Source organism: Rhinoraja longicauda, chromosome 25 (genome assembly GCF_053455715.1).
Source record: "Rhinoraja longicauda isolate Sanriku21f chromosome 25, sRhiLon1.1, whole genome shotgun sequence".
NCBI classification, from domain to species: domain Eukaryota; kingdom Metazoa; phylum Chordata; class Chondrichthyes; order Rajiformes; family Arhynchobatidae; genus Rhinoraja; species Rhinoraja longicauda.
Window position 1 is genome coordinate 19,199,501 of NC_135977.1, and position 144,179 is coordinate 19,343,679.

A 144,179-nucleotide genomic window follows, 5' to 3' on the forward strand; every position below is an offset into this window, starting at 1 on the left:
CCCATCCTCTCCTCATCTGACCCCCCCCCCTCCTTTTTGTCTCCTTTTCACCACCAGCCTTTGTCATTTAGTTCACCCACCTGCCGCTCATTAAACCCCCCCCCCCCTCCCCTGTATCCACCTATCACTTGCCAGCCTTCGCCCCACTCCCACTTCTCTAACTCCACCAGTCTGAAGACGGGTCGCAACCAGAAACATCGCCTGTCCATGTCCTCCAGAGATGCTGCCTGACCCGCTGAGTTGCTCCAAGCACTTTGTGTCTCCACTCCATCCCCTCCCCGGGCCAAGAGACTTCTAGCACTCTGTAGATCGGCGGGGATTGTGAGACATCGCACCTAGAGGGGAAGCCTTTGTGCGGAGTCCACGGTCTGGTCCGGCACAAGGAGGCTGACTGCAAGGCAATGAGCGGCACCTTCACCATCGCCCTGCTCGGTTGCCCCGGGGTAGGTAAGACAGCCATCATCCGACAGTTTCTCTACAACGATTTCAGCCCAATCTACAGCCCGACCAGGAGCAAGCAGGTCCACAGAGCCTCGGTGTTGCTGGACGGACACATTTACGACCTGAAAATCGTGGAGGTCCCGCACATCCCAACGTTTCCAGCCACCGGCGCCCAGGTAAGGGATATGTAGCCGACCCCCACTGTGACTCTTCCCGAACCCTCAACCTAATCACCCTCGTTCAACCCAATAACTGATCGCTGTGCCTGGAACTAATGCACTACGACACTGAGAACTATATTCTGCACCCCCTTTGCTCTACCTTTTGTACTTGAGTTTGACTTGATTGTAATTATGTAAAGTATTATCTGATCTGAGCGGATAGCGTGCAAAACAAAGCACTTAACTGTTCCTCGGTACACGTTTAGTACTATTGAACTTAACATGAATAAACCTAATACAATTGGGTTTTATCTCCTCTGGCAGCTCGTTCCATATACCCAACACATTGTTTGTGAAAAGGTTGCCCCTCAGTTCCCTATTAAATCTTTATCCTCTCAACTTAAACCTTTGCCCTCTGGTTTTTGATTTCCCCCACCCTGAAAAAACATGCTCTGTGCATTCACTCTATCTATTTCCTTCGTGAATTTATACATCTCTATAAAATTAGATTTATTAATTTTAGGCTTAATTAACCTAAATTTAAACTTCTCACCCTCACTACTCATCGATGTATTACTAAGTCAAAGGGTCATAGCAGCTCAGAAACCAGCCCTTCAGCCCAACTTTCCCATGCCAACCAAGATGTCCCATTAAAGCCCACATTTTGCCCATGTCCCCCGAAACCTTTCCTGTCCATGTACCTGTCCAAATGTCTTTTAAATGCTGTTAAAATGGAACGAGCTGACACAACTACCTCCTCTGGCAGCTCGTTCCATATACCTACCATCCACTGTGTGAAAAAGATTCCCCACAGTTCCCTATTAAATCTTTCCCCTCTCACCTTAAATCTATGTCCTCTGGTTCTTGATTCTCGGACTCGGGGATAAAGATTCTGTACATTCACCCTATCTATTCCCCTCATGATTTTATACACTTCCAGAAGATCCCTCTTCAGCCTTCCGCCCTCCAAAGAATAAAGTCCTAGCTTGCCAAAAGGAAACATCAAATGTGGAGTGTACACGGTATAAAGGAAATGTGATGATTAAATAGGTTAAATATATATGGATATTAATTGGCAGGTAGATAGTTAAAATATGTCATTTTAATTTGTAATCTACCTTAGCTTGAATACTGCAGGCAAATTCTGTATTCACCACTGAATAGACTGTATAGAGATACAGCGCGGAAACATGACCTTTGTCCCACAATGTCCTTGCCGACCAGCGATCATCCTATAAACTAGGTATTTATTCACAAAATGCTGGAGTAACTCAGCAGGTCAGGCAGCATCTCAGGAGAGAAGGGATGGGTGACGTTTCGGGTCGAGATCCTTCTTCAGACTGAAGAAATCCTATAAACTAGGTCTATTTAGGGACAATTTACAAATTTACCAAAGCCAATTAACCTACACACCTGTACATCTTTGGAGTGTGGGAGGAAACCTGAACACCCAGAGAAAACCCACGCGGCCACAGGGAGAACGTACAAACTCCACACAGACAGCACCCGTAGTCATGATTGAACCCGGGTCTCTGGCGATGTAAGGCAGCAACTCTACCGCTTCGCCACTGTGCCGCCACCAAATACATCACTGCTTATTTTTCTGATAAAGAGTAAACTGATGATTTACTCTTAGGAAGCTTTAAGCTTATATAAAAAAAGAGTTTCAGAAGATGTTTACAGTGAAAGTTAAAACTGGTAACTACGAATGTGAGGTGATGTACTTTGGGAGTACGAATGAGGCAAAGACAGACATCGTGAATGGTGGGATTCTAGGAAATCTTGAGTTTAATTTAGTTCTGAGATACAGCATGGACACAGGCCCTTCAGCCCAATGAGTCCACGCTGATCATCGATTATCCGTTCACACCAGTTCTAAGTTATCCCACTTTCTCATCAAATCCCTACACACTGGGGGGCAATTTACAGAGGCCAATGATCCCACAAACCTGCATGTCTTTATCCAGAAACGGTGAGAATATGAAACCACCACAAACAACAGTTGAGGCAACTAGCGAAAATAAAGAGGAGAAAGGAACCAATGTCAGTGGTGCGTCTGTGTATTTGTATTTGGTTTGTACAGGGCAGCACAGTGGAGCAGCAGGAGAGTTGTTGCCTTACAGCGCCAGAGACCTGAGTTCCATCCTGACGACGGGTGCTGTCTGTACAGAGTTTGTATGCTCTCCCTGTGACCGCGTGGGTTTTCTCCGGGTGCTCCGGTTTCCTCCCACATCCCAAAGACGTGCAGGTTTGTCGGTTAAATTGCCTTCTATAAATTGGCCCTTATGCGTAGAATAGAACTAGTGTATGGGGTGATCGCTGGTCGGTGCGGACTCAGTGGGGCAAAGGGCCTGTTTCCACACTGTATCTCTAAACTAAACTAAACTAAACTGATTGTGTTGTATAAAGAATAGCAGGAGGCTCGTGTAGCGTATGGATGTAAGCATTAACGAGTTGGGCTGAATGGCCTGTTACTACGTGATGCAGAGAGTTGCTTGTTTGTAATCCTATGCATTACAGCCTCAAACAGACACACTTCTGCCTCTTAATTGACTTTCATTTCACTGCACATCGTGTATGTGTATGTGACAAATAAACTTGACTTGACTTGACTTGAGTAAAGTCTCTTTTATAGTCTGAGAAAGAAGTTACACCAAATTATTTGAAAAACACAATCGTTTGCAAATAAATTTACCTAGAAGCCACATCAGTGCAGCCAATTGGAATGTATTACCACTGATGTTGAGTTGCTCATCACACAGCTAATAGGCAACTCCTTATCGCTGCGACTTTATTACTGTGACTGTGCAGGTAAATGCATTAATGGTTCGGCTGAAAGTGCAGAATGCCTGTTGTGTACAGAGGGCCCTGCTTACATTCAATACGTATTCATTCTTAGGCTTTGAGCAAATAAAGACGGTGACAGTATTGTTTATGACTGTTTTCAGTGCTACCTTTAAGCTAGTGTTTATTTCCAGCTTTCAGCCGTACAGCCACTTGCTCCTGTGGTAACGGATTTTAAAAACCCACATCTGATGCAATGGAGTATTCTGACAGAAGAGTAGTATTTTGCATCGCAATATTGAGAAAACTCATACACAGTCACCTCCAGTTTATTTTCTCCACCTCCCACTTCCATCTCTACTTTCAGTCTGAAACATAGAAAATAGGTGCAGGAGTAGGTGGCCATTCGGCCCTTCGAACCAGCACTGCCATTCAATATGATCATGGCTGATCATCCAAAATCTGTACCTCCGTTCCTGCTTTCTCTCCGTATCCCTTGATTCCATTAGCCACAAGAGCTAAATCTAACTCTCTCTTGAAAACATCCAGTGAATTGGCCTCCACTACCTTCTGTGGCAGAGAATTCCACAGATTCACAACTCTTTGGGTGAAAAAGTCTTTCCTCATCTCAGTACTAAATGGCCTACCCTGTATTCTTAAACTGTGACCCCTGGCCCTGGACTCCCCCGACATCGGGAACATTTTTCCTGCATCTAGCCTGTCCAATCCCTTAAGAATTTTATATGTTTCTATATGCTTCTGAAGAGAGATCCTGACCCAAAACGTCACCTATTCTTTTTCTCCAGAGATGCTGCCTGGCCCCCTGATTCACACCAGCACTTTGTGCCTATCTTCGGTATAAACCAGCATCTGCTGTTCCTTCCTACACAATTGAGCAGTGGTTTGAGATTAGGGGTATCTTAATTTTTTTTTAAACTTGCAATACCTCTTTGCAATAAGAAATAAAGTTAAAAAGCATGAAAGTAATGAAACGATTTTGCAAAAAGAATAATTAATCACCATGCCCCTATTTTGAAATATCTTATCCGCTTTTATGGAATGGTTGACCGAGAAAATGTATTTGAGGATCATAATCCGATAATACTGTATATCTTGTGTATCCAGCTGCTCTTAGAGACCGGGGATGCGGGAAACCTTGGTGATAAACACGCCGATTGAGGTTTACAAGATCATAAGGGGCATTGATAAAGCAAACACTCACTGTATTTTCCCAGGGTAGTGGATTCTAAAACTGGATGACATAGTCTGAAGGTGAGAGGGGCGAAATTTAAGAGGGACCACAGGAGCAACTTTTTCATTTGAAGGGTAGACTGTATCATAATGAGCTGCCAGAAGCGGGTGCAATTACAGCTTTTAAAATACATTTGGACGGATATATTGATATGGATATGAAAAGCAGTTGTTAGCAGATAAACCTATTTGGAAACCATGTTAGTGTAGCCAATTGAAAGGGTTTAAAGGGGTAAGAACCAAATGCAGGCAAACAGTACTAGCCCAATATGTCAATTTGGTCGGCATGGGCAATGTGGGCCGAAGGGCCTGTTACCATTCTGAACAGCTCTATGATTCTACGATGCTGTGTAAGATCTCCAAAGGCCATTACAAACATCATCAGTTCAGCGCTATCAGTTCATGCTTAGCACTGGGATGTTAAATAACCCTTCACTGTTGCAAAACTCGTTTAACACCTGACTGAGTTTATTGCAGATGGAGTATTTTCTGCACAAAATGCTTGAGGTTTTTTTTCCCCCAAAGCTTAAAATCTACAATAGGGCAAATATAATGAAGCCATAATAAGAGTGAGTTGAATATGGGAAGATCGGTCCATCGTTACCAATCCGCAGTAATGTGGCTATCCTTTTTGCGTAATTAACCCCAGCATTGCATTGATCACACGGACATTGAACTGCGTGGTTGAGTGGCACTCTACAATTTCACCTTCTCATGTTGAGATACCCAGTATCACATAGATGTTACTGCTGGTAAGATGACCTATTCCATTGGTGTTGGTGGGACTTTAAAAGTGGCATTTTCTGTCTATATGTTATTGCTGCCCCACATACTATGTTAGGATTAATCCATAACACCTTCCCATATGTTTTCATGGAGCCAAATATTGATTCTGATTTGAGCAATAAATGTGGACAATATTATAAAAGGGACAATTTTTTAAGCAAGTGTTCATAGTCGCTCCTCTCCCTATTTTCATTCCTATTATAACTGTGTATTAAATTAATGGATTTAATTAAGAAGTGATTTCAATGCCCTTGTTCTAAAGTGATGCTAAACCTCCCAGTGTCTCTAGAGCTCAGCAACTGTTTCATTCCTCCAGGGCATATGATTGAATTCCTTCCTCTGCCATAACTATCAGATGCTGAACTTTTAACCTTTCCCCTGAAGTGTAACAGGTTTCCAAAGGATTTGATGCAGCTTATTGGGCTTTTATATTTGTCCGTGACCCTGGCCTTGATCAGCCAGGGTATTTATATAGAAGTATAAATGGAAGATGAGCACTGGGCCTGCACTCGCTGGAGTTTAGAAACATGAAGGAGGACCTCAGTGAAACTTATTGAATAGTGAAAAGCCTGGATAGAGTGGATGTGGAGAGGATGTTTCCACTAGTGGGAGAGTCTAGGACCAGAGGGCACAGCCTCAGAATAAAAGGGCGTACCTTTAGAAAGGAGATGAGGAGGAATTTCTTTAATCAGAGGGTGTAAATCCGTGGAATTCATCGCCACCGACGGCTGTGGCCAAATTATTGTGTATTTTTAAGGTGGAGATTGACAGATTCTTGATTAGTAAGGGTGGCGGGAGTTATGGGGAGAAGGCAGGAGAATGGGGTTGAGAGAGAAAGATTAATCTGCCATGATGAAATGGCGGAGTAGATTTGATGGGCCGAATGGCCTAATTCAGCTCCTATGACTTATGAACTTATAAAGTTGGAATGTTATATTAGAGTTACATAAAGTGTTGGTGAGGCCGAATTTAGAGATTTGTGTTCAGTTTGAGTTGTTGGAATGATGCCATTAAGCTGAGAAAAGTGCAGAGAAGTACTAAAAGGATGTTTACAGGACTCCAGAGCCTGAGCTAAAGGGAGAGGTTGGGCAAACTAGGACTGCATTCCTTGAAGCACAGATGGCTGAGAGATGATCTTATAGAGGTGTATAAAATCATGAGGGGGATAGATAGGGTGAACAGCCAGGAAACAGGCCCATCTGCCCAACTTGCCCATGCTGACCAAGATGCCCCAGCTACACTTGTCCCACCTGTCTTTGTTTGGCCCATGTCCCTTTAAACATTTCCTACCCACGTACCTGTCCAAATGTCTTTTAAATGTTGTTGTTTTATCTGCCTCAACTACCTCCTGTGGCACTGTGTTTCGGATACTCACCACCCTCTGTGCGCAAAATTTGCCGCTCAGGTTCCTATTAGATCTTTCCCCTCTCACCTTAAACCTATGTCATCTGGTACTTGATTCCCCTACTCTGGGTAAAAGACCATGCGTCTACTCTATCTATTCCCCCTCATGGTTTTATCTACCTCTATAAGATCACCCCCCCCCCCCATCCAGCATCCTGCACTCCAAGGAATAAAGTCCTTGCCTGCCCAACTTCCTATAAATCGGGCCCTGAGTTCTGGCAACATCCTCATAAAACGTCTCTGCACTCTTTCCAGCTTAACGGCATCCTTCCTGTAGCAGGGTACCAAAACTGAACACAATACTCTTAAGTACCATAAGACACACACCCAGGACTGATCACCCTGCGGTGGTCCTGCCTCGACTGAGGGTGTCTTGTGATAAAAGGCCGAAACACCCAGTGACGTTGAGGTACACAACTGAAGATGTGTCGGAATGGTAGCAACATCACCTAGTGGTCACCCCCAAGAACAACACCAGTCAATTGTAGTGCAAACCTTAGGGATTGTAACATCTAGTCCTACTAATCAATCTGGCTCACCAATGTCTTGGGCAACTGTGAGGTAACATCAGTCTGAAGAAGGGTCTCGACCTGAAACGTCACCCATTCCTTCTCTCCTGAGATGCTGCCTGACCTGCTGAGTTACACCAGCATTTTGTGACACCTTCGATTTGTACCAGCATCAGCAGTTATTTTCCTACACATCAAGTTTTGCCCTCTCCACTGGAGGACCCTGTATATAATGCCTGAGGAACCATTTATTGTATTGTTTGCCTTTACTTCATCTGTGACTATCTTCGTGAACATCTTAACATATAGCTCCTGATGTCCACTTGGGAAAGTTATGCCCCACTAATAAAGTCAAGCACATTATCATGCCTTACACCAATTTCTGATACTCTAAATGTACCTTTTTTAATTCCTTCTTCCCGTCTGATTTAACGAGGGTACAGAGCATGTGGAGCTTGATAGTTAATCTAGGTATACTTTGAAATTATCATCGCCCCCACTAAGCGCAAACATTTGCTTACAGAAGTTACCTTTCAATAGACAACAATAGGTGCAGGAGGAGGCCATTTGGCTCTTTGAGCCAGCACCGCCATTCAATGTGATCATGGCTGATCATTCTCAATCAGTACCCCGTTCCTGCCTTCTCCCCATACCCCCTGACTCCGCTATCCTTAAGAGCTCTATCTAGCTCTCTCTTGAATGCATTCAGAGAATTGGCCTCCACTGCCTTCTGAGGCAGAGAATTCCACAGATTCACAACTCTCTGACTGAAAAAGTTTTTCCTCATCTCAGTTCTAAATGGCCTAACCCTTATTCTTAAACTGTGGCCCCTTGTTCTGGACTCCCCCAACATTGGGAACATGTTTCCTGCCTCTAACGTGTCCAACCCCTTAATAATCTTATACGTTTCGATAAGATCTCCTCTCATCCTTCTAAATTCCAGTGTATACAAGCCTATTAATTCATATCTAGTATTATTTGTACAGGACACTTGTGAGACAAACTTCCCTCCTGATTCCCGGAGATGAAGATCCCGAAAATTTGTATGTATTCAACCGTTGCGAAAGGAAAAGGTCACATCAAAGGCCAAACTAATTACCTCTCAGATCTCAAGGGATAGCTCTCAGACAGTAGCAGAGCATGATATATGAGCGCATTCAGCCTAAATTGTACCGAGTGATTAAAATCAGGTATAAAAGGATCAACTATCTGCATCGCTGTTGTTCAGATGAAAATCTGTGCGATTAACGATTGCAATTGCAATAAATTGTGAAATTTCAGAGCGGAGTGGGCATTTTGGATTTATTTTAGGTATCACAAAATGCTGGAGTAACTCAGCAGGTCAGCCAGCATCTCGGAGAAAGGGAATGGGTGACGTTTCGGGTCGAGACCCTTCTTCAGACTGGTCATTGAATATATTTTAAGTCCCTCTTAAGGTCAATATGGGGTCCCTCTCTCTCTCTCTCTCTCTCTCTCTCTCTCCCAGATCCAGTTAGTACTTGCTTTACACAGGCAGCCAACATATTAAGCAAAGTATTGAAACCACAGAATTTCTCCAGCCAATGTAGTTTTGTTTTTCTTTTTTAAATGGTAGTTGTGGAGAACTAAGAAAAAACATAATGTAGAAAGAAAGAACTGCAGAAGCAGGTTTATACCAATGAGAGACACTGAGTTCTGGGTAACTGAGTAACTGGGTAACTGAGTGCTGGGTAACTCAGCAGGTCAGGCAGCATCTCTGGAGAAAAAGGATGGGTGATATTTCGGGTAGGGACCCTTCTTCAGACTAAAAGTATGAGGTGCTGGGGGGGAGGGGGGGATTGAAGAGGAGGAGAGAAAATGGTTGGACTAATCCGGGGCCAGCCACAAATGGCCTCAGGCAGGGGCCTGGTAGGTCCATAGTTGGATGGGGAAGGTGTGATCTCAAGAGAAACAATGTGGAGAACTGGAGAACTGGTAAAACGACGAGGGTGGAGGAAGGGGATGGGGAGTGTAAGATTAAGTTACTTTAAATTAGGGAACTGGGTCATAAGCATCTCTGGAGAACTGGATAGGGTCTGAAGAAGGGTCCTGACCCAAAACGTCGCCTATCCCTTTTCACCAGAGATGCTGCCTGACCTGCTGAGTTACTCCAGCACTCTGTGCCTGCCTTAAGAAAAAGACACCTTCATTCCAGTAACTTCCCTTAACTTCTGAAGAAGGGTCTCGACCCGAAACGTCACCCATTCCTTCTCTCCCGAGATGCTGCCTGACCTGCTGAGTTACTCCAGTATTTTGTGAATAAATACCTTAACTAGTGCTCATTTTGAGTTCTCTGATTTCTTACACTCTTGTTCAATGGACCATTTTCCCCATCCTGAGTGCCCGCCACTGTCTCTGTGTCATCAGGTTCATCGTCTCTCCCTATCCATCCCCAATATTGTTTCCCCTGCTGTCAGTCACGTCGATTCGTGGAAACCACTGCGAAATGCAGAAGGGACGTGACTCTCCTTGATCACCGCCCGCAATGCGGGTTCCTAGACCCAGCCACAATTGTTCAGTTCCACACCCCCTCTCTCTCCGGCCACAACTCACAGTGTGTTGTTTTTATAGCGTGTGCGCTTGAGGTCGGAACAAAGTTCCTGCATTTCATGCGGTCCAGCGAAACGACATCTAGGTCACGTCAGCTCTGCATTTTACAGAAGGAATCTCACTAGTGCGCCGGAGAGGAATGTGCTGTCGAGACTGAGAGACAGAGAGAGAGACAGAGGGAGAGACAGAGAGAGAGAGACAGAGAGACAGAGAGAGAGAGAGGGGGAGAGAGACAGGGAGAGAGACAGAGGGAGAGAGACAGAGAGAGAGAGACAGAGAGAGAGAGACAGAGAGAGAGACAGAGGGAGAGAGACAGAGAGAGAGAGAGACAGAGAGAGAGACAGAGAGAGAGACAGGGAGAGAGAGACAGGGAGAGAGAGACAGGGAGAGAGACAGAGAGAGAGAGAGAGAGAGAGAGACAGGGAGAGAGACAGAGAGAGAGAGAGGGAGAGAGAGACAGGGAGAGAGACAGAGACAGAGAGACAGGGAGAGAGAGAGGGAGAGAGGGAGGGGGAGAGAGACAGGGAGAGAGACAGAGACAGAGAGACAGGGAGAGAGAGAGGGAGAGAGAGGGGGAGAGGGGGGGAGACAGGGAGAGAGACAGAGAAACAGAGAGAGACAGAGAGACAGAGACACGGGAGAGAGACAGAGACAGAGACAGACAGAGAGAGAGAGAGAGAGAGAGAGAGACAGGGAGAGACAGAGACAGAGAGAGAGACAGAGAGAGAGACAGAGAGAGAGAGAGAGAGAGAGAGAGAGAGAGAGAGAGAGAGAGAGAGAGAGAGAGAGAGAGAGAGAGAGAGAGAGAGAGAGAGAGAGAGAGAGAGATAGATACAGAGAGAGAGAAGCAGCGCGGCAGAGGATTGGGGAACCTCAAAACTAATGCAACATGACTCGCCTGCTTTCTGCCGGCGAGAACAACTAACGAGCAATTCAACGCAAAAGAGAGTTGCCAGCAGATGCCAATTAAAAAAAATACAAGGAACTGCAGATGCTGGAGTTTTCAGCAAAAACTGACATGGGCATTTAAAATGTAGACACAAAAAAAATTGCAGATGCTGGAATCTTGAGCAAAACTGACATGTTGCATTTACAATGGAACTGAAGATGCTGGTTTACAAAGAGAGACACAAAGTGCTGGAGTAACTCAGTTGGTCAGGCAGCATCTCTGGAGAACGTGGATAGGTGACATTTCGTGTCGGGAGCCTGAAGATGGGTCCCAAACCTGAAATGCCACCCATCCCTTTTCTCCAGAGATGCTGCCTGAGCCACTGAGTTACTCCAGCACTCTGTGGGTGTGTGTGTGTGTGTGTGGGGTTTTTTTGGTATGTGTTTAACGTGGTCTTAGCCATGCTATTGTTCACATGATAGTACATCAATAACATTTAAATGTTTTGTCTTTTCTTTATTAAGTGTGTGGCCAGACTGCGGGGCACGATGGAGCAGCTGGTAGAGCTGCTGCCTCACAGCGCCAGAGATCCGGGTTCGATGGAGACCTCAGGCGCTCTCGGTGTGGAGTTTGCACGTTCTCCCTGTGACCGCCTGGGTTTCCTCCGGGTGCTCCGGTTTCCTCCCAAATCCCAAGAACGTGCGGGTTTGTAGGTTAATTTGGCCTCTGTAAAATTGCCCCTGGTGTGTAGGACATGGATGAGAAAGTGGGATAACATAGAACTGGTATGATGGTCGGCATGGTGGGCTGAAGGGCCTGTTTCCATGCTGTCTCACTAAGCTAAATTAAAATCCTTTAGGCGGCACAAACCAAAAGTAGAGCAAGTCAATGAAGGAGCTCACCCATAGATGAGACATCATTGAATGGCGGAGCAGACTCGATGGGTTGAATGGCCTTCTGCTGCTCCTATGTTTTATGGTCTCGTAGAAAGATTGTAACAAAATGCTGGAGTAACTCAGCAAGTCAGGCTTCTTGGATCTGAAGGAGGGTCTCGACCCGAAACGTCACCCATTCCTTCTCTCCAGAGATGCTGCCTGACCCGCTGAGTTACTCCAGCATTGTGTGTCTATCTTCGATTTAAACCAGCATCTGCAATTCTTCCCTGCACATTCTCCCCATAACCCCTGACACCCGTGCTAATCAAGAACGTACTCTGGTTCTAATATTGTACTCTCATTAGTTACAATTGCACAACCAGGAAATGGGACTGAATAAGTAGGTGCATAATTTACTTTTAAATTAAAGCATTTGCCACAAGGAGGGCTTACTCCAGCATTTTGTGTCTATCTTCGGTGTAAATCAGCATCTGTAGTTCCTTCCTACACATTTCTTGTGGCCGTACTGTCCAGCTGTGCACGTAAAGGTGACACATTCTTTCTGCTTGTGTTTTGGAGGAGTGGTCTGACTCGAGGTGCAGGGGGATTAGGAATGCAAACGCGTACGTCCTTGTGTACGACATCTGCTGCCTGGATAGTTTCGAATATGTGAAAATGATATGGCAGCAGATTGCAGAAGTCAGGTAAGTGTCTTTACTGTACCCCCCCCCCCCCCCCCCCCACCACAACTACAGGCCTGCAGTTGCTGCAACATCTCCAGACATTAATCACACACAATCTAGTGCAGGGTCTCTTGCCCAGAGTAGGAGAATCGAGAACCAGAGGACATCGGTTTAAGGTGAGGGGGGAAAGATTTAATAGGAACCTGAGGGGTAACTTTTTCACATAAAGGGTGGTGGGTGTATAGATGAGCTGCCTTCGGAGGTAGATGAGGCAGGTACTATCGCAACATTTAAGAAACATTTAGACAGGTACGTGGATGGGGCAGGTTTCGAGGGATATGGGCCAAACTGAGGGAGGTGGGACTAGTGTAGATGGGACATGTTGGCTGTTATGGGCAAGTTGGGCTGAAAGGCCTGTTTCCACACTCAATAACTCTGAGAACACAAAGTGCTGTAGTAACTCAACGGGCCAGGCAGTATCTGTGGAGGGAATGGATAGGCGAAGATTTGGGTCAGGACCCTTTTTCAGTCTGTAAAAACAAGGAACTGCAGATGCTGGTTTACAATGGCGGACAAAACCTGCTGGAGTAACTCAGCATGTCAGGCCGCATCTCTGGAGAACGTGAATAGGCGAGGTTCAGATTGTGATACTTCTTCAGACTCTCGCCTATCCCTCTCCTCCACAGATGTTGCCTGGTCCACTGAGTTACGCCAGCACTTTGTGTCCTTCTTCAGACTGGTTGTAGTAGGGGGGAGAAAGCTGGAAAAGAGAGATTGGGGCAGGACAAAGACTGGCAAGTGACAGATTAGCAATGTGCAAGTGATTTGCAGAATTAAATTCAGTAATTAAATACTGCAAATTGGTCATTATCAGAATAGTGTGGGAAATTCAAGCTCGTGGTTGTTTGGCTATTAATTGATCAGAAGCATTGAAAACTGTTCCATTCAGGAAGGCCCAACACTCCTTCAACAATGTAATTGCCAACAAATGTATCCCTCTTGTACTTGGAACATAGAATAATAACAAAAGATAGACACAAAAAGCTGGAGTAACTCAGCGGGACAGGCAGCATCTCTGGAGAGAAGGAATGGGTGACATTTCGGGTCGAGAACCTTCTTCAGACTAGTTAGGGATAAGGGAAATGAGAGTTATAGATGATGATGTGGAGAGATAAAGAACAATGATAACAACATTTAAAAGAAGAATATTATAAATATAAGAATAATAACAACGCAGGAACAGGCCCTTTGGTCCACATGATGTCAAGATAAACTCTCCACTGCCTGCACATGATCCATATCCCTCCATTCCGAGCCTATTTAAAAGCCTCTTAAATGCCACTATTATATCTGCCTCCACCACCATTCTCAGCTGCACATTCCAAGCCCCCAGCACCCTCCATGTAAAAAAATTGCCCCACACATCTCCCTTTTATCTTTCTGCCGACATTGCAATATATATGATGAATCAGCAATAATGTAGCCAGTGCATTCAACATGGCTTAGTCATGTTATTGCTTGTAACTTGTCATATCAACTATACAATAAGATACAAAAAGGTTTGGGCAGTTTGGTAGATGGGATGTGCACATTATAGACCTGTCTGTCCAATCACCTCAGTATCCCACTCCAGCCGTTTTGCCTGTGGCCACAAGGGGGTGCAATGGAGTCAAGATCCTGGCCCTTGAGAGACTTTCTCCTTTGTGGTGCCAATGGGGAAGGGCAATGGTTCTTTATTGTTGCAAGGCACTTCATTGTCACAGGTGCACAGCACAGTGAAATTCCTTTGCACAACCCACAAATGCACAGTCACCATGTTTTGGCGCCGTCTACAAAGAAAATGTCCAAAGTCCAAATCCGGTCCACATGCTGGAAGTACTGGAGTTCCAGGTAAGCCCAGGTAAGCCCCAGGCTGCTGCAGGCCCATGACATAGAGACATAGACATAGACATAGAAAATAGGTGCAGGAGTAGGCCATTCGGCCCTTCGAGCCAGCACCGCCATTCAATATGATCATGGCTGATCATCCAACTCAGTATCCCGTACCTGCCTTCTCTCCATACCCCCTGATCCCTTTAGCCACAAGGGCCACATCTAACTCTCTCTTAAATATAGCCAATGAACTGGCCTCAACTACCTTCTGTGGCAGAGAATTCCACAGATTCAACACTCTCTGTGTGAAAAAAAACGTTCTCATCTCGGTCCTAAAAGACTTCCCCCTTATCCTTAAACTGTGACCCGACATCCCTCTCCTCGCCCGACCACCTCTGTGTACTGGGGGAGCCTCCTGCACCACCCAAACAGGCACTTCCGCACGCAGAGATCTGGTGGACAATTAAACAAACACTCCTTTTATCCTGATCCTGCACCAACCCCATTTTATTCTCACCATTCTCGTTAGATTCCACCTCTCACCTACACGCTCGGCTTCATTTACAGCTGCCACTTAACCCAGCCCTTCACACAATCCCATCGAACAGATCAACGGGCAGAATAATGCAAACTCAAGGCTGGCAGCCCCTTGAGTTTATTGTGAATGAGGATGGGAGGCTCACTGTTCACACAGTACACAACAGTTTGCTCCAGGGCCGAACCAGTGTTTTAAATCTAAACAAACATGCCCATGGTCCTGCCTCATTGATTGATTGGTTGCAAGATACAGTATAGAAACAGGTCCTTCGGCCCACCGAGTCCACAACAACCCTCAATCACCCATGCACATTAGTGCTATGTTATCCATCTTTGCATCCACTCCCTGCACACGGTGGGGGGGGGGGGGGGGGGGGGGCAATCTAAATGTCCTAATCTAATCCAGCTTTATCATATGGTCAATGATGCTTTTAGTGTCACATGTGCAAAGTGCTAACACTTACAAACCTATCTTACAAACAGTCCGGTGGATTATTGCCATACCCCCGATCCCCGATTAGCGAGTGTACAGAAACACTGAGCCCGCATGCAAGAGGCACCATATTCTCTCCATAATTCCCCCGCATATTCTACCACTCACCTACACACTAGGGGCAATTTGCAGAGGCCAATTGACCTGCAAAACCCACACGTCTTTGGGATGTGGGAGGAAACAGGAGCACCCAGAGCAAACCCACGCAGTCATGAGGTGAGCGTGCAAACTCCACAGAGACAGCTGCTGGGGTCAGGATCGATCACAGGTCTCTGGTGATGTGAGGCAATGGCTCTACCAGTTGAGCTAAAATGCTGCTGATTACATTTTCCACCAAAACAAAATTGATTGAATGCAAATCATTGCCTGTAAATAACGTTAGAATATTTAGAGGTTGCAAATGATTAGATATGTAGTCACATTAGAGTCATAGGGTCATACAGAGTGGAAACAGGCCCTGTGGCCCAACTTGCCCATGCTGACCAACATGCCCATGCTGACCAACATGCCCCATCTACACTAGTCCCACCTGCATGCACTTGGTCCATAATCCTCCTAACATATCCTATCCAGTTACCTGTTCAAATGTCTCTTAAATATTAAGATAGTACCAGCCTCAACTACCTCCTCTGGCAGATCATTCCATATACCCACCAGTCTTTGTGTAAATACGTTGCCACTCATTCTTAATTAATGGCTTTATAATGGGAAGAATGTAGTATTAGTTTAGTTTAGAGATACAGCATGGAAACAGGCCCTTCGGCCCACCGGGTCTGCGCTGACCAGTGATCCCCGCATATTAACACTCTCCTACACACGCTAGGGACATTTTTTACATTTACCAAGCCAATTAACCTACATACCTGTACGTCTCTGGAGTGTGGGAGGAAACCGAAGATCTTATTCTTATTTATAAATATATTACTTTACCTTTGTTGTGATTAGAACTGTCAGATTTCACCAACTATTTATATCCAGTGAAACCGGTTGTAATGCATGCCAATATTAGAGTGATGGTGGAGGCAGGTACAATGGTGGTATTTAAGAAACTTTTGGATAAACATGTGGATATGCAGGAAATAGAGGAATATCAATTTGTGTGCTGGCAGAGAAGAGTTAGATCATAAGGTCGTAAGTGACAGGAGCAGAATTAGGCCATTTGGCCCATCAAGTCTACGCAATTCAATCATGGCTGATCTATCTCTCCCTCCTAACCCCATTCTCCTGCCTTCTCCCCATAACCTCTGACACCTGTAGGAATCAAGAATCTATCTATCTCTGCCTTAAATATATCCACTGACGACCTCCACAGCCTTCTGTGGCAAAGAATTCCACAGATTCACCACCCTCTGACTAAAGAAATTCCTCCTCATCTCCTTCCTAAAGAACGTCCATTAATTCTGAGGCTATGACCTCTAGTCCTAGACTCTCCCACTAGTGGAAACATCCTCTCCACATCCACTCTATCGAAGCCTTTCACTATTCTGTACGTTTCAATGAGGTCCCCCCTCATTCTTCTAAACTCCAGCGAGTACAGGCCCAGTGCCGACAAACGCTCATCATACGTTAACCTACTCATGCCTGGGATCATTCTTGTAAACCTCCTCTGGACCCTCTCCAGAGCCGGCACATCCTTCCTCAGATACGGTGCCCAATATTCCTCACATTATTCCAAATGCGGGCTTACCATTACCTTATAGAACCTCAGCATTACATCCCTGTTTTTGTATACAAAGTCTCTTGAAATAAATGCTTGTGTTGATTAGATTAACTTTTTGGGAATCCTGCACCAGCAGTCCCAAGTCCCTTTGCACCTCCTATTTCTAGATTCTCTCCCCATTTAGAAAATAGTATAAGCCTTTATTCCTACTACCAAAACGCACGACTCCACACTTTGCTACACTATATTCCATCTGCTGTCCAACGTCCACTCTTGCCTCTCTCTTACTCTTTATATAACTGAAGAAACTCTTGCTATGCTCTTTTATATTATTGGCTAGCTTACCTTCATACTTCACCTTTTCACTCGTACTGACTTTTTAGTTACTTTCTGTTGTTCTTTAAAAGCTTCCCGATCCTCTGGCTTCCCACTAATCTTTGCAATGTTATGTAGCTTCTCTTGTAGTTTTTTTCTGTCCTTGACTTCCCCTTCAGCCACGATCACCTCTTTCTCCCCCTAGAACCTTTCTTCCTCTTTGGAATGAAAAGATCTTGCATCTTCCGAATTATTCCCAGAAATTCCTGCCATTGCTGTTCCACTGGCATCCTTGCTCGGGTCCCTTTCCAGTCAACTTTGGCCAGCTCCTCCCTCCTGCCTCTGTAGATCCCTTTGCTCAGCTGCAATACCGTCACAGCTGGTCTTGACATTGCGTTTGGTGCAGACACTGTGGGCTGAAGGGCCTGTTTCTGTGCTGTACTGTTCTATGTTCTATTAATCAAGACAGCTTAGAGAAAGTAGACACAAAATGCTGCAGTAACTCAGTGGGTCAGGTAGCATCTCTGGACAAAAAGGCCAGATGACATTTTGAATCTGGACCCTTCTTCAGATTGGACCTGAAACGTCACCAATCCTTTTTCGCCAGAGATGCTGCCTGACCCGCTGAGTTACTCCAACACTTTGTGCCTACCTTCGATATAAACCAGCATCTGCTGTTCCTTTCTTTATTTTGGTGATAGAAGCATAAAGCCATTTTCCAAATGGATGTTTTGCCATTAGGTCTCAGGTGGCTTGTACATGTGGCGTTGGATTGTACATTTCTGAGACTTTGAGAGCGTTTGAAGCGTGTAGTGGTAGGTGCTCATAGCCCGTGGCATTGGCTAGTCTGAGGCTAGCCTTAGGGAGTCTGGAGAAGGGTCTCAACCCAAAACGTCACCTGTTCTTTTTCTCCAGAGATGCTGCCTGACCCGCTGAATTACTTCAACCTTTTGTGTCCATTGGATGTACTAATTTCTCGTGTTTTGACAGGAGGCCAAACACAAGGCAAGCGCCAATCATCGTGGTTGGAAACAAGAGAGATCTACAGAGGCATCGGTTCACCACGCGCCGGAGTACCAGTGACCTGGTGAAGAGGATGTGGCGGTGTGGCTACATCGAGTGTTCTGCCTGCTACAACTGGCACGTTCTACTCCTGTTTAAAGAACTCCTGAACAGCAGCGTGGCCCCACGCAGCAAACAAGGCCACCCCTCCATCTGCATCCAAGGGGCACTGCAGAGGAACAGATGCAACGTGATGTGACACTGTCCCGTTTCTTGCATTAAAATAAATCAGCATGGTCTTTTTTTTAATTTTCCTAAAATTAGTTCATTATAAAGCAGAAATAGAAAATTGTAGAATAAAATATTTTTCTTAAAATTCAGCCTTTCCTCACTGTCATATTTCTTGGGTTCACATTGATTGGATAGAAAATGATATTAGTACAAATTCAGAGCAACTTAAAAGGGAAAATTACATCATAATTAATGTAGGTGTAAAGAATTTTAAACCAGTTAAGTGAACAAAACATAAATCTCAGAGAGCTCCCTAAATTTGTGTCAGACGTACAAAGAACAGTAAATCTTATTGCAGGAAGGCTGTTGTGGCTTTGGGGAAAGTGCAGATGAGGTTCACTAGAACGCTGTATTGGAGGGTATTAGCTACAAGGAGAGGGAGGCCAAGCTTGGATTCTTTTCTCAGGAACGTTGGAGGTTGAGGGGACACCTGATGGGGAGATATAAAATTATGAGAGGCAGAGACAGGGTAGAAATGTCAAAGCCTAGAGGGCATAGCTTTAAGGTGAAAGCAACAAAGTTTAATGGAGATGTGTGGGGCACGTTTATTTTTTACACAGAGGACGGTGGGTGCCTGGAACGCGCTGCCAGGGTTGGAGGTAGATAAAATAGTGGCGTTTAACGGGCTTTTAGATAGATGGTATCTGGGAAAGATGAAATCGTCCATGTTCATTCTCATCAACTCATTGGAACTTCCAAACCCATCTCCAACTCATGTGAAATCTGCCATATTTCCCTCTCCAATATCATAGATTTTGCCTTGAAAGTTTCCTCACATTTCATTTTATATCTACTGCTACATGCAGATAGGACTGTTCCTATCCTTTCAGTCTTCCTTCCTCTCCATTCCCCCTGGGGTCTGACACACTTGATCCTATTCTGTACCGTTACAATTACCCATATTCCATGCTTAAATGATCAGGGGGCTTGAGGGTTATAAGATGTGGTGCAGAGAATGAACAGATACCCAGAGTAGAATATCCATTGTCACACTGAACAGTGACGCAGCCTCAAGCTGCTGAGCAACTTAGTTAGTTAGTTTGTTTAGTCAGTTTATTGTCACGTGTACTGAGGTAGAGTGAAAAGCTTTTGTTGGTGTGCTAATCAGTCAGCCGGAAGACTATATCCTTCCTTTGTCCCGCCCCCCTGACATCAGTCTGAAGAAGGGTCTCGACTCAAAACATCACCCATTCCTTCTCTCCTGAGATGCTGCCTGACCTGCTGAGTTACTCCAGCATTTTGTGAATAAATACCTTCGATTTGTACCAGCATCTGCAGTTATTTTCTTACTCTCCACCACGCTTGATAAAATGGAACAGAAGCTGTTGGTTTATACCAAAGATAGACACAAAATGTTAAGAGTTATTCAGCAGGTCAGACAGCATCGCTGGAGGACTTGGATAGGTGACGTTTTGGGTCGGAGCAGTCTGAACAACGATCCCAATTTTGTCCAGAGATGCTATCTGACCCTCTGACTTACTCCTCCACTTTGTGTCAACCTCCACCAAGCTTGATGCCTTGATTCACTGCATCTATAACATGGAACGTGGACTGGTCAAATCAAAAAAACATGTGGCGTCACATTCATATTTACATGGAGGAGGAGGATGCTGGTGACTTGGCTGTACAAAATCAACACTAACATTTTCCAGGGAAAAAAGGCAGATAACATATACATGTAAAATGTTGCTATTATATCGCATGGATCGTAAATGATCTTGTTTTAAAGGCTGCACATGTAAACACTACATTTATACCAGTAGTTAGGTGAAGCTGTCAAATGGTGTAAGATGATGTAAGGTGTAAGGGCGGCACGGTAGCGCAGCGGTAGAGTTGCTGCTTTACAGCGAATGCAGCGCCGGAGACTCAGGTTCGATCCTGACTACGGGTACTGCACTGTAAGGAGTTTGTACGTTCTCCCCGTGACCTGCGTGGGTTTACTCCGAGATCTTCGGTTTCCTCCCACACTCCAAAGACGTACAGGTATGTAGGTTAATTGGCTGGGTAAATGTAAAAAAAAAATTAAAAAAATTGTCCCTAGTGGGTGTAGGATAGTGTTAATGTACGGGGATCACTGGGCGGCACGGACTTGGAGGGCCGAAAAGGCCTGTTTCCGGCTGTATATATATGATATGATATGATATGACACTGCAGATGCTGGTTTACAAGAAAGGACACAAAATGCTGGAGTAACTCAGTGGACATACTATGTCAGGGGGGCGGGACACCCAGGCAGCATCTCTGGAGAACATGGCTGGGTAAATATGTTTCAGGTCTAAACAAGGGTCCCATCCTGATATGTCATCTATCCATGTTCTCCAGAGATACTGCCTAACCCGCCGAGTTACTCCAGCACTTTGTGCAAGATGATATCTCCTTGTCCCATTGCCTTTTCTACAAATGTTACCTATTCTGTCTAATTTCAATTAGAGGAAATTAGGTTAACTTGGCATCATGTTCAGCATAGACATTGTGGGCCAAAGGGCTTGTTCCGATGCTGTATTATTCCACCATCTGTAAAGAGATGGCGATGCAAGGACTCTGGAGGTTTTATAATAAAGATTTTACCTAAAACCTCCTAACTTTGTTTTTTTGCATTTCAAAAACGATTGAATGTTCTCAGCAGAACATTGGGCAGAAATGAACATTGGAGTCCGAAGAAGTGCCCCGAGCCAAAACATCTTCCATCTTTTTTCTCCAGAGATGCTGCCTGACCCGCTGAGTTACGCCAGCACTTTGGGTTTAACCTTAGAGACAAGTACCATAGTGGGAATTTCTGTAAAATTCATTTTATTAGTCTTTATTTAAAAAAAAATAATTGATGACAGATTGAAAGACAGCAAATTCACAAATATTGCAAATTTCTCCTCTAGGTATCTTTCCTTCATCACACCACATCATCCCTAATGTCAAGTTTTGAAATGCGTGCTTACAGAATATGGTCTCATTCCTACTGTTTCCCTGGTCCACACCAGGTGAGGATGGTTCACACATTGCAAACTGCAAACAACTCACAACAGGTACACACATTGTAAAATAGAAGCTTTACCTTAAGGCATGGGTGCGGATTAAAGGCAAAATATTCTTATTGCAGCAAGAACAGCTTCCCTGTCACCTAGACACAGTTAACAATACATTTACACACGGAGCCAGGTAAAAGGCTCTCCAAATTACATCCGATTGCAGACGTCACTGCTCTGAGTCACAGTTAAGTCACCGACGCCAGGTTTCTTCCTGCCCCTATTGATGGTTATGTTTCCTCTGTGGGAGTAATGTTGCCAAGTTTAAAACTTCGAACCAATGTTCGGCTCAAACCCTACAAAGAAAACCTGTTTATGTTCGTCTTCGATCGTGACACACAAACACACACATTCTGTTTACGATTTAGTCTTTGATCACTACCCACACACAAACACACACTCACTCATACACACACATACATCCTGTGTAGGGTCAAGTCTTCGATCATCTCTCTCACACACACACACACACACACACATTCTGCTTAAGTTTAAATTTTTGATCGCTACTGAAACACAAACACACTCACTTGTACACCCACAGCCTGTTTATGTTCACGCTTGATCGCCTGTCTCACACTCATCCTGAACTCACACGCACCCACACACATATATATGCTGATCTCACGCACAAACACATATTATCCTGATCTCACGCACACACACAATCCTGATCTCTCACACATACACACATCCTGTTTATATTCACGTTTGACTATCTCACTCTCTCCGTCTCTCACGCACACGCACACACACATCCTTGTTGATCCTACACGTCCAACTCAATCCGACTTCAACCCCTTAACGCTCACTCCACAAAACAATGGGTAGAACTTGTTGGGAACAGAAGAGCTCTCAGAAAACAGCTTTGCCTCAGTATATTATTTTCATAGCTCAGTTTCCAGTTGATTGTTCCCCCTTGGAAGTCTCAAGAAGAGTTAAAAGAGAGTGTGAGAGAGCGAGAGAGAGAGAAACAGGTGTGTGGCGGTGGGAGATGTTAGACAAGGTACAGGTGGATCGATGGTGACCTCTCCAACGGAGCAATGCAACTCACTCCAATTCCCAAACAATTCCTCATGCATTTGCTCGCCTGTTCCAGTAAAATAATTCTCTCCAGGCCAGAATATTTACTAATCAACTTTTCAATGCTTAATTGGTGAAATATTGCGCAAATTAATGTGTTCGATCGCAGTCTGAGCAAACAAAACAAGTTTGCATTAATCAAGTGATGTTTTCTTCTCCGGAGATTGTCACCTTGTCGTGGTGGAGAAGCTTGTGTGGTCCTGAGATCCTGAGAGCGATGCCGTCTGGAGCTACTCTCTTGGTAGGGTCACCCATGGCGGTAAGGTCGAGGAGGAGGTCCCTGACAAAGATCAATCCAACCAAGACCTCAACGGTGGAACAGGCGGAGGATGATGGCTGACTTTATGGAGCATCACAACGGCTGGGAAGGCGGATGGATGAAGGCTGCAGCAGAAAAGAGTCCCCGGTCGTCTTGGACTCCACGCCATTGGATCCTGACCCAGATCTGTCAAGGACCATGTGGTGGCTGTCTGTGCACCAGTCTCCCCACGTTAAACAAAGTCACACACAGGCGTCCCAAGGAGAGGACAGTCATACTCACTTCGAGTGACCGCCGATGATGAGTGATGTTTAGGGAAATAGTTAAGAGTTTACATTAGGATTGAATGCTTCACGATTCGCAGTTCTTTCAGTTATTTAGCAGGACAGGGTACAATTCACTGCAAACATTATTTAAATAACTGACTATTATCAGTTATTGTTTCAAGGAATAAGGATTTCATCGTTGCAATTGCATATTGAATGGCTATATACTTACTAATTATCTTTTTTACATTTTGCTTACACGCACACCACCCAGTCTTAAAATGCAAATCCATAGAGCACATACTTCTATCATTCCATCGGACAGTTTTATGATCAGCAGCAGAAATGGATCTACAATTAGAAACAAAAATGATCGCTAATAAAGTCAACATTTCAACTGGAATGGGCGACAATGTGAACCCGATACCCACATTATTGATACAAAAAAAAAGTTTCTAACTTCCGCGAGATGCGAGGAAGAGGGAATAACAGAGATGGAAGGAATAAATAATTAAAGCACAGGGCCATTCCAATACTGAAGGGAACTGGAATTTAAAGTGAATGATTACATCGCGGTTCCCCACTCATTCCCCCCTAGTGACCAACTGGTCTCCCTCTGTAATCAACAGAGTCCAGCCGCATCTTCAAAAAACTACCAGCCATGTCCGAGGAGACAACCTGAGCTATTATTCTTCCTTTGTCCCGCCCCCTGACATCAGTCTGAAGAAGGGTCTCGACCCGAAACGTCACCCATTCCTTCTCTCCCGAGATGCTGCCTGACCTGCTGAGTTACTCCAGCATTTTTTGAAATAATCCGAGGAGACAACATCTGCTCTGGGCCGGCGCCGTAAACCGGCACATTGATACTCTTGTCAAAGCCTCGGCAGAAGTGGAAACATTTTGCAAAAGTTAGAGTTGAAAGTGGCCGCAGGGAGGGAGGTAGATACGCGGGGGATGGGTCTGGCAACAGTCTTGTGAAACATGCAGACTCCTCAAAGGTGGTGGGGAGCCCAGGGAGAATTGTGTAGGAAGGAACTGCAGATGCTGGTTTGCACCGAAGATAGACACAAAATGCCGGAGTAACTTCAGCCGGTCAGGCAGCATCTCTGGAGAGAAGGAATGGGTGACTGGGTCGGAAGAAGGAAGGGTCTCGACCCGAAACGTCTCCCATTCCTTCTCTCCAGAGACGCTGCCTGTCGCGCTGAGTTACTCCAGTATTTTGTGCACAGGGAGAATGTTTTGGTGAACAGCGCCGTGGAGTTGGTGCAGCAACCTGAGCTATTAGACGTACAGTCCAGAAGGTGAACTAGGTAAGGGGCACCTGGAGGGTCGGGAAGTGGTGCACGCAGGTTCGATGCAGCGTTGCTTGCGGGCTCAAGCCGATGTCCACTGTCGCTGGTTAGATCGAGGGAGATTGGAGCAGTCCTTAATCCTAACCGCTGTACAACAGGAGGACCGGTACCTGGCCTTCACCCCAACCTCGGGTTCATGGCGTCGTGGGCACCCGGACACCCACCAGGGAGGGAGAGGGGGCAACATTGGCACTGGGGCAACGGGGAGATCATGGCACACGGCCTCAATACCCCTCTTGCAGGGTGACTTGTTGGATGTCACCAAACCAGGGGTTAGGGCAGCTCGCCATCACCCATTCCTTCTCTCCTGAGATGCTGCCTGCCTGACCTGCTGAGTTACTCCAGCATTTTGTGAAAATAAATACCTTCGATTTGTACCAGCATCTGCAGTTATTTTCTTACATCACCCATCTGTGGACAATTCACCCAATGGAGAAACGCCCACGGAACCCAACGGCGGGGAGGAGACAGAATCCCAATTAAGCTTCCTTTCCAAGACCACGACAAAGAGGAGCCGTTGCAAACTAATGCACCCTCTTGTGAAGTGGCGGGAAGCGTTTAAGATTATTTGCAGATGCTCCGCGCTGTGGCCAACATTGGGCTTCAATGGTAAAGGTCTGGGGAACAAACGGAGGCCGTGGGTGTGGGGTGCGTGCAAGATATTCAGCGTCGCCTTCAACCTTGGCCTGTCGCCGCTGCACACAGTGAACTGGGTTGAGACAGAGACAGGGAGAGAGAGGCAGGGGGGAGAGGAAACGGGAGAGCGAGAGAGGGGGAGAGCGAGAGAGGGGGAGAGGAGGAGAGAGAGGGAGACACAGGGGGAGAGGAAACGGGAGAGGGAGAGAGAGGGGGGAGAGAGAGGGAGGGGAGAGAGAGGGGAGAGGGGGGAGAGAGAGGGAGAGGGGGAGAGAGAGGGAGAGGGGGAGAGAGAGGGAGAGGGGGAGAGAGAGGGAGAGGGGGAGAGAGGGGGAGAGAGAGGGAGAGGGGGAGAGAGAGGGAGAGGGGGAGAGAGAGGGGGAGGTGAGAGAGAGGGAGAGAGAGAGGGAGAGGGGGAGGGAGAGGGGGAGAGAGGGAGAGGGAGAGGGGGAGGGGGAGGGAGAGAGAGGGAGAGGGAGAGGGAGAGGGAGAGGGGGAGGGGGAGGGAGAGAGAGAAGGAGAGAGAGGGAGAGGGGGAGAGAGAGGAGAGACTTGTGCGCGCAAACAGCGCATTGATGCCACAACGCGAGGAGCGACACCAACAGTCTCCGAGTGCTGATTCCCCCATGAAAACGCTGTGGTTTATAACCTTCAGCGCGCTTTTTTGTAAATACATTGACCCTTGGCTGTAGGAAAGCCGCTGGACTAGTGTTTTAGCAGCTCCGTGCCAACTCTGCGCACCCAGCATTCTGGTCAGTGAATGGGTTGGAAACGTCCCTGTTTAAAACATGACCCCCCTCCCCTCCCCTCCCTGCCATGAAATAATCCGAGCCCGAGTAACACCCTTCGGGTCTAGCGCGAAGCTTATTCATTTCCCACTAAACTGCCCTTTAGGACAATTATTAAGTACACAGATTGGTTAGTAAGCAGAAAGCTAGAGAGGAGTGATTAGTTAGTATTAGCTCGAGGCTTTCGTTAAACTGCTACATGCGAGGGCGGTGGTATATATCTCTCTCTCTCTCTCTCTCTCTCTCTCTCCACCCTCTCCAACATTCCCGGCGGTGAAGTAGAAAGTTAGGGCTCTATCACCAGGACACGAACAGCAACAATCCCACCTCCATGGAGGTTTGCTCAGTCCCGATTGCAAACAGGTTTTTGTTTAGCCCCGGTGGGCGTCCTGCCCTGTTTTACCCGCATACCCGCTCAGATTCACTTGGTCAAATGCTACACTGGACACAAGCGGCCCCGCAACAATTATCCCACCGGAATAACCAACAGAGCAAGGCTTTCAATGACCTCAAACCGCCTCCCTTTTAGCCAAGTAACGGAGCCCCAGCCAGAGTCTTGACAGGTGACAGTTAAAGGTGGGATTAATGTAAAAACAACCCCTTCCAGTGGCCATCAGGTGCAGTCAAATTGCAAGCAGGAATCTCTGCTGGGAAACCGAACATTGCTCAGTAGATTAGAAGCCAGAGTGGCCTCCAATGTTCATCTCTGCCCAAGATACGATTCCGCTGAGAACATTCAATCATTTTTGAAATGCGTTTTTGAGGATGGTTCTCCTCCCCCAACAAGGAAGGTGATCAAGTTCTCCAGCATCTGCAGTTATTCTCTTACGCTTAAGTTCCCCAGCAGAACTGCGATGGGCGACACCTCTGGGAGGTTCAGTGGCGTTGGTTCCAACTCATTAAATTAAACAGTGGAGGTGTAAACGTTTGGTGGGTCAAAGCCAAGAGAGGTCGGGGCGGGTTAGGGTGGGCGGAGTGCTGTCGCTGGAGGTGGGGGAGGGCAGGAGGTCCTCTCTGGAGCTCTGAAGGTCCTCTCTGGAGTTGTACAGGATGAGTTTATGCTTGGCCTTGCGCCTGCAATGGCCGCCCTCCAGCAAGGGGCTGTGGCCTGACCTCGGGGACCTCTGGCCCTGCCTGCAGCCCACCGGGGTGGGGATTTTGGAGGGTTTCTTCTCGGGCTGGTTGTCGGTCCGAGGCCGGACCTTGGGGCGCAGCTTGAGCTTGTAGATGGAGGGCACTCTTTCGGGTCTCCTCAACCCTTTCCTGGGCCTCATCTGCACGACGTGCTCGCTGTTGGGCTGGTGGTTGGGCTGGAGGTTGGGCTGGAGGTTGGGCTGGAGGTTGGGCTGGTGGTTGGGCTGGAGGTTGGGCTGGAGGTTGGGCTGGAGGTTGGGCTGGAGGTTGGGCTGGAGGTCGGGCTGGTGGTCGGGCTGGAGGTCGGGCGGTGGCTCGGTGGAGGGGGTCTCCTTGGTGGATCCATCCATCTTGTCGTGCGCGTCCTGTCCATTCTGCACCTCCTTGTCTTCAGGAGGTGGTGCTGACCTGCGGATGTCCACCGTGTAGAGGCCCTTCTCGCCCAGAGGACTCGGGAGGTCGGGTCCCCTCACGTCCTCCACGGTCTGGAGAAAGTTGTGGGGGCGGTATTGCAGGACCTCCCCGACCCAGCCCCCAGCCATCCCCAGTGGTGGTGGTGGTCCTTCCCCAGTCTCCGCTTCCTCCCCCGGCCCATTGGCGGCGAGGTGGGGTCCCGGCAGAGTATCTGCTGTGGCCCGGGGCACGCCGACCACCGGCGGCGTCTCACCCCCCTCGCTCCCGCTGCTCTCCAGCGAGATCTGCCGGGTATTGGCCAGAAACTCCTCCTCGAAGCTCCGGTACAGTTCATCCTCCATGGTGGCGTGGGCAGGGTCCATCTCCGAGCTCATGGTGGGGTGGGCAGGGTTGGCAGGGTCCATGGTGGCGTGGGCAGGGTCCATCTCCAAGCTCACGGTAGGGTGGGCAGGGTCCATGGTAGGGTGGGCAGGGTCCATCTCCAAGCTCGGCGGCCACCCGCCTCTCCCACAGCAGTCGCCGAGAAGGTTGTGGTTCTTGTCGTAGCACCAGACTTGGTGAGCGGGTCTGGTGGGAGTGGGAGTGGGGCTGGAGGACCGGGCTGGCATCGGGGCTGTCCTGGAACGAGTGGGGACCTTGGACGGAGTGGGGGACCTGGTCCTTCTCTCTGCCTCTCCCCCGTGGCCCCTGCCCCGAGAGGTCCCCTTGCCCCGGTTGCCCCTCACGCCGTCGCCCCTTGCACCCTTCCCCTTGAAGGGGGCGGTGGGGTGGCGGCTGGGGTTGGAGGAGGTTCTGCTGAGATCCTGGGATGGGCGCGACTTGCCCCGAGGTGCCAGCGCGGAGCCGGGCATCTCATCCTCCGTCCAACTCCCATGGTCTGATGACTGACTCCTCCGCCTCACCTGCACGCTCCTCAGACTGGGATCTTGCTGTGCCGACCTCCAGTGCACCACGTGTTTGCCGTCCCTCCTGTCTACAATCAGGACGTCGTCACTGGAGGCTTTCAAAGGGGAGAAGGTCGTTCTCGGGGCCCCCGTTTTGATAGGAGCGAATTCACGTCCCCCCACCTGCCGCCTGGGGATTGAGGATTCCCTTCTCCTGAAATGCACAGGGGGAAAAAAACACAAAAATATTTAATCCACAGCAAAATAAAATCCAATTTACAAGAAGATGAACTGCCAACTCTGCAAAGTAGCAACCATTACAACATGTCCAACTAGGTGCTCCAGTGTAGAAACAAGGAACTGCTGATGCTGGTTTACCAAAGAAAGACACAACGTGCTGGAGTAACTCAGCGACGTGCTGGAGTAACTCAGCGGGTCGAGCAGCATCTCTGGAGAAAAAGGATAGATGCCCCGAACCTTCAGACTGAAAACGACCTGAAAAGTCACCTGTCCATGTTCTCCTTATATGCTGCCTGACCCGCTGAGTTACTCCAGCACTTTGTGTCTTTCTCTGGTATGAACCTTGCACCTGCAGTTCCTTCTTATTACATCACGGTTCATTTCACCATCTGAGATTTGAAATCTTCTAGAAATAGAAGGAGCAACTATTTGCATGGTCTGAAGATGGATCTTATTTCCTCCACAGATGCTGCCCGACCTGCCGAGTTGCTCCAGCACTTTGTGTTTTGCTCAAGATTCTAGCATCTCAATTCTTTGCACAGGTGCGGGGAAAGAGGGATAATGAGGAACTATGGAACGGGGAAGGGAGGTGAGCGGATGGAGAGGGGAGGTGGGGGAAGGGAGGAAGGAGCAGGGTGACGGGTGAATGGAGATAGTGGGAGGTGTTTGCAGGGGCAGTGGAAAGAGAGAGGGTGTGTGTAGGAAGGAGCTGCAGACGCTGGTTTACACCCTAGACACAAAATGCTGGAGTAATGCAGCAGCATCTCTGGATAGAAGGAATGGGTGATGTTTCCCATTGATCACAGATAGGAGAGACGTCACCCAATCCTTCTATCCAGAGATGCTGCCTGTTCTGCTGAGTTACTCCAGCATTTTGTGTCTATCTTGTTCTTGTTCTTGATTTATACGGGTGTCGGAGGTTATGGGGAGAAGGCAGGAGAATTGGGTTAGAAGGGAGAGATAGATCAGCCATGATTGACTGGCGGGGTGGACTTGATGGGCCGAATGGCCTAATTCTACTCCTATTCCTTATGACCTTATCTTCGAAAGAGAGAGGGAGTTGTTGTTCATACCACTGTGTTGTAAGCAAGACATTGATGAATGAAGGAACAAAGAAGAAAGTGGGGAGGGGGGGGGGGGGGGGGGGCAAGAGGGATTCTTGGGAGGAGATGTGAAATCTATCAAGTCCTGGTCTCCTAATTGTTGCAATTTGCTCAGCCTCTTTCATCTGCTGCTCTCTGTCTGTGGGTCACCCAGACCTGGCCCAGCAGCCACAACATCACAATAACCTCTTACATTACAAATCCTTCCGGGATCAGCAACATCAGGCCTGCATTTAACTGCCATTAACACAACTTAGCCACGGCCAAAAATATAATAATAAAATCATGGAATCTTGAGTGTGTAATGGTTCCTTCATGTGGTGTATGTCATCTGAACGCCTTGTTTAAATTATAACCTTATTACTCACATCCAGTTATCATTAACTCCGCATATTGTTCACTTAAGTTTATGCAAAATGAAGATAATGTGTTGGGTTTTCAAGGTCAGCCCCCCCTTGATCAGAATAAATAGTTAATTGAACATAAACCAAGAGACCATTCACTACATTATCAGCCCTTTCTTGTTTTATCATAAAATTAAAAATCACTCCTCACTTACAACATTCACCCCTAGATATTCACACAGTGACAACAGCAAAAACATACAAGGGCTTGTTAATTCTCCGATACCTGGCCTTCAGCAGATGCTCCCCCTAATCACATTTAATTATCCAGTTAAAGCTACTCACACGCAAACGCATGCAATCAAGTCAAAACTCGCTCGTGAAGTAAACCCTTGTATACTTCAGATTCCTGCAGAACATTTCTACTTCATGGCGATTATCCCCAGCTAGTTCAGTCAGTGAACTATAACCATTTGCAGTGCCAGAAATGACAATATCAAATATTACAACCCAAGAGAAATACAACATGATAAAATGCCCCAGGGCCCACCGAGCCCACGCTGACCATCGAACACCCGTTCACACTAGTTCTATGTTATCCCACTTTCTCATCCACTCCCTACACACTAGGGACAATTTACAGGGGACCAATTAACCTACAAACCCCACATGTCTGAGATGTGGGAGGAAACCGGAGCACCCGGAGGAAACACACAAGGTCACAAGGAGAATGTGCAAACTCCACACAGACAGCACACGAGTTCAGGATCGAACCTGTGTCTCTGGTGCTGTGAGGCAGCGGATCTACCTGCTGCACCACTGTGCCGCCCTGTTGATCATAGAAGAAAGATGATATTTACATCCAAGTCCTGTGAACAGATGATGAAATTTCACCAGCTCGCATTCCAGTAGCTTATGATTATCACAGATTACACTTCTCAAGGTGGAAGCACAGTTGCGCAGCGGTAGAGTTGCTGCCTTACAGCTACACGGTGGCATGGTGGCACAGCGGTAGAGTTGCTGCCTTACAGCTACAGGGACCCAGGTTAGATCCTGTCTACGGGTGCTGTCTGTACACAGTTTGCACGTTCTCCCTATGACTGTGTGGGTTTTCTTCTGGCGCTCCGGTTTCTTCCCATACTCCAAAGACGTGCAGGTTTGTAGGTAATTGTCTTCAGTAAAAATTGTACATTGTCCCTAGTGTACAGGATAGTGCTAGTGTATGGGGATCGCTAGTTGGCGTGGACTCGGTGGGACCTGCTTCCGTGCTGTATCTCTATCCGAAATGAATATGTGAACAGCTCCTGAATAAACCATTCACATTTTGTGTCAGCTCATGTGCAGAAGCATCAGTCTGTGCACTCTGCAAGGAACTATGATGGAGTTTACGAACCTACAGTACAAGAGCAGATACTGAAGGCGAGAAAGGTCTCGCAGTTGTCTAGGGCCCTGGTAAGACCACATCTGGAGTATTATGTACAGTTTTGGTCTCCTAATTTGAGGAAGGACATCCTTGTAATTGAGGCAGTGCAGCGTAGGTTCACGCGATTGATCCCTGGGATGGCGGGACTCATATGAGGAAAGATTGAAAAGACTAGGCTTGTATTCACTGGAGTTTAGAAGGGTGAGAGGGGATCTGATAGAAACATATAAATTTATAAAAGGACTGGAAAAGCTAGATGCAGGAAAAATGTTCCCAATGTTGGGCGAGTCCAGAACCAGGGGATACAGTCTTAGAATAAAGGGGAGGCCATTTAAAACTGAGGTGAGAAAAAACTTTTTCACCCAGAGAGTTGTCAATTTGTGGAATTTTCTGCCACAGAGGGCAGTGGAGGCCAAATCACTGGATGGATTTAAGAAAGAGTTAGATAGAGCTCTAGGGGCTAGTGGAATCAAGGGATATGGGGAGAAGGCAGGGGCGGGTTACTGATTGTGGATGGTCGGCCATGATCACAATGAATGGCGGTGCTGGCTCGAAGGGCCAAATGGCCTCCTCCTGCACCTATCTTTCTATGTCTCCAATCTGCTCTCTTTATTGTGGGTTTGGTGAGTCAGATAGTCAGAGCATCTCTTGAAAAATTGTGAATATAAACTGTTTAAAGAGATTTGTTATCGTCCTCCAAAGTTCAAAGGAGGCATCATAAAATGATTTGAACAGAAGGTCAAAGTACTATCCATTCAATCTGGTTAATAAATGTTAATGTTTCCATTTTTGAGAAATGTTTGATCATAATTCTTTAAAGAGTTGGTGATGTGCAGCCTTGGAGCCTGCATTGTTATTGTGGTTTACGCCAACCACACATTGATTAACATCCGTTGTAACTCTCTGAACGTTGCACTCCCACGTTACATTGTCCCACAATCCCAGCAACTGGTGGAAGTGATTAGATGCCGACTGTCACAGATTTATCCAGGTGCTTTTGTTGAAATTGTTGTAAGCTGGAAACCAAAGTCAGGAGGGACCGGGAGAGGAGGGCTGTCGACAACAAAGAGGGACCCGCCAAGAACAAAAAGGGAGGTATATGCATATGTATATACATGTATATGCATATATACATACGCATATATACATATGCATATATACATATGCATATATACATATGCATATGTACATGCTTATATGTATATGCATATGTATATCCTTGTATATGCATACTTGGCCAATAGACTTATTAATTCATTCATTCAAGAACTAAGAGGGTCCAACATGACTCTATTGGTAACATTGCCGGCACCAGTAATGTGGCGACTCGAATACTTTGTGTTTTGTATGCAAAAACAAAGAATGTCACCCGCACCCAGGTACATGTGACAATGAAGTGTCATTGAATTGAATCGGATCGTTGGAATTCTAAAGGAGGACTGGGAGGCAATTGATCCAACACTTAAAAAGAGCAGAGGCAGACACAATTTTAACTTAACCCACCAGGGCAGAGTTGAATGCAAGCAGGATTGTCATTGTATCTGTGCCTCACCGTAAACTAAAGTTGTTTAATTGTTTAAAACTAAGTCTTTGCTGGTCAGTTAGAATGGCCTAGTATACTCACACCTATTTCACCCCTATCTCTCCTCCCACATTCCTTCCTCTGGCTTCATAACTTACAGCTCTTCAATTAGTCTGTTTCTGTTCCAACCATCTGCCCATCAACACCCCCCCCCCCTCCCTATGTCCACCTAGTACCTGCAAGACTTGGTCCTGCCCCTCCTCTCTCCCAGCTTTCTTTCACCACTCCCCCTCCCTCCCAACCAGTCCAAATAAAGGTACCGACCCAAACCGTTGCCCATCCATGTTGTCCATAAAGTTTGTTCTGAATAAAGTTTATTTTTAGAAAGAAAAATCCACATTCTCCAGCGATGCTGCCTCTGCCGAATTACTCCAGCACTTTGTGCCTATTTTTTTTTTAGAAAGCCAGCATCTGCAGTTCCTCGTTTCCCCACTAAAACACAGTTCATGCAACAAAAAGAAACATTTTCAACATGTCTGCCAACTACTCTCAGCAAGCTCACATCAAACCTTTCTTGATTTAGTTTAGTTTGGGAGATACAGCGTGGAAACAGGCCCTTCGGCCCACTGGGTCCATGCCAACCAGCACACTAACAATATCCTACACGCACTAGGGACAATTTACAATTTTACCAAGCCAATTTGCCTACAAACCTGGACATCTTTGTGGTAGGGAACCAGAGACCCCGGAGAAAACCCACGCAGGTCACAGGGAGAACGTACAAACTCTGTAGTCAGGATCGAACCCGGGTCTCTGGCGCTGCAAGGTCGCAACTCTACCGCTGCATCATCGTGCCGCCCTGGGAAGTTTACAAAACAAGTGCCACGGTGTGTGGAGGATGGCAAAATCATATTAGTATGCCTGGATTTCGATATTAACCCATTCACACACACCGTCATATCCATGAAGTAACAAAGACAAAAGCTGAGAGTTTCATTGCTATTGCAGGCATAACATTTGGACTATGTTTTTTGTTCGAAAAATTCAGGCTCTGAACAACATGGAATAAGTGGAAGTGAAGTATGAGTTGCTCTGCAACAGTAAAGTGGGCTGTGGCTTTCTGACCATTAAACAGCAAAGCAAATTGGCAGTGGATGGACCTCATAAACCTTGCAGGCTCTAGTCTGAAACAATCCATTGTAAGTTAATGGAATTAGCTCTGGGGTTATTTTTGGCAAAGTTAATGCCTTAATGCAGGGCTAATGTTCAAAACACTCTGATAAATATCAAGTGACATAAATCTGTTTCTTCGATCACATGCTCAAATGGTTTCAAGAGTAATGTATTTCTCTCCTCACCCAAAAGTTTGCCAAGATTTATGCAACACATATATATTACACTTTAGAACATAAACAAATAATCGCCAATGGAGACAAGGAACTGCAGACGCTGGAATCGAGAGCAAAACACAAAGTGCTGGAGGAACTCAGTAGGTCCAGGCAGCCCCTGTGGAGGGAATGTTTAATGACATTTTTGGTCGGGAGCCTTCTTCAGACTCCAGGTCCCGACGCAAATGTCGCCTGTCCATTTCCTCCTTAGATGCTGCCTGACCCGATGAGTTCCTCCAGCACTTTGTGCTTTGCTGTAGATTGCAGCATCTGCAGTTCCTTGCTTTCCACCCCGATTCCTAGCAAGATTAATAACTTTCTTCCACTTAGGGGTGGTTGAATAAAACCAAATCAAATGTTGCCAGATTAATAACTTTCTTCCACTTAGGGGTGGTTGAATAAAACCAAATCAAATGTTGCATTACCTCACTTTCTCTCTCTCTCTCTCTCTCTCTCTCTCTCTCTCTCTCTCTCTCTCTCTCTCTCTCTCTCTCTCTCTCTCTCTCTCTCTCTCTCTCTCTCTCTCTCTCTCTCTCTCTCTCTCTCTCTCTCTCTCTCTCTCTCTCTCTCTCTCTCTCCTCTCTCTCTCTCTCTCTCTCTCTCTCTCTCTCTCTCTCTCTCTCTCTCTCTCTCTCTCTCTCTCTCTCTCTCTCTCCTCTCTCAAAGAAAATATTTTTTTCAATGCAATTCATGGATTAAAATCTATAATGAACATTCTTCAATAATTCCTACACACATCAGGATTTTTCAATTTTGATTGTGTTTCCTGATTGACATACTCATTGACAGATCAGTCAATAAGGGTAAAGTAGTTAAAAAAATTAAATAGTCCCTCAAGTTAAATGGCAGATATGAGAAACACAAATCGGATATTTAGTTTATGTTAGAGATACAGCATGGAAATAGGCCAATCATCAATCACCCGTTCGCGCTAGTCTGATGCTATTCCACTTTCTCATCCACTCCCTACACACTAAGGGCAATTTGCAGAGGTCAATTAACCTACAAACCCGCACGTCTTTGGGATGTGGGAGGAAACCGGAGCACCCGGAGGAAACCCACACAGTCACAGGGAGAACGTGCAAACTCCACACAGACAGTACTCGGGGTCAGAATCGAACCCGGGTATCTGGCGCTATCAGCTCTACCTGCTGCGCCACTGTGAAGCCCTGGTTATTTTAGAATGAAGTATTTCAAATCACTCGGACGATAAAAACAGAATTCAATAAACAATTATCTTGAACTGCCAAAACATTCACAATGGGCAAAAATTCTTGAGTTCCCACAGACTTAGGAATCCCCGCAATACATTGCGAGTGGCATTCTGCTAATGACTAAATGGAAACCAAGATATTTGTTGACACAAGCCAAACTCGGAGACATGTTAAGACACTGGCTCAATTTCTGTAGGAGGAAGAATGAAGAACATATTCAAGGAGTAAGCTGCCAAGTCCAATTTGCCCAAATGCAAAATAAATCAGGAAATGACGGAACACCAATAACGATGTTAAAATCAAAAGCCGCACTTCTCGAAAGTGAATCGACTCAAAATACTAAAATCAGTTGTGTTACCTTCCTGGACCGGAGCCCCTTGATTCTGACAAGTCGTGCAATCGGGGAGAGATGGCCCTTGTCGTGTCCGGTGGTTGTGGGAAGCGTCTATTCATCAACTCTCCTGCAGTAGCTGTGGTTCCAGGTGTCCCCTGGTGCATGGTCATCTCCCCTTTGCTAGTACCGTTACTTGGGCTGAATGGCCTGTCCCTTGTCGTGGCAGGCAGTCCATTTTGTTTCATGGTTGACCATTCCGCCGCTGAATTGGTTCGTCGGTCCGCCTGCCTGTTGTTATCGGGCAGCTTTGAACTAGCGGGGCCTTCGGAAAGGCGCGGTGGTCCGGGACTTGGAGCTCTGGAGGCGAGAGGACTGTTGTTCAGCGATGTCTTGGATGAAGGTTTCCCTGACTGAAGGCGATGTGCTGTCAGTGATTGAAAGCAAGGGTCTGAATTACAGTCAGAATCTCCCGGTTGCCAAACACTATAACTCCCCTTCCCATTCCCATACTGACCTTTCTGTCCTGGGCCTCCTCCACTGTCAGAGTGAAGCCACATGCAAATTGGAGGAGCAGCACCTCATATTTCGCTTGGGTAACTTAACAACTCCTGCATTCCCTCTCTCTTTGTCCCGCCCCCACCCTAGACATCCTGCCAGTTCCACTGTTCAGATCCGTATATCCCTTCACTATCACCTCTTCCACAGCCAACAATAGAGCATTGTGGGCTCCACCATTCATCGGTGCCGGCTCTTGACTTGTGCTGTACATTTTTACCCCACCCCCCACCCCCCGACTCGAAGTCTAAAGAAGGGTTTTGACCCAAAATGTCACTTATTCCTTTTCTCCAGAGACCCACTGAGTTACTCCAGCATTTTGTGTCTTTCTTTGGTGTAAACCAGCATCTGCAGTTCCTTCCTACACGCACAGACCCACAAAGATACAAATAGGACCTGGATTTGGGACAGTTTGTAGAGATGGGGTTTTTTAACCACCAGGTTGTGAGTGAGTATTCCTGAAATCAATGTTCAGCTGTCATCAATGTAATTACACAAATAATGATTGAATGAAAAGAACAAGAGCAGAGGGTAGTCCATATCTGGAATGAGCTGCCCGAGAAAGCTGTGGAGGTGGATACAATTAAGACCTTTAAAGAATATTTGGGCAGATATATGGATAGGAAGAGTTTAGAGGGCTCTGGGCCAAATGCAGACAAATGGGACTAGCCCTGAGTACCAAGGTGGGCCAAAGGGCTTGTCTCTGAGTTGTACAGCTCTCTGTTCAAGGTTACACCTTAAATGATAAAAACAAAACCAGTATTATTTCATATTCCCCTCAATCACCGTCCCGGTGTTGTTTCCAAAGGTTTTCTGACCCAAAATGGTGACACTTGTTTCCTTTCCCACAAAGGCAGGCGGAACTTTCCAGCGTGTTCTGTTTTTTTACCGAAGGTAGACACAAAATGCTGGAGTAACTCAATGGCTCAAGCAGCATCAGGCACTCACTGAGTTACTCCAGTATTTTGTGTCTATCATCGATATAAACCAGCATCTGCAGTTCCTTCCTACCCACGTTCTGTTTTTATTTCAGAGTTGCAGCATCTGCGGTGCTTCCTTCTCTTATCGAGCCAATCCCTGGCATGAGGGCAGCATCAGGCTTGGGTGGAAGAGTCTTGTTGCAGCTTGCTGAGTGACAGAGATGTGTCATTGCAGCTTCACCCGAGCAGCAGGCAATGCAGTTAACACCTCAAGTGGTGAAGATGGGGAGACATACATCTAACCCCCTCACCCTGAACACAGGATCCCCCCAGGGTTGCGTCCTTAGCCCCCTACTGTACTCCCTGTACACACATGACTGTGTGGCCAGGTTCAGCTCCAACTCCATCATCAAGTTTGCTGATGACACTGTGGTGATGGGCCTGATCTCCGATAACGATGAGAAGGCCTACCGGGAGGAGGTGGCTGATCTGGCACTCTGGTGTCAGGACAACAGCCTCCTCTTGAATGTCACAAAAACTAAGGTAGACTTTAGAAGGGCTCAACATCCGAGGATGTACACGCCACTGGAGTTAAATGGGATTACTGTGGATAGGGTGAGCAGCTTTAAATACCTGGAAGTCCACATCACAGAGGGTCTGACATGGACAACACACATTGCCGCACTGGTGAGTAAGGCAAGGCAGCGCCTTTACCACCTCAGACAGCTGAGGAAATTCAGAGTCTCTCTGAGGATCCTTCAGTGCTTCTACTCTGGGGCTGTAGAAAGCATCTTGTCCGGGAACATCACAATCTGGTTTGGGAACAGCTCTGCGGAGAGTAGTGCGTTCGGCTGAACGCACTATGGGAACTACACTCACCCCCCTGCAGGACCTATACACCAGGAGGTGCAGATCCAGAGCCAGCAACATTATGGGGGACCCCTACCACCCCAGCAACGGACTGTTCCAGCTGCTACGGTCAGGCAAACGCCTCTGCTGTCACGCTGTGAAAACAGAGAGGATGAGACGGAGTTTCTTCCCACAGGCCATCAGGACTGTTAACTCTCATATCACCAGGGGCTAATTTAATTTACTGTATTAATTTATTTTTTGTGTTAAATTTTTTTTTCTATTCTGTTTTGTAGTTTTAGCACAATCTGCGGCCGTTGCCACTTTCATTTCACTGCACATCTTGTATATGTATGTGACAAATAAACTTGACTTGACTTGACTTGAGCAGAGAAGGTGTTTACTTCCTATCAAGATTTCACAACTGCACCAATTAAAATGGCCTCTTTCTTTTATTCCTGTTGTTTCTCATCCTTCCACTCCCTACACACCTGGGGCAATTTACAGAAGCCAAATTAACCTACAAACCCGCACGTCTTTGGGATGTGGGAGGAAACCCAAATAATGATTGAATTAAAAGAACAAGAGCAGAGGGTAATCTTTATCTGGAATGAGCTGGAGAAGGTGCAAGCTCCACACAGGCAGCACCCAGAGTCAGGATCAAACCCGGGTCTCTGATGATGCGGTGTATTATATTATAATTAAATTGGATCAAAGTCTTTTATAACACCGACCCGCGATCACCCCATACGCTCGCACTATCCTACACACTAGGGACACTTTTCACCAAAGCCAATTAACTTACAAACCTGCACGTCTTTGGAACGTGGGAGGAAACTGGAGCACCCAAAGAAAACCCACGCGGTCACAGGGAGAAGGTGCAAACTCCGTACAGACAGCACCCAAGCAGCCAGGATCGAGCCCGGGTCGCTGGCACTGTGAGGCAGCAGCTCTACCCGCTGCGCCACTGTGCTGCCCCAGGGAAAGATCATTATAATCCCGTGCTCCAAATATGAGAATAGATGATGATATCTAGCCTGGGCAGTTCTACCGATTCGACCTCAGGAATTTAATAATAAGTAGGCTGCGATACACACCCTAGCACCACACCCAGCCCACAGGACAGGCAGCAGCTTGATGGCAGAAAACACTCACACATCAGTAACTGAGTTTGATATATGTTGGAGGGGACTGGGAGCCTCACTATCCTGTTCTCGCCTAATACCCACACATACACACCAGCATCTACAGTGTAGAAACAAGGAACTGTAGATGCTGGTTAATACGCAAAAGGACACAAAATGCTGGAGCAACTCAGCGGGTCAGGCAGCATCTCTTGGGAACTTGGATAGGTGACGTTTTGGGTCAGGACCCTTCCTCAGACTGATTGTGTTTGGGAGGAAGTGGGGGGGAGCTCGGAGAGGCAGGACGAAGCAAGGTAGGTAATAGGTGGACACAGGTGAGGGGAGAGTTGATAGGCAGATGGTTGGAACAAAACCCAGAGATAAAAACAGAAGGTGTGAGACAAGAGTCGCAAACTCCAAAGATAGAGGGAGGAAAGCATGTGGAGGGGAAAAATAGGTGGGAGTCTAGGTGGGGCATTTTTGTTCAGGGCAGCACAGTGGTACAGCGGTAGAGTTGCTGTCCTACAGCGCCGGAGACCCAGGTTTGATCCTGACTACAGGTGCTGTCTGTACAGAGCTTGCTTGTTCTCCCGGTAACCTTGTGGGTTTTCTCCGGGTGCTCCAGTTTCCTCCCACACGCCAAAGACATGCAGTTTAATTGGCTTCTGCAAATTGTCCCTCGTGTGTAGGATAGAACTAGTATGAACAGGTGATCGATGGTCAATGCGGACTCGGTGGGTCGGAGGGCCTGTTTCCACGCTAAATCTCTAAAATACAAAATGTGCAGGTTTTTTTTTAGATTTAGATATACAGCGCGGAAACAGGCCCTTCGGCCCACTGGGTCCGCGCCGCCCAGCGATCCCTGCACATTAACACTATCCTGCACACACTAGAGACAATTTTTACATTTGCCCAGCCAATTAGCCTACATACCTGTACGTCTTTGGAGTGTGGGAGGAAACCGAAGATCTCGGAGAAAACCCACGCATGTCACGGGGAGAACGTACAAACTCCGTACAGACGGCGCCCGTAGTCAGGATCGAACCCGAGTCTCAGGCGCTGCATTCGCTGTAAGGCAGCAACACTACCGCTGCCCTATCTGGTATTGGGTTGCTGGTTGCTGGTATCTCAGATGTTAATCCCAGTAATGTTTGCTCTCAGGCCAATCTCCCTTCTTGCACCACCTCAGACCCTTAGTGTGACGGTACTCCTGCCGTGTGGGATTTATCCTGGGCCAACCATATCTACACTAAGGCCAAGAAAGCATCGTTCCTTTAACATATCGGAAGCAACAAGGTGTGGGAAAGGAAATGAGATGGTGCCTGGTGAACCCACTCACTGGATGAGGTGCATCTGCAGGGGTCATGCTTGTTCAGGTAGTGCTCCAGTGTGTCCCAGCCTCCGCCCACACGCACCATCACATGGTTCCGCAGAACCTGCCGGAACAAAAAGAAAACAAGACTGCTCATCTCCAAAGCACTGGCAGATAAATCGTTCCTAAATATTCAGTGAAGCTCTAATCTTGGTTACGGTAATAGACAATAGACAATAGGTGCAGGAGGAGACCATTCGGCCCTTCGAGCCAGCACCGCCGAGTAAGCACGGTTTGACTACATAACATCATCTATTCTCATTGTTGGAACATGGGCCTGCAATGATCCTGCTCCAAGGGCAGCAGAGTGAAGCAGGGGTAGAGTCACTGCCTTACAAGCCTTAACTGGCTTCTGTAAATTTCCCCTTCGTGTGTCGGATAGAACTAGTGTGAACGGGTGATTGATGGTCAGTGTGGGCTCCATGGCTGAAGGGGCTGTTTCCACGCTGTAACTTTAGACTTTGGAAATACAGTGTAGAAACAGGCCCTTTGGTCCACCAAATCCACACCGACCAACGACCACCCCGAACACTACCTCTGTCACACACATTAGGGACAATTTACAATTTTCAGAAGCCAATTATCCCACGATCCTGTTTGTCTTTGGAGACCTGTATCTCTAAAACTAAACAAATTGATAATTCTGTCAGAACGATTCGAGTTTCCAAAACGTTTTGGCTCTGCGGCGTATTAAAATCAGAAAATTAAAGAATTAAATGAAAATCAGAATCAAATCACTGGAAACAAAATTAAAGCAGAAAATAAAAGGTTCACGATGAACATTGTGATGAGATTGAATGCTCCCTGCACTGCCCCTTACCTACTGAAATTTGCACAGCATTTGCAAAATTGTGCACAGCAACTTTTGCCAGAATATTCCATAATCTCAAACAAATAATTTTTTATGGGGCGCGTCTGGAGATTGGGAACCAGAGTGATTGAGGGCAGAACGTTTAATCAATTTAGACTTTAGATCTAGCCTTCTTTTCTTATGGCTGTTCACATAGCAGGTCAAAGACTTTAGAGTTTAGAGATACAGCACGGAAACAGGCCCTTCGGCCCATTGAGTCCGCGCCGACCAGCGATTAGCACTATCCTACTACGCACTAGGGACAATTAATTTTTTTACCAAAGCCAATTAACCTACAAACCTGCACGTCTTTGGATTGTGGGAGGAAACCGGAGCACCCGGAGAAAACCCACGCAGTCACAGGGGGAATGTGCAAAATCAGGATCGCACCTAGGTTGTAAGTGAAAGGAGCAGAATTAGGCAAATTCGGCCCATCTGGTCTACTCCGCCATTCAATCATGGCTGATCTATCTCTCCCTCCTAACCCCATTCTCCTGCCTTCACCCCATTCTCCTACCTTCTCTCCATAACCCTTGACACCCGTACTAATCAAGAATCTATCTATCTCTGCCTTAAAAATATCCACCGACTTCATTTCCACAGCCTTCTGTGGCAAAGAATTCCACAGATTCACCACCCTCTGACTAAAGAAATTCCTCCTCATCTCCTACCAAAAGGAATGTCCTTTAATTTTGAGGCTATGACCTCTGGTCCTAGACTCTCCAACTAGTGGAAACATCCTCTCCACGTCCACTCTCCAAGCCTTTCACTATTCGGTAAGTTTCAAAGAGGTCCCCCCACGTCCTTCTAAACTCCAGCGACTACAGGCCCAGTGCCGTCAAACGCTCTTCATATGTTAACCCTGGGTCTCTGGCACTGTAAGGCAGCAGCTCTACTGCTGAAAGGTGCAATTAACAAGTGTAGAGATGTGTGATTGTATCGTATCTGGAGATCAGGCCGCTGTTTGACACCCTGCGGCTGTGCGAATAACCAAACAATCTCAAGTGTAATCGAATGATATCATTACTCTGGTAAAAAAACATCCAAAATCCCAAAGGCAATCTCTTGGCTTGTTCCCCAGGCTTTCCACCTTCTGCAGAGACCGCTCCCTCCGCAACTCGTTGGTTCACTCGTCCCTTCCCACCCAAACCACCTTCTCCCCAGGTACTTTCCCCTGCAACCGCAGGAGATGTAAAATCTGTCCCTTTACCTCCTCCCTCAACTCCAGCCAGGGACCCCAGCAGTCCTTCCAGGTGAAATGGAAGTTCATGTTCACCTTCTCCAACCTTGTCCACTGCACCTGGTGTTCCTGACTTGGCCTCCTGCACAGCGATGAGACCAAGTGTAGACTTGACGACCGTTTCGCTAAACACTTGCATTCGGACTGCCACGGCCCACTGGATCTCTCGCTTGCTAATCATTTTAACTCCCATTTCCATACTGACCTTTCTGCCCTGGGCCTCCTCCTTTGCCAGAGTGAGGCCACCTGCAGACTGCAGGAACAGCACATCAAATTCCGCATGGGCAGTTTACAACCTAACAGCATGAACATTGAATTCTCCAATATTAGATAACTAACTCCCCCCTTTCCTCCCTGTGCTCCACATGGATGTACACATACTTCTCCCTTTCCCTTTCCTCCCGTCCCCTTCACTGTATTCCTTCCTCTGGCTTCACATTTCGAGCCTCTCCTATCCTCTTCTCCATGTCTCATGCTTTGTCTTTTCATCTCCGACCATCGACTGATCAAAAAGAAACTCTCACCTGTATCCACCTATCACTTGCCAATCTATGTCACCTCTCTTCCAGCTTTCTCCCTCCTACTGCAATCAGTCTGACAAACGGTCCCGATTAGCAAAGTCATTTATCCATGTTCTCTATAGATGCTGCCTGACCCACCGAGTTACTCCAACATTCAGCATCTTTTTTGGTAATCCAGCACCAGCAGTTCCTCGTGTGCAGGATTAAACAACACCCAGAGGTCAGGTAGCTGTCTGAGACCAAGGTTTGGGTGACTCATCAAACAATATCAAGTTGCCTGACCCGCTGAGTTACTCCAGCACTTTGTGTCTTTTTTTTGGTAAACCAGCATCTGCAGTTCCTCGTGTCTCCAATATCAACTTCTCAGCATGACCTCATTACTCTGGAACTTCCTGAAATGCAAAGCCACTTCCAAACACAAGTGCTGGAGTAACTCAACAGGTCAGGCAGCACATCTCTGGAGAACATTGATAGGTGACATTTCGGGTCTGGACCCTTCTTTGTTTCCTGAAGAAGGGGCCCAACCTGAAACATCACCCTTCCTTTTTCTCCAGAGATGCAGCCTGACCCGCTGAGTTACTCCAACACTTTATGTCAATCTTTGGTACAAACCAGCATCTGCAGTTCCTGCCTATTATACGCAAAGCCACTGGATTGTTTCTTTCCACGGCTCACTCTGTGTAATGCTCGTTCCTCCTTGCTCTTCAGACGAACCACACTTCCAGCCTTAATGCACTTTGACCCTTGTGCCACTGAACTTTGCCTTTGATGCTCTCTGCACCACAATGATTCACCCCTACACTGGAACTTTGCATCACTTTGCATTCTCTCCATTGCTGAGTAATGACTGGCGATGTATGGTTTATTGATGGCCACTCTGCTCATGGCAGAGACTTCAAAAGCACGGACAAAGCCATTAGCAGGTTTCTTTTGCTTGAGGATGTTAAGCTTCTTCCCAACAACTATCAGGCTCTTGAACACTCACCACATGCCTACCTCAGCAACTGCAATCTACCCTGGACCTTACTTAAATTGCACTGCGGATTTTGGTTTTGCACTATTATGGTCTTGTTGCCTGGGATTATTAATATTTTAAATTATTGATCATTATATATTTATCTGTGTGTTATTGCATTAATGGGCGTTTTAAGCTGCGGCAAGTAAGAATTTCATTGTACTGTGCTTGAACAATTGTACACAGTTTTGTGTCATTATAGACAGCAGTACTGAACTACCCTCCACCTCATCGGTCTATCTTTAATCGGACTTTAACTGGCTTTATCTTGCACTAAATGTTATTCATGTTATTCCCTTTATCATGTATCTGTACACTGTGGATGCCTCGATTGTAATCGTGTATTGTCTTTCCACTGACTGGTTAGCATGCAAGAAAAGCTTTTCACTCTAACTCGGTACACATGACAATAAACTAAACTCATATGTGACCTTCTTGTGACCACTGTAAGACCATTGTCCCTGAAGAAAGGTCTCGACCCGAAACATCACCCATTCCTTCTCTCCAGAGGTGCTTCCCGTCCTGCTACTGAGTTACTCCACCATTTTGTGTCTATTGTGGCAATTAAACACTTTTGACTTTCAATTTAAAGTAAGCGATATTCAATCAAAAGGCAATGAATCACTGTGCCACAATGAATCGTACTTATTTCTCCTTTAATGTCTGTGTTACTTGTGTTTATATTTTTCTGTTTTGTTTCTTTTCACCTGAAGCAAGCATCTTTTTAGTAACGGAAGACGCAGTTCTTGCAGTGACGACGAAACCTCAGGGCAAATAGCAATCAGTGCTGTGTCCAGGAGATGCACAAAATGTGGAGTCATCGAAAGACTTGATTGAAACATACAGCATGGAAACAGGCCCTTTAGTCCACCAGGCTTTCCGCTGACTGGTTAGCATGCAACAAAAGCTTTTCACTGTACCTCGGTACATGCAACAATACACTGAACTAAACTGAGTCTAGGCCCACCATCGATCACCCCGTTCACACGCGTTCTATGTTATCCCACTTTCTCATCCTACACACTAAAGACAATTTACAGAGGGCCAATTTACGTACAAATCCGCACGTCTTTGGGATGTGGGAGGGTTCCAGAGGAAACCCATGCGGTCCCAGGGAGAACATGCAAACTCCACACAGATCCTCTGTGAGGTTAGGATTGAACCCAGGTCTCTGGCGCTGTGAGGCAGCCGCTCTACCACATAGGACTTTAAGGATACAGCGTGAAACAGGCCCTGCAGCCCACCGAGTCCGCAGCAACCAGCAATCAGCCCAGTACATTAGCACTATCCTACACACTAAGGACAATTTACAACTTTCTTAGCCAATTAATCTACATATCTGTACATCTTTGGAGTGCAGGAGGGAACCGGACAATCCGGGGAAAACCCACGCAATCACAGGGAGAATGTACAAACTCCGCACAGACAGCACCCGTGGTCAGCATCGAGCCCTGGTCTCTGGTGTTGTAAGTTGGCAGCTCTACCGCTGTACCACTGTGCCGAGAGCAATGAAACCGGCCTTTCAGCCCACAGTCTGCCCTGACATCAAACACCCACTTGCATTAGTCCCTCTTTTTTGAATCCTCCTTTCATTCTCATTAATGTTCCTCATCTATAAATTTTATAACAGAGAATTGAGTAAACTTAGAAACAGGAAGATCATCACAGTGGGGATAGTGGTACTTCAATGAACATGACCAGAGGAAGAGAAGAAGAAACGGCATAATAGGCTTAATGGTTTGACAATTTCAATCATCGAAGGCCTTGGTCTTATAAGGTCAAATTAGAGGGCATTCGGGTGCGGCACAGTGGCGCAGCTATAGAGTTGCGGCCTTGCAGCACCAGTGACCCGGGTTAGAATAGGTGACGTTTTTGGTCGAGACCCTTCTTCAGACTTCTTCAGGGTCTCGACCCATGACGTCACCTATTCCTTTTCTCCAGAGATGCTGCCCGTCATGCTGAGTTACTCCAGCTTTCTTCGGTGTTTAAACTGCATCTGCAGTTCCTTCCTACACATGCTGCCTGACCCGCTCAGTTAGTCCAGCACTTTGTGTCTTTTTTTTGTAAAGCAGCATCTGCAGGTCCCTCTCGTCTCTCATAATCCACCGAGGAGTCGAAAACCAAGACGATTGCATTTGCTGGGGAAGCAACACGTTCCCACACCAGCAAACATTCTAAAAATGAGCGTGTGTTTGGCATGCCAGGCCTCTCGGCTGAGTTAGTGCTGGAAGGGTGTCAGAACCAACCTTTGACTCTTTTCTTTGCAAAGCAAGTATGGGCAAAGTTCACTGATGTTTATCTCAAATTCTGTACATTCAAATCCCACTGCTAAACACGCCCATTACAGTACCTGCTTTGCTTTTTCAGTAACTCTAGGGACTAAATGTCTGAACGTTAGATCATTCTGTACCTCAAAAGGTGCAGATTAATCTTTGCCCAGTTGTAAATAAATGTGCACATGGCCTCTCTGATCATGCCAAGTTGAGCAAAATTTAATTGTAGTCACAAGAAACTGCAGATGCTGGAATCAGGCAAAGTGCTGGAGTAACTCAGCGAGTCAGGCAACATCTCTGGAGGACATGGATAGGCGATGTTTTTGGGTTGGGACCATCTTCAGAAAATTTAAATGCCTTTTGCTACATTTACTGTGTGGGGTAAAGGCAAGGGTTGAAATTCGAAGCACCAAATATTCCAGACAAGAGGACAGGAGCATAATGTGGGTTAAGATTTTGACCCGTTATTTCATTTCACTGGGGCAAACCTGATAATATCGTGGCAAGGTGCTTCCTTCTACATTACACTTGTAACTACACATTACAACTTTTAAGTACAAAATTAAAATGGTTAGGGCACTAGGCTCTTACTCTGATGAAGATCAAAGTGCTGGTCTCACCGACTTTATATTTACCCTCAGATACTTTCGTCATGGGAAACTGTGAAGGGCAGGAACAATGGCCGAGAATCTCACGGACCTGAGTGGAGAGAGAAAGAGCACAGGATTCAATAAATGAATAAACTTGAACAGAGCATCCTCAGTTTAGAGATGCAGCATGGAAACAGGCCTTTCAGCCCACCGAGTCCGTGCTGACCATCAATCACCCGTTCACATTAGTTGGAATACTTTATTGTCACATGTGACAAGGCACAGTGAAATCCTTTGCTTGTTCTATGTTGTCCCACTTTCTCATCCACTCCCTACACACTAGGGGCAATTTACTGAGGACCAATGAACCTGCAAACCCGCACGCTTTTGGGAAGAAACCGGAGCAACCAGAGGAAACCCATGCGGTAACAATGAGAACGTGCAAACTCCATACAGACATCACCTGAGGTTAACATCGACCTCGGGTCTCTAGTGTTGTGAGGCAGCACCTCTACCAACTACGGAAGGTGCAGAGCGCCCGAGCCAGCTGCCTGCCCCTTTTCTGGGGTATGTCAATAGACAATAGGTGCAGGAGGAGGCCATTCGGCCCTTCGAGTCAGCACCGCCATTCAATGTGATCATGGCTGATCATTCTCAATCAGTACCCCGATGCTGCCTTCTCCCCATACCCCCTGACTCCGCTATCCTTAAGAGCTCTATCTAGCTCTCTCTTGAATGCATTCAGAGAATTGGCCTCCACTGCCTTCTGAGGCAGAGAATTCCACAGATTCACAAGTCTCTGACTGAAAAAGTTTTTCCTCATCTCAGTTCTAAATGGCCTACCCCTTATTCTTAAACTGTGGCCCCTTGTTCTGGACTCCCCCAACATTGGGAACATGTCCGTGCACGGGTGGTACTAGAGAGGGACTGCACGCTATCCACGGGTACCCTGGGGGATTTCCGGGACCGCTGGGCGCCGCGTGGGGTTGAACGCATCCTGGACAAGGATTGTAACATAGTTGTAGAGTAGTTCATTTAGTATATTTGTTTAGCTTGTACTACGGTGGCGAGTTCTGTTTTGTTTTATTGTATTGTAAATATTATTTTTAATAATTGAATTAATTTTTTTGATAATAAAAAAAAACCAACTGGAGGTTCAGAGGGACCTTGAAGTACAAGTCCACAGAGCTTTGAAGGCGACAACATGTAGATAACTTGGTTGGGAAGGTTATGGGATATTGGCCTTCATTAGTCGGTGCATTGAATACAGAAGTCAAGCTCCACACAAACAGAAACAGAGGTCGGGATCAATCCCGGGTCTTCAACTGTGCTCTTGTAATTTTGTCCTGATTAAAGGAGCTGCCGAACCACCAGTTGCACTTTCCCTTGCAACCGCACGAGATGCAACACCTGTCCCTTTACCTTTCCCCTCAACTCCATCCAAGGACCCAAACAGTCTTTCCAGGTGAGGCAGAGGTTCACCTGCACCTCCTCCAACCTCATCTATTGCATCCGCTGCTCCAGATGTCAACTTATTTACATCGGCGAAACCAAACGCCAGGCTCGGCGATCGCTTCGCTCAACACCTGCGCTCGGTCCACGTTAACCAATCTGATCTCCCGGTGGCCAAGCATTTTAACTCCCCCTCCCATTCCCAGTCTGACCTTTCTGTCATGGGCCTCCTCCAGTGCCATAGTGAGGCCTACCAGAAATTGGAGGAACAGCACCTCATATTTCGCCTGGGCAGCTTGCAGCCCAGCGGTATGAACGTCGACTTCTCCAACTTCAGATAGTTCCTCTGTCCCTCTCTTCCCCTCCCCCTTCCCAGATCACCTTCTATCTTCCTGTCTCCACCTATATCCTTCCTTTGTCCCGCCCCCCTGACATCAGTCTGAAGAAGGGTCTCGACCCGAAACGTCACCCATTCCTTCTCTCCCGAGATGCTGCTTGACCTGCTGAGTTACTCCAGCATTTTGTGAATAAATACCTTCGATTTGTACCAGCATCTGCAGTTATTTTCTTATACTACCAGTTGCTGGAAAATCAGTGGTGGACCTGAACAGCCAAATCTACTTCTGTCGCCATTTCTGAACCACAGCTACAGGAGCACAGGCTGAAGTACATGCTCAGTTGTTCCAGCAATGATAACAATCAGTGAAACAAAGGGAATAAAGAAAGTAAGCATGGAGAAACATAATCTGCTCCTTTACAGAAAAATTGACTTTTGGTCGATGTTGACTACCAAATGCGTGCAAAATCAGTTATCAAATCTGCAAGGCCGAGGCTTAATGATGGCATGAGCTGACCTTTCCACTCTCACCCCCACAACCTTCCGACTCAAAGGATCACAAGTGTAAGAGGAAGCAACGTTCTTCTGTGTCTGATTTTAGTGTTATTGAAGGCGTTCTGTGTCTCTTCCAAAACGCTTCAAGGCTCTGTAAAGTTTATGAGAGGGTTGTGTGTGAAGGGACAGAACGATGTTAAATACTCCCAACTGGCCAGGAAAGAAGGTTCCTTCGCATTGTGCTTTAATACAGAGAGCTTACTTTGTCAATGATACTGCATTATTGTAACGTAAACTGTGAATCTTCTGTTGATGCAAAGTTTGTGGCATTTTCTCAGCATTTTGTAGAAAGCGACTGGTATATTAAAAAAAAACAACAACTGCACTGCCAACTGAGGGTGCCAGAGTCTGAACAAGTGAAGCAGTGAGCTGTGTGGCGACATTGAAAGCTGTTTCACCAGTCAAAGCAGACTGTCTTCCAAGACAATTGGACTGGGAGCCTCATGAGCTACCCACTCTTCAAATGTTGCTTGAGATAGCAAAATTAACGGACGATTTAGCAACTTTCTGTATTTCATTACAAGGCTCCGAATGCAATTTATGTATGAAACAACAGATATTGTTAAATTTCAATTCAGACACAGGGATCTACAGAAGCTGGTTTGCAAAAGTAACACGGACATTAAAGACACAAAGTGTGGAAGGAACTCAGTAGATCAGGCAGCATCTCTGGAGATCACAGATTGGCGACTTTTCAGGTCTGAAGAAGGGTCCCGATCCAAAGTGTCGCCTACCCACGTCCTCCAGAGATGCTGCCTGTCCCGTTGAGTTACTCCAGCATTTTGTGCCTCAAATTTAAATTCTCCACATGAAAAAGTTGGGATCTTGGGCAGACATGCCTGGGGTTTCGCCTTCCTTATTCCCGAGAGAGTTGTGTAGATGGGAAAAATGGTCACGTGATAATGATGTCAAGTATCTGTCCTGTATCAGAGACGCAGTGTTATAGTAGGAGCCTCAGGTATCTAACAGATCCATCACGCCCAGATCATTACACAAACCAACCTCCCTTCCATTGGCTGCACTTCATGCTGCCTCAGCAAGGCCACCAGCATAATCAAGGACCAGTCTCACCTTGGTCACTCCCTCTACTCTACTCTCCCATCAGGCAAGAGGTACAGAAGTTTGAGAATGCACACCATCAGATTCAGGGACAGTTTCTTCCCAGCTGTTATCAGGCAACTGAACCATCCTATCACCAACTAGAGAGCAGTCCTGACCAACCCACTATTTAATTGAAGACCCTCGGGACTATCTTTGATTGGACTCGACTGGACTTTATCTGACACTAAACGTTTTACCCTTAATCCTGTAACTGTGGACGGCTCAACTGTAATCATGTACAGCCTTTCTGCTGCCTGGTTGGCATGCAACAAAAAAGCTTTTCACTGTAGCTCGGTACACATGACAATAATAAACTAAAACAAAAAGCTAAAACTTAAAAGGAAGAACAACAACACGTGCAAGGGACAAGCGCCGAGAAATCTTTTCCCAAACAATTTCAAACACACCAAGCCTTGGATCAAAATGCACCCCCACAGTATTTCACGCTGATTCCAATGCTTTTTGGTGATGGAATAGTCTTGATGAATAGACTATTGATGTGACGTTAAAATACTGTGATCTCTACATATCACGCATTCAAATTGCTGTTCTGATGACACAGCAAAAACGTCACATTTTCCAAGGTAGGTTAACTTGAAATGATTGATGCATTTGTTGATTCTCAATTGTGTTAAGTGGTTGAACCATAACATAATAATCAATGCAGAAATTCTTGGTCAGCATCCAACCGTTAAGTGACTCCACTTTGACTTTTAGATTTCTTGTTTAGTTTAGAGATACAGCATGGAAACTGGCCCTTCGGCCCACCGAGTCCACGCCGACCATCGATCACCCATTCACTCAAGTTCTATGTCATCCCACATTCTCATCCACTCCCCACACACGTAGGAGCAATTTGCAGAGGCCAGTTAACCTGCAAAATGCTCACGTCTTTGGAATGTGGGAAGAAACCAGAAGAAGCCCAAGGGGAACGTGCAAACTTCACACGGACAGCACCCGAGATCTAGGTAGAATCCGGGTCTCTGGCACTGTGAGGCAGCAGCTCTATCACTGCACAACCGTGCCATGGAAGTGAAAGATAGAGGAGGGATGATTGCAAAAAACACGTTCACATCAGCTTACTAAGTGGAAAAGAGCCCTGCGATCTTTCTTTCTCTTTTCACCACTGAGCTATAGTGCTTTGGCCAAACCACACTTCACAGGGCTTAGTACCATTCTGTCTTGGCCCCAAATAAATTATACAAAATAAATAAAAGAACATTGGTTTAAGATGAGAGGGTAAAGATTTAATAGGAGCTTGAGGAGCATCCTTTTCCACTGATCAGCCATGATCGCAATGAATGGCGGTGCTGGCTCGAAGGGCCAAATGGCCTCCTCCTGCACCTATTTTCTATGAACGATAGTGGGTATATAGAATGAGCTGCCAAAAATATAGAATGAGCTGCACTAAACCCAAATTAAAACTAAACCTAGAAAGATGAGGCAGGTACTGTAACAACATTTAAGAGACAGGTGGACAGGTACACGGATGGGGGAAGTTTAGAAGGATATGGGCCAAATGCGGCAGGGCTAGTGGAGATGGGCCATCGTGGTTGGCATGGGCAAGTTGTGCCGAGGGGTCTGGTACAATACTGCAAGACTCTATATCATTCCTTTTGGGAAGTGCTGCAGAGTAGATTGACTTTTTTGGGTGATGGTTCACTGAATGAACTATTGTTGTCGGCCGGATTAACAACAATGACTGGAGAGAGTGAAGATAGAGTCAAGAATCAAGAGTGCATAATACAATACAATACAATACAATATATCTTTATTGTCATTGTACCCAGGGGTACAACGAGATTGGGAATGCGCCTCCCATACGATGCAATAATTTAAGTAATTTAGAGAGCAGCAACCCAACGAAACGAAACAATTGTGACAGTTTAGACAGGGTAAAGTGCAAGTTGATCTATGCGTTGTGGCCATCCGGCTCAGCAGGACCGGTTCATAGCAGCTATGGCCCTGGGGATGAAGCTGTTCCTGAGTCTGGAGGTGCGGGCGTAGAAGGCCTTGTATCGTCTGCCCGATGGAAGGAGTTCGAACAGACTGTTGCAGGGGTGTGAAGAGTCTTTGTGGATGCTGGTGGCTTTTCTGAGGCATCGTGTGTTGTAGATGCCCTCCAAGTCTGGTAGCTGTGTTCCGATGGCCCTCTGAGCTCTATGGACTACCCGCTGTAGAGCTTTCCTTTCTGCCTCCGTGCAGCTGAGATACCACACAGGGATGCCATTTGGACCCACGGTCAAGTCTTTCTTGATGGTATTGCTACCAGCTATCCTCATAGGTGCGTTGAGCAGTGGAAGGTTGCGAACGTTAATCGACTCTCTCACCCCCTCTCACCCAGATGTGGATGAACAATGGTGCCTCCACCATCACCCTGCTCAATGTCACCCTGCCCCAGGAGAACATTCCAATGCCTACTGCTCATACCTCACCAACAATGGCCAGCCAGTGAAGGAGGCCTCCGGTCAATCATTCTTCAAACAGTGATTCATCTTCCACTGAACCAGCAAAGGAGTGAATGTGCCACAAGAATGCACGCGACAAGTTGCCAGAGAGTAATATTGCCGTCAAAACTCAACTGAAAGCACTTCTATAACACAGTGGACTTTGTACGACCACGTTTGCGGCTAAAAAGGTATTTTGTTAGTTCGAGCACAATGAAGACTATTGCATTAGCAATTCTCAGTTCACTTTCACGGGGTTTCCCTGACTGAAGAATCACAGCCAGGGTGCCAAATGCACAAACGCATAACCAACACAAGAAAGTCAGACATATTTCCAACGTGGCATATTTTTCTCTTCTTGCTTAATAATGACAATCCTACAAAGATGAGACTTCTGAAATCTTGTCTCATTGTCAAGTTGCACCTCCCCCCCCCCGCCACGTACAAACTCCATACAGACACAATCTGTAGTCAGGATAGAACCTGGGTCGCTGGCGCTGTAAGGCAGCAACTCTACCGCTGTGCCATTGTGCGGCCCTGACTGAACTCTGACTGGACCCATCATGAACTCTGTCTTTCCTCACCAGACTTATTTTATCTTAAGATCATGAACGTGAAACATTAACAGCTTGTTTCTCCACACCCAGTTCAGCATTCCCACAGTTGAAGGTCCCCGTTCCAATTGCAACGCCCAGCAGAAACCCCCCGGTTAACTGGAGCCCGAGACTCTGCTGCTGCTCCTGACTTTACCAGGTGCTGGGAACACATTTGGCTACAGACTCGACATTCCAGGTCCCTGCGGCTTAGTTACTCACTGGATGCATTTATTTGGCCTTCAGGCTGCCTGGCACCTTAACTCACATTTTGCTGCCTGTACTCAAAAGTCAGACCGTTCTTTCTGCAAAGAAGAGCAGGTCACGCCCTGCAAATTTCTGCAGGGATGGTAAAAGCTGCAAACAATAGAAAGCAGGATTTGGATAATTAAAGATTTAAGATCATAAAACATAAGGACAGAACTAGGCCATTTGGTCCATAGAGTCCACTCCACCATTAAATCAAGGCAATAATCTCACTGATCTGTGTGTAAAAAAAAACCTCACTGTACCTTGTGTACACTTGATAATAAAGAAACCCTTGAATTCTCCTGCCTTTTCCCCATAATTTTTGACACCCTGACTAATCAAGAACCAATCAACCTTTAGCTTTAAAAATACCCAATGACTTGGCCTCCACCGCTGTCTGCAATGATTTCCACAGATTCACCACCCTGTGGCTGAAAAAATTCCACCTCCTCTCCATTCTAAATGTACTTCCTTTTATTCGGAGGCTGTGCCCTCTGGTCCTCGGCTCCCCCCATTACTGGAAACACCGACTTCACATCCACCCCACATCCACCCCACATCCACCCCACATCCAGACCTTTCATTTGTTTTCCTATCCACAGGAAGGATTCCTCATCAGTTGGCTGTGAAATACTTTGCCTGGGATCACCGCAAATGCAAAGTGGCGTTAAACTACCCTGCAACAGTTTCTAATATACCAAGCTGTCATTTTTGCACCTGAAAACTATCACGCTTCAGGCATGAGATTTAATGCACGAGGTCCAATTTGAAGCTAGCAACAAGTGCTGAAGTAGTCTACAACGTGTGCTAATGTTTAGTTTAGTTTAGAGATACAGCGTGGAAACAGGCCCTTTCGGCCCACCGGGTCCACGCCGACCAGCGATCCCCGCACATTGACACTATCCTTCACCCACTACATTTTTACATTTACCAAGCCAAATAACCTACAAACCTGTACGTCTTTGGAGTATGGGAGGAAACCGAAGATCTCGGAGAAAACCCACGCAGGTCACAGGGAGAACGTACAAACTCCGTACAGTACAGCACCCGTAGTCAGGATCGAACCCGGGTCTCCGGCGCTGCATTCGCTGCAAGGCAACAACTCTGCCGCCGCGACACATGTTCTTAAATTAATTCTTTAAAATCATGACATGACTTTGTGTGTGGGACTGCCATTATTTCTGCAACTTTGTTGAACTCTGTACAATTACAACATTAAAAAATGCAGAAATGGAAAGCTACGTAGTACAGTGCATGTTTGCTAAAATGTGTTGTTACATTTGTCTGCTGGCGACTCTGATCATTCGGTCACTGATCGCTAATCACACAGTCTCGGCATTGAGAAGTCAGCCTTTCATTACCATTGCCCTGTCAATGTTCATTATCATTGCAACTTCATTTGCCTTGGAACACAAAGCCCTTCAAGTTGAGCACTGTCCCCATCTCATTTTTCACCGTCAGATCCAACATTCAGCACAATTCCCAGAGAAACCTCACATACAGGACAGGAAATGTCAGAAGAGGACACTCAGGATCAGCGCATGGAACAGTACAGGAACAGGCCCATCGGCCAACATTGTCTGTGTCGAACATGAAGTCAAACTGACCTCCTCTGCCTGCTCATGACCCACATCCATGTGCCGATCTAAAAGTCTATTAAACGCCACTATGGTACCTGCCTCCACCACCACCTTTGACAGCACATTCCAGGCACCCACCACCCTCTGTGCTCTGTGCAAAGAAAAACTTGCCCCTGACCTGCGCATCTCCTTTAAACTTTGACCCTCTCTCCTTCAAGCTATGCCCTCTGCTCTTTGACATTTCCACCTAGGGTAAAAGATAGGCTCTGAATGTCGGCACCATCCATGACCCAATTAGGTTAATGATCTCAGACAGAAAGTCCGCCCTCTCCAATGGCTTAGGGAAACACCGTGAACACAAATGCAAGTGGTTCCAACCAAAAAGATCCCGTTGTTATTCTGAGTTAGTTGATTACAGTATGAAGCAGAAATAGGAGCAATTTATTTGACCAAAAAGTGCACCAACTAAGGAAAGACGACAAAAATAAAACAACTCAGCCACAGTTTCTAATTTTAGTATGTCAGAAGGAATTGCAGATGTTGGTTTACACTGAAGATAGACACAAAAAATGCTGGAATAACTCGGTGGGTCAGGCAGCATCTCTGGAGAAAAGTAAGAGGTGACGTTTTGGGTCGAGACACTTCATCAGACAGGTCAGACATCTGTTGAAGGGTCTCGACCCGAAATGTTACCGAGTCCTTCTCTCCAGAGATGCTGCCTGACCCGCCGAGTTACTCCAGCATTTCGTGTCTCTTTTCCAATATCGTACTCTGCTGAAAAATGTACACGTGCAGACAAAGAGCAAGTATGCTTTTGGGCCGAGTGGGAAATACTTAATGATGGACTGTCCCCTGGTATCCACCCTTGATCAAACGGCAGGGTGGTGGATTAAGAGCAGAAAGATCTCAGCACGTCCAAAGATCAGAGCAGAGGAGGATGTGGGTGCTAATGTGAGCCAGGTATCGGGGAAGAACCGGTTGGCAACAGAGAAGGTATATAAAATCATGAGGGACATGGACAGGGCAGACAGTCAGAAACCTCTCTCCACGGATGGCAAATAATCAAATACCAAAGGGCAAATACCCCGGGGCTCACAGTGACGCAGCTGGTGGAGTCGCTGCCTCACAGCCACAGGGTTACAGGTTCGATCCTGACCCCAAGTGCTGTCTGTGTGGAGTTTGCACGTTCTCACTCATGGGTCTCCTCCCAGTGCTCCAGTTTCATCCCACATCTCCGAATTAGTGTGGGTTTGTAAGTTAATTGGCCTCTGTAAATTGCCCCTAGTGTGCAGGGGTGTGGATGTGAAAGTGGGATAATAGAACTAGTGTGGACGAGTGATCGATGGTCGGCGTCGACTCGGTGGGCCGAAGGGACCGTTTCCGCGCAGTATCCAAATTAAACTAAGCGAAACAAAACTTGGCGTAGCCTGAAGGTGGGAGGGGCAAAGATTAATGGAGATGTACAGGGCAAGTTTTCTTGTCATAACCACAGAGGGTGACGGGTGCGTGGAATGCGCTGCCAGGGGGGGTGGTGAATGCAGATACATTGGCGTCACTTACAAGACATTTGGATGGGACCATGGATATGCAGGGAATGGTGGGATATGGGTGATGTGCAGGTAGATAAGTGATGGCCTTGGCATCATGCCCGGCACGGACATTGTGGGCCGAAGGGCCTGTTCTGGTGCTGTATTGTTCTCGGTTAATATTGTATTATTGTCAAAGAACAGTACAGCACAGGGACTGGTCCTTTGGCCCACGATGTATGTGCTGGAAATGATGGCACAATGTCATCTCTTGAATAGTGGTGGCAATTCTAAATGAGGTGGTATTTTGCCACGAATATCATTAGGACATGGTCCTGGGAATCCGTGTGGCAAAATACACCCTCATTTAGAAACGCCACCATTATTCAAGAGGTGTTTAAGAGGCTCTTAGATAGGCACATGGATATGCAGGGAATGGAAAGATGTGGATCACGTGCAAGCCGATGAGATTAGTTTATCTTGGCATCAGGTTCAGTAAGGACACTGTGAGCCAGAAGGCTTGTTCCCGTGCTGTTCTTCTCTTTGTTTTATGACAGCAATATAATAATCATCCCCTCCTGCCAACTGTTTCTTTATTCAGGCGATATAGTCATACTGCACGGAAACAGGCCCTTCAGCCCAATTCATGCCAAACTATGCTAGTCCCATTCGCCCGTGTTTGGTCCATATCCCTCTAAACCTGTCCTATCCATGTACCTCACATCCGGAATCTTGGAATCATCTTTGATCAAACCCTCTCCTTCGACAAACACATCAAACACATCACAAAGACAGCCTTCTTCCACCTCAAAAACATTGCCCGTCTCCGTCCATCCCTCTCCTCCACAGCTGCAGAAACCCTCATCCACGCCTTCATCACCTCCCGTCTGGACTACTGCAACAGCCTCCTCTATGGCGCACCCTCAAAAATCATCAGTAAACTTCAATACATTCAAAACTCCGCTGCCCGTCTACTCACACACACCTCGATCCGTGACCATATCACCCCCGTCCTTTATAAACTCCACTGGCTCCCCATCCCCCAGAGAATCCAGTACAAAATCCTCCTCATAACCTACAAAGCCCTCCATAACCTGGCCCCATCCTACCTGACCGACCTCCTCCACAGGCACACTCCCACCTGCACCCTCCGCTCTGCCGCTGCCAATCTCCTATCCCCCCACATCCGGACTAAACTCAGATCCTGGGGGGACAGGGCTTTCTCCATCGCTGCTCCCACCCTATGGAACTCACTACCCCAAACCGTTAGAGACTCCCCCACACTCACCACATTCAAAACATCGCTGAAGTCTCACCTGTTCAGTACTGCCTTCAACCACTGAAGGTCACCTCACCTTCTGTCTCCTTTCTCTGTTCATTTATTTATTTACTTATTTATCTATTTATTCATTTCCCTATGTTCTCAAAATCTCTGTAAAGCGTCTTTGAGTATATGAAAAGCGCTATATAAATAAAATGTATTATTATTATTATTACCTGTCCAATTGACCTTTAAATGTTATTATAGCACCTGCCTCAACTATCTCCTCCGGCAGCTCGTTCCATATTCCCACCACCCTCCCGGTGAAACATAGAAACATAGAAAATAGGTGCAGGAGTAGTCCATTCGGCCCTTCGAGCTGCCCCTCAGGTTCCTACTACATCCTTCCCCTCTCAGCTTCAACCTATGCCCTCTAGCCCTTGATTCCCAAACCCTGGGAAAGAGGTCCCGTATAATCACCCTACCTATCATTACTCTTGTTCAAGGGCGGAAGTACAAAGGTATAATTCTCCCCAGGACCTTCTACAACACGGTGGTGGCATCGGCCATTTTCTATGGAGTGGTCTGCTGGAGCAGCAGCATCTCAGCAGCGGAGGGGAAGAGACTCGACAAGCTGGTCAGGAAGGCCAGCTCTGTCCTGGGTTGCCCCCTTGACTCAGGACAGGCGGTGGGAGAGAGGAGGATGATGGCAAAGATAACATTGCTGCTGGACAACGACTCCCACCCCATGCAGGACACTGTCACTGCACTGAGTAGCTCCTTCAGTGACCGACTCCTTCACTCCAAGTGTGTGAAGGAGAGATATTGGAGGTCCTTCCTTCCCACTGCTGTGAGACTGCACAACCAGCACTGCTCCCAGCAGACCAGTCAACAGACCAGTCAACAGTAACAGGAAAGGAAAAGCACAGTAAATGATGACAATTATCCTTATCTTATTTTTATTTATAATGAATGTCTCTTGGTATCCACTTTGCTGCTGTAACACTGCAAATTTCCCCGGTGTGGGACAAATAAAGGAATATTATTATTATTATTATTAGTACCATCACAAACATAGGAAAAATTACTGAAGTCATAAAACACACAGCTAAATTAATCACCATTGCTGAACATTGGGTGGGAATACTAATTATGGTCAGGTATAATGAGAGAGCAGTTGCCTCACAGCACTAGTGACCCAGCTTCGATCCTGATGTCAGATGCTGGCTGTGAGGAGTTTGCACATTCTCCCTGTGACTGCATGGGTTTTCAACCTGGTATTCTGGATTCATCCCACATCCCAAAGACGTGCGGGTTTGTAGATTAATTGGCCACTGTAAATTGCTTCTAGTGCGTAGGGAGTGGATGGGAAAGTGGGATAACATAGAACTAGTGTGAACAGGTGATCGATGGTCGGCGTGGCTTTGGTGGGTCAAAGGGCTTGTTTCCATGCTGAATCTCTAAACTAAACTAAACTAAACTCTACTATTGGTTTCTGTTTTAAAGAAAAGCAGGCAAGGTAGGTATTTTCCAAGTCATTTTTATTTTGCCTGTGGAATCTGTTACATTCTGCCTGTAGAGTCCCGATCCAAAACACTGCCTATTCGCGTCCTCTAAAGATGCTGCCTGACCCGCTGAGTTACTCTAGCACTTTATGTCCTTATGTGTCAACCAGCATTTGCAGTTCTTTATTTCTCCATTACATTTAACATTCATCGGCTTCTTGAATTGAAACTAAAAACATCACCATAGATCTTGCATCTACTTTAGCCCAGTGACTCCACACTGGGCGATCTAGATCTAGAGGCTACCGAGCCTCAGAATTTGCTGAAAATACTTATTTCACTTTAAATAATCGATCGTAATCTTCCAGTGCTCCTCGCTCCTCCTCCCCCCCCCCCCAAGGAATTTGTTTTGCCATGCCATGAAGCACATTTCAGTGTTTGTTTACAAATTTCTAGAGTTTAGATTTGTATCAGAGGCACTGCAGGCAGATACTGGGTCATCTGGGATAAACTCATTGCCTTGGTGTCCTTATCTTACCGACACTGAGGCTGTGACTCCAGTAGAGATGCAATGACTGCATGCCAACAGCCCACACTTGATGCCGCACTGTGATGGTCTCACCCCAGCACTCCCTCTTATCCCCTCTCCCATCAGGCAAGAGGTACAGAAGTGTGAAAACGCACACCTCCAAATTCAGGAACAGTGTCTTCCCGGCTGCTATCAAACAACTGAACCATCCTATCACCAACGAGAGAGTGGTCCTGACCTACCATCTATTGGAAATCCTCGGACTATCCATAATCGGACTTTACATAATCGGAGTTTATGTGCAGGAAGCAACTGGAGATGCTGGTTAACACCAAAATAGTCACAAAATGCTGGAGTAACAGCAGGTCAGGCAGCATCTCTGGAGAAAAGGAATAGGTGACGATTCGGGTCGAGATCCTTCTTAAGACTGAGAGTCAGGAGAGAGGGAAACTAGAGGTATGAAAAGATACAGATGAGACCAGAGCAACACTGATCGCCAAGTTGCCCACAATGGTCCATTGGTAGCTGTGGAGGAGGTGACAACGAAGGGAGACAAACAGTGAAACTAGCAGGACGAATAGACTTTATCTTGCACTAATTGTTATTCCCTTTATCCTGTGCCCTGTATCTTTACACTGTGGGCGGCTTGATTGTAATCATGTCCAGTCTTTTCACTGACTGGATAGCAAGCAACGAAAGTGCTTTTCACTGTACCTCGGTACACGTGACAATAAACTAAACTAACAATGCTAGGAATAAGGAATCGCAGATACCGCTTTACGAAAAAAAGTGCTGGAGCAACTTAGTGGGTCAGGCAGCATTCCTTTGTCATTGACCATTCATTGCTCTCCCAAGCAGTCTACATTGGAATCGCTTTTTACATATAAATCCAGTAAACCCTCACAATAACGGACCCCCGTAAAATGGATTTCGGTTACAGTGGACCGAGGCTCCCGTTGCACCATCCCCACTTCCACCAGGTCACCCATCGAGCTGTCGCCAGGCGGCCGGAGCTTCCAGATGCGGGAAGTGGGGAGAGCGAGCAGCATGGAGGCGGCGTGAGGACTGGGCCCGTACCCAGCGCACTGCTTGTGGGGCCGAGGGCTCTGCGAATCCCCGGCCTGTAAAACCCCCCCTGGTTTAACCCCCCACCCACCAAGTGCCCGTTTCGTCCCCCCCTGGCCTTGGGTTAAGCATTACTCCCCTCACTCTGTTATAGCGGACACTCGGCAATAACGGACACCACCCCACCGTCCATTAGAGCGAGGTTTTACTTGCACCACCTCTTGGAGTGGGTGGAGATTTGAAGACATACAAAAACTAGAACATTAACTTTTTAAAATTTTAATTTGTATTTCTTATTCAGGGGAATGCAGTCCCCCACTACCACAAATGTTTGCAGTCGAGTATCCCCGCATTTGGGGATATCGCAGGCGTCAGCACACACGAAGTGCAATAGGATAGTCTCGTCCTGGGAGAAGCACCTTTTTGATCACGGTCTCTCCCTTGCCAGGCAAGTATAATATTAACATTTACTTTTTAAATCGCAAAACTTAAAAACCTATACTCCTGTTGAATTCAATTAATTTAATAAAAGGAAATTCTCCAACGCTCGTCTTCTAATAATACTGACATTTCAAGACACCGGAGAGGATTTACCCACAAGGGTTCCCAGTACAATTAAGATGTCCTGGTTAGACTTTAAAGATATAGTGCGGGAAACAGTCCTTTGGACCACGCCGACCAACGATCACACGCACTATCCTACGCACGAGGGACAATTTACAATTTACATAAACCAATTAACCTACAAACCTGTATGTCTTGTGGGAGTGTGGGAGGAAACCGGTGCACCCGGAGAAAACCCACACGGTCACAGGTCGAGCATGCAAACTCCACACAGACAGCACCCGTAGTCAGGATTGAACCTGGGTCTCTGGCGCGGTAAGGCAGAGCAACTCTACCACTACGCCACCGTGTTGCCTTTGTCTCCCCCACTCACATCATCTAGGCTGATCTTTTGCTGAGCTCAGCACTTAATCCAAGGTGCCGCCCACGTACAGATATTTGAATGAAGGCAAATATCGCAGGTGTTGCTTCATTATATGTCAAGTCAAGTCAAGTCAAGTTTATTTGTCACATACATATACAAGATGTGCAGTGAAATGAAAGTGGCAACGCCTGCAGATTGTGCTAAAACTACAAAACAGAATTAAAAAAAAAATTTAACACAAAAAATAAATTAATACAATAAATTAAATTAGTCCCTGGTGATATGAGAGTTAACAGTCCTGATGGCCTGTGGAAAGAAACTCCGTCTCATCCTCTCTGTTTACACAGCGTGACAGCGGAGGCGTTTGCCTGACCGTCGCAGCTGGAACAGTCCGTTGCTGGGGTGGTAGGGGTCCCCCATAATGTTGCTGGCTCTGGATCTGCACCTCCTGATGTATAGGTCCTGCAGGGGGGCGAGTGTAGTTCCCATAGTGCGTTCAGCCGAACGCACTACTCTCCGCAGAGCCTTCCTGTCCTGGGCAGAGCTGTTCCCAAACCAGATTGTGATGTTCCCGGACAAGATGCCCCGGAGTAGAAGCACTGAAGGATCCTCAGAGAGACTCTGAATTTCCGCAACTGTCTGAGGTGGTAAAGGCGCTGCCTTGCCTTACTCACCAGTACGGCAATGTGTGTTGTCCATGTCAGATCCTCTGTGATGTGGACTCCCAGGTACTTAAAGCTGCTCACCCTATCCACAGTAGACCCATTTAACTCCAGTGGCGTGTACGTCCTCGGATGTTGAGCCCTTCCGAAGTCTACAATCAGCTCCTTAGTTTTTGTGACATTCAAGAGGAGGCTGTTGCCGACACCTCCCAATGGGCCTCCCAATGTAATATTGGTTTCTGCTTTAAAGAAAAGCAGGCAAGGTCGGATTTTTCCAAGTAATTTTTATTTTGCCTGTGGGATCCATTAAGTTTAACCTTCATCCGCTGCCCCCCCCCCCCTTCTTAAACTGAAACTAAAAACGATTCACCATAAATCTTACATCAACTTGTGGACAATAACTCCACACTACTATCACTTCTTGAGGGTGCTGGGCCTCAGAATGTGCTGAAAATACAACTATCACAGTCACATCTAAAACTAAACAGGTCCTTAAGCAAAACACAAGGTACCAGGGAAACTCAGCAGGTCAGGCAGCATCTGTGGAGATGGACAAAGGATGCTTTGGGTCAAGACCTTTCTGGTGTGAATCAGTTTGAAGAAGGGTCCCGACCGAAAACACCATCTGTTCATTCTGTACAGTGTGTAGGGAAAGTTGGATAACATAGAGCTAGTGTGAACTGGCTATCGATGGTCAGTGTGGAGTTGGTGGGCAGTAGGGGCTGTTTCCACACTGTAGTCTCTAAACTAAACAACTTGACCATGAAAAAAGTGTGACTGAAAGAGTGTTTTCTATTCTTGATAATCTTAACACCAGGAATAACACAGGCAGAAATATAGCGATATTCAAAACAGAGTCTTGCACAAAATCATGAGGGGAATAGATAGAGTGAATGTGCAGAGTCTTTTACCTAGGGTAAGGGAATCAAGAACCAGAGGACATAGGTTTAAGGTGAGAGGGGAAAGAACTAATAGGAACCTGAGGGACAACTTTTTTTTCCAAACAGATGGTGGGTATATGGAACGAGTTGCCAGAGGAGGTAGTTGAGGCAGGTACAATGACATTTAAAAGCCATTGGACGGGTCCATGGATAGGAAAGGTTTAGATAGATATGGGCCAAACAAGGGAAGTTGGGACTAGTTTAGATAGAGCATAGTGTACGACAAGAACAAGTTGGGCCGAAGGGACTGTTTCCATGCTCAGAGTCACAGAGACTCTATGACTCTAAAATCCAATAATTAATAAAACCAAGCATCCGATCTTTAAATTATTAACAGTTCTTGCTGGGAAATGTCAGCACAGCAAGACATTTGTGGTATTCTACAACCCTTTCTAGCAGGGTCACTGATTATTCTGTAAAGTCAAATGCATTTTAATCTGTTTACGAGAACTACAAAACCTCGCTGCGTCATTTTCAATATCCGGGGATGAATCGTGGTATTTTTCCCCTCTCGGAATTGCAACTGTACAAGGCCTTTTAGTCCCGTTTTGTAGACAGCCGTCCTCGAATCCTAAAGAGCCAATAAATCTATTTTCATTTGGGTTTGAACTGAAGCGAGTTCTTTTGTCTGAAGATGAGATGCTTGCTGCAGCTGGAGTCGAGGAGAATGATTCCCTTCAGAGCTTGGTGAACAATACACCAGTCAACCGTTCCACCAACTTAGCTTCCAGGCAGCCCACAAGTTCAAGTTTCATTGAGACTTAATACCTCAAGGACAGTACTTGGGCAAGCGGATGTGAAACCAGATCGCAATCAGTCAACGCCATTAGGAGAGAAAAGGTTGAGGTCAAAAAAGAAAAATAGACTCAGTACAGATAGACAATAGGTGCAGGAGGAGGCCATTTGGCCCTTCGAGCCAGCACCGCCATTCAATGTGATCATGGCTGATCATTCTCAATCAGTACCCCGTTCCTGCCTTCTCCCCATACCCCCTGACTCCGCTATCCTTAAGAGCTCTATCTAGCTCTCTCTTGAATGCATTCAGAGAATTGGCCTCCACTGCCTTCTGAGGCAGAGAATTCCACAGATTCACAAGTCTCTGATTGAAAAAGTTTTTCCTCATCTCAGTTCTAAATGGCCTACCCCTTATTCTTAAACTGTGGGCCCTTGTTCTGGACTCCCCCAACATTGGGAACATGTTTCCTGCCTCTAACGTGTCCAACCCCTTAATAATCTTATACGTTTCGATCTCATCCTTCTAAATTCCAGTGTATACAAGCCTAGTCGCTCCAGTCTTTCAACATATGACAGTCCTGCCATTCCGGGAATTAACCTGGTAAACCTACGCTGCACGCCCTCAATAGCAAGAATATCCTTCCTCAAATAGGACGGCACAATGGCGCAGCGGTTGAGTTACTGCCTTACAGCGCCCAGTTCGATCCTGACCACGGGTGCTATCTGTACAGATTTGTACATTCTCCCCGTGATCTGCATGGGGTTTCTCCGGTGTTCCAGTTTCCTCCCACATTCCAAAGACATACAGGTTTGTAGGCTAATTGGCATGGTAAAATTGTAGATTGTGCCTAGCATGTACAGGATAGCGTTAGTGTGCGGGGATCGCTGGCCAGCGCGGAATCGGAGGACCCGTTTCCGCGCTGTACCTCTAAACTAAACTAAAAGATGACAAACATGCCTTGTTCCTCGACTGTTTCAGATATTATTGAATGAGCAATATATTTTTTAATAGATTTTAAACTAATCAATTACTATCGGGTGCAGTTCAAGTTACTCCATTTACAGGAAGGGTGTAGAGACTTTGGAGAGCGTGCAGAAGAGGTTTAGCAGAATGCTGTCTGGATTAGAGGGTATTAGCCGCACAGCGAGGTTAAACAAATGTGGATTGTTTTCTCTGTAATGTCAGAGGTTAAGAGAAGGCCTGATAGTATATAAAATTACAAGAGACTAGAACAAGTGGAGCCGTTGGGCCCAAACCTCCCCTGCATTGGTGCAGCATGCTCTTCTCCCCCCCTCCCCCTCTCCCTCACCCTCCCCCTCCCTCCTTCCTCCCCTCCCTTTCCCCTCCCCCCTTCCCCTCTCCCCCACTCCATCCTCCTCAACCCCCCTATCCTCCCTTCTCCCTCCTCCCCTTCCCTCCCTCCCCCCCCTCCACCCCCCACCAAAGCTGGGTGGTAGTGTGAACTGTGAGGAAGATGCTATGAGGTTGCAGGGTGACTTGGACAGGTTGTGTGAGTGGGCGGATGCATGGCAAATGCAGTTTAATGTGGATAAGTGTGAGGTTATCCACTTTGGTGGTAAGAATAGGAAGGCAGAGTATTATCTGAATGGTGTCAAGTTAGGAACAGGGGACGTACAAGGAGATCTGGGTGTCCTAGTGCATCAGTCACTGAAAGGAAGCATGCAGGTACAGCAGGCAGTGAAGAAAGCCAATGGAATGTTGGCCTTCATAACAAGAGGAGTTGAGTATAGGAGCAAAGAGGTCCTTCTGCAGTTGCACAGGGCCCTAGTGAGAACGCACCTTGAATACTGTGTGCAGTTTTGGTCTCCAAATTTGAGGAAGGATATTCTTGCTATTGAGGGCGTGCAGCGTAGGTTTACTAGGTTAATTCCCGGAATGGCGGGACTTTCATATGTTGAAAGACTGGAGCGACTAGGCTTGCATACACTGGAAGTTAGAAGGATGAGAGGAGATCTCTCATAGCATCTTCCTCACATCCATTAGGAGGCAGTGATCACAACATGATAAGTTTTACTCTGCAAATGGAAAGGCAGAAGGGAAAATCGGAAGTGTCAGTATTACAGTATAGCAAAGGGGATTACAGAGGCATGAGGCAGGAGCTGGCCAAAATTGACTGGAAGGAGGCCCTAGCAGGGAAGACGGTAGAACAGCAATGGCAGGTATTCCTGGGAATAATGCAGAGGTTGCAAGATCAATTTATTCCAAAGAGGTGGAAAGACTTTAAGGGGAGTAAGAGACACCTGTGGCTGACAAGGGAAGTCAGGGACAGCATAAAAATTAAGGAGAGGAAGTATAACATAGCAAAGAAGAGTGGGAAGACAGAGGATTGGGACTCTTTTAAAGAGCAACAAAAGTTAACTAAAAAGGCAATACGGGGAGAAAAGATGAGGTACGAGGGTAAACTAGCCAATAATATAAAGGAGGATAGCAAAAGTTTTTTTAGGTACGTGAAGAGGAAAAAAATAGTCAAGGGAAATGTGGGTCCCTTGAAGACAGAAGCAGGGGAATTTATTATGGGAACAAAGAAATGGCAGACGAGTTAAACTGTTACTTTGGATCTGTCTTCACTGAGGAAGATACACACAATCTCCCAAATGATCTAGGGGCCGGAGAACCTAGGGTGATGGAGGAACTGAAGGAAATCCACATTAGGCAGGAAATGGTTTTGGGTAGACTGATGGGACTGAAGGCTGATAAATCCCCAGGGCCTGATGGTCTGCATCCCAGGGTACTTAAGGAGGTGGCTCTAGAAATAGTGGAAGCATTGGAGATCATTTTTCAATGTTCTATAGATTCAGGATCAGTTCCTGTGGATTGGAGGATAGCAAATGTTATCCCACTTTTTAAGAAAGGAGGGAGAGAGAAAACGGGTAATTATAGACCAGTTAGTCTGACATCAGTGGTGGGGAAGATGCTGGAGTCAATTATAAAAGACGAAATTGCTGAGCATTTGGATAGCAGTAACGGGATCATTCCGAGTCAGCATGGATTTACGAAGGGGAAATCATGCTTGACAAATCTACTGGAATTTTTTGAGGATGTAACTAGGAAAATTGACAGGGGAGAGTCAGTGGATGTGGTGTACCTCGAATTTCAGAAAGCCTTCGACAAGGTCCCACATAGGAGATTAGTGGGCAAAATTAGGGCACATGGTATTGGGGGTAGGGTACTGACATGGATAGAAAATTGGTTGACAGACAGAAAGCAAAGAGTGGGGATAAATGGGGCCCTTTCGGAATGGCAGGCAGTGACCAGTGGGGTACCGCAAGGTTCGGTGCTGGGACCCCAGCTATTTACAATATACATTAATGACTTAGACGAAGGGATTAAAAGTACCATTAGCAAATTTGCAGATGATACTAAGCTGGGGGGTAGTGTGAATTGTGAGGAAGATGCAATAAGGCTGCAGGGTGACTTGGACAGGTTGTGTGAGTGGGCGGATACATGGCAGATGCAGTTTAATGTAGATAAGTGTGAGGTTATTCACTTTGGAAGTAAGAATAGAAAGGCAGATTATTATCTGAATGGTGTCAAGTTAGGAGGAGGGGGAGTTCAACGAGATCTGGGTGTCCTAGTGCATCAGTCAATGAAAGGAAGCATGCAGGTACAGCAGGCAGTGAAGAAAGCCAATGGAATGTTGGCCTTCGTAACAAGAGGAGTTGAGTATAGGAGCAAAGAGGTCCTTCTACAGTTGTACCGGGCCCTGGTGAGACCGTACCTGGAGTACTGTGTGCAGTTTTGGTCTCCAAATTTGAGGAAGGATATTCTTGCTATGGAGGGCATAGGTTCACTAGGTTAATTCCCGGAATGGCGGGACTGTCGTATGTTGAAAGGCTGGAGCGATTGGGCTTGTATACACTGGAATTTAGAAGGATGAGGGGGGATCTTATTGAAACATATAAGATAATTAGGGGATTGGACACATTAGAGGCAGGAAACATGTTCCCAATGTTGGGGGAGTCCAGAACAAGGGGCCACAGTTTAAGAATAAGGGGTAGGCCATTTAGAACGGAGATGAGGAAGAACTTTTTCAGTCAGAGAGTGGTGAAGGTGTGGAATTCTCTGCCTCAGAAGGCAGTGGAGGCCAATTCGTTGGATGCTTTCAAGAGAGAGCTGGATAGAGCTCTTAATGATAGCGGAGTGAGGGGGTATGGGGAGAAGGCAGGAAGGGGGTACTGATTGAGAGTGATCAGCCATGATCGCATTGAATGGCGGTGCTGGCTCGAAGGGCTGAATGGCCTACTCCTGCACCTATTGTCTATTGTCTATCTTATCGAAACGTATAAGATTATTAAGGGGTTGGACATATTAGAGGCAGGAAACATGTTCCCAATGTTGGGGGAGTCCCGAAACAAGGGGCCACAGTTTAAGAATAAGGGGTAGGCCATTTCGAACTGAGATGAGGAAAAACTTTTTCAGTCAGAGAGTTGTGAATCTGTGGAATTCTCTGCCTCAGAAGGCAGTGGAGGCCAATTCTCTGAATGCATTCAAGAGAGAGCTGGATAGAGCTCTTAAGGATAGCGGAGTCAGGGGGTATGGGGAGAAGGCAGGAACGGGGTACTGATTGAGAATGATCAGCCGTGATCACATTGAATGGCGGTGCTGGCTCGAAGGGCCGAATGGCCTCCTCCTGCACCTATTGTCTATTGTCTCTAGGAGATAGATTTAAACTTTAAAATGCAAATAACTTAAAAAATATAACACCGATTTCAATGAAACAACTTCCATTAGCACCAAAGGGACGACGGTGAGTAAGGTGGGCCTAAAATTGTCGCGCTATCGTGTACCGTTTTGGCTGTAGTTGAGGAACAAAGAAACAAACAAACGAGAGTTTTAGTATATCGATGTAGATCGGGTTAACACAGAACCTTTTTCCCCAGGATGGAAATGTCAGACTAGAGGGCAGATCTTTAATCTATTTGGAGCTTTATCTGCTGAAAATGAAGGCTTCTATATTTTACATCTGGATTACAACAAATCCAACTTTCATTCCAAAGGTCAAAATTAAGTTTTGGAATTATTATGTTACTGATCATCATTGCTGGATTTGAACTTTAGTTTATTTTCTATGCACACGATTATAATAAACTCTCAATGAAGTCAAATTAAACCAATGACGTGTTAGTAGAAATGTAGCGATAATTCTGCATACTGAAATGCATGCTTGTAAATAGTATTTATTTTAGGTAAAGAATAGCAATTTACATAGAAGCTTTACTTAAAGATTTTTTAAATCTCCCTTCATTTTCAGTCTTTCTCACAACACAGTTTGGTTGATCTACAGCCTAATATTGCCCCAAATGGTTTCTTTTTATGTTTGTGTACCCAAACATTAAAGACCAAATGCAGCACAATCTCAGAGTGGTTACTGAATTGAAGGAATCCATTCAGCCCATTGAAGCCATTCTAACTCTGTACAAGAGCAATCCAGCAAACTGCACGCCCAAACACTGGGTGCTACGGTTTCCTTCCACATCCACAAGAACTGTGGGTTTGTAGGTTAATTGTCCCTCTGTAAATTGACCCTATTGTGTAGGGTGCGGATGAAAAAGTAGGATAACGCAGAACTGGTGTGAGTGGTCAGCGTGGCCTCGGTGGGCTGAAGGGCCTGTTTCCATGCTGTACCTTTCAATCAAGAAATCAGACATCAGTCTGAAGAAGGGTCTTGACCTGAAACATCACCGATTCCTTCTCTCCAAAGATGCTGTCTGTCCCGCTGAGTTATTACAGCATTTTGTGTCCACCTTCGGTTTTAATCAGCATCTGCAGTTCCTTCCTACATTATTAGACAACCTCTGCCCTTAGCCCTGCAAATAGCCCGGAGGTACAGTGGTGCAGACGGTAGAGCTGCTGCCTCACAGCACTAGTGACCCAGGTTCAATCCTGACCTCAGATGTTGGCTGTGTGGAGTTTGCAAGTTCTCCCTGTGACTGCACGGGTTTCGTCTGGTATTCTGGATACATCTAACATTCCAAAGATGTACGCGTTTGCAGGCTAATTGGCCTCTGGAAATTACCCCTAGTGTGTAGGGAGTGGATGAGAAAGTGGGACTAGTGCGAACAGGCGATCGATGGGCAGCGTGGACTCGGTGGGCCGAAGGGGCCGGTCGGTTTCCATACTGTATCTCTAAACACCAAACCGTCTCACTGTCCAGCCAACTAAACCAGAAGTCAGGTCCAAGATTGCCTCTTTTACAACTCAGTCACATCCAAATGCACCATTGGCAAGGCTTTCAAGGATGTTGGCTTCGGCCAACATTAAATTGATCGGTGCAGAGCCATTTCAGTCAATTAGTATTGACCACATTTGCCAAAGCAGCACAAGTGCAGAGTGAGGACAACTCAACCTGCTGTAACTGGATTAGCTGTCTGGAGTTTGGCATCATCCACCATCATCCTGCAGGAAAGAACACAAAATGCTGGAGGAACTCTAGTGCAGGGTGGCACAGTGGCACAGCGGTAGAGCTGCTGCCTAACAGCGTCAGAGACCTGAGTTCGATCCTGTCTATGGGTGCTATCAGTCTGGAGTTTGTAGGTTCTCCCCGTAACTGCGTGGGTTTTCTCCGGGTGCTCCGGTTTCACTCCACATTCTAAAGAAGTGCATGTTGAGGGTAGGGCCGAAGATGTCCTGGTTGGGTTTGCTCCCGAGGCCTGGCCAAGCCGGCCATCCGTGACTCATAGCGCCAGGCGGAAGAGGGTTCTGCCTGAGCCGGCTGCCTACCCATTTTCCGGGGTTACGTCCGCGCCCGGGTGGTGTTGGAGAGGGACCACGCGCTGTCCACGGGCACCCTTGGGGGATTTCCGGGACCGCTGGGCACCGCGGGGATTGGATGGGGATTGTAATATAATTGTATTTATTTATTTAATAATTGTATTTATTTAATGGAATTTAGAAGACTGAGGGGGGATCTTATAGAAACATATAAAATTCTTAAGGGGTTGGAGAGGCTAGATGCGGGAAGATTGTTCCCGATGTTGGGGAAGTCCAGAACTAGGGGTCACAACTTAAGGATAAGGGGGAAGTCTTTTAGGACCGAGATGAGAAAACATTTCTTCACACAGAGAGTGGTGAGTCTGTGGAATTCTCTGCCACAAAAGGTAGTTGAGGCCAGTTCATTGGCTATATTTAAAAGGGAGTTAGATGTGGCCCTTGTGGCTAAAGGGATCAGGGGGTATGGAGGGAAGGCAGGTACAGGTTACTGAGCTGGATGATCAGCCATGATCATATTGAATGGCGGTGCAGGCTCGAAGGGCCGAATGGCCTACTCCTGCACCTATTTTCTATGTTTCTATGTTTAGTAGTTTCATTTGGTATATTTGTTTGTATAGTATTCTGGTGGCAGGTTATGTTTTGTTTTATTGTATTGTAAATATTGTTTTTTAAATAATTGAGCACAATTTTTGATAACTAAAAAAAAAAAGAAGTGCATGTTTGTAGGTTAATTAACTTCTGTAAAATTGTAACTTGTCCCTAGTGTGTGTAGGACAGTGCTAGTGTATGGGGATCGGTGGTCGGCGCAGACTCGGTGGGCCGAAGGGCCTGTTTCTGCTCTGTGTCTCTAAAGTCTAACTCAGTGGGTCAGGCAGCATCTCTGGAGGATATGAATAGGTGATATTTTGGGTCGGGTCCCTTCTTCAGACTGATCACAGTGGGGGAAAGAATGCTGGAAGGGAGACAGAAAAAAAGCCAAGCGAGTGATGGGTGGATACAGGTGAGGGGTGGGGGGGGGCAGGTGTTTGATCGGTTGATGGTTGGACAGAGGCTTGAGATGAAAAGACTAAAGGCAGTGCAATAGAGAGAAAAGGAGCGTGAAAGGTGAAGCCAGAGGAAGGGATGTGGGTGTGTCTTATAGAAACATATAAAATTCTTAAGGGGTTGGACAGGCTAGATGCGGGAAGATTGTTCCCGATGTTGGGGAAGTCCAGAACTAGGGGTCACAGCTTAAGGATAAGGGGGAAGTCTTTTAGGACCGAGATGAGAAAACATTTTTTTCACACAGAGAGTGGTGAGTCTGTGGAATTCTCTGCCACAGAAGGTAGTTGAGGCCAGTTCATTGGCTATATTTAAGAGGGAGTTAGATGTGGCCCTTGTGGCTAAAGGGATCAGGGGGTATGGAGAGAAGGCAGGTACAGGTTACTGAGCTGGATGATCAGCCATGATCATATTGAATGGCGGTGCAGGCTCAAAGGGCCGAATGGCCTACTCCTGCACCTATTTTCTATGTTTCTATACAAGGAAGAGCTGATGCCAGATTGCAAGCAAAGAAACAAAGAGCTGGATTAACTCAGCGGGTCAGGCAGCAGCTCCGGAGAACATGGTTAGATGACGTTTTGGGTCGGAAACGTTTTTCAGATGGAAGTGGTTGAAGGGGGGGAGGATAAGAGAAAGGAGATCAGGAGCCTGGGAGAAATTGGTATGCATTATACTGATTATTTGACCGTTATCACACTATTGTTTATTGTGTACGGCATCGGGTGGCTATGCTCCCCACAGTGACTACAGTTACCGCATGACCTTGGATGGCTGCTACAAAGAGGGGCCTGGTATGAGGAGGGCCGCTGAGAACAAAGAGGGGCCATTGGGGACCACTTTGTAACTTTGCTGCCACACTATATTCCGACTCTTTGCATGCCTTGTGCACGGCATGCAAAGCTAAGAATTTCACTGTGACATGTCAAAGTATCAATCAATCATGATGGCTCAGGCACATCTGTTTAAAAAATAAAAAGGACCTGTTTAACAGCTGGACTGTGGAAACAATGAGAAAAATCCATTAAAAAAAATGTATTGTTCCATTTAAAAAATCTATTGCCACAGAGGGCAGTGGAAGCCAAATCACTGGATGGATTTAAGAGAGAGTTAGATAGAGTTCTAGGGGCTAGTGGAATCAAGGGATATGGGGAGAAGGCAGGCACGGGGCATTGATTGGGGATGATCAGCCATGATCACAATGAATGGCGGTGCTGGCTCGAAGGGCCGAATGGCCTCCTCCTGCACCTATTTTCTATGTGGATCCATACATATCAGAGAGGCACCATTTATTATTTGCACCTACAAATTCTATTTGCTGTGAGTTTCAGAACATTTGACTTGACGTTATAACGAATTTCCCGTATAATAAAAAGTCAAAGACAAAATGAGGTTAAAGCTAATCTGAAACACGTTAAGCCCCAAAATAGATTAAGGACAGTTTAGCGTCACTGTGTGAATCTGGAGCAAGATCACAGGGAGCAGAAACAGGCCCTTTGGCCCAACATTCCCATGCCAACCAAAATGCCCCATCATAGCTTGTCCCATATCCCTTTATACCTTTCCTACCATGTATCTGTCCAAGTGTCTGTTAAATGCTGTTATAGTACCTGCATCAACCACCTCCTCTGGCAGCTCGTCCCATATACCCTCAACCTTTGTGTGAAATAGTGTTGTTCCTCAGGTTCCTATTGAATATTTCCCCTCTCATCTTAAACCTATGCCCTCTGGTATTTGACTCCCCTACCACGGATACAAGTCTCTGTGCATTAACTTAATCCATTCCCCTCATGATTTTATATACCTCTATAAAATCTCTCCTTACATCTCAGGCCCTCGAGTCCTAGCAAAATCCACATAAGAGAGGGGAAAATAATGACAATATGGAGAGAATAAAGTTGGAGTAGATTAAGCCATTTAAATTAACCTACAATTAACCTACTAGGAAAGGTTTAGAAGGATATGGGCCAAACGCTGGCAGGGGGGACCAGTGTAGATGGGGCATATTGGCCGACATGGTCAAATTGGGTCGAAGGGCCTGTTTCCCTGCTGTGCGTTTTTCATGCCTTGTGCAGGATTGGTGTAAATGGGTGGCTGATGGTCAGCATGGGCCGAAGGGGCTGTTTCCATTCTCTCTCTCTGGAGATTGTTATGCAATTACTAACCACTGTATTGTGAGCTGGGCCTGTAATCAAGGTCGGGAAATGTAACTACAACCTAGATATTGAACTGCACACTGCTGAACAAATTTCTGAACATACAATTTTTAAAAAGCAATATTAGAAGTTTAGACAACAGCCAACCCCACGAAGGGCACGTGGCAAGCATTTGCATACATGCTGGCATCTCAGTTTCTCATGTAGGATTAGTGGTATAATAATAACAGGTATAAATTACTCCCCCCCAAAAATACCAGTGCCTGCAGTACAAATAACCTTGCAAATTGCTACAAGCTTGTTTGAATCTTGTAAATCAGTCGAACCTTACATTGCCACTCTCCTATCGAAGCAGTCATTCAATGAGTAAAGCTGCCAAGATGATAATCTTTTCACAGAGGTAAGCTGACAAAGGAGCTGCAAACCAAACCAACCAAGGGCAACGTCATAAACCTCTCAATGCATACTTGATCTTTAGGGTTAAAAAGCATCTTTGGCACCATTTAAAATTTAGCCCCAGGAAGAGCAACATCAAGCATAAAAACAAAACAAATCAACATTTTTCTTCCTCGTCAGTTGTTTCTGTAGCATGGAAAAATACCAGAACTTCCATTTGAAAGGACAGATTAATACTCAGGAAATGACACAGACTGCTGGAGTAAGTCAGTGGGTCAGGCAGCATCTCAGGAGAACATGGACAGGTGACGTTTCGGGTCGGGACCCTTCTTCAGACCAAGGAGAGACACAAAGTGCGAGAGTAACTCAGCGGGTCAGGCAGCATCTCCAGAGCCCCGTCCACAGGAGGGGATTTTGTTCGGATTACAGGGGGTGGGGGAGGAGGGGGTGGGGGGGGAGAGGGGGGGCGGGGGGGATGGTTGGACCGTCAGTTGCCCGAAAATCAGCGGTGGGCCTGTAATTAACATCAGGCAGGCTTGCTTGTCTTCTACAGTGGATGTACAGGCGTTGCTTCAAAAAGACAGCTGATAGCAAAGACCCACACCACCCTGGCCATGTCCTCATCTTGCATCTATCATCAGGAAGAAGGTACAGGAGCCTGAAAACCGTGACCTCCAGGTTCAAGAAAAGCTTCTTCCCAAACAATCGTTAGGCTCTTAAACACTAACCCCTACATCAACAACTATGATCTACCATGGACTTTGTTTTGATTGAACTTTAGTTTTGCACTGTTATGGTCCGATTACCTAGTAGTACTGATTATTAAGTTATTGCATTTCTGATTCCTTTATGTTTATTTCCGTGTGATTGCATTTCCCGGCCTGTGAAACTGCAGCAAGGGGGAATGTTACTGTTCTGTTGCTGGAACTGATGACAATTAAACACTCTTGACACACCTGCAGGTTAACTTCCCGATTTAGCAACAAGGTGCTTTTGGCCAGTAATCTATAAACTGCAGGGTAAGCACGCAAATGAAATAAGTGGCTGTCTTGGAAATAGTGCTCACAGACACATATTCAAGGAGATAGATAGTCGCTGAGTCACGCCAGCAGTTAAGGTGCAAATTCAACAAGCAAAATACATCCAAATTCATTCAGCCTGCTTCATTGGGGTGGCACATGGGGTGGGGATACAACGGGGATCAAAGGTGTCTCACAAAAGGACACAAAGTACCGGAGTAACTCAGCAGGTCAGGCCGCATCTCCGGAGAACATTGATAGGTGACGTTTTGGGTCCAGACCCTTCTTCAGACACTGAAGGTCTCAGAGGTTTATCATGTTAGAAGTGGCATGGATAGGATAGATGGGAGTCTTCATTTCTCTTCCAACTTTCTCTCCCCCAACTACAATCAGTTTGAAGGGTCCCGGCCTGAAACATCACCTTTCCATGTTCTCTAGAGATGCTACCTGACCCACTGATTTACTCCTGTACTTTGTCAAAGTTCCAGCATCTGCACTTTCTTCTATTTCCTTGTTCAGGGATTGCTGGATATTGGGCTCAGACTGACAAAATCTCAACTCAAGACATTATCATGAAAACTGCCAAAATCAAGTACATTAAATGCTATCCTTTCTTAAAGCAAAACTGGATATTAATGCAGAATTAAATCCACACGTTACTAATTAAATGGACATCCGTTACTTAAATTAAAAGGCCCTTAAGTACACCAGTTCTCTAAATGATAGTGATATTGGTGCAGATTGAGAACTTTGTACAGCCTCAGTTAAACTGCAAAACAATGTCATAAGAATATGCACAGCATAATATTATTATAAGAAAATAACTGCAGATGCTGGTACAAATCGATTTATTCACAAAATGCTGGAGTAACTCAGCAGGTCAGGCAGCATCTCGGGAGAGAAGGAATGGGTGACATTTCGGGTCTCGACCTGAAACATCACCCATTCCTTCTCTCCCGAGATGCTGCCTGACCTGCTGAGTTACTCCAGCATTTTGTGAATAAATCGCATAATATTATTATTGGGTTCAATAATCAAAAAATCAGAGCAGTGTAATATTGCATATAACACAGAGTGCTGGTGGAACTCAGTGGGCCATGCAGCATCTGGGGAGAGAATGGACAGGCAACAAGAAGGGTCCCGACCCAAAATGCCGCCTGTTCATTTCCCTCACCAGAGGCTGCTTGACCTGCTGAGTTTCCTCCAGCATTTTGCGTTTTGCTCAAGATTCCAGCACCAGCAGTTCCCTGTGTCTCCATAAAGGAAATGAATTGAGAAGTTAGTTTTCAGCAACACAGTACAATGTCTGTAGATGGATGAGCATCTATAAGCTAGGATACTGTCCGGTTCACCTCTGCCCCATTGCAGACATTGGACTTTGTCTATAGAACAGACAAAGCTGAGAACTAAATTCTGCACTCTATATCTTCCCCTTTTGTACCTCTACCTTTTGTACTAGAGTTTGACTTGATTGCATTTATGTATAATACTGTCTGAAAACCAGCATCTGCAGTTCCTTGTGTCTGTATTATCTGATCTGTTTGAATAGCATGCAAAAGGAAGCTTTCCACTGTACCTATATACACGTGGCAGTAATAAACCTAAACCTAAATATTGAGTGTTTTTTTGTAATTTAAAGATTAATTTTTGTTTATTGTGTTATCTTAGAGCACTGCGTTTACGGACCTGTAAGCTGCTGCAAGAAGTAATTTAATTGTAGAGTTTTTTGGTACAAATGACAATTAAACTTTTCACTCTCTTAAATGGGCCCCTGCTGGACCTCGAGGACCGGAGAGGAGGGAGACGGAGACGGCAGCGGAAATGAGTGACAAAGGGCCCGCAAGTAGAACCGGGGTCTTTCTGCGCCCTCGAGGTTGGCTGCGGTAGCCCCCCACCCCAGGCACAATGGCTGAAGGAGGCTGGGCGAGGAGAGGGACGATGGTTTGCAGGACGACCAGATGGAGGCAATGGCTGCAATGGGCTTTTATGGACAGCTGCGGTTGGGACCGTTAAATGGTGCATCTGGACTTTCAAAAAGCCTTTGACAAGGTCCCACACAAGTGATCAGTGTGCAAAATTAGAGCACATGGTATTGGGGGTAGGGTATTGACATGGACAGAAAACTGGTTGGCAGACAGGAGGCAAAGAGTAGGAATTAACACATCATTTTCAGAATAGCAGGCAGTGACTAGTTGGGTACAGCAAGGCTCAGTGCTGGGACCCCAGTTATTTACAATACATATTAGCAATTTAAACGAAGGAATTAAATGTGACATCTCCAAGTTTGCGGATGACACAAAGCTGGGTGGCAGTGTGAGCTGCAATGAGGATGCTATGAGGCTGTAGGGTGACTTGGATAGGTTGGGAGAGTGAGCAGATGCAGTATATACTGTGGATAAATGTGAGGTTATCCACTTTGGTGGCAAGAACAGGAAGCAAGACTATTATCTGAATGGTGTCAGTTGAGGAAAAGGGGAGGTGCAACGAGACCTGGGTGTGCTTGTTCATCAGTCACTGAAAGTAAACATGTAGGTACAGCAGGCAGTGAAGAAAGCTAATGGCATGTTGGCATTCATTGCGAGAGGATTTGAGTTTAGGAGCAAGGAGGTCCTACTGCAGTTGTACAGGGCCCTGGTGAGACCGCACCTGGAATATTTTGTGCAATTTTGGTTTCCTAATTTGAGGAACGACATTATTGCTATTGAGGGAGTGGAACGTAGGTTCACCAGGTTAATTCCCAGGATGGCGGGACTGACGTATGATGAAAGAATGGATCGACTGGGCTTGTATTCACTGGAATTTAGAAGGATGAGAGGAAATCTTAAAAAAACATTAAATTCTTAAAGGATTGGACAGGCTAGATGCAGGAAAAATGTTTCCGATGTTGGGGGAGTCCAGAACCATGGGTCATATTTTAAGAATAAGGGGTAGGCCATTTAGGACTGAGATGAGGAAACACTTTTTCACCCAGAGAATTGTGAATCTGTGGAATTCTCTGCCACAGAAGGCAGTGAAGGCCAATTCACTGGATCTTTTCAAGAGAGTGCTAGATTTAGTTCTTAGGGCTAAAGGAATCAAGGTATATGGGGAAAAAGTAGGAACAGGCTACTGATTTTAGATGATCAGCCATGATCATATTGAATGGTGGTGCTGACTCAAAGGGCCGAATGGCTTACTCCTGTACCTGTTTTTCTATGTTTCTAATTTCATCCTCCAGTGGACATAGGTTTAAGGTGAGATCGAGGACAGATTTAATAAGAACCTGAGGGGTAACGTTTTCCACACAAAAGGTGGTTGGTGTATGGAATCAGCTGCTGAAGGAGGTAGTTGAGGCAGGTTTAGAGAAACATTTAGACAGGTACATGGATAGGACTGGTTTAGAGGGATATGGACCAAACGCAAGCAGGTGGGACTAGTGTAGATGGGACATGTTGGCAGATGTGGGCAAGTTGGGCCGAAGGGCCTGTTTCCACGCTGTATGACTCTATGACACTGTACGTGTGATAATAAAGAACCATTTGAGCATTGGGTGGACGGGTGGGATTGGGACTGAGCTTACCATGGCGTCCAGATTCTTGAAGTCGCACAACCTCCTCTGGACCCGGGGTTGGAACGCCTCCTCCTCCTCGTCTTCCAGGGCATCTCGGATCTCCTCGTCGATCTCCTCCTCCATCTGGATCAACATGGGGGCCAACATGCCGAACTTGGAGCCCCGCCGGGCCACCTCCAGCAGGCACAGCACCAAGCTCTTCTCGTTCTTGCGCTGGACCAGGTCGTTGGTCTCGAACATCAGAGCGTCCCTGATGGCCAAGTCGCGGCGGCACCAGTCAATGAAGTTGGACACGTTGTCGCGGGCGACGAAGGAGCCGGCCTGGACGTTCCTGGAGGCGAAGGTGACCGGGTTGCGGGGCACCTTCATCCTCCCCGCCGCCCCGGGACACCTGTGCTCGAACTCCAGGGCGGTCTGGTTGACATTGTTGGCGTGTTGGCACAGAGCGCAGCCCGTCTCCAGCGCCTCCGCGAACATGTCTACGTGGACATCCAGATCGTACAGCGCGTTGAGCCACTCGGCCAAGTCCTCCTTCATGGCGTACAGATAGTCCTCGCTCGACCTGAAGGGCCGAATGCTCTTGTTGGCCGCAGACTGGATGTTCCTCTGCTCCGCCATATTTCCTCACCCAAATCCTCTGACCCTCCTCCCCTTTAACTCCTGCGCTCCTTCCCTTATAAACGTCTCTCCTCTCGCCGCCCCAGGTGAATCACTCGTGTCAATCCCCACCCCGCCCTGCCCTGCCCTAGCGCAATGATGTCTGTCAGACTCATGTACAAAACACACTCATCAGTCTGAAGGAGGGCCTCGACCCCCAAACGTCACCCATTCCTTCTCTCCTGAGATGCTGCCTGACCTGCTGAGTTACTCCAGCATTTTGTGAATAAATACCTTCGATTTGGACCAGCATCTGCAGTTATTTTCTTATACAAAACACCCTCACTCGCCCCCCTTGTCCCCCTCTGTCCATCCCCCCTCCACGGCTGCTGTCTGACCCGCTGAGCTCCTCCGGCAGAACTGTCTCTGCTTCTAAAACATAAAATAAAATAGTCTCAGATTGGCTGTTCAGATGAGTTTCAGTCTCTCTCTCTCTCTCTCTCTCTCGCTCCCTCTCTGTCGGCTGCCTGCCTGCCTGCCCTGCTGAGTTACTCCAGCATTTTGTGTCCATCTTTGGTATCAACCAACATTTTCAGTTCCTCGTTGTCACATCAGCTTCAGCTGGGCTCCGCTCCTCCCTACTTCAACGTTGCTCCGCTCAGCTCCACGGCTTGGCCCGCCTGGTTAACTTCTCCCCGCCCGAGTCCCATCGCGTCGCTGTAACTCGCTGTAACTCCCTTTCCCTCCCTCCCTCCCTCCCCCGGCATCGCAAGAGGCTCCGGCTCCCATTGATCAGACAGCGACCCACCTGGTCAAGCGCTCGCATCTCAGTAAACGCACAACACAACTAGACTCCACCAGTAAACAGACGAGAGAGAAGACCATCTCACGAAACACACAGCACAAGGGAAACCCCTTCCCCACAGACCAGATCAGTAAACAGACAAGGCAAGAGAACCTCTTCCCCACAGTCCATCTCAAGAAACACACAGCACAGGAGCTAAGTCTTCTTCACAGACCATCCCATCAAACACACGTCAAACTCTTCCCCACATCCCATCAGTGAACATAGAGCACAAGGAAAAACTGTTCCCCACAATCCATCCCATCAGACTCACGACACTAAGAGTAAACTCTTCCCCACATCCCATCAGTAAACATAGAGCACAAGGAAAAATTGTTCCCCACAGCCCCTCCCATCAGACGCACGACACAAGGCAAGTATTGTTATTTGGGAGCGGCCAGTTACATCTCTCCCTCTACAATCCGGGTGGAAGCTCAAGTTTCCTGTCGCTGCCCAACTTCCCACCCGGCCTTCTCTCCCACCTCTGTTTATATCCTGACAACTTTCAGCTCCATGGAAACCGCTCACTTCCCCGGCGACATGCCCAACTGAGAACATGTCCAGCCAATGCCAACTACCCTTGCGTCATGGTCATGATAAGAGTGAGCCAAACTCCCGTTAGAAACAGTTAAGGGGTTTGAATGCGTCAAGTTTGATAAATTGGCTCTGCAGTCTGCAATGATGTAATTCGCTGATCCTGTGGCCGGGAGAAAGATTGGTTCACAAATCATTTGCAAAAAGCCACGTTACGTCACTGGCTTGCTCGGAACAGCAACACAGCTGGAGTGGAGTGCCTGTCAATATTTTAAAGGGAGTTGACGAGAGTCTTAATCGGGCCTCGTGTAGCCGGACTTCATTTCATACACATTATAGCATAAACTGCAGATACTCATTTATAAAAGGCATGAATGAAGATGCACACAGGGGATTGTGGATAATGCAAACGCAACTGTAGAGGAAGAAAGTGGGAGGAAGGAGTTGAATCCCGGCCTGTCGGCAATTTTATAAAATACTATCGTGTTGCATTAAACGAAGTGATAGAAACTAGATTTGCATTGGGTGTTTACAGTCTTTTTCACAGGGTAACGAAGTCTAAAACTGGATGGCACAGCTTTAAGGTGAGATAATGTAAAGGGGATTTGAAGGGCATGTTTTTTTAAGAATAGAATCGCGCTTATTGTCATCCAAAGGGCGGCGAGTGACGACACCGCGGAGGCAGAAGCTTTTGGATAGGCACATGGATATGGATAATGTACAAGGCAGAGGAGACTGGTATGACTTGGCATCATGTTCGGTACAGACATTGTGGGCCGAAGGGCCTGTTTCTGTGCTGCACGTTTCTATGTTCCAGTGATATGACTTGATCCCTCGTTGGGCAGAACGAGTACATGGAAACAGTTCCATGAGGTTCGAGATCAATTGATTTGCAAGGGGAGACATCAGTCTACAATTCCAGACTGACAGTATAATCATCGTGTCTGGATCAGACTATCTGCGGGGGCTGCTCACTGCGGGAAGGAGCGAACAGGAAGGTCCACAACTTGGCAAACGTCAGCTGGGGCCACCGCTGAGAAATGGCCTGACCCGCATGTTGATTTATTCTTCCACGGGAGAAATAAATTGTAGGGCGGACCGAGGGAGTGATTGTGGTCTTACATCTCCGTTCCACAGGGACAGGTTACGGCAGCATTGGGCTAATATGACCAGGTTCTCAATACCATTCTCAATGCTTCTTCCCAACTTTGAAAGACCATGGCCCAAGGTTTCTCAATGGGTTTGTTGGAATTATTTTTATGCTCCAAGTCCTTGAATATTTTGAGAGTTGGTGTAGCCTGATCATTCCTCTCCCCCATCAACTGTTAAATCCTGTATTAGTGTCTATCTTAATTAACCTAGTCTCGGCCAGTGCAAGATGTGATTTAGGTGAGTTGGTTCTGCAGCTGAAAGATCACCAAAAGTGCTCAGCAGAGGATAGTGTCACAGCAAAGCTGAAGCGGCAAACGACTGCGCCATCTGCTGTTCCTTCAACGGTTTGCAATTTGTTTTACAAGTACAAGCGTCGGCAGGCTGATAGATCAGAGGCATTTTCCATTCGACATTTAGACAGATAGGAGTCAACAGAGACAGATCAATGTTGTTCTATCAACGTCTATGATTTCTCGTAACTCGTCCATTCTGGCGATCCATTTTGTAACATAATCCTGGAGAATGACCATGATATATATTTTGTATAAGAAAATAACTGCAGATGCTGGTACAAATCGAAGGTATTTATTCACAAAATGCTGGAGTAACTGAGCAGGTCAGGCAGCATCTCAGGAGAGAAGGAATGGGTGATGTTTCGGGTCGAGACCCTTCTTCAGACTGATATGATATCATATGATATATATTTTAATAATTTGAAGAGTTGCTTCTTACTTTCAGGACCCATTTATGAGGCCTGTCATCTCTGCAGGGCTTTTGTAAATTTAGCAGACACCGCCAGACACTGCTGAAACAATACAATATATCTTTATTGTCATTGTACAGGGGTACAACGCGATTGGGAATGCGCCTCCCATACGCTGCTTTGTTTAAGGTAATGGTGGTGGTGTAGAGGTTAAATCTCTGGTTTACTATTCCAGACATTTAGGTTTATTGTAGTCATGTGCACTGAGGTACAGTAAAAAATGTTTTGCATGCTATCCTAGGGGATCAGATGGTATACAGAATCAAGTGAACTTCAAGTGCAATATATAGCGCAAAGGGGAAGATACAGAGCGAAAAATATAGTTCTTAGTATCGTAGTGCACCAGTTCCCGAGGCAAAGTCCTATGTCTGCAATGGGGTAAAGGTGAAACGGACAGTACCGTCACTTACGGTAGGACCGTTCAGAAGCCTGATAACAGAGAGGAGGAGGTTGGTGCAAGGGATGGGAGTTTAGAAATTTGAACCAATTTGGAAAGGAATGCACGAATACTGGGAAGAATTTTAACTTGGATTAAAATACGAGATTTTAAAGGAATTGATCAGAAGGGACATATCTATAAATTCGAACAAACCGTACACACCACTGGAGATAAATGGGTCTACTGTGGATAGGGTGAGCAGTTTTAAATACTTGGGAGTCCGCATCACAGAGGATCTGACGTGGGCAACGCACATCGCCGCACTGGTGGGTAAGGCAAAGCAACGCCTTTACCATCTTAGACAACTGAGGAAATTCAGAGTGTCTCTGAGGATCCTTCATTGTTTCTACTCTGGGGCTGTAGAGAGCATCCTGTCCGGCAACATTACAGTCTGGTTTGGGAACAGCTCTGCCCAGGACAGGATGGCCCTGCAGAGAGTAGTGCGTTCGGCAGAACGCACCATGGGAACTACACTCGTCCCCCTGCAGGACCTAAACATCAGGAGGTGCAGATCCAGAGCAAGCAAGATCATGAGGGACCCCTACCACTCCAGTAACAGACTGTTCCAGATGCTACGATCAGGCAAACGCCTCCGCTGTAAAAACGGAGGATGAGACGGAGTTTCTTCCCACAGGCCATCAGGACTGTCAACTTTTATAACCCCAGACTAAATTTTTGTCTACACTCTAGCAACTTATTAACTTTATTTATATGCTGTAACTGCAATTCTTTTTTGTGCACAATCCGCAGGCATTGCCACTTTCATTTCACTGCACATCGTGTATGTGACAAATAAATTTGACTTGACTTGGATAGAGCAGGAGAATGAGGTTGAGGGAAAATAGATCAGCCATGATCAAATGGCAGAGACTTGTTGGGGTGAATGGACTAACTCAGCACCTTTAATTCAGGCATTAGTCTAATGATGACATGGCGTTAACATAAATTTTCAAGCATTAACTGTAAATAATGTTACTTGCAAGCTCATCTTCGTCATACTCAAAGGCTCTCGGCCCTTGGCAGGAAGCCTGAAAGACATTCTGCTACTGGCTTTTTGACAGGAAGGAATTAAATATACTGACACCGGGAGCAAAGGGAATGCTTTTAAAGTGATTGCAATAGGATGGCCAGGCAGTAAAATTTTGCAAGTAAATTGGTGTGCAAGAATAGTTTTTAAAAAATCTGTTTCATGACAACCCCTTGATTTAAGTATAACATGCTCTGCATCCTGTGTGTAATATTGTACATGAATGAATTAAATGGGTCTGACTAATTCATTCAGTATATTTACCCCCGCTATAAAATGTAGCAATTTGCATTGATCTTCACAACCTCACCAAATGTTGGCCTGGTCCTTTCTCAGTGGACTAAACAAAAAGAAATGTATAGGAAGGAACTGCAGATGCTGATTTACAGCAGATATGACACAATGCTGGAGTAACTCAGCGGGTCAGGCAGCTTCTCTGGAGAGAAGGAATAGGTGACATTTCAGGTCAAGACCCTTCTTCAGACATTCAGGGGAGAGGGAAACTAGAGGTATGAAAAGATAGGATGAACACAAATGAAAGGTATGAAAAGACCAAATCAAAGACAGCAACAATATTCAGGGAAAGTGGAGCCTACATTAATGAGCAGTCGAGGTGATAACAAGTGGATAGTGAAACTAGTAGGACTAGGACAGGGGAGGAGGGATGGAGGGGGAATGCAAGGGTTACTTGAAATTAGAGAAATCAATATTCATGCCACTGGGCTGTAAGCTTCCCAAGTGAAATATGAGATGCTGTTCCTCCATTTTCCATTTGGTTTCACTCCCGACAGTGGAGGGCCCAGGACAGTAAGCTCAATATCGGAAGGTGGGGTTAAAGTGTTTGGCGACTGGGAAATCGTGTACGCCAAGCGTACGTGTTCAGTGAAACAGTCTCCCAGTCTGCGCTTGGTGGTTTGGGACTCGAGAATGCTCAAAGAAAAGGTATACCAGTTCAGAGTTCTGAGCATGCCTACAGTAGCATTGAGTTACAGTGCATTAACCTGGTAGTATAACATAGGTTTGCCCAAACTGTGTGCATGTACCTACATACTGTTCTCAACCCGACACCTACAGTATAATGTAATTTATTACATCATCTGTCTCTGCTTTTATTGCACATACCAGCTACATGGTAAATGAAAATAAGTGACCAATTTAAATATTTTGTACAAGTTTTTTTGTTTACAAAAGAAACATATTTTATCATCACTGGTCATGTTCCGACTGTTAAATGAGACAAAACCAGGACTTAATTTAATTACAAAGTGTTCCCGTCTCCATATAGTAATTACCGTAAGCATGCGGTAGACCATCTCCTGCTTATTCAAAAAAAATCTCATAACAGGATCAGACCTCTAGGCCCACATTGACCGTGCCAAACATGCCAAGTTAAACTAATCTCCTCTGCCTGCACTGCCTGCATGCAATTCGTATTCACCCACCACACACTCCAAAATAAACTTGCCCCACACCTTAAAGCCATGCCCACAAAAACATCTTGTATTATTGTGTTTTTTCTATACAAATAAAACGAAAGACAGAAAACCACTTGACTTCAAATCTCAACATACCTAAAAATATTAAATAAAACCCACAAAATGCCATAAAGTCTCAGTACATCAGGCAGCATTTGTGGAGTAAGAAACCAAACATTTTTGTTTTTATGCATAAATGCCAAATGAAATATTCTTGGTATTTGCATTGAAGTTATTTTCAAATTCACTTATGTTAGACACAAAATGCTGGAGTAACTCATCTCTGGAGAGAAGGAATGGGTGATATTTTGGGTCAAAACCATTCTTCAGACTGCGAATCTTCAAATTCACTTCTTGTGGAATTGCAAAATTGAGGATAAACTTGTTACAGTAGACTTAAGTGACCTTATCTGGATTTTCACCATTATTTAATTTATAACACAAGCTATTCATAGGTTTGCATTGTAGAAAATCATACACTGGCTGCCATACAAACCAGTGATCGACAGATTCTTGATTAGTATGGGTGTCAGGGGTTATGGGGAGAAGGCAGGAACATGGGGGAGAGGGGGAAAGATAGATCAGCCATGATTGAATGGCAGAGTAGACCCGATGGGCTAAATGACCTAATTCTGTTCCTAGAAATTATGAAACCATTTCCCCAGGGAAAAAAACCCCACTGAAGTCTGTTGCCTCTTTTTATAGCAAGTAACCTGTATTAATTTTTCCTCTGGAAAGCTTGCGAATGAAATGTGAATGCAACAGATGGTGCTAGTGTGTAAGCAAGGCTGCATTGAGTGTGAAGTGTTGTGCCTGTAAGTGGTCAAGAGTATGTGAATAATGCAGAGCATGTATCTAAGGAATTGTGCGCACAAAGAAACAAGGGCGACAACAAATACAATATTAATTAGCAACATCATTCAAAAACCCTCTGACCAGATAACACTGAAGTGGTTTTGCAACTGATTTCCCATTATTAGATATTATAAAAGTGATGAATTCTAGAGAACTCTGCAGTAATACAATACAGTAAGGCTCAAAATAAGACAGGCATTATTTGGAACATTATAACTCTAAAGAGTCTTTCTTATAAAGAGCACAAACTTGAAATTAAACCTTGTTTCATCGAGCATAGTACATCTTTTAACATTTGGGTCATTGTTGTCCTAGAAAGAAATGTGCATTTAAAAAACTGTGCACATTGTACTTTATATAGTTTGAACAACCACTCTACATTAAAGGAGGAACAAGTGAATATTTACATTTGTCAATCAGACATCGTTCAAACAAGATGATTAGTGCAGAATAATGTCACGGCCTTGAGCATTGTTGCAACACTATTGATCCACCAAGTACTGTTTCCCAAATGTGCGCAGTAGATATGAAAAATACTTTACGGAGCTACCAATTGGATGATCAGGTAAATAAACTTAGCCATAATCATTTCCACCACCCACTACAATTACCATCAATTCATTTTGAGCACACTTCAATCCTTACAAAGCCACACTACCACTCGGATCACTGCAGCCTGGTTAACTATGAAAACACTGCAGTTCGATATGAAGTCCGGTTGCCTGCTACATTTTCTCAACCAAATTCAGTCACAACTATTCATCATGATCAGAGATATTAAGTACAACCTAGACCTTCAATGGTTATTAAAAATATTTGTACTACTGCTGTTCTTTCCCAGAATGGAGTGTTTACCTACTCCTGTAATACAATTTCAACTCCATTTGTCCTGAACTTTCACTAAGTGTGGGATCCTGGGCTAATTTGTGGAGTGCTGTAAATTTTTCCAAGCTATAGGAAAGTAGTAGTAAATGGTGAGCTAAAAGCAAAAGGAATAAAAGGCGCCTTTTCAGGTCGGCTGCCAGAGACTAGTGGAGTTCCACAAGGGTTAGTGTTGGGGCCGCTTCTCTTCACGTTGTATATTAATGATTTGGAGAAGGGGATTGAAGGCTTTGTAGCCAAGTTTGCAGATGATGCCAAGATAGATGGAGGGGCACAGTGTAGAGGAAGCAAGGACTTGGACAGGTTAGGAGAGTGGGCAGAGAAGTGGCAGATGAAATTCAGTGTAGCATGACTCAAGTGCAGTTTGGTAATGAGAATAAAGGCATAGATTATTTCCCAAATGGAGAATCTAGAAATTGGAGGTGCAAAGAGACTTTGCAGCTAACAAAAAAGTTAATTTGCAAGTCGAATCAGTAGCAAAGCAAACTCAATGCCAACATTTATATCAAGAGGACTGGAATACAAAAACAGATGTAACGCTGAAGCTCTAGAAGGTACTGGTCAGACCACATTTGGAGGACTGTAAGCAAATATGGACTGCATATCAAAGGATGTGCTGGCTCTGGATTGGGTCCAGAGGAGGATTACAAAAATGATTCCAGGAAAAGGGTGGGTTAGCATATGATGAATGCTTGACAGCACTGAGCCTCTACTCGCTAGAGTTTAGAAGGGGGGGGGGGGGGGACGGGACAACACACACCTCATTGAAATTTACAGAATAGCCACAGAGCGGATGTGGAAAGGATGTTTCCACTGGTGGGCGAGTCTAGGGCCAGAGGTCATAGCCTCAGAATTAAAGGGGGCCCTTTTAGAAAGGAGGAGGAACAACTTCTTCGGTCAGAAGGTAGTTTATCTGTAGAACGCATTGCCAGAGGACTCTGGAGGCCATCAGTGGATATTTTTATGGCAGAGATGGCCAAATTCTTGATCTAGAATGGGTGCCAAGGGTTATGGGGAGTAGGCAGGAAAATGAGATTAGGAGGCAGAGATCAGCCATGATTGAATGGCAGAGTAGACTTGATGGGCCGAATAGCCTAATTCTACTCCTATAACTTATGAAACAAGGAGAAAATGTATATAATGCTCTTGTAAGTTATGATCTAGCTAATTTAACACTAAATTAATGCCCAACTAGGTAAGTGCCAAATACAATGACCGCTCATACCCTTAATATTTAAGGGGATGATATATTTACAAGTAAGGATTACCTGAAATTTCAATTAATGACTTAAATGGCTGCCACAATCTGAATTTAAGATCAAGTGTACAAATTAATGCTGTACACACTTAATTAACAATATTACAATCCTACCAACATAGCTTGATCACAACTTAATTTGAATGTTATAATTACAAGAGTTCTCATTTTGTATATATTGGCCAGGTAAAAGATTTAGAAGAGCAGATGGGCAATTTAAATGTTAGAAAGGATTTCCCATGCACCGGTTTTAGTTTTCTTCCTACAAATGTTTCAAGCTTAATAAAAATTGCTCAACTCACTAAAGGGATTTGAAACTCCTGCAAAGTTAGCCAGAACAACAGGCCAAGGCTGAACCCGGACACAATAACACACATTACCGAACCAATCACACCTCAGCCAATAAAGAAAAACTTTATTAATCAAGTTTAATCACTTAGAAAAATAACAGCAATACAGAACTCTAATGGTGTGTGGGGTTTTGAAATGGATCCAGACAGTCAATTTTATATACTTTGTGCCTAGACTACGTGTGGCAAGCATTATTCACAATCATAATGCACATCACCTTTAATATACAACATTCTGCAAGTGTAACTGTAAATTTCATAGGATTTTAAGCAATATTCAACAAATTGTTGCGAAAGGAGAATTTAAACAGTATGCCTATGAAGCTCCATCTTACAAATCTCAATGTTCCAATAGGTTGTTTACCATAACAAATTTTTTTCAGATGTAATTTTAAATATACAATCTCCGTTACAGCAGCCAGATCTTCAAATAGTGACTTATACCAATGACTGATGTGCACAATTTCTGACCAGAGTGAATCCACAGTTAATTTCACAAATTATCCAGCACTGGAATGTCAAATATTGATTGAAATGACGTTACCAGTCCAAATCTACCACTGACAAGTTAATATTTGAGATAAGGCAACTAAAAATTGGTATATCTAGATTTAAAAGATATAGAGCACAAGTGTCAGAATATGCCCACATCAATACTAAAGTCAAAGTAAACCTGAACGCTCAATAGCATTACCAGCTTTAGCAGGTCAAATGTACAAAATACCTGCAGTCAGCCAGACTGACCACTGAAAAGCAGCAATGCGTGTACAATTAACATGGCCAAAATGTATGAATCACCAAAAAAACAGTGATTAAATTTGCTTGTGACCTAAAGATCTGGGTACTCCACAACTCAAACAGAAAATGCTTTCACATTGTCCATTAAGCACCCATAAGCATTTCTTTCAGCCGCCAAAATCCATTAAAATATATGTTTTTTTAAATAACCCATTTTAAGGGGCATGGGGAAGTTGAGAAATATTCAGTGTACTTTTGTATTTTCTATAGTAATAACTGCACATGGAATTTGCAAAGAGACTCGTGCAACAATTTTTTTTAAACAGCTGTTGAACTTTTTAATGAAGCCGCAGAAGCTCATTTCAGTGTCATTCAAACTTTGCAACTCGTGTACTTACTCTCAACTGTGGAATGCTATTTCAAGCTACTTTCAGCAGAACTTCAGGAAGCCACACTAAACAGAGCGACTCAGCTTTTTATTGCAGTATCACCATAGTATAAACAGAACAAAAGCTATGCACTGTACATTTTTGTTTTGCATGCTCTTCAGGATCTCGTTCACATCATTACATTCACCTTGACAAAAGTAAAAATTAAGCAAAAAGTCACCCTAACATGAAATTTACTTCCTGACTCGGCTATATCCACTGAAAAACTAATACAATACCGAAATATTGCCGTAATGTTGTTGCAAACAACATTATAAATACGGAATTACAAATTTAAAACATTTTTAAAAAATATTTGTTGTAGTAAACAGAAAACCAGATGGGTCATCTACTTCAATATGGTCTCTCCCGACGGTCCTGGCGACGATCACCCCTAAGGAGAGGAAAGCCCATTAGCAATTCACATTTTTAAAAGGGCACAAATCATAGTGTGAAGATGTAGAATGGAATCAGGCCCTTTGACCAAATCTAATCAGCGATTATCAGCTCACACTACGTCTGTAACCCCACTATCTCCTCGACTCCCTATACACCAGGGGCAAATGAGAGACCAATTAACCTACGCCTGCACATCTTTGAGACATGTGAGGAAACTGAAGAATTCGGAGTAAATTCTGTGGTCAGAGAGAGAACATGCAAACTCCACACAGACAGCAACCATGGTCTGGATTGAATACGGGTCTCTGGCGCTATGAGGCAGCAGCTCTACCAGCTACGCCACTGTGTTGCATCAGTGGAGTGTTTCTAGAAAACATCTAAGAAACAGGGCAGCTTCAAAAAACACTGGATCCACAATTATACAAAAATGTTCTTGTAGAAGTTTTGAAACACCGGTTAACTTACTTCCTATCCATTTTTCCTGGTCCACCACGTCCACCTCTGAAACCCATAAGTTCGCCCATGGGGGGACCTCCAATCATTCCTCTTCCACCTCTGAAGCCACCTCGATCACCACCACGTCCTCCTCGGAAGCCACCACGATCCCCTCCGCGGGTTCCTCTGAAACCCCCACGATCCATACCACGGCCACCACGCATCATGGGGCCACCTCTACCACGGTCACCTACAAATGCAACTTGTATAGTTAGGTTCAACTGTTATACCAAATATGAACAGAAACTCTCCACTGTGTGCATTACAGACCCAAGAGAACTGATAAATTGACAATAATTAACTCACCCGGAGGGAATGGTGGTGGGACAGGGCCATCTGGCTTTGGAGCCTTGCACTGGTTACATTCGGTTCGCCAGGCAAAGTTAGAATTTCCACAAGTTCTATTAAAAAATATGTACATTACACCCAGACAATTGCACCATCAGATCATTAATATCTCTGAATAAAACGCTGAAACCAAGCCTGACATACGGGTTAGGACATCTCCAGTCACCGGCTCTCTGCTGTGTATTTCCTCCGGAAGGCCCACCGCGTCCGCGTGGCCCACCTCGTCCACCAAACCCTCCTCCGCCACGACCCATAGGTCCTGCAATGGAAGCCACAGGAACAGGACATGTCAGCCAGCAGGACAACGGAAACATTCCGGCCAGTCTCTACAATCAGCTCAAAATACACATCACCATTGCAAAAGTCACCTGAATAAATTTCATGCTACAGAAGAGAAACAATCATGCTATAACTCGTTTGACTTAATTACACAGAATTACACAATTGAAGTAGCCTAAATATTTATTCACGCGAATCAAAACCTCAAAATTAAAAAGGTACAATTTATAGACTGCAGGTATTAGATACGAGATCTCAGAACATGCTGGGCCCAGTGATTTGCTTAGAACAATTTGAAGACAGTATTTCAGCATTCAAACACAGGTTATTTGACATGGAGGACTATCGTTTAGTTTGCTTGAAAGGCAATGTAAAGCTGGAAGATGGCACAAGATTGGAGGGGGTGCATCCAGTCCTAATTTACAATACAACAATGTGATGTTCATCCCCAGACGCCAATCATTGGAAAAAAGAGAACATTGAACATCAATGGGATCAGATGCAATTTTGAAAAGCAGAATGAATACCTCGTGATGGAGCAAAAGGCGTCAGCGTTAAGAATATTGTAACAAATTCAAATAACATTAGAGGTCAATATTCATTGAGGACACTGTATGGAGGACTACAATCCAGATCAGCACCCCAGCTCAAATACTACAAAAACAGTAAAGGACTACTTAATTTAGCATTAAAGCAAACCGAAGTATGTGTCCATGCCCCCATGATAAAAAGCAAAACATATTACCTGGTCTGTAGTGAAGGTTCTCACCTCCTCGACCAGGAGGTCCACCGCCTCTGCCGTCACGGAGGGAAACGTTTCCTCGCATATTGTTGAAGGACAATGGTGGTGGCGGCTGCTGGAGCTGGGGTGGCTGCTTTTTTTTTGCCATAGTAACCTTGATTGGGTTTGTGTCAAACTCCTTTCCTAAAAAGGAATAGAAATTATTAATGCAGCACAATTGAAAAAGTATTATCGTGCATTATAAAGAGCATAAAAAACTTACTGTGGAAGAAAAATTAATATCCTTCCTCACTTAATTTTAATTGGAATTGAACAAAGTAACGAAAGGGTGTTTGGATGTGACAATTGGCATCTCTCGTTGACCAGGTGCAGAAGTACCGCCTCTTGTCTGGGAATGGGTTGAAGGGTGGATGGTATAGGTAAATATGAAATAGACGAGATAATGAAGCTTGTTCTTCCTTTGTGAGAAGTTACAGTAGACCACCTACACCCTATACCGCTAGTGGCATAGAGAAATGCTACTGTAAATGGGGGGCTTATGATTGGCTCGGAGAGGGGATGGTGGCACGGGTTGCCTAAAAGGCGAGATAGAATGTCAAGATGCCATTGTATTGTGTTTGGCTTGTATTAACCAACTGTTGTTGAATAAGATTAACATAAACAAAAAGTATGTTATGACTAATGAAATAATTGGTGCCCATGTAGTTGATAGAATATTTTCATATAGTAGTATCTAACAAAAAAACAAAAGTTGTTTACTGCACAGTAAAACTGTCAGTTAATTCTGCTGTGAAGTCAGAGAACTGGTGGGCAGTTTACTGCCACCATGATATCATGCAATAAAGTCTCAAAGCAAACCGCTTTTCATTTTCCTTTAATTTCCCTCTAAATTAATTTCTTCCACACCTACCATCAAACCATTCCAGAGCAGCCTTCGCAGCAGGAGGGTCATCGTATGACACTGTGGCTTCACCTTTGGGTTTTCCAGTCTCTTTGTCGATGACTATGTTGATCATAGGCTGCCCAGTTCGTTTGTTGATCTACCCATGTACAATAGTGAAGTCATTATCAAAATGTAAAAAACATAACATAATTTCTTCAATAGTACACATCAATACAAACCTTTATAGCACCAGTTTGCTTGAAGAAATCCAAAAGCCTTTCTGGAGTTATATTTTCCCCCAAACCTTGCACATAAATAGTATCTTTCTCCACATCTTCCTGCGGGGCTGAAGTTGTAGTCGGGGTTGGGGTTGGGGCTGGAGCGGGAGCAGGAGCCGGAGGTGGGGGTGGTGGTTCAGCTGCAGTAACTGCAAAAAGAAAAAAGCATCAAGAAACATTCTCACCAAAGGAGAATTAATGTCCCACAAGAAAAGTCTAGCTTGACTTTAAATTCCATAAATTGAATGTATGTGGAGAACAGAAGGAACAGCAGCAGTAGGATACTGATTTCTTGGAGTGCATGTCAGGGTACAAGATGGCCGATCTTTACTGCTCTCGTGGCATATCTACCACTTCAGCGATTAATGGTCTGATTTTGGCTGCAGTCCCTTTCTAGCAAGTATATCAAAATTATCAGACAATGATACCAAAATGGTACACAAAATCCTAGCTATGGTATGACAGTCCCAAATAATTGAGGGAAATATCTTTATTCTTGTACAGGAATTACTGGAAACAAAGGCCAATATATAATTTGCATTTTAATTTGTTATTTTTTTAAAGCAATTTCCATACAAAAAGAACAACCTCAAGTGCAAAGGTGATGGCCAGGATAAACAAAGTTATCGACATGTAAGAACATTCCAAAGCATTTACATACTAATAAGCAGATGACTACCATTAGCGATTGAGCCTCAAATGAATGAAATCACCCTAAAAGTCCTCCTTGGCAAACCGATGCAAGTAAATCAAAGCGAATTGGCTGCAAGGAATAGGATGTTCTAAAGAGATGAAACTTCAAAACAGCTTGTAACAATTTTCCCATATCCACAGGCTCGCTCAATTGCCACAAGCAAGATAAAGAAAGAACATGTTAAAGCATGCTATTTAGTTGGGACACACCGAGACACGTGTTACAAGGACACAGTAGAAAGAACTATGTAGAAAAAACAATTAAGGTAGTTGTATTCTAATAAGCAATTTTAAATCATTACCTGGTTCAGGCTCCTGAGTTTCTTCTACTGCTGTTACTGAATTGAGAAAAAAAAACAAGAACAACATTACTTTGCATTCCACTGAACCACTACCTTTAAACATCTAGATCTATAATTCCAGCACCTTTTTTTTTTTGGTAATTCATTCAACTGAGATGCACTGCAAATGCAAGACCACACCATGTGAAAATCTTGAGTGTAAAATTTAAAATTACAATTTTACTTTTAAAAATTCCCCCATTTAATTTTTAATAAATAAACCATTGTGTGTTTTACCACTTTGAGTGGTTATTCACTTTCTATAGTCATCACCAGCAAGATTCTGAAACCCATTTTAACGCAAAACCCTCACTTAGGCGTTTACTCACTTTTATGTGTTTAGTCACCACCAGCATCAGGTAAATTGAAACCCGTTTTATTGAAAAACCCATCACTCAAGTGATTATTCACTTTATACATCCATATTCACCACTGTATCAGGTAATCTGAAACCCATTTTAACTCAAGCCCACTTTATTGCCGGCAGTTGACACAAGTGCTGAATTTTGTAAACGGGTAAATTTTACTATGCAAAAAAGATTTCCCCGAATCACAGACTGCAAACACAATGTATTTGACTAACCATTTTAATACTAAAAACTTACCACCAGGCTTACTGAAGCCACCCCGGTCGACACCGCTGCAGGGACAAATATGAAGAAATGAAGCATCCCTTGTGCCAGTACCAGCTGAGCCTAAGGCTCAATGATGAAACTCGTGCCTCTTTTAAAGCACTCACTGGCTAAGGCCTCTGAAGTTTCACCAGTTTTCATCTGCGAGTTTGCCTTTCTTCATGGTAGTTCTCCTAAAGCTTTATTTAGTACACCCTCAAAAACCATATACACCTTCACTGTTTGACTTGCCAGTAACAGGGTCTCAAGAACTAAAGTTGGTGCATGCAGTTTTATAACAGAACTGTTAAGCAACCATTACACTAGTTTTACATTATTCTTTTACGTTCCAAATAAATTACATATTACTGTAAATAATAAATACCATGTTTACATGACAAGTGTACAATACCATGCTTTTATGTATTACTCCACTTGCATACACCATACACATTTTTTGTCCATACATATGTAGAAAACGTGTCTAGTCCCACTTTTCAATATGCTGCCGGCTCAGTCAAAATAGTTTAAAGTATTGAAGTGTAAACAAGGCTCTCACTTTGTAACCTGTAGCATATAAATGCGACAAAGCATGTTAACATAGTTTCCATATTCAAGCATTTAAAAAATAAATACTGTATTGGCATTATTAAATCTACATTCTAATACTTACCTGCAAACAAGGGAGTGAAAGCAGTATCGTACTGCTTAGGCTCTGTACATTTAAATTCTTCCACAGAAGAACAAACGTAACATGATAAATGGCAAACTCCTCACTGCCTTACTAACCATTTACTACTACAATCACCATTTTCTAACCCATCATTTAAAAAAATCTATATTTACCACCCCATTCCCTAAATGAAATAATTACAATTGACCCAGGTAAAATGCAGATGAATCCCTTTCCACCCAAGCATAGATTTACGTTCTTAATTATTTTATGGTCATTAAAAAGTTAGTCAATTGGGTACTCAACCTTCCTACTCGGATATTTTTATATTGTCATTTCATCCCATAATTTAAATGGCGAAATCTAACTTTGAAAAGTAGACTAAAAGTTACATCTAAGCTGAAGATCCAGATTTGGGGTTGGGTGATGAGGTAATCAACCAGTTAGTTATCAGGAGGACTGAAAAGATTTTAGTCCAAATGTGATACCATTTATAGTCATTCTTTGCGAGGTGCTCAGAATGCAGCACTTACGATAAACTAATGTATCAAATACATACGCACTAATTGACTCATGCCGGCATAGCTGTTTGAACTTCAATATTCAATTGCAAAAGTGGTAACGCCCAATTACAGCATCTCATTGAAAGTAGCTTTTTACTTTGGGACACAAGTGCAGGCTTAGTTAGACCTTGTTCACAAGGTAGTGAGCAAATTAATGGATCATCAATAACTCCTATGCATCTCAACAACAGACAAACTCCCTGTGATCAAGTTACCATTAAAATGATACATATTTTCCATTCACTGCATGATTATATAATATAACGCAAGGTTTCAGACTCCCAACTTAAGGGTTTCAGACTTGTATTTAGTTCAGTGTTTAAAATAGTAGAAACAGGTAACTGTATAATGATTGAACTATCAAGCATTCAACAATTCAAATCGCGGATTGAGCGATATGGGTCCGGTACGAGACACCAATAGAGGATGGTTTTAATACAGCTCTGACCACAATGCGAAAGTTTAGTAAAGGTGTCATTTTGAATCCTGGCTGTACCCACCTAGGAGCATTCGACCAGCTCCAAACTCAAAACTATTTATCAAATGATAGATGATTTATGAACGAGAGAAGTAAACAGTTTTACCCTATTCAAGGCAAAATCAATGGATCATATTGGCATACAGATCCACAAGTGCTGTGGACTTCACTAAAGTAACTGTAATGTTACATGCAGGGAAAACTGTTCAACCACAAAATGCTTTTGTAGCAGAGCCTGGTCATCTCCATAAATGACATCCATCCCCCCCCCCCCCCATATGATATAAAGAGATCTCCAACTGATTTCCCTCCCCACCACAGGGTGAAGACAAATTCAGCAGCTTGCAATTCAACCAGACATCGTCTATCCGTTTACCCATGTGTTATTTCAAAAACAGCCCAGTAGCTTATTTAAATATCACAGGTTACCAACACTTTCAATCTGGACTGTTTTAAATTCAGTACAGTTGTCAACACGGGAAACTATGCTGTTTTCCCACATGCCCATTGTTTTAAGTTTTGTTTTTAACAAGTGATTTTTAGTTTATTACACCAAGCTTCCCTTACTGGGAAGGACATCAAAACACATCCATTTATGTGTCTTTATCATAACTGAACAAATTTGAGGGGTTGCAGGCATTTTCAGATCCAAGCTTAGATCTACTTAAAGTTTTTCTACCTTTGTACACAGAAAAACAGGATACTTACCTTCATCTGTTTTGAATGCTGTATTGGCAGCTTGTGGATTCCCAATAATACCATTTGATAGCATTTTAGCAATTACAAATGAAACACAAAAATGTGTATGGTGGGATATAGAATAGATTTGAGACTATTACCCAATCCACTCAAGTGCCAAAACTGCATTTAACGAGGATGCTATGTCACTAGACTATAACATACTAATGACCACCAAATAGCATTAAGTTGCCAGGGTCAGTGGAATCAGAGCATGTGTACCCATCAATTTATAAATGCGCAACCTCAAATCTCAGTAAGGGCTCTGAAGAAAAACACTTTTTCTAACAATATGAGCAGCATCCACAAGATTCTCTATTTCAGAAAGGGAGATAATCAACATTCTGTTATGGGACAAGCTTCCACTGGTGTCAGCAGCTCTCCGATGCAGCATCCAAGTGGCTATCCTTCATACAATCAGCAATAGTTCAGGGGCACAGTCTGATTAGTCCTAGATACTTACAGCTGATAGTACCAGTAGGGATGGCTAATGAAACTAACCCCAGTCCAACATTCTCTCCCTCTATCCCAAGTAATTCAAGGCCAGCTATACCTTTTTTTAAATGGCACAACAGCACACAATAGGGAGTAAACACTCAACCCACAAGTATTTTAAAATAGCCCTCACGCACGAATCGTCATTTACTTAAATCAAATTTAGCATTGGCAATCACTGCCAGGCAATCTCTTTTGGTGCATTTGTGCCCTTTTGAAATTAGCGATTCTTCGTGAATCAGCCATTTTTTTTTAAACCAAAGGCAATTAAAGGCAACATGTTTAAAAACTCTTACTGGCAAGTTCAAATTGAAAGACAATATAGTAAAGGAATTCCCATTTTCCACTGACCCTGCCTATAACAAGGCATATCCCGATAATGCTTTCAGCTCCCTTGTTGATTAGTATACAAGTACAATGGAGTCTTTAAACGCAATGACTATAGGGTTTCCATTGCCAACATTAAGGAAAATGCACAAATTACTTAAAGTTCAACTAAATTGGTTATTATTCATAACATTAAATAATATAAAGGCCATAGCACCCTGGCAAATGGAAACCCCATTAACTTAAAATATCAAAACTTCCAGATGTTGAAGTGAAACCTTTATCATATTCTCCTAAATTAAGTGCAGCAATTATATTTCTGCTTTGGGGAGGGAGGGGGGTGGGGGGTGTTAGCAACAAAAACAAAACTGACCACATGGAGTCCAACTTTCAAAAATTGCTACATCCAATTTCAAAAGAAGCATGGCATATGCATAATGTAAAGCCCATGCTAACTTAAAATAAATGCGTTTACTACCACAAACAAACTCAGGCTCCAAATAATTACAAAACCAATTTATAAACTGTTCCACTTTACATCCCACAATTTTGCAATGGCAATTTAAAAAAAATGTTTAAGAAAACCACCCAAATGAAATTATGTTTTCTTCCAAAAATATTAATAAGATTGATGTAGTGATGTTTGAGAGATACTCCGCATATAAACATTGTAATAAACACATTTATATTCTCACCTATCTTGAAGCAACATTTAAAGAGAAACGGAAGGACGATTTAACACTTATGAGGATTAAAGGTTTCACCCAGAAAGGCAATGTCATATTCTGTGGAGCAAATGCTATGTTTAAAGTTAACCTCCCTCAAATTCACGTTTCCAAACTTCTTGGAACACCAATTTGAATTGGATTTAAAGGCTTTAACCAAATCCCATTCCAAACTACAAATTTTTATAAATTTGGAAAAATAGAGCACACTCGAAAGGAAATTAAAGTTATACCCAGTTTTATCGCAATACTTACATTACTTCAGAAGTGGTACAGAGATTACGATTATATGCAAGTTATACCACAGAGACTGGACATTGCCTTTGGAAAATTAACAGGGCTGAAAACATAATTTTGCATTATAAAGTTCAGGATGAAGGTTTTTCTTTAAAAAAAATTTTTTAAAAAGGGCCATGGATTTAAAAATAAAGATCATATCTATTTAGATGTTGAATTTAAAAGCGAACTTTACATTTGGACATTTGGCTCCTCATAACCCCAATATAGGCTTATGGGAGTATCCAGTTAAAAACAAAAGGTTATTTTTGTTAAAAATCAGCCAAACATTTTCAGCCCTGTACTGGTAACTTATTATGGGGTGATTTATTGTATTAATCTCTCTAAAAGGAAGCAGTCATCTTACCCCATGGCACCACGTCCACTCCGACCACCTCTACTGTAACTACTTCCTCGGCTTCCTTGATCATAGGTTCCACGACTTCTGCTCCGGGTGTCAGAGCTACTGGTTGAAGTTCCATAGCTACTCTGGTCTTGTCCATACCCACTCATGTTATTAGTGGATGGTTGCTCCTGTCTATAGGAACCTAAGTAACATTTAATTAATTAGGACAATTCTGAGTCATGACAATTAGAGCATTTAGAAGTAAACATCAACTATCAACAGGTGATAGTGATAGTCAATTGACATGATCATAGCCATTCCATGATAAACAGCCTGAATTCAAGCTACCATTTACTCCTTTTGGAAAAACAAGTTGCGTCAGTTATCAATTTTTTTGTTGCTTCTTCCAGTCTGCTATGCAAATTCAAGCTAACTATTTGGCCATATCATTAGTCCCAACTTACTGAAATACAAAAGTAGAACTTACTGTACTGGCTTTGTTTGCTATAGTCTGTTTGCTGTCCATAGCTAGACTGCTGACCAAACCCTGTAGGCGGTTGCTGCTGGCTGTATCCTCCAGTTGGGGGTGGTGGTGGTGCATAGCTACTCCCCTGTTGTCCATAACTTGCCTGCTGGCTGTAGGAACTCTGATCATACGCAGTTGGTTGAGTGGTGCTACTGTAACTATTAAAAGAAGTTGAGGGCAAGTGGTTTGATAACCAAAGGTCACAAGTTGCAAGATCAGTTTCAAAGTACTTCCTGATATTTATTATGGTAAACACAATTCTGATTTTAAAGGTACCAATTGGTTTCTTGTATATTTTCTACTAAAAAAAGTGACATTTTCTCTTCAGTCTTAAACAAATGACACAAGTGTGGAAACTAATCTGACATCAGATTTTAGTATCTTCTCCCACTCCACCCATTATGAATCCGAAAAATCCTTGGACCAGTTCAGTCACAAAACAATTACCTTGTGGGAGGAAAAGATGGGGGAGCAACGGGAGGCTGAAGAGGATAAGTTCCATGAGCACTCATTTGAGGGTATCCATAATTTGTCTGGCTGTATCCCACATTGGATTGAGCATACCCAGTACTTGGCTGGCTGTAATCATCTTGCTTGGTCGTATCTTGTGCTCTGAAATTTAAGTCAGCAATTAGGAAAGACTGCTTTACTTTAAAGTTAATATTTACTTGGGTTGGACAACAGGGAGTTGTGGAAAAATACAAGGGAGACAAAGCAAAATGTGGTATACACTGGAGGAAGCATAAAAGACAAAACATGGAATGTGATGTACAGGTTGTATGATTTTAATAGAACATTTTTTTCCATCCAATTGTAATGTTGCATATTTAACAAAGCAGGAATTTAAAATATATTATATATCTAGCCCAGGTTGTTAAATGTTCTGAAAATGACCAACCACAATTCTCAATTGTGGGTTAACATGCAAAGCAGTTTTCTGACTATATTCTCAAGTTCAAGGAAGGCCTGTGATTGAAAATATCTTTTGAATACTTACCAATAAGTATCTTAACAAAATAGACTGAAATCAGTTAACGCAAGTTTTGCCAGCAAAAGTCTGTTTTGTTTGACCTCTCTCAGAAAATGGCCTAAATAAGTTATCCGGGCCATGAGCCATTTACAAACAATACAATACTCATTCATCAAATTGAAATTCAGTGTCATGTTGAACAAATAATAAATAAACCATAAAAGATGGCAAATACATAGGCACAGCAGCCGCACGATATCCTGTGAAAATCTGCATTTTTATTAAAAACACCCTTCTCACCCCTTCCGCTCGCATAAATGACATATATATTTATACCTGGTAGGTGCAGCAGAAGACGTGGCTGTGTGCTGCCCATATGCAGCATAGGTGGGTTGTTGACCATAGGTTGGTTGCTGACCGTATGTAGCTTGAGGCGTACCAGTGCTGTCATACCCAGTTGTATAAGCCTGCACAGGTTGGCTGTAAGCCTGAGGTGCAGCGGGTGCACTATAACCTAAACAAAAGGGAAGAGTGCCCTGAAACACCTACTATAGTTTTATATTCACATAACCAATGCAACATAACCCTATTCATTCAGATACACTGGAAAGAACACGGTACCTGTCAACTTGAGTCATTGACAGGAGAGAACATTTACACAATGTCTTTGGGTATGAATCCTGTCATGTGCTTTGGAGGCTCGAAGAAAAATTAAGAAAATGCTTTTATTCCACATGTTAGAAAATGGGGAAATGGAAAGGATTAGGAAGGAGATGCTGCAGTAGAGTTCACATTACTGAAAGAAGGGCCATGGAACATGGATTGGACGATACACAAGCTTGGAATTAGAAACCAAGAGGTTTTAATTTTGTATTCACTTTCTAAGGGTGGAAGTTCCAGGGCACTTTGTCAAATCAGTTAACTAAACGTGCCTTGCTTTTGACATTTAATATGACTTGTAAATGTATCACATAAAGGCCTGTATAATTGACCTGATAGTAACTATGCTCCCCCAAATATCCTCACATGTGTTATCAATCATAGATACCCTTCAAAAATAAAAAAAATAAGGAACTCCAAGGCCCAGTAAACTCATCTCAAATGCATATTAGTATTACATCTACTTCATTTCTGATAGGGCAGGGAAAGTGAACATTTAATGAAAGATTTATTCAGAATGACATTACACTTTTAATAAAAGCTAAATTTACAATACCTGGGAGGCAAGATGGATCTCCCAATCCACTTTAAACAAACCAACTATTCTTTCTCCAAATCCAACTTGTGAATTCAAAAACATTGCCATATTCATCATATAAATTCACTAAATTTGAATCAAGGTTGCAACTAGAATTTAGTTTGCATAATGGACCATATCAAATCTTGCCAATTATACTTGCTGAAATGGAGAAATGCCCAAGTGGCAAATTGTGTCATTTCAAACAGTTTTTTTTGCAATGCTCATGGACCTGCCCAAATATATGGTAAAAGACTGTATACATACCATGACTGACTAAAAGGTGGCCAATCTAAAACTTACGGGCAACTTACACCCCCCCCCCCCCCCATAGCATCAGGAGCACAAAGCAAAGTCCATTGACAACATTGAGTAATCATGACAAAAAAGCTAATTTTACATTTAAGTTTTAGATGTCTGATGTAAAACAATGCAACAAAACATGAATCATGCAACAATGACCAGGCATTCTAACCTGCACTTGTCCCTTCTACCCAAGAAAGCACACAAGACAGCAATAAAAAAAAACAAAAAAAAACAGGTTCAGAATTAATCATACAATTTAAATGCAAGTAAAACTCTACAATAAGTCAACCCTTACCAGTCTGAGGTTGCCCATATGCGGCAGTATATGCCGTCTGTCCATATGCTGCAGTTGTTTGCGCTTGAGTGTATGTTGTATCAGTAGGCTGCGTATAGGTTCCATAACTCGGCTGGGCATATGTCTGATCACAAAATGTATTAATGTTGTAATTGCACAATATGTAGCCAGTTTAACAGTAATGAACATCAAATAATTAGAAATACTAGTTGAATCCATATCTCCCTCTCTCCTGCGGGCCTGGCAACCCTCTGTGCAACCCCCCCCCCCCCCCCCCCCACTCCATCCACCCTCCGCCGTTTGCACCACCGTCGAAGCATCGTAATTCGGGGAGCATCTGCATTAGAGCAACGGGCCCCAACTGTGCACGCACGGACCTTCTCCCATGGCGGCCATCGTGCCCCCCCCCCCCCCCCGCACGCCTCAGTGGCCGCCACTCGGCCGGGTCCTATTATGACACCGATACGTGGCCAACGGCCAGGTTAAATGAAAACGTGATTTTTAAAAAACGTTAAAATATCAATAACTTAAAAAACATGACACCAATTTGAATGAAACTTCGCTAACATGCACCCCAGGACAATGGTGGGCCTACAATGGTCGTGCTATCGTGTACCATTTTAGCTGTATTTTGGGAGCAAACAGTCAAATATAGATATAAACAAGATGGCCCCCCCCCCCATTCTCTCCTCCCCCAACCTTACTCTCCCCACACCCCCCTTCCCCACGACCTCCCCTTTTCCCAGTACCCCTCTTTCCCCCACCACCAAGCCCCCTCCGGACGACCCCTCTTATCCCCCTCCCCAGTCCCCATTCTCAGACCCCGCCACCATTCTCTCTCCCCCACCCCCCCTTTCCCCAGCACACCCCTTTTTCCCCTACTCTCTCTTGCCCCCAGCACCAACAAGTCCGGGGGGGGGCGGGGAGCGCATCAGTGAAAGGTCCGGGGGGGGGGGGGGGGGGAGCGCATTAGTGAAAGGTCCGGGGGGGGGGGGGGGGATAGCGGGGAGAGGGTCTCCAGGGTGTGGGAGAGAGGAGAGAAGCAAGGGGAGGAGAGGGGAGCCCATACGCACAGACGCACCAAGCTGAAAGCCTTCAATAAATCAGTAGGAGGGGGGTCGCGCGAGCTCTTCTCACATGGGCATTTTGACGTCACACACTGAAGGCCATTGAAAAAAACGGCTGAATTTTTTTAATTTTTACTAAAACCTCTGTAACTTAAAAAATACACGACTGAATTAAATACAAATATCATTTTCGGCAAGCGTCCAGCGGTGTGATTAGGCGGTGCAAAAATCGTGGTGCTACGGTTTACCGTAATCAGCCGAAATCAGTGAAAAATATATACAAGTGAGGAGATGCCGCGCATGCGTACTGAGCACAGCCGCACCACAGCGCCCCCCTGAAAACCTTCAATAAATCAGGGGGGGGGGGCAGCGCTTTAAAACCTCTGTAACTTAAAAAATATGCGACCAAATTAAATAAAAATATAATTTTCCAGCAGCGTTCCGCGTGGTGATTAAGGCGGTGCACAAAACGTGGCGCTACGGTTCACCGTTTTGCCGAAATCAGCCGAAATCACAGATATATATATAGTGATATATATATTTATTCATATATTCATACACAAGATCTGAGTTTTAAAACATTTTAGATTCTTAAAATGTGCATTGCAAAATTACCATGCGCAGTAGTTTTTTTAAAACATAAAGCCAAAACTTACCTGGGTTGTCTGTCCATACGCTTGGGTAGGCTGAGCCGCATAGGTTCCATACCTAGATAGATATAAAGTTACGGTCATATTGCTTGAAGATACAAGTAACTGCAGAATCCCTTTAAGTTGCAGATGGGGCAATGTACAAGACAAGGTTTGCAATGAGGATTAATTGTGAAGGTCATCCAGTCAATTTAATTAGGACAGTTGGCGGTGAGAACAATACACCTCGGCATTACAGAAAGGTTGCAGCTTTAGAAAACTGAATTTCCATTATGGACACCCTTGGCAAATGTTCATATTTTTCTCTGCATTGTGATTATTTCCAAATGCCATAAGTGTTCATTGCTATTGCATATCTCAAACTTTGGTAGTAATTTGTCTATTTCGTAAGGGGAAATTCTGCTATCCAACCGTTGCAAATGGGGAGCGGGTACACAGAAATAAAGGCCATGGAATATCGACCACAATATTAGCTATGTTTGTAAACTTAGATTGTTTAGTGGGCCAAGAAGAACCTTGATAGAAATTTAGAACTGTATGAGCCATAAATAGGGTAGACAATCAGAATCTCCTTCTCAGGGTGAAAGTTGCAAATACTAGGAGATATAGCTTTAAGGGGTTTTGGGCAGGGCATTAAAGGAGATGCACGGGGCAACATTTTATTTCTAAACAGTGGTAAGTGCCCAGGAGATGTTGTCAAAGGCGGCGGTGGAAGCAGACATAGAAGTGTTTAAGGAGTCTTGTTAGATAAATGTGCAGGTGAATGGGTCAAAGGCATATTCCTGTTTTTTACTATTCTATGTCTTAATTGTTGCATCCCAATGTCTGGTTAACAGCTAGCCCATGCCCTACAGCTAATACCACGTCCTTCATTTACCAGCATACAAAAGGCTCAGTTTTGTCAGTAAAATGCAAGATTATTTGTTTTGTACTTGCGCCTGGTTATAAAACTAATGAAACTGCTATTGCAAGAAGTCTTACTACATAGACAGTTCAGTCTGCACATTTTAAACACATTTATCTAGCCCAGAATATGAGCTGTACCACATGATAATTTATAATGTACTCTGCATGTAAAAGTTGTGCAGTTATTCAAACAGCATACCTTTTACATGCAATGTATAAGCTTACTCATGTGCTCTAACCAGATTAATTGTCTTGTTGATCAGGTCCCAGTAGTACCAAGGAGTCCTATTGATAGTGTTAAGATAAGTGATGTATTCACATATAGCCTCTTATTGCATATATCCTCCAATGTTGCCATGGCTTAGTTACACATTCACCGCTTCAGTTCACCTACTCCACCCACAAATGAAGGTATATATAAACCAAATAGTGCACATTTAGGCTAGCTGTTAGCTTTTCTAATGTTGTTTATTACTTTCAATTCTAAAACATTTTACAGCTTGGTTTTCAAACCTCACACTCAAAAGTTCAATTGATTTTGAAAACATACCTCATCCCCAAAAGGAAATTCAGAAAACATTTCTGATTGAAAGAAAATGGACGATGGATTCTAACATTGCACTATGGGAACCGAGCTATCTTATTCCCACCTATAAATAGAGCTTGAACCGGAAAGGGTTAAGAGGTCTTGGAGTATGAGGTTATGAAGGTTAAGATGTATGGTCCCAACATTTAACAATGTGGTCATGGCCAACTTTTTAGTCAAAATGCCTTAAACATAAAAACTATTATCCCAAAAAATTGAAACTGAAATTTAATCTTCACTAAGCAGTGAAATGTCTAATAAATTGGAGACAAGCAATGATGCAGAATTTGGCACGTTTAAAGACTAGAAACAATCCACGCATACCAATGAAATAATTACTTGTAAGCATAAACTATACAGTGAGAATTGCACAGGAAAATATACTTACCCTTGCTGAGCTGCAGCTTGAGTATAGGTACTATAATCTAAAAAAAAGTGTAAAATGGATTCTTATTTCAACGAGAGTAAAGATACTGAAACCAAATATTTGTCGATATTGAAATGTTGCTTCAATTAAATGCAAATCTTGAAAATATTAAAGAATGTTATTTTCTTTTCAATCTCTAAAATAGTGGAATATGGGGTGTCCAGCTCCAACCTGAAAGTTGTGTTCCAAAGAAATTGTACATTATAGAAAATTGTTATAAAAGCCAATGGTAAAAGGGGTTAGAAGTAGAATTTCAGATTTGCATTAACAAATTTATTTTTTGCACAGGATTTTTGAATAAAGTCATTTTAATAGTCATAATATCATTTTAATAGTCATTTAGCTTATATTTCCAAGCTAAAAATATAAAAAAGGATTACTTTGTTTAATAGAGTATCATTGTGTAAATAGAAGTGATTTCTTGACAATTTCAATGGATACCAATGGTGAAACTAGCAAAGAAGTGTCTGATTACCATGGGGAGCAACACAAAGCATTTATTTTCCCTAGACTATTACCCCCCCCCCCTTCCAACATTGGATAATTTGTTTTACTGCTTGACAATATACTTTAATGTTGTTCTCTAATTTGAGGTTGAAATCGTGTTATATTCAATTAGCATAATGGATACACACACTATAGCAGAACTACCTGCACGCAGCAGACATTCCCTTACCTAGGGGATAGGAGGGCATATGCCAAATGAGAAGCACAAATGGAGTTGCACTTTACGAATGTCCAGCCAGTCTCAGAAGTGAAACAACTATTTGTGAAAGTACGAGGCTTACATTTGTACACCACCATTTAACGAATCATCATTTTGATACAAGAGGATGAAAAACAGTAAAAACAGTAAATGATAGGGAGTGTCCTACAGGTGATGCACCAATTGTGGGAAAAAATTCTACGCATCACATTTCCTCCTCTCACCACAAATGCTCCCTAACTGGCTTGCAGTTTACACCATAATGCCCTTATTACAGAATTCCAGCAATTGCAACAAAACCACAACCGTGGGCTTTTGTGCCAATGGTTAAATTTGTATGTGAAACTTTACAATTAGAGATGCAATTCATGTCAACCCATTAAACTTTAATACTATACTCACCTAAAATAAAAATATAAATCACTACTGAGGAAAGGGATGTTGCAGCACCTTACTTCCATCATCAGAGGAAGGTCTGTAACCGGAAGCTTAATGCTCAATTTGCTCCCAAAATAACCAATTGTTCTGTAGCAATGGCCAACTTTTTCAATTAAATCATGCAAACTATTCAACCAAAGCTAATCCCATATCTGTAAAACATGCCATCACACCCAAAATCAAGTGTCAATTTTCAACACCTCCCATCCATCAAATGCCCTCTAGCATTTTAGGGTTATCGAGGCACCTTAAATAAGAAAATGGTATCACTTTTATCAGTGTTAACATCAAACTCATGGTGTCCATAAATGCAAGCATTTGAATGTTGCAAGAGAAAAGCTCAGCAAAAATATATCACTGATGTTGCAATAAATGTGCACGGTGTGATAACTGAAGACCCAAATCAATTGTTTCATAAATAAATGTATTTTTAAATGTTACGTTTGTACTACTTAGCTCTTCCTCCCACATTGAAAGAAAAGGTTATGAAATAGAAAATCAAGTATACAAACTTGCACATATCAGCATCTTCTCCCACATATCTAGGCAATGATATTTTGTATTGTGAGATGCAATTATAGAAATTGTTCCATTTCCTCAGTTAAAAAAGATAGGCTCTCTTCCATTGACATTGACTGAATTTCTATGGTTTCCCCCCACAATTGTGTGTTTTTGATTGTGCTATAGGCCCCATTTAGAACAACATACTTGAGGACATGGCCAAATGATGTTTTTAGCAATATTGTATTATTTAAAAAACAGAGATATAGGATTAGTAACTACTTGTAAATAGTGAAATTATCTCTCCCCCATGTCATATTCAATACTGTCGATCCAGAGACAGCTATTGTCCAAATTAAATTTTTTGTTCCAGGTGGCAATATAAGATCATAATAGGAGCAGAATTAAGCCATTCAGCACATCAAGTCTACTCCACCAATCATGACTGATCCATCTCTCCCTCCTAACCCCATTCCACTGCCTTCTCCCCATGACCCCCGAACTAATCAAGAATGTGCTCTCATTAGTAGTTACAAGTGCACAATCTGGATAATACTAATATTGTACTCTCATCAGTTACAAGTGCACAATCCGGAAATGGGTGTGAATAAGTAGGTGCATAATTTAAATTAAAGCATTTGCCACAAGGAGGGCAAAATGTAACATGGCAACTATTTTTGACATAACATCAATCAGGTCCTGCTACCACAAGTATAGCACATGGCATGGGTTTCAACTGAATTATGTATTCTCACAGTAGTTATACACTCTTACCCCACAGACACCGTTCTATATTACAATGACCACTATCGTGGGCAGCAGGCCATTGGAGGGGGGGAAAAATCAGATAAAAAGCTTTCCCTCCATAGAGTTCAGACTCAATGCGTGGAAATACAACTACTTTTCTTAAAACACACCTAACACCAAACGGGATCATTTTATAATTTACTAAAGTAGAGGCTGTATGTTAGACGGCAATAAAATTTTAACAGGGGCCACAACGACTTCACCCCATATACGAACTTCAAACACCTTCAGGCACAGATAAACCGTTTAACATCTCCCCCCACACACGAAAAACAAATGTTGACGCAACGCAAAATTATCGTACCAAAGATAATCAGCTTTACCATCTTTTGTTATATCCCCCGCCCCTCTATGAAGGAAAAAATAACGAATTTCGAATAATTATACGACTCCATTTTGGCAGGTCGTAAGGGATTAGGGAACGTTTTTTTTTTTAAAGTCCAATTTAAAAAATTTTAAACGATTTATTAAACTCTGGGGAATATTTTTGAAAATATCACTTTCAGAAGTTGAAAAGCCGCACCACCAGCAATGTTGGAGCACGGATGCGATTGTGTACTCTTTGCTTACAGTATTTGAATAAAATAGGCAGACGTGGTTAAAAATAATGCAAGTGGTTTCGTTCCATGACTGATCCGGCGGCAGGTTAATGCTCCCTTCCCCCACCCGAGCTAGGCCTCGAAGCCCGACGGGGATTGAGCAAAGAAAGCGCTTCCTCTTCCTCCTTCTTCTCCACACCCCCCCCGGCAGGGACTAAGTGCAAGGCGCCGGCCGGCCGTCGGGGGACGCGAGATGGCGGCTCGGAAGGGAGGAAGGAAAGAGAGCAACCGGGGCCCAGCGGCTCTTGTGGCGCAGTTTTACACGGAGGAACAAGCGCGGGTGGCTGTATCCTGACGACGGATGACCTGGGGGGAGGGGGGGAATGAAGGAAGAAGGCCCCAACGGCCGCCCGTTCCCTTCATCCTCCTGCAACACGCCATGGCGAGGAGGGCCCAACTTACCAGGGCGGCCTGCTCTCCGTCACTCACACAAACACAATATAATCACCCCGAACACGGTTAAACCCAACCGCCGGGCGGCGGAGCGGCTCGATGGCGGATTTGCGGGCGTGCAGGGCGGCGGCGGGTTTGAATCGACTACCAACAGTCGGAGGCTCGGTCTTACCCGTCGACGCCATCTTCTCCGACCTCTGACTGCCGCAACGCGCCTGCGCCGACCCTCGACGGACTCGACCCGCGGATTTGGCGCCTTGCGCAACTTTCCTTCCACAGCACAAAGACAAAACAAAAATCCCTTTCCCACTTCCCTTTCAGGACACTTTGACCCTGAGCCCTTGAAGAGAGGGAAAAACCCGTATTTTAGAATTTATTTGTTTTTTTTTGGTTAAAGTCCCCTCACACACACGCGCCCACCCCGCCTGCCGATGCGTGGCCAAGGCCTTATGATAATGATGACGCTGAGCGCTCGGCTCGCTATATAAGGAGTGGGCGACGTCAGGCGTCACGTGTGCGCGCGTTCCCCGTCACGTCGCCACGCTGCCGGCGGGGACAATGGAGGGAAGCCGGACGGGCGCAGCCGTGTTTGCGGTCGCGATGGAAACGCGGCCATTTCGTTGTGTGGCAGCGCGGACATTTCCTCCCGCTTGAAATGAACCCCGAATTATGTCTCTATCTTCCCGAATAATAAAGACCTTAAAATCCTTCCTTTCCCGCTACCCCACCTCCAGCATCACGACTGTTCTCCCGTCTTCTCCGGGCCTGGGCGGTGTTAACGCAGTTTACCAGGCTGCGGCCTTCGCCTCTCCTCTCCTCGGCGGGTAGCGCACACTAAGCGAGGTTCAGGCTTCTGTCGCGGCCCAGGCTCAGGCACCCCGGGGTTGGCGAGAATGTTCTACCGACACCAGGCTGCGGACACGCCGGGACCCCGAGGTCGCTGGCCGCCGTGGCTTGGAGCTGCCAGGCTGCTGAAGGCGAACGCGGCCTTCGTCTCACTCGCCGCGCTCTGTTGGCTCATCGGGGCCGAGGAGGCCTTGTCCCTGAGTGCTGGCCCTGTGCTCGGCCGGCGCCAAGGTAAGCGTCCCGGCCTCGGCCGCCTGCAGAGGTAGAGGCGGAAGATTTACTAGCAGGCCGAGTTTAGTGCTGCAGGACAACGAGAGGCCGCAGCAATCAATTAAAATGTGGGTTTCATTCCTAAACATAAAGACCGCGTATACTAAATATTTTAAAAAACAAATTGCAAAAGTAGTTTTACGAATGTGATTTGTTTGAAGGAATCTCCCATCTAGAAATACCGTAACACCTGAAATCGTGCTGAGGCCCATTAATTGATTTAAAGCCTTTTTAACTTTTAAGCTACAATATTTAAGGTAAATTAGTTTGTTTTTAAGCCCCTTAAAGATGCTTGGAACTGCAATATGTGCTCGTACAACGTCAACTAAAATTCCACTATCCCAACGTTTTTGTTCCTTGTCTTTCAAAGAGTAGCATCCCAAAACCTTAGGATGACCTAGAGAAGTTTGCACACGCTTTTTATGGCTACATTAAATTGCAGTTTTGTTGAGTTGAGCATGATTGTGCTCAAAACCTACTGTAGACTGACATTTCCAAGTACTTTGCTGAGTAATTACCACATTGAGGAAGTGTTTATTTTTGGATAATACTGCACATCTATATGTTCATTTCGATAAACGAGATTGCATGGAAAATAAAAGTGGAGGTATTTTCCAAAGATTGGTGGAAAAACATTTATTCCTTAACCAGATCCAAACATTGACTGGGATAGGAAAACCAATACCTTTGTTTACACACTGCACTGTGACATCATGAAGATGTGGACAGTTCTATCGATTATACTTTCATTATATGGATAACCGAACCGCAGCAAACAATTTAGACACAACACGGTCAACATTTAGAAAAAACAGATAACATGCTTTATTGATGTTAAAATAACAAATGCAAGAAATATTTGTTAAATCAGGCAGTATCGACAGAGACAGAGAGAGAGAGAGAGAGAGAGAGAGAGAGAGAGTAACATTTAAGGTGAATGTTCTGATGGAAGATCATTGACTGGAAACGTTAACTGTTTTTCTCTTATCAAAGATGCTGCCTGAATTCTGAATATTTACAGCCTCGGCAGATTTTTGCTTCTCAATGCCTCTGAGATGTATTGATTGAGGATTTGACTAGAAGAACAACTTCCTGCTTTTCATGCAATGGTACCTTTTGTATCAATTTTGCCTCTACAGGGCTCTCGGTACAATACTGAAGTGTTAACCGTGCTTCTATATAAAGATTTCTAGTTGAGGATACTAAAATATATATTTTAATTTGAAGAGGATGAAGAGATCAATCACTTTCATTGGGTTTCTGGTCATCTCTCATTATTTTCTCTTAATTTTCTAATTGATTTTCGATCATGTTTAGCGAGGTGTTTTTATTTTAGAAAACACCTCACAAAAAGTGGAATGGATATGAATGGGCTTCTTAATTATCATACAAAAACCACTCAATCCTCTCTCCCTGCACCATTCCCTGTGCCTCTCAGAAATGTTATTAGGCAGCAGTGAGAATTAGAAAGAATTAAGATAAGTAACCATAGGGATTTTGAATGGATTGAAAGATACAGCAAGGAAACAGGCCATCAGCCCATCGATTCACAATCATTGATCACCTGCTCACACTAGTTCCAATGTTATTCCACTTTCTCATCTCCCAACACACAGCGCAATTTACAGCAGCCAATTAACCCACAGAATGCACATCTTTGGGATGTGGAAGATAACCAACACGGTCACAGGAAGAACTTGTAATCTCTACACAGCCAGCACCTGAGGTCAGGATCAAACCAGGGTCTTTGGAGCCTTGGGACAGCAGCTCTATCACTCTTTCACCCTAAAGGAGAAAAGCAGAGATGGGATTGAATTCCAAAACTGATGCCTGTTGTTGGATGTAGGAAAACTAAAGATGCCTGGAAATCAGACTTGGAGGAGCACGGTTTCTGGAGGACGTTAGCACAAGCTGAAACTATGAAGAAGGAAGGAATGCATATCACTTTGTTCCAACAGAAGAGAGTTCAGATTGATAAAGTCTCTCAGTTTTTGGAGTGGAAATATTAAAGTTGGCTTTACCAGACCATGACCCAAAAAGTCTCCATGAGTTTGAAGGAAAAGTACATTATATAGTCATAATTCGTGTCACCTGGTTTAGAGGTTTGGAAAGGAGTTTGAATCCCGGTTCTTGTAAGCAGGAATCCTAACACAGTCCTTGTGCCAGGATTAGGAAAGGTGACCACATGGATGATTATAAAAAATAGATTTTAAATATAGGCCAGGAGCTAACAAGATGATGAACTTAATGGAAGGAATTATACTAATAAATGATGAGATGACCAATTACTGTTGTGTCAAAGATGATTCGAAGGTTGGTGCAATCAGGGATGTTTAGGGAGAAAGTTATAGATTCTAGTATTTACTTCCTTAAAGGAAAAGATTCTCTTCAACAGACATGTTTACCAAGTGCATGCAACAAATGGTTGTCTGTTGGGAGTATTTAAATTCTTTGTATCGTTACTGTTGGAACAATAGTCAACTTTTTACAGCAGTTTTTTTTGAGCATCTGGTTGCCTGGGCAACGATTGTGAAGCTTTGATTTCAACCATTGACAATTGTGATGACTCCATGATTTGAAAATACAGAGATTTAAGAGCAACTTCTTGCCTCAATGAAGCCCATTTATTGTTTTAACACCCTGGATATATAGTCATCTTATCACCAGCCTCAAAATTACTGACACAGTTAAAATGCTGTTAAGCATATCAAATGGTGGGAAAATATTTCATTTACGACAAAAAGAATGAAACTTGTAGGAATTCAGTGGGTCAGGTAACATCTGTGGAAGGAAATGAACTTTCAATGTTTTGGACTGAGACTCTTCCTCTAGACTGAGATCAATCCAGCGGAAGGATCTCGACCCGGAATGTTGACTGTCCATTCCCTCCAGAGAAGTTGCCTCACCCGCTGAGTTCCTCCAGGAGTTTGTTTTTGTTCTAGATTCCAGTTTCTGCGGTCTTTTGTGCCGCTGTTCTATTTGCCGGTTATTTCGGTAGTATTGGTAACCAGACATGGTTATGTAGGCAGACATTTACCAACGTGACAGACCTTTCCTTGCCATGATGCTGAATCCTCCATGCCATTAGAGGAGTGAATAACACATGAGTGAGATAACTAGGAAGTCAGGAGACAGAAACTGCTATCATACAGAGGCTTCAGTAGCTTCATAGTCTGAGTATAGTTTACTTGTATATGGGGCAAAAGCTGCCAAATGACATACCAAAGTTTCATGTGAGAAATAAAAGGCAGCACAAGAATGGGAGCATTTAGCTCAATAACTTGCTGAAAACACATGAAAATACAATAAACAACACAACTCCATTTTCTGAAGGGTCTCAACCCGAAACGTCACCCATTCCTTCTACCCAGAGAGGTCTAGTCCCGCTGAGTTACTCCAGCATTTTGTGCCTAACTCCATTTTCTTGTTTATTTAATCAAAACTTAGGCCAGTTTTCTTTGGCCTAATTACGGATTGATCTTTAGCTATTCACAATTGTTTAAAACGTCTGCATTTTAATTTTAGTGGGCTATATATATGCCACCTTGGTTTCCTGCTCTGCTGTAGGCTAGGTACGTACTCAATCATTTTTCAGAATTTACTTAGAAAAGCATCTTCGCCTAAAAATATCGGAAACAGAAAATGCCTGTTATGTGATCAATCTTCATGAATATATACAACAAAGTGTATATATTGTGTCCAAACCTACTTATTGCAAAAGGATTTTAACAAAATACAGCAATATTAATTTTAATCCAAAAATTGTGGAAAATTACAACACAGAAGCCATTCACACCACTGTGCCTGAGGCAGTTGGAAAAGAGCTGAACAACTGAATCACTCCATTTATTCACAAAATGCTGGAGTAACTCAGCAGGTCAGGCAGCATCTCGGGAGAGAAGCAATGGGTGACGTTTCGGGTCGAGACCCTTCTTCAGACTGAATCACTCCATCCTCCACCAGACCCATGTCCCTGCAGGTCATGGCTCTGAAGATAGAAGTACCTTTTAAATGTGATGATGGTTTATGTCTCCATCACCTTTCATTCTGGGAGTCTCAGACTGCTATAACTTGCTGGGTGAAAAAAGAACATTATTTTCCTAATCCTTCCATCAAATACTTTAAATTTGTGTCCCCTGGTTTTTGATCTCTGACAGGGAAAGTGATCCTTCCCATTTAATGAATCTAGACCTTTCCTAATTTTATCTTCTTGAAGTAACATTCCCTGTATTCTCCAGTTATTCAGTCTTTTCTTATCTACACAGTTATGGCAACGCCCTCTCATACTTTCTTTAGATGTTAGAGATACAGCATGGAAACAAGCCATTTGGCCAACGCGCTGGCCAGCGATAACACTAGGACTATCACTATCCAATACACTAGGGACAATTTACAATTTTACTAAAGCCAATTAACCTACAAACCCCCATGTCTTTGGAGTGTGGGAGAAAACCGGAGCACCCAGAGGAAACCTACGCAGTCATGAGGAGAATGTACAAACTCCATACAGACAGCACCCATAGTGAGGATCAAACCCAGGTCTCTGGCGCTGTAGGTCATAAGTGATAGGAGTAGAATTAGGCCATTCGGCCCATCAAGTCTACTCCGCCATTCAATCATGGCTGATCTATCTCTCCCTCCTAACCCCATTCCCCTGCCTTCTCCCAATAGCCTCTGACACCTGTACTAATCAAGAATATCTCTGCCTTAAAAATATTGACAGCTTTCTGTGGCAAAGAATTCCACAGATTTACCACCCTCTGACTAAAGAAATTTCTCCTCATTTCCTTCTGAAAAGAACGTCCTTTAATTCTGAGGCTATGACCTCTAGTCCTACACTCTCCTATGAGTGGAAACATCCTCCACATCCATTCTATCCAAGCCTTTCACTATTCTGTATGTTTCAATGAAGTCCCCCCTCATGCTTCTAAACTCTAGCGAGTACAGGCCCAGTGCCGACAAACGCTCATCATAGGTTAACCTACCCATTCCTGGGATCATTCTTGTAAACCTCCTCTGGACCCTCTCCAGTGCCGGCACATCCTTCCTCAGATATGGTGCCCCCAAAAATGCTCACAATATTCCAAATGCGGCCTTACCAGTGCCTTATAGAGTCTCAACATTACATCTCTGTTTTTGTATACAAACCCTCTTGAAATGAATGCAGATTATTATCTGAATGTCAGATTAGGAATAGGGGAGATGCAACGAGACCTGGGTGTGCTTATACATCAGTCACTAAAAGTAAGCATATAGGCACAGCAGGCAGTGAAGAAAGCTAATGGCATGTTGGCCGTCATTGCGAGAGGATTTGAGTTTAGGAGCAAAGAGGTCCTATTGCAGTTGTACAGGGCCCTGGTGAGACCACAGCTGAAGTATTGTGTGCAATTTTGGTCTCCTAATTTGAGGAAGGACATTATTGCAATTGAGGGAATGCAGCCTGGGTTCACCAGGTTAATTCCCGGGATGGCGGGACTGACATGATGAATGAATGGATTGACTGGGCTTGTAGTCACTGGAATTTAGAAGGATGAGAGGGAATCTTAGAGAAACATATAAAATTCTTAAAAGATTGGGCAGGCTAGATGCAGGAAAAATGTTCCTGATGTTGGGGGAATCCAGAACCAGAGGTCACAGTTTAAGAATAAGGGGCAGACCATTTAGGACTGAGATGAGGAAAACCCTCTTCACCCAGAGAGTTGTGAATCTGTGGAATTCTCTGCCAGAGAAGGTAGTGGAGGTCAATTCACTGGATGTTTTCAAGAGAGTTAAATTTAGCTCTTGGGACTAAAGGAATCAAGGGACAAGGGGAAAGAGCAGTAACGGGGTACTGATTTTAGATGATCAGCCATGATCATATTGAATGGCGGTGCTAGCTCAAAGGGCCGAACAGCCTACTCCACCGATTTTTCTATGTTTCTACCACCGATTCGATTTTCTCCCGTCCATTTGCACATCCGATTTCTGGATACTCTCCCCATTTAGAAAATAGTCTACACATTTATTCCTACTACCAAAACGCATGACTCCACACTTTGCTACGCTTCTCAGACCAATTTCCCAACCTGTCCAAGTTCTTCTGCAGAATCCCTGCTTTCTCTACCCTACCTGCCCTTCCACCTATTTTCATATCATCCGCAAACTTGGTCACAGAGCCTTCAATCCCCTCGTCCAAATTATTAATACACAACATGAGGAGTAGCAGCCCCAGCACCGACCACTGCGGAACTCCGCTAGTCACAGGGCAGCAGCTCTACTGCTGCTCACGTCTTCCCACTTTCTCCACTGCAATCACATCAGTCTGACCAGAACTGTATGCGATATTCCAAATGTAGTCTAACTAATGTTTGTACAGTTCTAATAACTACCTGGTTCGAACTTCCTCTGCGTCACCTATAAAAGGAAAATACCCTATAACCTTTTTAAACCACTATAGTCACCTGCCCTGTTACCTTTACACATCTATATACATCTGCTCTAGATCGAGTTGTTCTGCATGTTCTGTTTTCTTTATTCTACTCATGTAAATCTAGTCTGCTGGGCATGTCACACCATTAACAACTCATTACACAGGTCTAGTTGTTTAATATACTGATAAGTATCCCCATTAAGGGATTTCAATTCATTCTACCTTGGGCACTCCCTTGCCTCCTACTGAATACGTGTTTGCATCACTGAAGAAAGGTCCCGATCTGAAATGTCACCTATCCATGTTCTCCGGAGAGGCTACCTGGCCTGCTGAGTTACTCCAGCACTGTGTCCTGCTTGCATCTCTTTCCCAATTCCAAAGAGGAGTTTCAGATCTGAAACATTGATTGTTTCTCTTTCCATGGATACTACCTGAGTTGCAGCGGTATTCCAGCATTTTCTAATTTTGTTGCAGATTTACAGCATCTACAGCCTTTATGATTATTCTAGGAATAAATCGTGTTAGGTAAAGCATGCTAACATTTAAAAAAAGTTTAATTGCGTTCATGTATGGAGCAGTCAGATTCTTAAGGGAGTGACTAAGTGGATCCAAGGGACTGAAATAATGCTATTCTAAATAATATATTAGAAACAATATTCATTTGTTAGTGGTGGTGATATGGTTACAACTTGTTACAAGGTTATATGTTATTAGAGTAATAATCCCAGATGTAGAGAATAAATAGGTACTGTGGCAAATGTACCCATTAAATATAAATATATTTTGGGTGGGGAAGTTTCATGAACAAATGTCTTCATTGGATTTTCAAAGTTTAGAAATGAATGAACTAGTCTAATGTATCTATTTAAAGAAGCTACGGGTCTTACTAATGATTAATGATATTGGGATATTACTAGTAGATAAAACTAATGCAGTTCATAAGTTATAGGAACAGAATTAGGCCATTCGGCCTATCACGTCTACTCCGCCATTTAATCATGGCTGATCTATCCTTCTCAATCCCATTCTCCTGCCTTCTCCCAATAATCCCTGACACCGTACTAATCAAGAATCTATCTGTCTCTGCCTTAAAAATATCCTCGACAGCCTTCTGTTTATATGTGAAAGGAGAAGCAAAGTCCATTGTACGTTAAAACAGATCATCTCAATGCACTGTTGAATTTAAAAAAAAGTAATGTAGTGTACATACCCTGTGGCTTTTATATTGAAAGTTAACAAAAATCACACGAAAATCAGCAAATTGCTTTCAGAACAAAATAATAAAGAAAAAATAAAATGTGCAACAGAGAATATAGAATCAGAAGAGAAACAGAACAGCCTTTATTGTCATCCAAAAAACATGTCTTTTGGACGAAATTCCCTTACCCACAGTCCAACAATAAGATGCAATAAAAATAAAGCAATAACACACACAATCACAAAACCAATACAAAACAAAAAAAAAACATCAATTGGAATTGCATATATAGTGCAATTCCAATAAATGTGAAGTGACTACGAACCTCTTCTGAAAACGAAGGTTGCAGATTCAGACTTTGGACTTGGCTGACTTTGAACAGATGGAAGTTGGGATGGTATACTTGGTTGGCCAGGATTTCTGATTACCAACCAACAATTTTAATTTAATTGTTACTAAAGACATTCCATCTTTGTCCCCCCCCCCTCCCCTGACATCAGTCTGAAGGGTCTCGACCCAAAACGTCACCCATTCCTTCTCTCCCAAGATGCTGCCTGACCCGCTGAGTTACTCCAGCATTTTGTGTCTACCTTCGATTTAAACCAGCATCTGCAGTTTTTTCCCTAAACAATTTTTACTGAATGTTTGAATGTTGAGTGAAGGGGCGAAATAAGTGGGTTGGTTTCTGGATTGAGCCTGCCTTTATGCCTCCTGTTGGGAATGCAGAAGTCACCATTTTCAGCAAAGAGTTATTCCGGAAATTGAAGTTGAGTAAGGAATTCAGGATCTCTGAATTGCTACAGTAAAAGATTGCTGATTGAGTATTTAAGGAAAAACATTTTTTCCTTTCAAAATGTGATTATAGTGCCCAGGTTTGGTTTTGTGTAAGTCTTCACGAGCGGATATTCTCCTCCTTGAGCATGATGTTGTCAGGAAACTTCTTGTTTACGAAGCTTCAAGCAAATTGTGCAGAGGTTCCACCGGAAAAAGACCTTGTGAGTTGCCATGTGGTATTGGAATCCCTGATCAATTTTTTTCATCAATTGACTTGGGAACATAAAGACCTTCCCTTTCTTATGCTGGGACTGAGTTTAGGATAGATTTAACATTGAATCTATTTATGACTTTCATTGAATTAGGCCATTAGGCAGTATTTCAAATGGTTTGAGCCATTGGGGGAGTTGAACAAAAATAGGAGCACTGGAAATGTCAGATTTTGTGAAGTTGTTTACAAACACTATGGTAGCATATTGGTAGCAATGTCTAACATTGTTCAACGCAAGCCATAGAATTCCATTCACAATCATGTTATGAACAAACCAGCAATTTAGCAGCAAAACAAGATATAACGTGCTGTTATTGCAGAAATATTTTTGGAAGATCTGATACCATTTAAATAGATTGCCTCATGAAAGGAAATGAACTAATTTTGATTCTGTTTTATTCCTGCAGTGTACCGTTTATTGAGCTACTGCATCTGTCATGATAATATATTGACTTTGCTTGTCAACATTGCCTTGTTGGTTGTCTTGAGCAGCCGGCTGGAGGAACAGTTGGGTACCATTCGATACTTTTATCTCGCCATTATTTTTGCCATCCTCTCTGCACTTCTTTATCTGCTTCTGGGCAAACTATTACGACTTGAAGAAACACCAGTGTGTGGTTTCACAACTGTTCAGTTTGCCATGGTGACACTGAAGTGCTATAGCTCCGAAATGAAAAGGACTTTCGCGGTAACAAGAATTAATGCAGCAGCAGTACCTTGGATACTACTTCCAGTTGCCTACATTGTTATACCAAGTTCATCAGTATATCTCCATATATGTGGAGTAATTGTCGGTCTGCTTTGTATCCTTTCTGATTGTGGAGTCATTTAGTTCTCCAGAGCAGAGCATTCAATTTTTGCATTTATATTGTGCTTTCACTGCCACTTAAAAGATATCCCAAAGTGCATAACAGCTCATTTTAAAATGCAGTCGTTGTATTGAAGGAAATCTAGAAACCAATTTGTAAATAGCAGGTTCTTCCCATTTCTCTTAGTTGTGTGAAGTGAGTTACAAAATCTAGCCTAATAGGATGTAACCACAGGCAGCCACCGGGTTATGATCGCATGATTATGGACACCTAAATACAATCAGACTCCCATAATATTATTATATATGGAATATTGTAGAAATATAGTCCCAAAAGTGAATGATTATCGTGTATTTTCCAACTTAACGGACAAACTCGACATACGGTTGTTGTCTCGCTCGATACACAGGGTTGGGTTTGATTTGGGTTGACATTGTCAGTAATATCCTGGAGATTTAATTTCATACCTGCCCTGACCTTTGGCATGGAACTGTGTACTGTATTAAAAGATCAGCATTGGGCAACAGACAGAAATATGGCTTCAAGTATGAAGAGTTAGCTAGAATACTTTGATCAGATCTTTTGGACTGGAACATGTGGTGCCATGAAACATTTTGTTTCCTCCCCAGAAATTGAAAAAGATACGATGCCAAGTATATCTCAGGAACTTTCGGTCTCATCTCTGTTGGCTGCAATCTTTACAATCTTCTCAATATGGATGAAGTATTAAATCAAGAGGTTCATTTCTGTGCCATACTTTTATGTTAGCTTGTGGTTTGATGCAAATGTTTTTTTGTATGAAGTTCCAGTAATTTAAAGGGAAATCATTTTGTGTTTCATTCAATACACAACATTTTAATGTGATATTACTGATTTAGTGTGTAAATTTAACACCTTGCTAACTTTGTTTTAAGAGCATAAAAATAAAATTCAGTGGGTTTTGGAAATCTAAAAGAAAAAAGGAAAATCGATCGGAAACGTTCACTCTGCTGGTGTTGCTGAGTATTTTTGACAGTTTCTATATTTGGGGGAGTAGGAAATAAATCTGCAGATGCTGGTTTAAATCGAAACTACAGAGTCTGAAGAAGGGTCTCGACCTGAAACGTCACCCATTTCTTCTCTCCAGAGATGCTGCCTGACCCGCTGAGTTACTCCAGCATTTTGTGTCTACCTTCTATATTTGGGGAATGTTTTCAGTTGCATTGTCTTCAAGTGAAATGTGGAAGAGTTCCGATTAATCCTTTAGGAAAAACAAATTACACTCAGCAGGTCAAGCAACATCAGTTTTGAGGAAAGGTCTTCAATTTAATTTAGAGATACAGCATGGAAACAGCCCCTTTCGGCCCACCGAGTCCATACTGACCATTGATCTTTTAATTCAAAGTTAGTCCACTTTCTCGTCCACTCCCTGCACTTTAGGCTCAATTTTAGACAATAGGTGCAGGAGTAGGCCATTCGACCCTTCGAGCCAGCACCACCATTCAATGTGATCATGGCTGATCATTCTCAATCAGTACCTCGTTCCTGCCTTCTCCCCATACCCCTGATTCCGCTATCTCTAAGAGCTCTATCTAGATCTCTCTTGAATGCATTCAGAGAATTGGCCTCCACTGCCTTCTGAGGCAGAGAATTCCACAGATTTACAACTCTGACGGAAAAAGTTTTTCCTCATCTCCGTTCTAAATGGCCTACCCCTTATTCTTAAACTGTGGCTCCTGGTTCTGGACTCCCCAAAATTGGGAACATGTTTCCTGCCTCTAACGTGTCCAACCCCTTAATAATCTTATATGTTTCGATAAGATCCCCTCTCATCCTTCTAAATTCCAGTGTATACAAGCCTAGTTGCTCCAGTCTTTCAACATATGACAGTCCCGCCATTCTGGGAATTAACCTAGTAAACCTACGCTGCACGCCCTCAATAGCAAGAATATCCTTCCTCAAATTTGGAGACCAAAACTGCACACAGTATTCCAGGTGCAGTCTCACTAGGGCCCTGTACAACTGCAGAAGGATCTCTTTGCTCCTATACTCAACTCCTCTTGTTATGAAGGCCAACATTCCATTGGCTTTCTTCACTGCCTGCTGTACCTGCATGCTTCCTTTCAGTGACTGATGCACGAGGACACCCAAATCTCGTTGTACGTCCCCTTTTCCTAACTTGATACCATTCAGATAATAATCTGCCTTCCTATTCTTACCACCAAAGTGGATAACCTCAAACTTATCCACATTAAACTGCATCTACCATGCATCCGCCCACTCACACAACCTGTCCAAGTCACCCTGCAACCTCATAGCATCTTCCTCACAGTTCACACTGCCACCCAGCTTTGTATCATCTGCAAATTTACTAATGGTACTTTTAATCCCTTCATCCAAGTCATTAATGTATATTGTAAATCGCTGTGGTCCCAGCACCGAGCCTTGCGGTACGCCACTAGTCACTGCCTGCCATTCTGAAAGGGACCCATTTATCCCCACTCTTTGCTTTCTGTCTGCCAACCAATTTTCTATCCATGTCAGTACCCTACCCCAAATACCATGTGCTCTAATTTTGCCCACTAATCTCCTATGTGGGACCTTGTCAAAGGCTTACTGAAAGTCAAGGTACACTACATCCACCGGCTCTCCCCAGTCAATTTTGCTCGTTACATCCTCAAAAAATTCCAGAAGATTAGTCAAGCATGATTTCCCCTTCGTAAATCCATGCTGACTCGGAACAATCCTGTTACTGCTATCCAAATGCTCTGCAATTTCGTCTTTTATAATTGACTCCAGCATCTTCCCCACCACTGATGTCAGACTAACTGGTCTATGATTTCCCGTTTTCTCTCTCCCTCCTTTCTTAAAAAGTGGGATAACATTAGCTACCCTCCAATCCACAGGAACTGATCCTGAATCTATAGAAAATTGGAAAATGATCACCAATGCGTCCACGATTTCTAGAGCCACCTCCTTAAGTACCCTGGGATGCAGACCATCAGGCCCTGGGGATTTATCAGCCTTCAGTCCCATCAGTCTACCCAACACCATTTCCTGCCTAATGTGATTTTCCTTCAGTTCCTCCGTCACCCTAGGCTCTCTGGCCACTAGAACATCTGGGAGATTGTTTGTATCTTCCTTAGTGAAGACAGATCCAAAGTACCGGTTCAACTCATCTGCCATTTCCTTGTTCCCCATAATAAATTCCCCTGCTTCTGTCTTCAAGGGACCCACATTTGCCTTGACTATTTTTTTCCTCTTCACATACCTTTTACTATCCTCCTTTATATTATTGGCTAGCTTACCCTCGTACCTCATCTTTTCTCCCCGTATTGCCTTTTTAGTTATCTTCTGTTGCCCTTTAAAAGAGTCCCAATCCTCTGGCTTCCCACTCTTCTTTGTTATGTTATACTTCTCTTTTATTTTTATGCTGTCCTTGACTTCCCTTGTCAGCCACGGGTGCCTCTTACTCCCCTTAGAATCTTTCCTCCTCTGGAATAAATTGATCCTGCAACTTCTGCATTATTCCCAGGAATACCTGCCATTGCTGTTCCACCATCTTCCCCGCTAGGGCCTCCTTCCAGTCAAATCTGGCCAGCTCCTGCCTCATGCCTCTGTAATCCCCTTTGCTATACTGTAATACTGACACTTCTGATTTTCCCTTCTCCCTCTCAATTTGTAGATTAAAACTTATCATATTGTGATCACTGCCTCCTAATGGCTCTTTTACCTTGAGTTCCCTTATCAGATCAGGTTCATTACACTCAACTTGCACCCTATGTCGAGGCTACTGTTTGGGAGCATGTAGACAACTCCCATTTGAGTCTTTTTACCCTTACAATTCCTCATTTCTATCCATACTGATTCTACATCTCCTGATTCTATGTCACCCCTTGCAAGGGAGTGAATATCATTCCTTACCAACAGAGCGACCCCACCCCCTCTGCCCACCTGTCTGTCTTTTCTATACGTTGTGTACCTCTGAATATTCAGTTCCCAGCCCTGGTCCTCTTGTAGCCATGTCTCTGTAATTCCCACAGGGCATTGGTGAGACCACACCTGGAGTATTGCGTACAGTTTTGGTCTCCTAATCTGAGGAAAGACATTCTTGCCATAGAGGGAGTACAGAGAAGGTTCACCAGATTGATTCCTGGGATGGCAGGACTTTAATATGAAGAAAGACTGGATAGACTCGGCTTGTACTCGCTGGAATTTAGAAGATTGAGGGGGATCTTATAGAAACTTACAAAATTCTTAAGGGGTTGGACAGGCTAGATGCAGGAAGATTGTTCCCAATGTTGGGGAAGTCCAGAACAAGGGGTCACAGTTTAAGGATAAGGGGGAAGTCTTTTAGGACCGAGATGAGAAAGTTTTTTTTCACACAGAGAGTGGTGAATCTGTGGAATTCTCTGCCACAGAAGGTAGTTGAGGCCAGTTCATTGGCTATATTTAAGAGGGAGTTAGATGTGGCCCTTGTGGCTAAAGGGATCAGGGGGTATGGAGAGAAGGCAGGTACGGGATACTGAGTTGGATGATCAGCCATGATCATATTGAATGGCGGTGCAGGCTAGAAGGGCCGAATGGCCTACTCCTGCACCTATTTTCTATGTTTCCACACCATCATACTTGCCAATGTCTAACTGAGCCTCAAGCTCATCCACTTTAGTTTTTATACTTTGCGCATTTAAATACAACACTTTATCTTCGGTATTCACCTCCCCTCTCACACCAGTCACCATTGGCCCTGACCTTACTCTCTTATCCCATCTAGAACTTTCCTTCCCATTTATTCGAGTCCTTTGCAATTTCTCCTGCATTCGTTTCCCCTTTAACTCCATCTTCATATTCCCAATTTGTCAACCCCTCCCCCCACTACTTAGTTTAAACCCACACGTGTAGCACTAGCAAACCTACAAAGGCGAATTAACCAACAGTACCACAGGTCTTCAATTTGAAACATTCATTCTGTTTCTCTTGCTGAGTACCTGCAGCATTTTCTGTTTCTAGTTTAGATTTCCACCATCTGCAGTTTTGATTTTGATTTCCAAGGTAGCGGATTACTTTCTAATTTACTACTCTTCTTGGTATAATTTCCTTTAATTTTGTCCATTGATGAATGTTTATTTTTGCTGTTACCCTCCATGAAATCAGAACTATATTAATGCAAATATGGGATGTAAATTTGGATGTTAAGAGTCTGTTGCACCTGCACACCGTCTTATTGCTTTGAATGACCTTAACAATTTTTATTCAGATAATTATAAGTTTTTGTTTTGGTTGGAGTTGCCAGACTTTGCAATAGAACATGTGGAAAGACTGGCTGCCTGTGGGTTTCTGCACCATAATTCCTGGATTCCATTTATCTTCTCTCCAGTGCAATATCACCTCCCTGTTCGAAGTAATACTGAGAGGTGAGTAGAACTTTTTAATTATTTAAGATGTAAGGTCTGTTTACAATATGCAGTAAAAATGTTGCAAAGGTAATTTTTACATGCTTTTCACTCTGATCTTATTTTATGGTTACCCTTTTGTTGGACAGTCTTTGGATTGGAGTGTGCTCGATCTAGCCACTCGCTACTCCCGTTGATCATGATCTACCCCCGGCCGCAGATTATGTAGCTTAATGAGTTCACCGCCCTCAAAATCTCCCTTCCACGGCTACCTGGAGAATCAAAGCCGGTTGTGAGCATTGACTGGGCCTCAGAAGGATGTCCCTGAGGACCTGCTCCCTGAAAGATGTGATGGCTTTCTGACGGCTAACAGAGGCCCGTCAACAATTGAAAAAAAATATCTCTGATGATCATATATTTAAAAGCTGCTAAAATAGATTTTAATAATTTAAAGTAAAACGTAGAAACGAAAACAATAAATTAACTTAAAAATGCTAGAAAGGTGCTAGAAATAAATTAAAAACATTAAGTAAACTAAAAAGTGCCTTTTACATTGAGTAACGAGCACTGCAAACATCTTTTCAATTAAGGTTAGCAATCCCGGGGATCACTCCATGTGGAGTCAGGGATAAAGCTGTAGTGGTGTATCTGATGTGCATCTTTGTTCCTCGGCTCACGACATTTCCTTCCTATCGCTGGACACAGTGCCAAACTCCCAGTGGAGCGCTGACCATTAGTTCATTTCTAACCAAGATGTTGCAGAGTTCTCGCGCAGAACCCAGGAACAAAATAGACTGCACACTTGCCAGTATGTGGAGTTTCTCTACAGAACTACCATCTAAAAAAACACTGCCTGTAAATACTGCATTTTCTTTTACTGCAAATATTAAGATTCACTTACACTTGTTTGATAATGTAAATGATAAATCTGAATGCTTTTTTCATGCTTTTCAAACAAGCTATAGGTTGGTTTATACGGCTATTCTTAGATTTCTCTGCTTGCCTCTGTGGGAGATATTCTATTTTCGAAGGACAGGCTTAGATTGGTACAGTTTTGTTCCTACACCAAATTTACTTTTAACTCACCTGCAAGTCTTCACATCATGGTGCAGTGTGGTTCTGTTGGTGCCCTCTGTTAACACATCATGTTAATCTTGACGGTATTTATTCACAAAATGCTGGAGTAACTCAGCAGGTCAGGTAGCATCTCAGGAGAGAAGGAATGGGTGATGTTTCGGGTCGAGACCCTTCTTCAGATTAACATGGTCATGTTAATCTTGACCATGAGTATGAGGTGCAGTTCAGTTCCAGTCTTGTCATCACCTCTGATCCATCAGACTACCAGAAGAATCCCAATGTTGTGTTCCAACCAGGCAAAATTTAACTGAGTGACAGCTGTTAGTCAATCGGGCTTCATTATTTTTCAGATATTTGGCCAAATTTAGAAGTCCAATTTGAGCTGGAGGTTAGGGGACATTCCAATTCACCTTCTCCTCCACTGTTGGACCTACCATTGAGAACAGCTGTAGAATACTTACATGCTGTCAGGCATGGCTGGATGCGCTCTAGATCTATCCCAGGGATGGCTGTTGAGTACATGGTCACCTTGTTGTATATCCAAACCTGTGAGGAAAGGTAAATGCAGGTAAGTGTTTGACATATTTTATTTTATTTCAATGTTTTGATGTACTTTTTATTTTTAAATTACATTTATTCTCTTAGAAAATTTAAATAATTTAAAATCGTTATTTAAATCTGTTTGGATAATTTTTGGTTGGCTAATTCTCTGATTTGATTGGAATGCATGCAAAAACAAACCTTTTTGTGGTATCCACTGCTGCGATCCCACTCTGCCTCAACGGATACTTTGTTAGGTATGGACGGTCAGTTTAGTCTGCCCTTTATATCACGAAAACATCTGAATCATGAGCTTGCGCTGTGGTTTGGGCAGCAAGCGGCAGATCATGGCCTCTGTTGCTAAAGTCACCTAGCTTATGCACTGGGTGTCAGAACAGTTGTTAGATGTACACATGAAACCATTGGTGGAACCTCTGCATGGTTATTTTTGGAAATGCAAAATTTGCACTGTTTGTGCAGTAGCAATTTGTTATGGTATTTTCTTGGATTATAGTCAGAACAATGGATCCTGATAAGAAACTGTTATTGCACAATTTTACTGTGGAGCAAAGTAACACCAATGCATTGTTCAGTTACTTTACATGCTGCAACTTGTTTGTAGTTCCCATTGTTCCTTCCTTACAATGATACTACAACATTGCTGATTCCAAAGCTAAACTCATTGTAAAGGGTATAACACGAGACAATGACACTACAGAATTTTGCTAGCTAGTCTGCTTTCAGAATGAAATACATTTAATAACACATCGATGTGTAAGCCTGCACCCTTGTAAATATGTAAATATTCTGTCTGCTAAATTTTAACACAGGATACAAGTCTAATTGTATCAGGAAAGATTGGTTCCTTATTCAAGTTCAGGGTTGGTGAACAGGTTTTTGAGGTTTTTGAACATGACTTTAGTGACATTTGATAACAATTGCCATCGACTCCATCATCAGAGCAGCGTAGACTGCTAAAGCGATAAATGGATGGATCAGATTTGTCTTGTTTTTTGGAGGGGCCATACGTTGTTAATCTCATAAAATCAGCTGGGTGGCGGTGTTTAAACTGTGCTAACAGAGGCATAACTAGCTCGAGGAAGCAATTTCAGCACCACAATTGGAATGTTGTCTACTCACCTTTGACGTATCCTCTTGTGGTGAGCCCAATTGTCGTATGTGATGGCAGAAACCTCAAGAAGAAGCTGATGTGCACCATTTGCTCGACACTTGAGGCCGAAGACTCAGGAACAGCTTTCTCCCCTCTGTTATCAGGTTTCCGAATGGCCCTTCCATAAGTTAGTGCATTGTCTGGTTCACTTCTAACCCGTCGTAGCCATTTGACTTTGTCCATAGAGCTATGCTGAGAACTATATTTTGTTCTCTGTATCGTCCCCTTCCTTTACCTATTGTACTTGAGTTTAACTTGATTGTATTTATGTATAGTATTATCTGTTTGGATGACATGCAAAATGAAGCTTTTCACTGTACTTCGATACACAAGACAATAATAAACCTAAAACGATAGTTATAAATACTTCAGCACAGACTTGGCCATTCAATGCTTGTTTTAAGCTGTCCTTTAGGACAGGGACGTCCTTGGAACACTCTCCTCTAGTTAGCTGTGTAATTGTCCAGCATTAATCATAGCTTGATGTGCCAGTACTACTAATCTTGGAACTGACCCTTTGGTCGTCTAGTTGCTTAACATTTATATAGTCCTGTATTGCAGTCTTGTCAAGTTAGAAACTTATTTTACACTCTTGCCCCTCTATATGGCTCAGTCCCTTAGCTTGATATAAATTAGATCAGGGTATGCAGATCAATGATGGTACAGATTGCAGTGCACAACAATACATGCCTGACACACTTTGTTGGTATTGAAAACACTCTTGTGAGTCAAAAGTCATCCACACCACACTGGCCACACTCTCATTATGCTTCTACCATTGGGAAGAAGATACAGGAGCCTGAAAACCGTGATCAAGATCACGATCACTGCCAAGATCAGCTTTTTCCTAGCAACCATCTCCTCTTGAACACTACACATTAACCTCAACAATGAACTACAATGGTCTGTGTTTTTGGTTGCACTATGGACTTTGTTTATTTTTGCACCAGTAATATGGTTATTAATTTATTGTATTGTTGATTATTATATTTATCTGTGTGCATTGCGTTTACAGGCCTGTGAAGCTGCTGCAAGTAAGAATTTCATTGTCCCTGTTGTCAGTACATTAAATGCCAATTAAACACTCTTGGTTCTTGAAGTTGGAGACTTGGCCTCTGAGCTGGTTTTCCCAGCAGCATTTATGAATGGTCCCTTAGGTTTCTGGCCAATGATGATCTCTATCATGGGTCAGAATGATGCTGATAGTTAAGCATTTAAATGTGATGTGTGGTCATTGGCTGAATGATATCATGCCACTAATCAGCCCAACCTGAATATTTTCCAAGCTTTGTTTCATGCAAGACAGACCGAGGAGTTGCAAATAGAACAAGGCATTAAGCAAACATCTCTCAATGATAATGTGAGGAATTTAAGTGATAAAATAGCTGAAGATGGTTGAGTCCTCGGCCTGCCCCAGGAAACTCCTCTGGCATAACTATCATTTTCCTTCTAACTAGATGTGGCTCCATCCAGTAGAAAGTCTCCATTGGGTTCCTTTTGATTTTAGTTTACTAGGACTTCGATTAAATATTACTTTTATGTCATCCTACCTCTGGTAGTTCCTTTTGGAATCTGGCTCCAAAGTCAGTATGCCGAGTGGTTTGGGTGTAATTCAAACCAATCATTGGTTTATGATAGTCTTTGGTGTATGGTAGCAAGAGTAATCAGCCAACTACAGCCCATGGTTTCATGATCTGTTCTGAATCTAAAGATTGGAGATGGTGCTTTGCAACCTGATAGTAGGTGTCTCAGTGTTAGGATAGCATTTTGTCACTGCTATTATTATTGTTGCAGGGATACATCTGAGACCAGCGGATTGGTGAGGAGAAAGTCAAGTTGGCTTATGATTGGTATTGGTTCACTAACCACTTGTTGTGGCCCAGTCTGTTGTGGTTCTCTGTTGACAGTTGCAACTTCCTTGTTGTTGACAGTTGCAACTTCCTTATTGTTGCCAACTTTGTGCCAAGTTCACACTGAAAATATATCCCATTTACTCAATTCCAGGTCATTAATATGTATTTTAAAAGTGCAGTGTTTTTAATATCATACCCTGAAGTTCATGACTGTGCACTTTATAGTCAGCGAGAAGTTGTTCCCAAAAAAGTTTTGTTTCTCAGCCCCTTGAACACATGAGCTTCATTTTACCAAGGAAGTTACATGGAACTGGAACCATGTAAACGTTGAGCCATGTAAACATTTAACATTTTCTAATTATTGTTAATGCATATGCATTGAGTATTATGTGATATACTCTACCATTAATCATTTTTATTTGTTTATGTTTGAATAATGTGAATCAATTATCTCAGAACTGGTTCTGTATTAATCAGTACATAATGTCTGCATTGGTTTTATTGTGAGTAACTTCCAAAAGCTCGTAGTATACTCTGTTACTTTCATATTTGCAGGTATTCTGTAACTGAGGCCACCCACACCCACACATCCTCTCAAGTACATTTTACTGCCGCAAGTGATCATTTTAAAAAGGAAAACAAAAGCTGCAACATTGAAATAGATTCTCAGTGGACTGAAATCTCCAACCAGATACTGCCTCCTTCACAACCTCACACTGGATCAATTGGAGCCAGTCACTTCCAAGCAGAATCTCATAATCCATGTAGTTCTGCATGTTCTGACCAGCTGGATCCTAGCCATTGTTTCTCTGAATATTATCGCCTGAATCCAGATGATATTTCTGCTGCAGCTGCTTATGGCCTGCTCACAGATGAGGATCTTTTACGTGCTAGCATTGCTGCCTCCTTAAAAGAAGCTAGAATGGATCAGAACAGTAAACTGAAAGTACCCAAGTCTTCAGTGTCTTCCCTACGGTGAGTTCCAGGCAATGAAAGAAAGGCAACAAAATATTTTGAGATATCTACTTAAGTTAAGTTATAATTTCAGGTAGAGTTAGCAATCGATCAGAGTCCTACAGCCCTGAATCAGGCCCTTCGGTCCAATTTGTCCATGTTGACCGAGATGCCCCATGTGCCTGGCTCAAATCCCTCTGTACCTTTCCTGTCCATGTACCTGTTCAAATGTATTTAAAAAGTTGTATTTGCACCTATCTTAACGATTTAATCTGGCAGCTCGTTCCATATCGTTCCAGCTCGTTCCACTGCCACCTGAATACGCTATACTTCAGGTTCCTATTAAATCTTGATCCTCTCACCTTAAACCTATGCCTTTGAGTTCTTGATTCCCCGATCCTGGGAAAAGACTGCATTCACCCTATATATTCCCCTCATGATTTAATACAACTCTATAAGATCATCCCTCAGCATTCTGCGCTGCAAGGAATAGCATCCTAACTCAATGACTCTATGACTCAGGCCCTCAGGTCCTGGCATCATCATTATAAGTCTTCCCTGCAAAATTCAGTTCCCTGGTAGTTACTGTGGTCAAGCCCTGGAATCACACGTCCATGGAAACATTTCTAAGGACAAAACTGGTTAAGATTGCATTAAAAAAGATCAGCTGATAAAGGGCCTTCCACCTGAAACATTAATTATGTTTCACTGCCTCCAGATCTGGCCTGACCAGCTGAGTATTTCCACAATTTTCCATTTTTGTTTTAAAAATTTCCAGCATCTTCATTTAATTTTTTTTTACATGAATTGACCTTGAATCTATTTATTTTCAGGTTTTTCATGTTTATTGACCAGAAACTCGACAAGCCAGGACTTTGTTTTGTTTCTTAGTTGAGGTAGTTGAGGTAGTTGAGGCCAGTTCATTGGCTATATTTAAGAGGGAGTTAGATGTGGCCCTTGTGGCTAAAGGGATCAGGGGGTATGGAGAGAAGGCAGGTACGGGATACTGAGTTGGATGATCAGCCATGATCATATTGAATGGCTGTGCGGGCTCGAAGGGCCGAATGGCCTACTCCTGCACCTATTTTCTATGTTTCTATGTTTCTATGCTAGGATGCCCACAAATATTAAGGTAATAGTGTTGGCTATCTAAATTAAACCAGCAAATACAGCAACAAAAACAATCTATTTGGTTCATCGGCAATCAGCAATATTCAGATGTCTGATTTGAGCGGAAGGAAGGAGTGCATTCCAAGGGCTCATTGGATATAAAACATCTGTTGGATGGACAACACATTTCCTCAATTCTTTTCTGTAGCCATTATATGAATGAATGTTTTATTTAGACCCAAATTTAATTAAAAATTTAGGTTATTTTGAAGTTTATAGGTAATTGGTATTAGCAGATCACCAGTTTCTGCAAGGAATCTCAGTAAGAGTTGCATCCACAAGTACTAGCAGTAGGTTGAATAGATTGCTTTTGTTGCTGTATTTGCTGGTTTCATTCAGATATCCAACACTGTTATCTTAATATTTGTGGGCATCCTAGCTTAGAAAAAACAAAGTGCTGGCTTACAGGGATTCAGAGGGCGGAACCTGCCAGCAAATCCCACGTTACACAGCAAGTGTACAGAAATTTGCAACTTATTTCAGATCCAGCAGATACGAGTAACCATAGTTGTCGAGATCCAGTCCGTTACTTTAATGACATACAGGGCATAATCTTGCGTGTAAAATACTGCTCTGTTAACCTTTGCTTTCACTGTGCCTCTCTCAGACTGCAGCAACTGCAGCAGATGGGTTTTTCTACGGAGAAGGCTGTTTTAGCTCTCGCCGCTTCAGGGAAGGTGGAGAGTGCCATCAACCTCCTGGTGGAAGACCAAGTTGGAGAGGATGCCATCGTGACAACGAAGGGTAAAGTGATATCCAATTAAATATCAGTGATACTGCTTCATGACAAAATATCTACTGGCTCCTGTAAGGAGATTTAAACATAGACATTTAATGCTTGTTTTGTGTGGGTTACTGCAAAATACTTTTTGTGTAGACTTGCATCTAAATAAAAGAAACTTAAATAATCATGCCAAGTGGCAGTCTTTTTTTGAATAACATATGATTCACACTCCAAACTCTCCCAGTTGACTGTGGCTGAACCCCTCTGTCAGTGGATCACCAACTTCCTGATAAGACAGGAAGCAGCATGTGAGGCTGGGAAAGCACACCTCGGACCTGCTGACCCTCAGCATAGGAGCACCGCAAGGCTGCGTACTCTCCCCTCTCCTTTACTCTCGCTACACCAACGACTGCACCTCCACAGACTCCTCTGTCAAGCTTCTCAAGTTTGCAGACGACAGGCAATGATGGTTCAGTTTTATGCTGCCATCATAGAGTCTGTCCTTACCTTCTCCCTCGGTCTGGTTTTGCTCAGCCACCAAGCATGACATCCGGAGGCTGCAGCGCATCGTTCGATCAGCCGAGAAGTTCGTTGGCTGCAACCTTCCCCCCATCGACAAACTGTACAGTGCAAGGGCCAGGAAGCGGGCAGGTAAGATCATCTCTGACCCCTCTCTCACCCTGGCCACAAACTCTTTGAAGCACTTCCCTATGGACGGCGACTGTCAAAGCCGCCAGACATTAAAAAAAAAAAAAATTCCACGAGCAGTAGCTCTACTCAATAACTAAAAGTCTGTAGCCTCCTTTTACTCTGGTATTTTATTTTATTCTTCACATGTTTAAATTATGTTTTATTCTTAATTGTTTACTATATATCGTGTCATTGTATTTATACATACTTGGCTAATAAAAATGTATTCAATTCTATTCAATTATCTGAACACACAACTGAAATATGTACAAAAAATGGTCTGAAGAAGGGTCTCGACCCAAAAGGTCTCACCCATTCCTTCTCTCCAGAGGTGCTGCCTGTCCCGCTGAGTTACTGCAGCTTTTTGTGTCTACTATGTAAGCAGATATGGTTTTGTTGTTTTAAAATTGGTTTCCAGTATGTACGAATCAGATTAGAAATATTTGCAGGGAGCTGAATGATGTATACGTGGTTAATTTAACACAAAGTCTATACTTGAAAACATCTCTACAATATTTTGGCATGAAATTGGTATTTCTTTGTCATTTTACAATGATTTAGTTTGTCCTGAAGACTACAATGTTTGTTCATATAAACTGTGTCCCAAAAGACATGAAGCTAAAAACTGGACAACTTAGGTGAAAAAGAACCTTCATCTATATACTAAAACTCTCGTTCGTTTGTTTGTTTGTTCCTGAACTACAGCCAAAACGGTACACGATAATGCGACAATTTTAGGCCCACCTTACTCATCGTCATCCCTTTGGTGCTAATGGAAGACGTTTCATTGAAATCGGTGTTATATGTTTAAAGTTATTCACATTTTAGTTTAAATCTATCTCCTAGGGGGAGGGGGGGAGGGGGTGGGGGGGAGGGGGAGGGGAGCGGAGAGAGGAGGGGAGGGGAAGGGGGGAGAGGAGTGGGGGAGGAGAGGGTGCTGCACCAATGCAGGAGAGGTTTGGTCCACTTGGTCGAGTCTTAAATAAAAATGACACCATTAGGTATCATTTTAAATAATTGTCAAATGGTACTTCTGCTTCTATGTACCATTTCAATGCAAAAATTATAGGTATCACTAAATAAATCAACAAAGAGCATTGAACACTGTCATCTTTAACAATAATTGTTTATATTTACAAATATGAAGTAGTAAATAGCCAAGTTCAGTCCAAGGGCTGCTTTTAACCCTTTGTCGAGTGCCTGATTTTTCTGGGATAAAATTTGATTTTGCATATGTTTGAGTACAGTTGAAGTTCTTGGAAATACATCTTCAAGCCTAAAGATACTAAGCAAAATTATTCAAAATCTACAGTAGAGTTTATGTTGGTGGACTGCAGACACCCTGAAAGCTAGTGAGCTTCTACGTTGGAAAGGATTAGGATTTTGAAGTTCATTTTAAATCCATGCAGATTACCTGCATATGGAGGTGATAAGCTTCCCGCTGCTCTCTTCGACTGATTAAGTCACTCATCGGTTTGATGTTATCTGGAGCAGGATTGAAGAATTACAGTTCCCACTCACATATCTACCTTCACATCTCTTCTCATAGGCCAGAATGAGTGGCTGTGATCACAGTAACTTTCACTAAAGCAAATAAGGCTAGTTTATGTGTCAGAATATAGAGTCATAGAGAGATATGGCATGGAATCAAACTATTTGGCCCAATGGGTCTAGACTGCCTATCAACCACTGATTTACATTAATCCTTTTGACCAGTCTTACATTAATCCCATTCCAACTCACTGTTCTTTGGGATGAAGTGGAAGCTGGAGGAAAGCCATGTGGTCATATAAAGAGCATGCAAACGCCACACATATCACCCAAGGTCTGGATTGAAAATGTTTCTGGCCCTATGAGTCAGTGGCTTATACTGGCAATGCCACTGTGCTGTCCAAAAAACCTATAGCTTTTCCCAAAAGGTTGTCTTTCAGTACCAATTCACATTAAAAAAATCCTTGCTTCCATCTGGCTAAAACATTGGGATTCCAAAAGTACCTCTTCACGCAATTTTTTTAATCTTGGGCTATAAAAGCTCTCAGAAATGTATAATATATACAGTAATCACACAGTTGAGGTGAACTCTATTCTAACTTCTTATTTTGTAAGAAATGCCACTTAGGTATTTGAACCTAATTTCAGAGATTTGGCACTAACAACTGAGTGAGCTTCATCGCAACTGTGTTAGAAAGTGAAGAGTAGGAACCACTCTTGAGATAGTGGTGCTCTCTGTTTGTGGATTACTGACTGGCACAGGTCTCATTCCAGACCATCCAACAAGCAGTGAATGGAATGCTGGCTTTGAAGACAGAATTTCAGTTCAAGTGGAAATTTATGTCTGATTAAGCTTAGTGAAGGGTTCATGGCACTCTTCAGTTTTCATAAGTGATAGGAGCAGAATTAGGCCATTTGGCCCATCAAGTCTACTCTGTCATTCAATCATGCCTGATCTATCTTTCCCTCTTAATCCCATTCTCCAGCCTTCTCCCCATTCTCCTGCTTTCTCCCCATAACCTCTGACACCCATGTTAATCAAGAACCTATCTATCTCTGCCTTAAAAAATATCTATTGACTTGGCCTCCATGACATGACATTGTTTTGGTGTCATTCCACCTGCAGGGTACAATCCTCAGACAAAATTGAGCAAGGCAATGCGTTACTTCCACAGTTTCTCTTTGCTTGAAAGTGTTTCAAGAATCTTGTAAATGAGTCCTGAATTCAGATCTGCTCTGGGCAGAACACAGTGGACAGGTACATTTGAGAGACTAACTGGTGCAGGGGCAAGAGATAAGTGCTTAATATGACAAAGGACTCATAATATATTTAACATCAATAAAATACTTCAAAGAATGCTAAATGGAAAAAATAAAACTTAATAAACAGGTAAAAAGACTTAATTTATCTTTTAATGAATATTTTTGACACACTTCTCATAGGTGGTATAAAACAGTGCTCTGTACATGGAAGTAAGTACGCTCTTAAAGACGGCATCATAAAAACACAGTGGCACCAAAAGTTACACATTGTACATATAGTGAATAAGTGAATACTTTGGCGAGCAACCTGCATTAAAAGCCCATTGTCAAAATACAAAAATCCGTGGATAAAAACAAATACAAACCAAATCAGAGTCGCACGTTGCCTTAATTACAAAGTTAAACACTGCACACTTAGCACCAGTAAGACACATTTAAGTGACTAATTGAAATGCTGCCTTCAAGTACAAATTCAGAGATATCTGTAGATAAATACTTTTCGTATATTTTCATGCCGAGATGGTGAAATATCCTATTTATTATGTTGTAGAATTTTAAGGAGCAGTCCTCATTTCTCTAGTGTGTATTGATTTGGTGTGTAAGTAATCCCTATTTTTTGCTGATTGGCTATCTATTTTAACATATGTCTGTTAGAACTAAAAACATAAAAAAATGTTTGAGGAATTGCTGAAATGTATTGTTCAGATATAACAGAAAAATGCGTGTTTTTTGTGAACAATCATTTTATTATTGTGAATACAATTTTGAAATTATACTTATTTTGATCAAGGGGCAACAAATGCAACAGCTCACTTAAAACAATTTCCTTTACAGCCCCTTACTATCACGATGTAACAGGAGATCAACAAAACACTTTCAATAGAATTTAAAGAGACAGGATCCCATTTTGTGAAGTTTCTCCCAAACATTCATTCCAGTTGTTAAAATACATGTTAAAATGCATCCTGGTGTTAACTTCTACTCATAAATAATGAAGGGATGGGAAGTGGTGTATTCCAAACCCAAATATTGCAGGGCAGCTACACCACTGGCAAGGTAACAAATTTGTATACCTTGCTCTTATGAAAACACATTTGAAAGAGAGCAAGAAAAAATAATCTCTGTAATTGTTCTTTACCTTTGATCTAAAATCGTTACATCCTAATTGAGGAGTCGTTACTGGCAAACCCATTTTAAAATCAAAAATAAAAGTCAACATCCTGAGTACACAGAGATTGTTGGGCAATCACACCTCAATTTGAATATAAAAGAGAGTGAATAATCCTGCATTGAATCAGCAGGTGTGCTTTTTGTTGGAGATCACAAGATGGAAGGTGATCAAGGGATGGTGGTGTCTCATTCATTTTTTTTTCTCCACGTAATTAAACTATGATTTAAGTACATAATATAAACTGATGATTATACAGAATTTCAGAAACATTAATCTACTTGTGATAGAAAGTAAAAGGCAAAGTAAACATTTTCACAAAACATAGGAGAGGAAGCACCAGTGGCTGCCTTGTGGAATATTCACCAGTGCTCATAATGAGAAACCACAGAATAGTCAACTGTGGTGAACCAATGCATGATATCTATATCATATCTCTGAGATTCCCATTAAGAAAGCAGCCAAGAATGCAAATCGTTTTCAGTACATATAAAGAAAAATGCCCACAGTTGGACGAGGCAAATCAAGTTAGTCCGCTGATGTATTACACTTAGGACAAATATAACAATTCCAGTGGTTTGGTAATCTGCTTACCCCATTTTACCACCTGTTGTTTCAAGAAGGCACCTCACAGTTGACATTGGCTGACGTTTATACTGTCCTTAATCATTTATCTTCGGTTTTGTGTGCGAGTCTGTGCGAGATAATCTTGTAGGCTGCAAAGCTGCCTCGCTTGCCTCTGAAGAAATTTGGAGGTATTGTAGCATAAGGGTCTACCCCAGATCCATGATCAGGTTCTGTGATGACAAAGGCAGTAGGCAAAAACATAAAGGTGATTTGATTGTTAAACAAGCTTGCTTATGATAGGTATGCAAAAATGAATTGGCAATTAAGTAATAATAGATTAAATTACTGTTATTATTTCAATTAATCGAAACTCAGCTACATATTTTCAATTCAATAGCACTCATTTGGGGAAAGTGCAGTAATTTGAAAAATAGAATTTGACTAGTCTGGTTCGGAGCATTGAGTTTTATGTGGGATTATTTAGTTGTAAAAGTTTGAAAATTGGAATATATAATTTTGAAATGATTGTCAACAATCTCATCATACATGTGGACGATACTGTGTTTTTCTTTTTGACATAAATTATTTGATATTTATTATTGAAGAAGAGAACATTTCAAACGAATCAATGAAGCATTATATAGTAACAGCACTTTGGATAATTAATACCCAGTGTTAACTACATGCAAGATTTTCACTTGCAGTTTTAGACACTCCCTTGGTTATGGGAACTTTTAACAAAATCTTATGGAGTCATCAGGCAATTAGTAGGTTGCGATTTAATGAGAAATTCTATGCTTGGCATTAAAAGATCTAAACATGATTAGGGGCTTACTTTTAATACAGAATTTTGATTAAAGAAACTATGAAACGATGTTGTACATTTTGTCATATTTATAAAGAATTGAATAATCAAAATTATCTTTATAACTGAGTGATTTTTGCTCATCCTTTATCAATCAGTTCTCTACGCATATTTTGACAGCTCTTGACAAAGTGTTTGTTTTTAGTGTGTTATGGCAATCAACAAGCCTTTATTTCATATATACTTTGACATTTATTATGCAGTTTAAATGAATGCCTGCAATAAAAACAGTAAATCTAGGAATACCATGTATTTGATTGGCTGATATTTCCAGCAAGGACAAAAGAAAAATAAGGAATAACAAAATCTAATAGCCTTTTGGTTCAGCTCAATAATTAGTTGAAGATTGCCAAAAATGTAATTCCTGGCAAGCTCCAGCTGCTTATTGAACAGGACTGGTATTCTGATAAATGTGTTCTATTGAAATACCAGGTTCTGTGACAGCAATTAAGGCAGAAGACACCCCATTTTTAGGAGCACCTTCAATACGCTAAATGCTGAAATAATCTGATGAATTCCAGGTGACCCTCTCGTTACAACAGGTCAGGTTACAGAAAATCTCCTTTTAGCAATTAACAAATCACTACCAAACAATCTGAGATGTGGAATAAAAACTTGCTCTCCGAGAATATACGTGAATAAATAAACAAAATGTGTCTTCATTCAACTCGTATTTTGTAACGCAGGCTCAGGTGACATGGCTCTGCATTATGGAAAGTCGCAAAACATAGCTTTTCTATAATGTAAGGGTTGCTTGAAACATGAACTTGTCCTTTATTCAGATTGTTAAAGGCTTTAAGTGTGTTTGCAAAATTTCCAAGTTTTATTTCACATTTTCAAAACTTGTTACTTGAATTAATCTGGGAATGATGTGAATTCAGGTACTTTTTTAATTTAAAACATGGCAGGGGAAAGGCTTAATTATCTGGCATTGCATTAGCTGGCATGCTGCAGTCAGTCACCAGCACTTCCGAGGAAACAAACAGGCCATAAGAGGGCAGTATTGAGGGGATGGCCAGACTGACAATGGGTTAACCAGCATCTCTGTTTAACCTGCACGAGTCAGATTTGTGGTGAAAAACGGAGCATTTTACTGCACAAAGATAGTCTCAAACAATGTTATAAAAATATTACAAATAAGAATAACTTTTAACAATGAAAATTTAAAAGAGTCCTAGAAACTCTTTTACACTGGGAGCTAAGGGAAGAGTCATTATCTTCTCAGGAAAAGAGCAAAACTAGAAAGGGCCAAAATCCTCAATGGGAAATCAGTAAATTATTTAAGACGTATAGTGTGTACGAAGGAACTGCAGATGCTGGTTTAAACCAAAGATAGACACAAAATACTGGAGTAACTCAGCGGGACAGGCAGCATCTCTGGAGAGAAGGAATGGGTGACGTTTTGGGTTGAGACCCTTCCGACTGAATAAAATCTCTTGCATTATGCACAAACATGAACACAAAACTGATTGCATTAAAACTTGAGACTTAACCAATTAAATAATACAATAACATGTCACTATTTTATGTGCAAGATAGTACAAAGGATCTATATATTATTATTTTCTTTAGGTGTATTTTATTAAAAGTTGCAGTTTCCATTAATGTCCCTTTGTGCAGAGTTTGAATAGGGCAACACATTCTTGACTGGTAAAACCTGGGTCGTATTAACAGCACAACTTTTCCTGAGAGCATTTATCAAACAAAAATAATTGTCAATTATTTTGGTGAGTATAATTATGATCTGCCTTTTATTAAAAACAGCGTCAAATTTATCTGTTACTAATATTTTTAAACTAAGCTTAAAGATAAAGATGTTATATCTGAAAGATTATGTGGAGCTGGTTTGAATAGGTATCGCAGAAGACACAACCAAGAGGTATATTTAATATGGTGACAACCATATATTACTATTCATTGCTCTTTTTGGAGGGGACTGGTTGGGCCTCATGCCATCCCGAAAGGTGTACAGAGATAGGATGTCCAGGGTGACATGAGCTATTTGGGAATGTAAGTGGGAGGAAACCAGAACTAGAGGGCATAGGTTGAAGGTGAGAGGGGAAAGATTTAATAGGAACCTGAAGGACAACTTTTTTCGTACAGAGGGTGGCGGGTACATGAGAGGAGCTGCCAGAGGAAATAGTGGAGGCTGCTACTTTTTCCAGCATTTACAAGGCATTTAGACAGGCAAGGCTCGGAGGGATGTGAGCCAAACACAGGAAAATGAAACTACCTTAGATGGGGCATCTTGGTCAGCATGGCCGAGTTGGGCTGAATGGCCTGTTTCCATGCTGTATGACTATGATACTTAACCGTTTCTGGGGAATACGTGTACCGGACTATGTTTCGTCCTTCCTCTTGTCAATGGTTTGAGTTTAAACATTCTGTACCTACCGGAGGGGAGGTGGTGCTCCTGTGCGGAGATAGTCTTGCTGAGCTGTATGCCGAGAATGTACTTCACACTATCTGATACACGCGACAATAACAAAACCATTGAACCATTGTAAACTTTGCACCGAGTTCGAAGGGAGCATGTGTGTCAGTTTGTTTTCATCTGAGGCAGGGACTATCACAACATTTAAATAGCAATTAGACAGGTACATGGATAATTTAGTTTAGTTTAATTTAGAGATACAGCGCGGAAACAGGTCCTTCGGCCCATCAGGTCTGCGCCGACCAGCGATCCCCGCATATTAACACCATCCTACACCCACCAGGGACAAATTTGACATTTACCAACCCAATTAACCCAATTAACGTCTTTGGAGTGTGGGAGGAAACGGAAGATCTTGGAGAAAACCCATGCAGGTCATGGGGAGAACATACAAACTTCGTACAGACAAGCACCCGTAGTCGGGATCAAACCCGGGTCTCCGGCACTGCATTCACTGTAAGGCAGCAGCTCTACCGCTGCGCCACCGTGCCCTGAAGGACAGGTTTAGAGGGATATGGGCCAAATGCAGGCAAGTGGGACTAGTGTAGATGGAGCATCTGGTCGGTGTGGGCAAGTTGGGCCAAGGGCCTGTATCCACACTGTATGACTCTATGACTATTACTTGAAAGACCTCAGAAAATTATTTAAAATTTACGTATCTATCAAAACAAGGACAATGACATGCATCTCTGTAATGTACTCCCATGTATCTCTGTAATGTGCTTCCATGTTACACTCCCATGTAAATCTGTGGAGGATTACTGAGAGCATAGTTATAGAATTTATAGAGTCATACAGCCTGGAAACCTGTCCTTTGGCCAAACTTGCCCACACCGACCAATATGTCCCATCACACTAGTCCGACTTGCCTGTGTTTGGCCCATATCCCTGTAAACCTGTCCTATCCATGTACCTGTCTGATTGCTTTCTAAACGGTTGTGTACAAATGTTGTACAAAATACCATGTCATTGTCAGCATGAACACTGCAACTTTTAATGTTTGACCACTCGGTTACCTGGCCACACGATGGCTTCCAGTAAGGTTACCCTTCTAGCCAGAACTTCTAATTCAGCTTGAAGATCTTGGATCATCTGCCAACTAACAGCCTGGTGGAGATCGAAAACAGCAACAGAAAATGTTTTGTTCCCCGGTTAAAAACTAGTTTTGATCAGGACTCAGGAACCAGGTCAGCCATGCGCTTGCTTGTTTCAGCACTAATTTAAT

At 43.7% G+C, this 144,179-nt stretch overlaps 5 protein-coding genes and 1 non-coding gene across 9 annotated transcripts in view; 2 read left to right on the plus strand and 4 right to left on the minus strand.

Annotated features, from left to right (window-relative positions):
- The first annotated feature begins 275 nt into the window (after positions 1-275).
- Positions 276-18,489, plus strand: rasl10a (RAS-like, family 10, member A). Its single transcript, XM_078421507.1, has 3 exons — positions 276-617; positions 12,248-12,372; positions 18,219-18,489. Exons 1-3 carry the CDS (start codon positions 402-404, stop codon positions 18,487-18,489), a joined length of 612 nt encoding a protein of 203 aa, XP_078277633.1. The 5' UTR covers positions 276-401.
- Positions 18,490-25,549: 7,060 nt separating this feature from the next.
- Positions 25,550-80,284, minus strand: gas2l1 (growth arrest-specific 2 like 1). The gene is made up of 5 exons (XM_078421539.1): positions 79,602-80,284; positions 47,236-47,343; positions 40,713-40,809; positions 35,950-36,349; positions 25,550-28,571 (listed from the first exon to the last, which is right to left on the minus strand). The coding sequence occupies exons 1-5, from the start codon at positions 80,208-80,210 to the stop codon at positions 26,861-26,863; spliced, it is 2,925 nt and encodes a 974-aa protein (XP_078277665.1). The 5' UTR covers positions 80,211-80,284; the 3' UTR covers positions 25,550-26,860.
- Positions 61,733-61,890, minus strand: LOC144606117 (U1 spliceosomal RNA). The gene has a single exon (XR_013548919.1). It is a non-coding gene; the product is annotated as a U1 spliceosomal RNA (small nuclear RNA).
- A 9,355-nt stretch (positions 80,285-89,639) lies between the features above and the next one.
- LOC144605892 (RNA-binding protein EWS-like) lies at positions 89,640-111,495 on the minus strand. Of its 2 annotated transcripts, XM_078421540.1 has the most exons (18): positions 111,211-111,495; positions 107,556-107,592; positions 105,682-105,733; positions 103,959-104,082; positions 103,833-103,847; positions 102,457-102,634; positions 101,598-101,762; positions 101,112-101,308; positions 100,646-100,826; positions 95,998-96,032; positions 95,354-95,389; positions 94,320-94,507; positions 94,108-94,237; positions 93,201-93,380; positions 92,321-92,435; positions 92,135-92,229; positions 91,799-92,018; positions 89,640-91,328 (listed from the first exon to the last, which is right to left on the minus strand). In XM_078421540.1, the coding sequence occupies exons 1-18, from the start codon at positions 111,221-111,223 to the stop codon at positions 91,289-91,291; spliced, it is 2,001 nt and encodes a 666-aa protein (XP_078277666.1). In that variant the 5' UTR covers positions 111,224-111,495; the 3' UTR covers positions 89,640-91,288. The 2 variants fall into 2 exon arrangements, with proteins under 2 accessions (XP_078277666.1, XP_078277667.1); XM_078421541.1 differs by lacking the exon at positions 103,833-103,847 and having other exon boundaries at positions 89,643-91,328.
- rhbdd3 (rhomboid domain containing 3) lies at positions 111,194-134,604 on the plus strand. Its single transcript, XM_078421542.1, has 5 exons — positions 111,194-112,115; positions 121,214-121,609; positions 126,852-127,008; positions 132,184-132,603; positions 134,360-134,604. Exons 1-5 carry the CDS (start codon positions 111,932-111,934, stop codon positions 134,514-134,516), a joined length of 1,314 nt encoding a protein of 437 aa, XP_078277668.1. The 5' UTR covers positions 111,194-111,931; the 3' UTR covers positions 134,517-134,604.
- A 3,487-nt stretch (positions 134,605-138,091) lies between these two features.
- Positions 138,092-144,179, minus strand: part of emid1 (EMI domain containing 1) — a 232,949-nt gene continuing 226,861 nt past the window's right edge. For 2 of the 3 annotated variants that reach the window (XM_078421096.1, XM_078421094.1), the window contains 2 exons: positions 143,971-144,061; positions 138,092-139,885 (listed from right to left, as the gene is read on the minus strand). In XM_078421096.1, the coding sequence (XP_078277222.1) occupies positions 139,755-139,885; positions 143,971-144,061 (222 nt within the window). In that variant the 3' untranslated portion in view covers positions 138,092-139,754. The remainder of the gene's footprint in view (positions 139,886-143,970; positions 144,062-144,179) is intronic. The other variant, XM_078421095.1, reaches the window with a different exon arrangement.

Excerpts from the sequence above, each read along its gene's own strand:
- rasl10a (XM_078421507.1), top strand. The coding sequence starts at position 402 with ATGAGCGGCACCTTCACCATCGCCCTGCTCGGTTGCCCCGGGGTAGGT. Across the intron at positions 618-12,247 it reads TTCCAGCCACCGGCGCCCAG|GAGTGGTCTGACTCGAGGTG; the intron begins GTAAGGGATATG and ends TGTGTTTTGGAG. Across the intron at positions 12,373-18,218 it reads CAGCAGATTGCAGAAGTCAG|GAGGCCAAACACAAGGCAAG; the intron begins GTAAGTGTCTTT and ends GTGTTTTGACAG.
- gas2l1 (XM_078421539.1), bottom strand. The coding sequence starts at position 80,210 with ATGGCGGAGCAGAGGAACATCCAGTCTGCGGCCAACAAGAGCATTCGG. Across the intron at positions 40,810-47,235 it reads GCACTTTGATCTTCATCAGA|GTTCTGCGGAACCATGTGAT; the intron begins GTAAGAGCCTAG and ends TTGTTCCGGCAG. Across the intron at positions 28,572-35,949 it reads AGGGGCTCCGGTCCAGGAAG|GAGAAGGGAATCCTCAATCC; the intron begins GTAACACAACTG and ends TGTGCATTTCAG.
- LOC144605892 (XM_078421540.1), bottom strand. Across the intron at positions 100,827-101,111 it reads TAGCAAACAAAGCCAGTACA|GTTCCTATAGACAGGAGCAA; the intron begins GTAAGTTCTACT and ends AATGTTACTTAG. Across the intron at positions 94,238-94,319 it reads AGCAAACTGGTGCTATAAAG|ATCAACAAACGAACTGGGCA; the intron begins GTTTGTATTGAT and ends GTACATGGGTAG.
- rhbdd3 (XM_078421542.1), top strand. The coding sequence starts at position 111,932 with ATGTTCTACCGACACCAGGCTGCGGACACGCCGGGACCCCGAGGTCGC. Across the intron at positions 121,610-126,851 it reads AGTAATTGTCGGTCTGCTTT|ATAATTATAAGTTTTTGTTT; the intron begins GTATCCTTTCTG and ends ATTTTTATTCAG. Across the intron at positions 132,604-134,359 it reads TCTTCAGTGTCTTCCCTACG|ACTGCAGCAACTGCAGCAGA; the intron begins GTGAGTTCCAGG and ends TGCCTCTCTCAG.